Source organism: Antennarius striatus, chromosome 18, assembly GCF_040054535.1.
Source record: "Antennarius striatus isolate MH-2024 chromosome 18, ASM4005453v1, whole genome shotgun sequence".
Taxonomy (NCBI): Eukaryota; Metazoa; Chordata; class Actinopteri; order Lophiiformes; family Antennariidae; genus Antennarius; species Antennarius striatus.
This window is the reverse complement of record NC_090793.1, coordinates 12494602-12628828: the sequence shown is the minus strand read 5'-3', so window position 1 is coordinate 12628828 and position 134227 is coordinate 12494602. Positions and strand designations below refer to the sequence as shown.

At 39.3% G+C, this 134227-nt stretch overlaps 6 protein-coding genes across 11 annotated transcripts; 3 read left to right on the top strand and 3 right to left on the bottom strand.

Moving 5' to 3' along the window:
• The first annotated feature begins 8778 nt into the window (after positions 1 to 8778).
• c1ql3b (complement component 1, q subcomponent-like 3b) lies at positions 8779 to 10236 on the top strand. The gene is made up of 2 exons (XM_068341036.1): positions 8779 to 9393; positions 9723 to 10236. Exons 1-2 carry the CDS (start codon positions 8779 to 8781, stop codon positions 9900 to 9902), a joined length of 795 nt encoding a protein of 264 aa, XP_068197137.1. The 3' UTR covers positions 9903 to 10236.
• Positions 10237 to 11140: 904 nt separating this feature from the next.
• Positions 11141 to 19584, bottom strand: pter (phosphotriesterase related). Of its 3 annotated transcripts, none has more exons than XM_068340635.1 (5): positions 19506 to 19584; positions 15798 to 16273; positions 15234 to 15499; positions 12062 to 12202; positions 11141 to 11668 (listed from the first exon to the last, which is right to left on the bottom strand). In XM_068340635.1, exons 2-5 carry the CDS (start codon positions 16245 to 16247, stop codon positions 11458 to 11460), a joined length of 1068 nt encoding a protein of 355 aa, XP_068196736.1. In that variant the 5' UTR covers positions 16248 to 16273; positions 19506 to 19584; the 3' UTR covers positions 11141 to 11457. The 3 variants fall into 3 exon arrangements, with proteins under 3 accessions (XP_068196736.1, XP_068196735.1, XP_068196737.1); XM_068340634.1 differs by lacking the exon at positions 19506 to 19584 and adding an exon at positions 17471 to 17541; XM_068340636.1 differs by lacking the exon at positions 19506 to 19584 and adding an exon at positions 17471 to 17541 and having other exon boundaries at positions 15816 to 16273.
• A 15375-nt stretch (positions 19585 to 34959) lies between these two features.
• Positions 34960 to 58771, bottom strand: mmp16b (matrix metallopeptidase 16b (membrane-inserted)). 3 transcript variants are annotated; one of them, XM_068341678.1, is made up of 11 exons: positions 58673 to 58771; positions 49338 to 49486; positions 49078 to 49092; positions 48582 to 48698; positions 46897 to 47201; positions 42861 to 43022; positions 42439 to 42656; positions 42140 to 42278; positions 40841 to 40991; positions 38355 to 38470; positions 34960 to 38161 (listed from the first exon to the last, which is right to left on the bottom strand). In XM_068341678.1, exons 2-11 carry the CDS (start codon positions 49439 to 49441, stop codon positions 37800 to 37802), a joined length of 1689 nt encoding a protein of 562 aa, XP_068197779.1. In that variant the 5' UTR covers positions 49442 to 49486; positions 58673 to 58771; the 3' UTR covers positions 34960 to 37799. The 3 variants fall into 3 exon arrangements, with proteins under 3 accessions (XP_068197779.1, XP_068197777.1, XP_068197778.1); XM_068341676.1 differs by lacking the exon at positions 58673 to 58771 and adding an exon at positions 51140 to 51534; XM_068341677.1 differs by lacking the exons at positions 49078 to 49092; positions 58673 to 58771 and adding an exon at positions 51140 to 51534.
• egfra (epidermal growth factor receptor a (erythroblastic leukemia viral (v-erb-b) oncogene homolog, avian)) lies at positions 58768 to 94188 on the top strand. Its single transcript, XM_068341675.1, has 28 exons — positions 58768 to 59004; positions 77331 to 77482; positions 78337 to 78523; positions 78833 to 78964; positions 79082 to 79150; positions 79414 to 79532; positions 79895 to 80036; positions 80578 to 80694; positions 81427 to 81553; positions 81647 to 81720; positions 81806 to 81893; positions 81998 to 82197; positions 82348 to 82480; positions 82912 to 83002; positions 83594 to 83751; positions 84054 to 84092; positions 84201 to 84345; positions 84466 to 84588; positions 85629 to 85727; positions 86666 to 86851; positions 87691 to 87846; positions 88459 to 88534; positions 89177 to 89323; positions 89439 to 89536; positions 89624 to 89791; positions 91314 to 91361; positions 91433 to 91526; positions 92225 to 94188. Exons 1-28 carry the CDS (start codon positions 58926 to 58928, stop codon positions 92566 to 92568), a joined length of 3591 nt encoding a protein of 1196 aa, XP_068197776.1. The 5' UTR covers positions 58768 to 58925; the 3' UTR covers positions 92569 to 94188.
• Positions 94189 to 95081: 893 nt separating this feature from the next.
• Positions 95082 to 109827, top strand: npc1 (Niemann-Pick disease, type C1). Its single transcript, XM_068340851.1, has 25 exons — positions 95082 to 95220; positions 97236 to 97364; positions 97448 to 97554; positions 98687 to 98832; positions 99046 to 99213; positions 99305 to 99554; positions 100779 to 100861; positions 100965 to 101335; positions 101524 to 101750; positions 101957 to 102057; positions 103447 to 103549; positions 103643 to 103832; positions 104115 to 104297; positions 104439 to 104553; positions 104727 to 104854; positions 105133 to 105267; positions 105376 to 105465; positions 105828 to 106018; positions 106159 to 106274; positions 106409 to 106538; positions 106679 to 106864; positions 107065 to 107296; positions 107940 to 108053; positions 108408 to 108570; positions 108660 to 109827. Exons 1-25 carry the CDS (start codon positions 95143 to 95145, stop codon positions 108740 to 108742), a joined length of 3819 nt encoding a protein of 1272 aa, XP_068196952.1. The 5' UTR covers positions 95082 to 95142; the 3' UTR covers positions 108743 to 109827.
• A 3456-nt stretch (positions 109828 to 113283) lies between these two features.
• Positions 113284 to 133564, bottom strand: cables1 (Cdk5 and Abl enzyme substrate 1). Of its 2 annotated transcripts, XM_068341326.1 has the most exons (10): positions 132878 to 133564; positions 123658 to 123729; positions 123443 to 123535; positions 122511 to 122588; positions 119693 to 119798; positions 118862 to 119018; positions 118626 to 118729; positions 116548 to 116654; positions 116250 to 116457; positions 113284 to 115727 (listed from the first exon to the last, which is right to left on the bottom strand). In XM_068341326.1, the coding sequence occupies exons 1-10, from the start codon at positions 133435 to 133437 to the stop codon at positions 115587 to 115589; spliced, it is 1626 nt and encodes a 541-aa protein (XP_068197427.1). In that variant the 5' UTR covers positions 133438 to 133564; the 3' UTR covers positions 113284 to 115586. The 2 variants fall into 2 exon arrangements, with proteins under 2 accessions (XP_068197427.1, XP_068197428.1); XM_068341327.1 differs by lacking the exon at positions 122511 to 122588.
• Positions 133565 to 134227: the final 663 nt, after the last annotated feature.

Below are 134227 nucleotides of genomic sequence, written 5' to 3'. Positions count from 1 at the left end.
GAATAAACTAGCATAATAAAACATTAATCAGTGAACAATAGAGTTGCTGGTAAATACATGTCGTTACCTTCTGTTGCCTTTTCTCTGGTTGGACCTTCCTCACTCCCAATACTTTACACAGCCTGTGTCACATTGACACAACAGAGGAGTAGCAAGCCTGAGGATGTGTATAAGAGATGGGTACATTTGATCAATCCCACCTTCAAGCCAGTAGTCGCAATAAATATTTTCACAGAGCATTAAGACAAACACGGTTACACAAGGTCAATAAGTAAGCATCAATGTACTGTAGTCTCTGTTTGATCACCCTCTTCCTCCCCAAAGTAAAACTGATTGGAGGCCAGAGTAGGTGTAGAGTAGTTTGGTAAACTGTAGCTGTTTATCATTGTTTAAAAAAAAAATAAAAAAAAATATATATATATATACTGTAATAATCCACAAAGGGAAGTTAAGAATGCACTCCCTCTACTGGCCTAAATTGAAGGAAATACCTCTAGATTCAATTAAACAGACAGATATGACAACAGTGCGCTAATTTTCCTTTGTTCCACTTAAAGATCACTTAAATATTTTATATTTTTATATTAGTAATTGGGGTAGTTATATTAAGGTTGCATATTTGAAGTTTATTTTTGCAACTTCATGGATGTAAATCAATAATTCAATGTGGCGTTATTCTTTTGAAATGTAAGTTATTGTTCTCATTAGGTAATTTATTTTTTATGTGTATCAGCTACATGAGGTTAAGAGGTCATTATGAGGTCATTCACTCTTTTGAATGACAAGTTAAAGTCAGTGAATGAAGAAGGGCAGAGAAAGGAGAAAACAGGGAGAGAGAGGAGTGAGGATGCAGAGATTGGGTGATAAATCTTGCTCTGATCAGGTTTCTCTGGTGCCCTCGCACCTCAGTCTCTTTCTTGAGGTAATTTATCAATCCCAGACTGGAGGCATTGATCAGCCTTTTGCAGCCTTTGGTATGTTTACACTCCTCGATTGTATTTGCCACTAAGCCTCTCGTCACCGTTCAATTTCATCGGCAGAAAATGTGACACTCCACCCTCTGATGTCATTAGCAAAACGGTGCATCGACCGACATCTTGATGAAAATCAATCTACTTAGTTTTTTTTTTTTTTTTTTTTGCATGGGGGATTTTATTTTGTTATAATCCTTTGTTATTATTCTGTATTCCTTGTTGCAATCTTGAGAGCAATCAAAACCCTCCTGGAATACAAGGGAGAACGTTTCCTCTGAGACAGTTACACACACTGCCAAACAAATATAACATGACAGAAAACATTTTCACTACTTTCACGACTACTAAAATTTGCAATATACCCAGAGGCACCTAAACTTTAATACTGTTAAATTGTTTATTTAATTTTATACACTGTTAGAATCCCCGAAGGGAAATTAAGAATGCACACTCTAGTATTTGTTAGTCAATCAAATCAAATCACATGCATGCATATTAGTGTGTACAGGCCCCTGTAATACACACACCACACACAACACCACGCCTGTAGGCATGCAAGGGAGGGAGAGTGGCAGGCAGCTCCTTCTTGGTGCGCCTCAGATGAGCAATTTGTAAAGGGGACGGCACCTTGCTCAAGGGTGCCTCGGCAGTGCACCGGATGTGAGCTGACAGTGGGAGGGTTTTGTTTTGGTTTTTTTGGTTTTTTGGGGGGGGGGGAATCAAACCGCCTATCTTGATTCATGGGACGACCCGCGCTACCGCCTGCTTTACCACTGAGCCACTGCCGCCCCTTTTATCAGCAAGTCTTAAAAATACCAAGCAGTGTATTAAAAGTATATTATTATAAATATTACGAGCACTTTAATCTTGATTTAGACTGAACTAATTTAACTAATTACAAACTATTAGATATAATTAATATGAGAGTTTCGTTTAAAGTGAAAAGTAGACCACAAGTCCACAAGGACTTGGCTTGGGGACTGAAGGGGTGGCCGCCAACGTGAACCAAAGAATGAAATGTGAACTGGTGGCTGAAGAGGTGTCAGTTCACCCACTGAACACTGCCATTGTGCCTTTGTGCAAGGTACCAAACCACACAGGTTGCTCCTACAGTGCTGCTACATTGCTGCCCTTCATTCGACCAGCTATCTCGTCTCCCTTAATTGCATATTTACAGGCCCTTCTGTGTGTGTGTGTGTGTGTGTGTGTGTGTGTGTGTGTGTGTGTGTGTGTGTGTGTGTGTGTGTGTGTGTGTGTGTGTGTGTGTGTGTGTGTGTGTGTGTGTGTGTGTGTGTGTGTGTGTGTGTGTGTGTGTGTGTGTGTGTGTGCACTCCAGCCTGTGTGAGTCTGAAATATACAGGGTGAAAAAACTATTTCCCCACTGAGGGATTAATGAAGTATCTTTCATTACGTTCTTTCTTCTTTCTTTCTAATTTTCACAATTGCTGCAACTCCTGAAGAAGCTGAATAGTTATGTGAGGCCACTTTGTTTTATTCTATTTATGTGAAGTCGTATCAAAGTGGAAAAGAATGAAAAGGACTGACATTGCTGTGAAAAAAGTTATTTTTACTGACATAGATTCAACACAATATCTTCATGTTTATTCAGCTCTGTACCAGTTAGAACTGAATTTCTAAAACATAATTGTGTAAATGCAGAAAGCACCAAAACTACTTTAAACAGAAATCAACTTTTTGTTTGAAAATTTCTCAAAATAAGTTGAAACATGAAAGGAACTAAGAATGGAATATAGCTGAAAATGAAATAGAACAATGCTATAAGCATGGAAAACAAGCTAAATATCTTAGTTTATGATTTTATTTATCTACATAAATAAGTTGTATCGATTTGAATTCCAGACAATATGACTTGACAAAAAGACATTTTACTAGTTGTGCATCAGGAGAGGTAAGAATCAGAATGAAAACCAAGAGATTAAAATGAAAACACAAAAACGGGAGAGAAGTATCGATTGTCATCAAAGACATCCGTGTGTTTTCTATACAAATGGTCAAAGCATGTTCTAACTGTCTGACTTGCACCTGTATTACCTGTATTTGTTTCCTTTAATGTGGAAAATATTTAACTTTCAGTGTAGTTTGAGAGTGTACTTTGATTTTTCACACATAAAGCAAATTATCCACACAGGAATGAAGTACACTGAGAGTTCTGACTCCCACAGTGTTTGAACATTGACAGGAACAGCAGCACACCAACAAAAGGCCATTCAAAGAAATCAAAATGTTTTTTTAAATAATTGTGCGCTTGTTGGTTGGAAGCAAAAAATAAAATTGGAAGAAACAATAACCATTTACCCTGAACAGTGATTTTTGCTTTTAAAGAGCTGAATCCTGCTGTTAAGCCAAAGTGCTTGAATGGAGGTTTGTGATTGTTCCTGTACCAAACACGCAGAACTAGTCTGGCTATTCATGGGTGGCATGGTAACTCATTCTGATTCCCCATGCTGAGCTGAATTTAAATATTAAAAGAGCAGAAGGTGTGAAAGTACCAAAGAACTTATAACTGCGTGAGACACATGTTGTTTTGTTGATAAACACTTTGATATCACTGGTCACATAATATTTCTATTCTTATTCCTGGCTGGTAATGAGACATCATTCAGCCTCCTTCTCATTCACCTCACTGAATACTTTGACAAACCTGTCTCAGCTTTGATTGTCATCAACATTTCAAAACTGCTTAACAACCCATGTCAGGCTACATAAATCCCATACATATTTAATGTAACATCACTTACATCTGACAAAGGGATTTTTTTGTGAATTGAAATCACGCCTCATATTTCATTAGACACTCTGGTCTGGTCAGATGGGCCGCATGTTTTATTCATGTCCTCGGAACATCTGCTTGTCCGGATGTCAAAAATCATCAGGCTCCCTTAGGATTCCTGCCTGACTGGTTGTAAATGAACTCCAGAGTCGAGACTCAAAACAACCTGTCAGGGTTCTTCACCACCAGAGGAATCTTTCAATACATAAGCAGAGGTGAGATGAGTAAGTAAGATTTTGAAGAGTGATGAAAGCAAACTTCGGACACGTGAGATTGTGCTTTTAGTTCATTAAAAATTGAATAAATCTAGACAACACTCAAAAGGTGAAAACTTCATTTAAGATGTCTTAGTTTCCACATTATGTCATTACACCTAAAAACAGTATTCAAATTCCATAGTATCACCCTTTTAATAAAACTCCTCTATCATTAAGACCTACCCATATAATTTGGAATCGCACATGTCATCATTATTAATTTGTCACTAATGATGGTTTTCCCCAGGAACGATTACAGTTATGTTTGATATATGTCAAAGCTGACAGCGTGTGGAATCAGCACATGAAGTTTGTCAGTTTGTAACATTATCATTTATTGCAGTCAGTGAATTGTTTTGAGCCCTTTAAGTTTAAACGATCAGGATCACCATGTATTACTTGTATCCAGATCATAATCTATGTTTTAGGTTTTTTGATGATTTCATTGTGTTATTTTTATCCGAGGCACAAATCCATGAAGCAGCGGCACAATGACGCAGTGGGTATAGTGCTATCGCCGCACAACAAGGCGGTTCCAGGTTTGAGTCCCGCTCTGTGTGGAGTTTGCTTGTTCTCCCCGTGTCTGTGTGGGTTCTCTCCGGGTTCTCCGGCTTCCTCACACCTCCAAAAACATGCGCTTCAGGTTAATTGTGCTTCCAAGTCTGCTTGGGATAGGCTCCAGCTCCCCGTGACGGCGGATAAAGCGGTGAAGGAAAATGGTATAATCCATGAAATCAGTAGCAAAAGTCTGTAAGTTTGAGTAATGTGAGGAATTAGCAAAAACGAGGAAACAAACCAACACAAATCTTTTGCAGAGGTAAAATTGTGCACAGTGACTCACTTGGTGTGATCCTGTGAAAAGCTGTTTAATACAAGTTTTGTTTTCTTTTCACAGCTTTTGGTGGGTTTTGACACTGCTGCTCACTCTGGCTTCTGGTCAACAATTCTCCCTGAGATGTTGGAGCATTGCGCCAACTGGAGGGAAGGAGCCTGACCATTAACAAATGCTCACTGACTCATAGCTGCTGCAGTGTGTCCCGTTGCGGCAGCTATGTGTGAGGGTGTTTGTGTGTGTGTATGTGTGCCTTTATATACTATTACTATTCTATTTCTCATTTAACACCCATCCCACTGAAAATGTGTGGTCTTTCAGATATGGCCATATATTTTAGCTCACTTGCAGTGCCCTCACAAGCTCAGCTGTAACAATGAATGGGAGGAAATTAAATAAAACACAACCAATGATTTTTTTTTGTGTTGTTGTTGGAGAAAATGTAAAAGACAATTTACACTGAATTGCTCTGGACATGTTGCAAATTGGCAACGATGCCAATTTGCCACTAACTTTATTTTCATGGCATCCTCACCGGCAACCATTATATACCCCAATGTTCGGGAAGCAAATCAACATCCATGATGCTAACATGATCAGCATGTCAATGCTAATCTGGTTAATTCAGCAGACTGAATGTTCACCACGTTCATCTTTCTGTAGTTTAGAACGAAAATATTGTTAAGTAGCACTAAAGATGGTCTGAGTGGGTGGAGGATGTTCATGCTGTCATGTTTGCTCACCCAGCCAACCCCACAGGTTTTTCGGTGTTTTTGTAATTTTTCACTTTGGCCCAGAGTTATGATATTAGAAGGCATACAAACACCAAGAGCATCCTATTGGCATAACACCAGTGTGAGGTAATCAGGCTTAGGTGATCCAACAGGGTACTGGCAGTTTGTTGTTGTTCCTGTGGTTATATTATTTTAATAATTTGGAAAAAATGTTGAAGAGTTGTGAGCATTCACAGCTTGTTTGATGAACCGCTCCATCTCCAGAATGCAATAGCATGATCTTGATCCCGGTGACCCAGAACATAGAATTCTAATAGATGCCATTTTTCTCCCCAATCATCATGTCTTGTCATAGGGATGGGCTGACTTAACAACAGTGTGGTAAGAATAGTTCTTCAATGCATTTTCACAGAATAGACAGCTTATCCTGTCTGAAAAATGACTGATGAGAGTTTAGAGGTCAAATGCAAACAATTAAGTTGTGGGTTGTGAAAGAAAAATTTCATAATGAGATTAAAAATTAGCAGAAAGTTTTGTTGACCTGATTGAAGGGCGAGGTTGCCGATAATAACGTTAACATGATCACTTTTAACGTGAGTTTTTGGAGTGATTGTTTACCTTACCTCAACAAACTTTATAATGCAGTAGAAGTTGCTGGATGTTTTTATCGCCCATCTAGTTCACCAGAATTTGAATGGTTACTTTTGTAACCCCATTCCCAATCCGTTCTTGTAGTTTAGTAGAATTCCATCTCATACAGTTTGCTTACTCCAGATACAAACAACCATCGAACTTGGTTGTGCATGAATCCAATTATTGATTAGAGCAGCATTACAGACCTTGTGTCTGGGTTATATGATAATAATGCCGCCCATATATTCTCCAATAATAAATACAGAAGTTGGATGGGAACCAGGCCTTTGCATGACTATCTCTTAAACCCTTTGAGACTTTTGTTGTTTCGCACATCCCCTTTAATTATTATCAAGTTTTTCAATGTCTCTTATTTAAGAGGAGAAAAAATTGGTCCAAATGTATTCCATTTCTGATGGGAGCAGTCAGCAATAACAATGGGCCAGATGCTCTGGTCGTAAAAAGCTTAAGATGATTTCTAGACTTTAGTACTGCAGATGTAATTACAATAAAAACAGTAAATGGTCAAAATCTGTCTGACTGTATGACTTCTGTATAATAATTGATTATGAAAGCTGCTGATCTTTCCTCTGTTGGTCAGTGCATCAATGAGACCACAATCTGTTGTGACACTGAGAAACCACAATTTGCTTTAAATGTGTAATAAGACAATTGATAAAATTTATCTTCATTAATTATGTTGAAAGTACGAAATCAGCAAATCTGGCAAATATTCCTCATAAATAGATGTCTTCACCTCTTTCTGATTTACTGACACATTTTAACTAATAATTCTCCTGGGCATTCAGTCAAAGTGAAAACAGTACAAAGACAATTTGTCAATGTATACAAAGTTGTATCTCGTCATCTTAATTGATTTTTGTACATTTAATTGAGCGTTCTGAATTTAATGCAAACAGCACAACTCTAAAAAAAAGTTGTGACGGGGCAACCAAAAACTGGGTAAGTTGTTTAATGCTTCAAAACATCTGACTGGATCATTCCACATTCAAAGAGGTCACTGGTGAAAGGAAATAGTATCCTGATTGAGTATGAGAAGAACAAGGGCTCGGTCATTCTCCAGCAAAGATGGGCTGAAGTTCTCTTAGGTTTCTATCTAAACCTAAGCAGACCATATAAAATGATTTTCCACAAAATAAATTGAAAATTGAAATTTAAGATTTAAATATTCAAATTTAAAGAAATGTCAATCGCCACTATATATCAGTGTTTTGTTCACATTTTTTAGCAACATAAATGTGAAAATATACACCCAATGAACTTTTTTAACAATTACTCTCTGACAAAACAAGAGATACGGTGCTAATAAAATGATATAGTTCTGCTATTTGTCCTTTTTACAAACCTTTAATTACACCTTTTTGAAGAAAATCAATGCTCCTGTATGGTGGATCATGAATCAACAAACACACTGATATACAGAATCTCATTCAGGGTGCAATCAACACCACCCTTCCTCCAAACAAACAAGGCTATCTGTTTTTCCCCATCCTGATCAGCGATCTCTTCACCTGGCAGGGGGGTGTCTGACAGAGTGACAGTCCTTCTCACCAATAATTAGTTCTTCATCACTCAGATCTTAAAAAGGTTTGGTACTCTGTGGGGCATTTAAATTGTGTTAATCTCGGAAATTGATAAACTGTGGATCATATTTCATATATTTGATCAGATTTTATTCTTGCATATACTGATATCAATTCCCATTGATGATAAATTAAATTATTTTACTCCAATTTTTTGGTGAGGCTTGGACATTCAGTCATTTCATCATTATATTTGTGTGAAGTCATCCTTCACTGCCGCCTCCTACTGACTTCCTCCTTCCTTTCAGGGGCTCTATAGATTTTCTCCAAATGATAAATTGGACAGGGAGAGCCATTGAGGTGTGACCAGGTGCCAAAGAAGTGTAGCTTTTTGTCCATAATGGGCCTAATTATGCTTAAGACCTTTAGAGCTGTTTGGAGAAGTTCTGATAACGTGTTGTGGGGAGTAACGCTGCAGGTATCAATATAAAAGGCAATGCATATTGTAAGAAATGTCGTTAAAATGACACAAATGCACAATTGCGTTTGAGACTTTCAAAGTTGCATCATTGTTTGTGTGTTTTTGCTCTCTCTCTATTTGATTGGGAAAAAAAATGAATGGATTCTATCTCATCCATCACGTCCACCCCTCCCCTTGCTCTCTAGGCACAGAAGCAGGTAACGTTTCATTTCGAGCCCAGATTCTCCTGTTGCACCACGATGGGTAGATAGATTCACATGCTGCTGACTTTGCGCTGCACAAATCTTAATGTCGTTTTTTTTTATTTCTCTCTTGTGAGAAAGTGGAGCTCGATCTATTGAAAGCATTCTGCAGCGCGTAAAAAGTTGTCGATGGTTACTTTTGCGCATCCACTTTTAAAGGACTATTTTATCTCCAAAAGTTGCGCTGTAATAGAGGAACTGTTGAAATTCTTCCCTCAGCAAAGGCATCGTCCACAAGCAGGCTGGAAGACCATACACTCCGGAGAACACAGCGAATCCGCAGAGCGCAGATGATCGCAACCGGTGTTTGTGGCGTCGTGCTGTTGCTGGTGTTGGTGGTTCTGATCCCGGTGATGGTGAACACCGCCGGGACACCTGCCCGCTATGAGATGCTCGGATCCTGTCAAATGGTGTGCGACTCTCACGGGACAGCAACTACAGCCACAGCAACCAACCCGATCAAAGACAACCGTCTGGTTCAGTCGCTCCCGACGTTCATTCAAGGTCCTCAAGGGGAGCCGGGACGCGTCGGGAGGATGGGTCCGAGGGGTCCCGTTGGAGAACCCGGACCACCTGGACCTGCTGGTCCGCGCGGAGAGAGTGGAGCGCAGGGCCCCCCAGGTCCACCAGGAGTCCCCGGAATAAATGGGCCCAACGGTGCAATCAGCGCTGCCACTTATAACACAGTTCCAAAGATTGCGTTTTATGCAGGACTAAAGAAGCAACACGAGGGATATGAAGTGTTGAAATTCGACGACGTTGTCACAAATCTGGGCAACCACTATGATCCCTCGACAGGCAAATTCACCTGCTCAATACCGGGGATTTATTTCTTTGTTTACCACGTGCTTATGCGAGGTGGAGATGGAACCAGCATGTGGGCTGATCTGTGCAAAAACAACCAGGTATGACGTTACATAATTATCAGACAAGTTGTTTTTTCTGATTTTTTTTTATTTATTTTTTTGGTTTTCAGTATTCGGTGAAAGAGAGCGCAGCACTTGACCAAAGATTTTTTTTATTTTTTATTTTTTTGCATTTTACGCACAGGTTTTACGCACAGTTGTATTAAGAGACATAGTAGTCCAAATATAATACCCCGAAAAATTACATGTAAATATTAAATAGAAGTTCGAAACGACAGTAACGTGTCTGTGACGTCACTGAAGGAGCTGTCCGAGGTTTTGTTTTCCAAGTGAAGAATCTTTTCATCAGCATGAAATTTGCTTCCCAGGTGAGAGCGAGTGCCATCGCCCAGGACGCCGACCAGAACTACGACTACGCCAGCAACAGTGTTGTCCTACACCTCGAGCCCGGAGACGAGATTTACATTAAACTGGACGGCGGGAAGGCGCATGGGGGCAACAACAACAAGTACAGCACGTTCTCTGGCTTCATGTTATACGCCGATTGATACACTGAAAAGATCTGCTGAGGGTGGGGAGAAATCTGTCCTGCATATAGCTTGCTTCACTGCTCACACTCAACTCAATGTCAGTTGGATTATCAGAGACAGAGCTCACCATTTTCCCATATAGCCAGAGTCCGGAGAGGTGTGGAGGACGTCTTGCGAAAGCTGCACTTTGCAATGAAGAGTAAAGTAATTACAGTAATAATCATTCATTTGAAGTGTGCAATGTGGAATTGTACCCTTGTCAAATTGTCACTAGATGTTACAATATTTAAACTATAATAATATAAGTATGTGTTGCCATGGCAAAAACAGAAAAAAGTAGTGTAAATACAGTGTGTGTGTGTGTGTGTTTGTGTGTGTGCATATATATATATATACATATCTGTATATGTATATATATATATGTAAATCTGCACCCCTAACAAAAGGTTTGGCTTTGCAAATTGAGTTTGCTGCTGGTGATCATACTGTAGCTGTTGTTAATATACTGAGATTTACATTAAGAGCCCTCAATAATGGATGTTAGAATCACCAGTTCCCAATGTTGTTGGTCCATGTAAGCGACTTTTCTTTAAGATTATCTGATCGGTGTTGCATTTGTATTAATGTATCAATGCATGATTATAAAAAATAACATTCAGTGGAAGTTATAAATGTAAAAGGCCACTCTGATGTCCATACTAAAACACTACCACCAAAAAATGATCATTGTGAGTCATTCTTCTTCTCCTTGTGACAGAGGTTGGGTCAAGTCTGACAACACTAACAAACAGCATCCTTCTTCAGTGGTTAGTCACCATTTCAATGCTGGACAGTCAGATCGACACAAATGTTTCCTTGCACTTGAAGATGACCTGCACCAACTTGCCTGCCAATTGTCAAGTCTGTCCAAACAAATATGTGAGCCAGTGTGTAAAATGTAATGTACTATTACATCATACGGCTAACTTTCTCATTTTATCAAAAGATAAAAGATGCATAGCTGTTCGCCGTGGCGATAACGCCATTGATCATGCCGTGAAGTCACCCTGTGAGGCCACCTGTTCCCAGATGAAGGGGGAGACGATGTCCTTCATCGTCAGCCTGCCACAGACACCCAGAGACCCACTGAGGGGCAACAGCACAACTCCCCTGTTGCAGCAGCAGTGCGAGGAGAGCTGAGTAGCATACTAATTGTTGTCACTCTCATGTTCAGATCCCATAAAAATGTTTAGAGAAACAATTACGTACAAAAGAAATGCGAAACTGACTTCATTTATTTCAAAATGATGGACTGCTTGCAGAAAATACATTGAGAGAGAACATACTTAAAACATCATCGGAAATTTTCCTTTACACAATTAGCTTAAAGAGATTAATTTACTGTATAGCTAAAAAATTAAGTCAAGTTGCAATTAGCAAGGCTGTAAAATTCTGTATTAATTGATTTGATATTTATGGATTACTTTATACAGTGATAATTACATCTCAATTTGCTCATGTTTAGTGTTTGGTGGTAGCCTGAGGATCATCTAATCACCACATCAAATACCTTCATCTAATATATCTTTTCACTTTACTTGAAGGTCAGCCAGTGTTTTGGGTTATGAATGAGAATCTTGTCCACTTGCTGCTGAGAGATGCCCCTCATCAGCATCTTTGGAACAATATTCTTCAGGATGTGAGAGTAACCGTGGCCGCCATACTTGGTGAGGCGGTTCTTGGTGTGGATGTCGTGTGAGATCAGTAGTCTGTCTTCGTAGCCCTCCTTGATGAGAAACGCCAAGCTGAGTGTGAAGACAGAAATATGAAAAACTGTACATAACTGAAAATTCTAGTTGACACACATACTGTTATCTGTTGTCCTTCAAACGTTGCTTAATCTGTCTTTTGTATGTGGCGCAAATGCATTCATCCGTCCTCTTGTTGACACACTTCTCATTGGTCGATGGAGATTAGTGTCTCACTGGAGGACATGCTCCTCTCACCAAGGAGAGTAAAGCACAAATGCATCATTTTGTTCTTATGAATCAATACATGAATGGATTCACTCCAAGAAAAGCAAAGATGGATTTGATCCCAAATTTTCAGACTAAGGTCATATTAACAAATCTAATGAATCCCACAAGAAATAATGAAACCACAGAAAAACAAATTTTATAACAACCAGTGTTACTCACGTCTTCACTCTCTGGCTGTCACTGGGCATGTCCACGTCCAGGTTAAATTGGTAGCTTAGTACCTGTATTCCAAACAGATCATACTCCAGGTAACTCCCCATATTAGCAAACTCAAGCAGTTCACTTTCATCAAATAGGGTCCTGCAGGAAAAGAAAGTTATTGAAACCTGACACATTTTAAAAAGAAGAGATTTTACCCCATTTTCTGAAAGGTTGAATTTCATCCGGAGTAAAATCCAATGCAATGATAGTTGCATAGTAGTAGTTTTCCTAAAAAGGTGGAAATACCACCTTTAAATCAGTAAAAATGTTTTTAAGTTATTTTATATGAGATAAAATAACATAAAATATATAAAAATAAGATTAGATTACAATCTTAAATTCAAATGTCATTTACAAACAAACATTCTTACCTAATTTATTCTTTTTTATCAGAATAAATTAGGTAAAAATAAAACTAGTCACAGTGGCATGGAATTGTGTCTTGACAATGACAAACAAACCACACTGAAAACATGAACAAACACTGGAGGACAAATGTTAACCAATGTTACACAACGGATAATTAATCAGGTTCAGGTCAGCAGGGACATGACATGCAAAATGCATCGTTCATCCTTGAATTAAAAGATTATAAGAATTGAATTCACTATCTTAATTACTTGGAAATCTGCACTGAGATGCAGAAGCACCCAAGATGAGTTTTATTCATAACTGTGCAAGATGAAGAAATGAAGTGTTTCACTGAAGACCCTTACAAAATTGCAACAATATGGAACTGATATTTTGTCACTGCTGTCAGCAAAAAATTAAGAATTTGTCTACTACTTTAAAAAATGAGATACACTATTCTAAAATGATATTGTTTGAGTCAAGAATATATTCCGGTCAGTTACCTGCAGAGGGAGTAATTTTTACTGTTAAAATTAAAATAGTTATACAACAAAAAGTTACAGGCAGGCCTCAGGCCTCTGCATTGTCATTGAAAGATAAATAGCATCTCGCTGGTTAGTTCCTCAATATTAAGATGTTGTCATAGTTACATTGCTTCAAGGTAACAATGAGCTGGAAGAATTAATAATAATAGAGAATTAAAAAGAATTAATAATAATAATAATAATCGGGTATGTGCCACATGCAGAAGTTCTCTGATGACACTGCAATTGTGGCATGTATCAGGGGGGGTGATGAGAGGGAGTACAGGAGAGTGGTGACGGACTTTGTGGGGTGGTGTCAGCGGAACGAGCTTCAGCTGAACATCTCCAAAACCAAGGAGATGGTGCTGGATTTCCGGCGGGCACCACCCTCCCCACAGCCAGTAGTCATCGGGGGTAAGGAGGTGGAGGTTGTGGGGACTTATAAGTACCTGGGGCTGCAGCTGGACAGTAGACTGGACTGGTCGCACAACCTGGACTGTGTATACAAGAAGGGTCAGAGCAGGTTGTACTTCTTGAGGAGGCTGGCCTCCTTCAACGTAAGCTCTAATCTGCTCAGACTGTTCTACCAGTCCATTGTGTCCAGTGTGCTGTTTCACGCCATTGTGTGTTGGGGTGGTGGTGCCAGGAAATGGGACACAGAGAGACTCCACAGGCTCATCCGGAGGGCTAGCTCTGTGATCGGTCAGGATCTGGACTCGATACAGACTGTTCTAGAGAGGAGGACTATGTCCAGGTTTAGGTCGATCCTGGGTAACACCACCCACCCCCTGCACACCACCATCACCCAGCAGAGGAGCTCCTTCAGTGGCAGACTGCTGTCACCAAGCTCCTCCACTGAGAGATTCAGGACCTCCTTTGTGCCTCGTGCCATCAGGGGGCACAACCGCTCTCTCAGAAGGAGGGGGTCTGAAGCCGCAGGGTCATCAAGGTCGGGTGAGAAGGGATAGACGTGGGGGGCCTGGGACGCACTGTGGATGCACTGTGGGACACTTTGTGGGGGTCCTTAATCAGTTCACAGCTCGGTTCATCCACGTGTTACTCATCACACTTCATCTACACCCAATGCTCTTTCTTCTCTTCTTCTCCCATGTGCCTATGCTTCCTTCCTTTTATTTTAGGCTATCCTTTTTCCTGTTGTTATAATTATGTAACAGCATGTATATAATGTAACTTATACAGGGTCTTTGGCTGTGCCATTACTTTCTGTCATTGTTGTGTGTATTTATTGTATCTCTGCGAGCAGATGTCACCTGAATTTCCCTTGGGATCATTAAAGTATCTATCTATCTATCTATCTATCTATCTATCTATCTATCTATCTATCTATCTATCTATCTATCTATCTATCTATCTATCTATCTATCTATCTATCTATCTATCTATCTATCTATCTATCTATCTATCTATCTATCTATCTATCTATCTATCTATCTATCTATCTATCTATCTATCTATCTATCAGTGATCATGCCATTGTGTGAGTTTTAAGTGAAGTACTGTGTTTGAGTGAAGTGAAGTACTCGTGGTTTTTTGTGATTGTTTCATAATGTAATTCAATATCTGGTAATAATTGTTAAAAAAAAAAAAAAAAAAGGAGGTCCAGGGGGAAATTTATGACAGTTCAGAGAATGACAGGCAAAAAGTTTGGGAACTACTGCCACATTACGCAAACATTACATTTTTTGGCTTTATCATTATAAAAAATAGTTAATGCAAAGCTTTTGGATCACTTTTTGAATTACCAAAGCTCAATTCTGTTCCATGATAGAAAACACTTCACTAAAATGAAGCCTTTGTCTTATGCGTCATATTCACTGGAGTACATGCACCAAAGTACAACTAAGTGCTTTTATTGTGTAAAATCAAAGTCTTCACATTTTTAAAATAATGTACATAGTCCTGGTCTGACTTGATTTGTTTGTGATTTTGCCAATATCCCCCCATTAATATGAGCAAGGTGGTCAAAAATCTTTTCTGGCGTTTTTCTGAAGAGGTGACTCATCTATTGTTCATGAGAAAATTGGAAAACAAAAATTAATAACAAATACATGAATCAATAAAATTACTCCTTTGCATGTATTTCTCAGTCAACAAAAGCAAATCAGCTGGATGGTTTCACGACACCAAACAGGATAATTTTTTCTAGGAAGTTAAATATTTACTTTGAATTCCGTGTCATAAAGTATTTGATCCGATACCTTAAAAAAACACGTGATCTCTTAACTATTTCTTACCTGTCCAGGTGTGACATGACCGTTTTGTTGATGTCACCCCCGGCCTCCTGGAGAATTCGGATGATTTCAGCTGGGGCGGCATGGTTCCTGCCGGGATGGATGATGACAGGGCAGCCAAGCTGGGCCTGAGCGTGAGCTGTGGCCTTCAGCACTTTCTTCTCACTATCTGTGATGGGCCAGCTAGTACCAATCTCTCCAATCACACCACAGCGGATGTCTGTACCATCACCACCATGAAGCACATCGCCGACGATTACATCTGTGAGCTGATGGGCGAGATGTAAGGAGTTCTTGACGTATTAGTGGAAAATAAATCACTGTTGTCTAATAGTTCTGTACTTTTAAAGCAAAAACTAGATTTAAACATATAAAAACAGATGAATGTTCTATGCACATCACATCTGAAGGACTGCACAGAGCAGTAAGAAGCCCGTTCATAAAAATCCTTGAATGTCTCAGAACCCATGCTGAATACCAGAAAATGTTTGAGTCTCCATAATATTATTCAAAATATTTACAACATTCACATACTAGATTCATATATTTTAAACTTGCCATGCTTACATTCACAGTGGGCCCTACCTGCTCCACTGTCATTGCCTTGGTCGTCTCAGAATGGCTGCTGTCCACATAGTACCCTGCTCCTGCTATGATGTGGACCCCAGTATCCCTGGCCAGCTGCTTGAGGGTAGGCAGGCTCCGCTCAATGCCTATAGTGGTGTTCTCCACTATGCTGCCCCCACCAGCCTTCTTGTAGGCAAATAGCTCGTCCCGCACAGTGTCTGTCTCCTGCTGCAGCAGCAGGTTCTCATGACAGCTGTACAGGTTCTGTGTCAGCCAGTGTAAATGCTGCATCTGGAATGGGTTTGCTGCTACGGCCTCGTCGCTTGGAGAAGGAGGAACGTAGCAACACTCGAAAGACATGGTCAGGTGCTCATGGGTCATGGTATGTCCCAGCTGGGCTGGATTAATCAGACCCAGAACTGTCTGGACTTTCCCACTTAATTCTGACATTATTGATGTTCAGAGTTTCGAACAACCTGAAAGAACACATATTATTGTGTTTTGAAATGATGCAAATGACACATCTGATAAATATTTGGCAGGTCTGTGCCAAATATAACAAGAGAGCGTTGGTCAATTTTATGCATTTTTCCACTTTTATATGTGTGTATGTGTGTATACCTTTGTTTACATCGTTTTGAGTTATGTTGTTCTCAATTATATGTAACATTTAAAAAAAAAATTTAAATCAAGTTTATGTCATTTTACTCAACGTCTGTCTGCCACAAATATTGTAATCGTAAAACCACTAGTGAATCATTAAAAGCACATAATATCATGCTACTGTACAATAGATTGGCTTCGTGAGGGACTGGCAGCGTGTCCAAAGTGTCTCTCACACGTAAAACCGCTGGGATAGGCTCCAGCAACCCCTGTGACCCGCGAAGCAGAAGAAGTGGTTAGGAAATTGAATGTGTGAATGAATAAATGTACTATAAATAAGAATAAAAATATATACAAACACGGAAAGAGGATTAAACCTAATCCAAACAGTCTCTAAAACGTAACATTAAGAGCCATAGATTGAGATTTCATGTCATGCCAAAATAATCCAGCATATATCAGACTAAGACTATCAGACTGAACACTTTGCTCTGATGTCGGACTCCCATGTGTTTCATCCTTCTTCTGATCAGGAAACAAACACACAATGAATTTATGTGCATGACAATGTTCACAAACACAGGAAGGAACTACCGACAGGTTGAAAGTAGACTTTCAACCTGACTACCTGTAAGAAACCTGTCCCCACCTGTCTGTTACTTAGTTACTATTATGTTTAATTATTGGCAGGTCTTTCCCCCTGCCGACTCCCCCGCGTCCCGCGTTAGCGGATTAAGCGGGTTAGAAAATGACCGACTGGTTCCAGGCAGCGATCGATTGCCGATCAATCCGATTACTTGGTATCGTCGGGGGACACAAGCCATACCAACCAATCACTTGAATGACCTTTGAACTAAGAGACCCGATTTCTGTAACTCCCATTATAAAACATTAGCAATTGAAGTGCCGGATCACGGATCACAGGTTTAAAAAGAGACGCACTTAAAGGTAAAATGTTGAAATCAACCGAAAACAACATGCAGTAGACTCCGAGCTGCAACAAGAGGTCGGTGTATTCGTGGAAGTTGTTAAAACCAGACTGTCTGAACCACTAGGAGCCTTTTTCTGACCTTGTTTCCCTTTAAATAGCTCCTCCGTCCCACCAGCCAAATTCCGGCAGCGACTCCGGGACAGATTTCTGTGGTTCATAGACTGGTGGGAAGTATCGCGAGATTGTACGAGACCATAGTTCAATAGTTCGGGAGTTCCCGCGGCCCCCCATAGACGGAGAGGCTACTCTAGACAACATAAAGCAAGCAAGACCACAGCAATAAAAGACAATTGGTCATAAAAGTGATTCTCCATGCCAGCTGCTCGACCCTCTGCCATGTAGTTTTTGTGTCATCCTGGTAAATAAATGAACAGAAACCAATGGTAGGTGGTGATAATAAAAAAAAAAGTGCATCGTAAACGAACAGCTTTGATTGATTACATTGGCTATCTGTTTTAGGGGAACATGTGATGATGATGATGATGATGATGATGCAGAGCTGAAAGACAGACTGTGACTTTTTGTCTCTGTGCTCCTCTCTCAGCAGATGGGAGCATTAGTCACAGTCACCAAAACGTGGACCGTCCCTGTATATCACACGTGTATCACACTCAAGGCCCCGGAGTCAAATGTGGCCCGCCACATCATTTTATGTGGCCCACGAGAGCATAAAAGGTCAGAGTGTCTAAAAATAAATAGGTCAAAAGTGCGCTTTGACCAAAAAACTACATTTCCCTCAATGCCGTAATTAAGCCCATTTTAAGTCTGACAAAAATGTTGTAATCAAAGTTAATGTACTAACTTGTGTTTGATGTTATTTTTCTTTATTCTCTTGGATAGTTTGATCCTTGATTGATGGAGTTCTGTGGGTTTCATAACCTCCCCACCTATATCTCCCTACCTATATATAGTATTTGAATAAACTCACCTGATAACCTCACGCTGTCACATTTTAACTCCACCCACTACCTGTCAATCAAGTGCCCAACCAATCATGGCGCCTAAACAATCATTACACATCTGTCAGAAGGAATCACGTGAACAATATGGCGCAAGGCATTGGGCAGCAAGGCTTTTTGTTGCGGTTACGCCTTTCATCCAAACGACAACGCAAATATCCAGGACGAAAACGCTGGCCAAAGTGAAGTTTTTTGAAAACGCCGGGTCGTGTGGAGGCTTTAACCAAAACTTTGTCATGTCGAAGACGCGTTGATAAACATGCTTGACAGTTGGATATTTGTCCGTCTGTTTCTTTTTAAAAGAGTCATAAAGTTTATATATTTATTTATTCATTCATTTATTCACTTTCCTCACAACACCAGTCCCGGTCCCATTCTCGGAGTTGTTACAGAGTAACTCTGCTTATAAACGTGTTGGCGAAATATTGTCAAAAATAAAGAAATCAACTAAGACCTGCCGCAGTGGACAAAAATGCTGTTTTTAAATAAAAACCAATGATATGACCCAAGAATAATCACTGGCTATACCTCAACGTTACAAAAGCACAATCATTGTCCATACCCCAACCCCATCCACCCTCCTCTCACTGTACATCTGTACTGTATTTTCATTTTCGGTATGTCCAAATGATCATTTTCCATACTGCCAGTGTGTGTTTGTGTGTGTGTGTGTGTGTGTGTGTGTGTGTGTGTGTGTGTGTGTGTGTGTGTGTGTGTGTGTACACTGTATACGTGTGCAAGCATCTGAGTTTAAACAAAAGTAATTTCCCTACGGAAATTATTAATAGATTTATTTATTTGATTTGTTATTTTTAACACACACACACACACACACACACACACACACACACACACACACACACACACACACACGAACACACACACACACAGTGTACTGCCATCCCTAAAATATACATGTTTTGAATACTTATTTTGCTTACAGTTTTATTCACAGGCTTTCTACAAAATGCCACACACTTCAGTCTCATCCAGTAGGATCCAGTAGATGTCGTACTAGAGCAAATGAAGCCTGATGAAGCTTTGAACCGTAGTGAACCGATTGGGATGAAAAGCTTCAATGCTTCATGGGGCTTCATCTGCCCATCACTAGCTATACATGGACTTCCCAGTTAACATAATTTTAGAGTGTCATACCTGTTCCAACAATTTTCATGTTTTTGAGCAGAAAGTCCAAAAAGCAGGAACGTCACAAGAAACAGCAACAAATTCTGAGTGAAACTCCGACTGAAAGACAGGAAAGCATTGCATCACAAAAAGAGAAGTACAGTACTGTACTACTTACCCAGAGCCAATGAATGTCAAGCACAAAAGGGGAATCGCCAAGAAAAAGAAAGGTGGGGTAAACAAAAATTATGATATACGTTCAGTGGGTTAAGGCCTATCAACCATAGGTGTCTGTCATTAGTTATCAAATAAATAAATAAAGAAATCTCATTCCCAGTCATTATTTACTATCTTGCTCCATAGAACAAGGTAGCTATTTATTCTTTTCATATGTTTGGTATGAAGTCTGATATTATTGTTTTATCGCGGAATTTCCATGGGTTCCTGCTAGTACTGTATAACAGAGCAACAAGCAAACATATTTTTCCTGTGAAACTGTAATGCTTGTAACTCGAATAAGTAATAAATTCAGTTATATATCATTAAGGAGCAGTTACATTTATTTACATTTATTGTACATTACATTGAGTTTCATTTAGTTACATTTTTAAGTTACTGTACATCTGGCCCTTTGAGGACAGCCATTATGCCCTCGGTGAAAACAAGTTTGACCCTGCTGTAAATGGTCATGAAAATGACCGATCAAATGCTGTGGAGTCTAAGCCATTTATTTGTTGTCATGATGACTACGGTGTATGTCAGACAAGATTTGACGCAAACATGCCTGTCTGTAGATAAATCATCCACATTTGTATTTACAGACTGGGAGATGAGCTCACTGCCTCATGCCACGACAGTTTTTTTTTTTTGTGACTGGTGTCAAAATCAAAATGAGGATTCTTTGGGTCCCTTTTCACAGCCTTGCACGAAATCTGCTCACGTTAAACATTTACTACAGCCCTGCAGTATGTCGCCAGCAAGATGTGGTCCTCTGATCAGGCCTGGATGGTTGATCCTCAGTCAGTGCTTTAAAGTAAATCAGTCTGTTCAAGCTGTTGATAAAGGTGGTTTTGGGCACTCTTGGAATCGAAAGAGTGGATATAAAGTTACATATACATAACATTAAAAAAGGAAAATTAGAAGATTAGTCAGATGCGGAGGATCCTAAATTCTAAGTAATTCGGAATACACAAATTAATTTATAATATACAGTACGATGAATTACCAATTTCACAGCAAATACAGTAAAACTTAGCAGGGCCTGGAAGAAAATAATGGGTGGCAAAGAGGCAGACAATTTTTAATGAGCACCTTATAGGGGTATGGTGCCTTGCTCAATTGGGCATCTGGGCAGTACTCAGGCATCTCTCACTGCCAGTTCACACTCCAGAAGTTTTTGGTCTACATGGGCCTTGAACTGGCCATCCTTCGGTCCATAGCCCAAGACATAGTGGACAGACCTACTGATGCCCCAATATCTGTGTATTATTTTATTCATGTTTTCAGTATGGGAGCAGTCATATTAATAAAGATTTGGACAACTATAGTCCCCTCTTATAATTAAATACAAGACAAAGTACAAATAATAAAGATCTATGAAATAATTGTAGTAAACTAAAAGAAAGGCACCACCAAATCCCTCAACTTGATTGATATTGAGATGAAACACAATCAACAGAATCAGCTGATCTCACTACAAATGCAAGACAAGAATAGACAAATCAAGGTATGAGAGGTCCAAAAATACATGTAAACTAAAAATGACAGAGTTCTTGTGGTAAATTATATTTTGTAGTGTTGTTACTCGTAAGACCAGAGCTGCAGGTTTTCTCTTTAGAGACAGCAGAAGATTGTCACAGTCATTCATCTGTGTCACGTATGTCGGGGTATGGACCCAAATGCAGGACACCAAAGGCAAAACTGTCATCCATGATTTATTAACAAACTCAAAAATTCTCCAGACAGACAAGAAACTCAAAATCAGGAAAGACTACCAGGAACCAAACATGAGCAATGCACCAGCACCTAGCTCTCATTGAGCGAGGCTTCAAAAGCCTCAGGGTCATTGGCCCAAAACAAGTTCAGGTGTGACGATCAGTAACAGGTGTGGAGCCGTGGCTCCACCCACCAGCTTGGCCTCGCTGCCACACACCAGCACTGTCACACCCAACTGTGACAGTCTGGCTAACACAACCATAAGGGAGTTTCTAAAGGAGAGGGATGAGGAAACCCACTGCACCCCTACACAGACCTCCTGCAATGCAGTTCAGACATAAACAACACTTTGACTCTCATGCAAGCTAGACATTGCTCTGCAGTGTGTGCCTGTGTGTGTGTGTGTGTGTGTGTGTGTGTGTGTGTGTGTGTGTGTGTGTGTGTGTGTATAATTATATATATATAGTATATGCATATATATACACACACACACACACACAGGCATGAGATTAGGGAATTCAAAGTTTATAGTCTGTCAAGATTTGTAGGTTTAGATGAGGATGGTGGATTGCTGCCCCCTGTAGACCGAAAGGAGATACATATTTACAATTTTTTTTAGAGTTGAAAAAAATTCCATCGCTCTGTGCTTACTTGCAGCAAGGCCTGGGAGGGGGGGGGCAGGGGCCTATCCAAGCTGACATAGATTGAGAGGTAGCGTACAGCCTGGATGGGTCACTCAGTCATCACAAAGCTTTATACAGTACTCACATTCACACATACCTGCAATTTAGGGTCACCATTTCTCCAGTGTTTGCTTATTTTGGTGCTGCAGAAGTGAATCCATCCAGACACAAGGAGACCACACAAACAACACACAGAAAGGTTTCAGTTCAAGCCATGTAGTGTCCCAAGCTTTTGTTAATAATGCCAATTTATGTTTCAAAAGTCTGAGACAAATAATCATGACCATAATAAATCCATAATAAATTGAATCTTCTCAATAATGTAACACTCAAACAAAGGCACAACTCACTAAAGATGATATGCTGAAAGGAAAATGTGACCAATGTTACACTTCAATCCTAGTTTTATACAAATGGTGTGGGAGCAGATAAGGTTACTCCATTGTGACATCAGCTCACTTCAGTTCCTGGAAATAAAATAGTAAAAAAAAAAAAAAAGCTACTTACAGCAAAGCCTGTCAGTTGAAATATCTACACATAAAGCTTAAATATATACTTTAAAATAACAGTAGACAGCAGCTCAATAAAATGGATGAAAAGGACAGCTGATATCTTTTCTTACCTCTGAAAAAAAAAGGTGTTTTCACCCACATTCATTTTTTTGTTGGTAGTTTCATGACATAAAAAACTCCTGAGCAGATTTCCATAAAATTTGGCGTTGGTGGGAGGGTCTGAAATAGACTATTAAATTATTGTGCATAGCCATATAAAGTGCTGGATCCGGGATTTCTTTTACATGATTGACTGTTACCAATCCAGTCACCTTAGAATAGGGTTATGAGTTTGATTTTGATTGAGGCCGGATTTAATTAAATTTGATTGTTGAGCCTTGGTGAAATGCTTCACGGTATACCATTCCACAGTACAATATAATTACATTTATATTATTATTAGTCAGTAATCTACAGATTACCACCGCTATATCTGCCGCAGCGGGTCACGGGGAGCCGGAGCCTATCTCGGCAGCATAGGGCGTGAGGCGGGGGACACTCCGGGCACGACGCCATTTATATTATTATTGCAGTGATAATATTTTTGCAATATTATTGTGAAATTGTTCCATTTACAAGAAATGTGGAAATGGATAAAGAAAAAAGTTTAGTTTTAGAACTCAACAATGTAATCAGATTGTGGTTAAAATATACCTGCTAAGTTATACTTGACAGTTTCATGACAATTTATTTGCAGCAGCATTGATGGTGATAGACAGTTTTGTTTGATCCTTTGACAATCTATGTCATATTTTATTCTATGGCAAGGGTCTGGTTAATTTAAATGAGTATTATGAATTGAATGATAATCAAAGAAATTAATGATATAAAAGCTTATATGATAAACATTTCTGAAACTGTAACCATGAGGCTTTCGTATTTGAAGAGCGATCTCAGCAGAACTCGTGCTGTGAATTTCAACCTTGACGATGTGAATCCATGTCATACAAATCACTTTTGACATGGGTCCACATGACAAGCCATTGGTTGTCATGCTGCCCTTAATCATGCTCTATATAAACCAGACATTCACACAGTCCTGTGAGAACTCTGGGACAAGACACAAACACCATCATGGCTTTAAAGCAAACTTTGGCTGTTGCGTGTGCTCTCCTTTTGGGAGCATGCATCATCACAAGCAGTCGTCCAACCGACACATCACATGCCTACTGCAAGATTGTCTGGTAAGACTTTGTTTATTTATTAACAATAGATAGATAGATGGATGGATTGCTCAATGATTATGCTCCTTTTTCCCCCAGGTTGGTTGGAGTGCCATGTGATCAAGCTAAAACGGCCATCGTGACTCAGATTAAGGCCATGGGATCATACAAAGTGAGAAACATGAAGAGAAATATAGTTTCTATGGAGTTTATTTTGACAGCTGTCATGTAACTGTATTTTATACTGATTCATTTGTGGTTTTAATCCAGCTTGGCTCAGTCACTACGTACACCATCCAGGCCAACCACAGTTCAGCTTTCGGCCAAATTGAGTCTGTTAACTTTACCATGATCCCAACATCTATGGACCTGGGCTGCCATATTGATGTGAGTGAAATGCTGTACTTACATCTGATATATTTAATTGACCTTGAATAAATCCAATGACACTTACTTTAGAGGCTGTAGAAAGACTCTTTTCTTGTTAAATCTTTACAAATTTCATGAATATATTTTATTTGTCTGCTGTTCAGGGTTCATCTATATCCGCATTTTGGTACAGCCTGTTTGACAATGGCACCAACTACTGTAACCTTCACAATGTAATTCAAGGTAAGAGGTGTTCACTGAACGATCAGTCTGTTACTGTACAACTTTATTTTCGTCAAATGTCAGGAGTTATTACCTCAGGTTTGCTGGTCATTGTCAAATTCTTATTTGCACAGGAACTGGACTCACCAAAGCTCCCGGCTTTGTGGAATTCACCAACGAGTGGCTCTGCCTTGGAGTTGCGCTTTCTGCTTGCAAATAAAATTTTAAAAATCTTTTGGTTCATTGTTGAAAAAGCTGTCTGATCATACAAATAAAGAGTATCAATTTAATAAATAAACACTTTGTGATGAAAAAATTGTGTGACTTATTCTTTTGTTTTAAATTAAAACCATTGCTTCTCTTTATAAACGCTTGTGAAATGAAGGAATTATATGATATAAACTGACCAGTTAGGTTGGTCAAGTGAAATGTATTTGTAAATAACATTAATTTACAAATGCAAAGTTCTCTAAGAGCATCAGATGCTGTTAGTCAGATGCCTCCCCAAATATTTGTTAGGGTGTTTGACTTCAGGGCTATAACTGACAGACACACAATAATCTAAATTAATAGATCCTGATCTAATGTAGACCAGCTAAAGCTTTGGGAATTTTGTGCTTTGCTTTTTTTAAAATTTAAGTCTGTTTGTCCGTGTCTTTTTTACATTTTTGATGTGATATGTGCTGTTGCATTTTCATATTACCTCACAAACTTGAAATACGTGTATACACGCTTCTTCACGACTTTACCCATTTTTAATGAGATATTTTTTAAATAATGTGACTCATTTCAACACATTAATCAGTTTCCCTTTGCTTATTTGTCTGTGGCGAACCTTTTTAACTTTTAATTTATAATCGCAATTGCAGATATCAAAAATGGAACATTCTGTCCAATTGAAAACTGTACAAATACTTCAGGGATTTTTTAAATTTTTTGATTTTTGAAACTCATACAAGTTTACAAATGTTGAGGGAAAACAATTACTGCCATCTAGATCACATTTCTGTTTATCACAGTAAGAAAATGAAGCCACTTATGCTCACTTACAACGGTAGAAGATTTCAGGCGCTCAACTGGCCTGTGGACAGTCCACAACCTGTCTCCCATTTAAAAACATACATACAACATACAAATCTTGTAATATATTAAATGAAAATCTGTCAAAATAACAACATATCCAGAATGCTTATTCATTCACTTATTCATTCACAGATATTCATTCATTTTCTTCTCTGCTTCTGCGGGTCATGGAGGTTGCTGTGGACTTGTGGGCTAGAGGCGGGGACACCCCGAGCGTAATGCTGGAGCACTGTGGAAACACACAAAAGACAAACTAACACTTACGCACACACTCATACCTATGGGCAATTTGGAGCGATCAGTTCACCTGAGGTGCATGTTGGAGGTGGGAGGTAGCCGTTAATTTTTATGTTGCTTCAATCAATGTGTAACTTCCTTCAATTTGTAACACATACTCTCAAAAAGGGGATTAAATATCACTTTTGGGAAAAGTCATGGGTTCCCGGTAGTTTTAGATATATTACGATAGTCATTTTTGTGTTTCTTTATTTTTGGTTTTAGAAGCGACAGGCCATTACATATTTACTTATTTTGTTTTACCGTTAGAAACATGGAAAATTTTTAAAAAGATCAGAAACCAGACATAGTGGTGGAAAGATGGTTCTGGATTTCAGGCTCCATGCTTTTTGTAGATTCCTTGCTTATAATGTGGTAATATGTTTTTGTGCAAACCACACTCACTGCTAATGTTTTACATGTACATCATGGTTATATTCACAATATTTTTTGCTGATGAAGTCAGAAACAGCATCAAGAAAATGCAGGGTTTTTTTTTAGGTCATTTATGCATTTAAAAAAAAAAAAGCCATTAAATGAAATCGAAAAAATGAGATAAATGTATTCATTATTTGAGACATTGTTGTCGGCAGGTTTAGCCGGTGACCCTCTGCCTCTGAGTGAAGAATAATTGTGTCAGCTGAAACGCATGAAAACCTCTTCTTATGTAAAATATGTAATTTGTAATATGTAGATATTATTTCTAATACCTTACCACGCTTTTCTCTCAGCCATTCTGTCTACGATTGCCATGATTCTAGGGTCAGCATCAAAAGCACACAAACAATAAATGTTAATTTTAGATTTTAAGAAACACAACATTTCATGTTAAATCTTTTTTTCTTATAATTCTAACATAGAGCTCATCAATAAAAATAAGTCTTTTTTGCACTGAAAACATCTGGGCGGCACAGTGGCGTAGTGTTTAGCGATGTCGCCTTACAGCAAGGTGGGTCCACATCCGGAAGATGAATGAATGAATGAACATCTCACCGTCATTTGACATGTAATACTATGTAATAAATGATTGCACAATAATGACCATGTTTTTAATAAAATCTCTAATCAGTTTAATGACAGAATATATGATCAATTAATTTTGATTAAATTGTTTTGAGGTAAAGCAAAATCAAGAAGAAGTTCTTCACCTTGTAATAATTAAAAGTTTTGATTCAAACATGCGTGCAAGCACAAACTTCTATTTTTATGGTTGTTTTACCATCCTCAAAGGTGTAGAGCTAATTAATTATATGTCAGCACCAGTAAAGCAAACACACAATCACAGAAAGCTTAAAAAGTCTCTCCAGAGTGTCTTGCTTGTAAATCCTAGAAGATACAGGGATGACAGTACAGTCCTGAAAATAAGCCTCATGACCACAGCGAAACCATTTTTATGTAAGAAGAGGGAGTACTTAAATCAGATGATGTCCTTCTACCAAATGGTCCATGAAGACCTGAAGTCACTGAGTAGTGTGATCAGTTCCTGCCCTCAGTATCAGGGAGCAGCCATCTGGATGCTATCTTACAAGTTTACACTACACTCTCACCTTTCCCAAGCACAATTAGCTGTACTTTATTTCTCATGCTGTACTGCCATTCACACCTTTAAATTAGGCTTATTTTTTTTCACCCACCCAAGGTGAGTGACGAGATGGTCTCAGTAGTCAGTCACACCCATCAAACTATGCAGCAACACATCTTCATCTCACCTCATGTCATTCTATACATTGATTACATCATAAAATATATATAAATATAAATATCAACTCATCTGCTTATTTTATGCTGTTGTTTTAAACTACCTCCATTTTTCCATCATTGCCTAGTGTACAGGATACTTCATCTCCAACATTTATTTGACTCAGCAGGGTCATCATCCACCACCACAAGTGTCTGGACTTCAGGAGGTGATATAAATCTTCTAAACATCTTATATTAGACAAATAGCCCCTCATGCATATTTAGTCTGAGGTCAGCTGGGTAAACTGGGATAAGAGGCGAGGCACACCCTGATCAGGTCACTAGTTCATCACAAGGCTGACATTTGCAGAAACAACCAAGTCTTACACCCTCTGCGAGGCAACAGCTTCGACCAGAGATCTATTGTACTGCTGTCTAATGGTTTGCAGAAAACACACACACACATAGAAGACATAATGAAATTGCAATTTTTATTGCCATTTTCTCTCAATCAAGGATCAAGTAGTCATTCAAATTGAAATACAGTAAATTCATGACAGTAATTTCAACAACAAATCCACAAGTATGATTATTCACCATTATGATATTAGCCAAGGACCTGTGTGTGATTTCTAATTCAAATGTGACCAAATTACAACATGACTTTTGTACAGCACTTTCAGTCATTGCAGGTAGCGAGTCCGTAACCCAGGCATGCCCATTCATTGATCATCTCCACAAAGCCCGGCTCTGAGTTGAGGTCACTCGCTAGAAAAGTTCAAACAAAAATAGATGAAAGTGAGCATTTCACAGTTCATGTTCAATATTCACTGATAATAAAATAAAGATGTATTTGAACTTGGTCAGTCAGTCATCTTCAGATTACCACCGCTACATCCACCACAGCGGGTCACGGGCAGCCAGAGCCTATCTCGGCGGCATAGGGCGTGAGGCGGGGGACACTCCGGGCACAACGCCAGTGCACCGCGGAGCCACACACAAAGTCATACAACCAGGCACACACACACTTATCCCTATTTGGAACGGCCAATCAACCTGAAGCGCATGCTTTTGGAGGTGGGAGGAAGCCGGGGAACCCGGAGGGAACCCACGCAGACACGGGAGAGCATGCGAACTCCGCACAGAGCGGGACTCGAACCCGGTTCCACCGTGTTGTGAGGCGGCAGCGCTAACCACTGCGCCACCGTGCCACTATTTGAACTTGGTATTTAACTAAATTAAAGTACAACATGACTATTTAAGTTGAAGATCAATCAATGTTAAAATCATAACAAAAGCCTGGAAAGTCTAGACTAGAGTTATGTTGAATGATTCTGGCTCATGAACGTACCTGACAGAAGGTTGTAGAGGTTGCAATAGTTCCTGCCGTTGTCTAGAAGGCTGGTGAACCCAAGAGAATTGGACTCTGCCTGTAGGGTAAGCAAGAAAATAATCAAATACATCTGTCAAATGTGTTCTTTCATTCACACTGCATATGTAACAGCAGTTATTGATGGAGAGTTAGTATCACTGATACCCACAGATACACGGCAGCCGCTGCTCATTATGGTGGGGCTGAGAGTGAAGGTGATCTTCTCCACCTGGAGACCATCCATGGAGGTGTGATTGGCCTTGATCTTTTGAGCGCTGGACGATACAAGCTGGTATAGGAAATGACATGTATTCACACTAAGTACATTTTTCTTTCCTTGATAATACAACTAAGTTAAAATATTGAAATTAACATAGAGGTTCTTACCGTATACTGACATTCAGCACAACCAGTCAGTGGGTCAAAGGCTTGAATTTGTTGGACTAACTTGACACCGATTTCAGAACAAGGCGCCCCAAAGAGCCTAGAATTATAGAACATAGAAAAAAGATAGCAATTTAGTTAATTTCTTTTATTTGTTGTGCACCATGTGTTAAAAGCAAAGAAACAGAACTGAGTGGACGATTGGACTTACCACAGTGTTCTGCAAAAGGCATGGTAAGTAATGGGTGTAGGGTCTGCAGCTATCGAACCAAACAGTCCCACAAAGAGAGCAGAGACCAAAATCAGAGTCCTCATGGTCATTGTGAAGCAGATTTCCTTTCCCTGATGCACACTGCTTGAGTGCCGAATGTGGAATATTTAAGGTTTCTTGAGAGAATGCTTCTCTTCAAGGCTGATTTATACAAAGTAGCAGTTTAGTCACAAGGCCAGTCAAATGAAGATTCTTGTAATTGATTTGGTGGAGTACAGCTTGTGTTTGTTATGGTGATCGTCTGACACGCGGGTGACTCATTCTGATTGTCTTCAGTGACACCATGAAATATTTTTGTGTTGTACAGGAATAATTGATCTTTTTTTTTGGTTTCTAGTACATTCTTTGAATTATACTTTAGACAAATGGATAAAATCAGGTTATGAGTGTTTGATAAAAGCAGAAACAACATTTGCAAGTCAGCATTGCTTCATAATGTATTTTTTTAAATAGTAATTTGTCAGTAAACTGGAATTATTTCTCATATTTACATGTTTCGACATACATGTATTCATCTGAGTTTTGTGTGTCCTTCGACTATCATTTCATCTACCTTTGAATGATTATATTTGTCATCAACAGTACCACCAATGTCTACTAAATTTTGTTCAAGCCGAACAGAAATGTATCAGTGTTCGACCTTAGTAGAGGTAGATGATCCCTTTGATACTGTTGTGGATTTTAACAATTTTTGATGCAACCTCTTAGATTTATTTTTCTTCTGTTTGTCTATTGTTACTTCTCACTTCTCACGTTATTTTCATCATTTTGTCATGTAGAGCCATTACTCATTGAAAATATCATTGAAATATCTTCTTGCTGCTATCTTCTGCCAGAACATCAGCTTCACTCACGGCTACTTAAATTCAAATGCATTTTCCTCGCCTACTCAAGTAAGAATGGCAACCACGTGAAGTACCAGAGTGAAAAGCAGCAACTCTGCACACATTGTCAGCTTTGCTTGTTTAAATGTGTATCTACAGTATATCATTTTACTAATAGATAGCATAGCTGTAATAAAGATGGTTATCTAATTGTCTATCCCATGTCTCCTCATGCTCATCTACAATGTGACTTGTTGTTGGGATCAATGTTGACAGGCGAGAAATGACAACACTCACATGACTTGTCTTTAATAGATATATCATCACTCATTCAATAAGAATGCATTTTTTTACCCCTTGTGATGAGTGACTAGTAAAGTTTAAATCAATTCTTTAATCAGCTGAAAAGAAGGAATGTGAGATCAAATTCACAAAAAGGATAAAGCTCAAAGTGAGAAGTGTCAAGTAAACCATCTGTGACCTTAATAAAATTTGATTTGTATTTAACTTCTATGTTCAAAGAAAGGTTCACCCTTGCAGTACAGTCAGTAAGAATGTAGTAACACAAATCAGTGAGGTAGATGTGGATAAACATTAAAAGAAAAGGTGTATAAATATCCTTCACATTAAAAGGTGTCCACTGCAGAGCCTAGGACAATGGACCCTTTTTAAGGGCTACCAAAAATTCATTTTGAGGATTTCACCTTTTTTCAGACATGTGAAATAGTTTTAGTGTTAAATAAGAAGTAATGCACAGTATAACAGTCAGCCTGAGACAACATGATGGACTGCTGTTTAGGGGTTTACAGTTTTTACCACTTTAATCTAGTTGATTCTCTCAGATGACTGGTCAGGTATGAGGTATCAGGTACACATGACAGCCACCTGTATTTTAAATGATGTTATACTACCATCTACTGCCAAAGAGGGTGAACAACAACTTCACCCTCGTACACACTGTCATTTCAAACTAGTTTTCATCTTTCAGTCACGCAAGAATGGCAACGACTATGAAAAGAAAAGAAAAGAAAAAAAGTTATTTATTATGCACCAATAGTGTTGTGGCTCTGAACAATTTGACTAATGAGTCATGACGTTTTGAAAATAATGGTGTGACAAGGGCTCTCATAAAGATAATTAACCTACCTAGTCATGGACCCTATGTCTCTTGAATCTTGTTTACTATGTGACCTATTCAGGGTTAATGGAGTCAAAAGACAAACAGCAATGTTCACATGACTGAAGTTTTATAGCTATAACATGACAAAGTCTTCATGCATGTGCCTGGCGTACCCTTTAGAGAAGAACGGTTAAATTCTCCATTATTTGATTCATTGGTCATCCTTCTGTGCTCTCTACATTCAACATGTCCAAATGACAGCTTGACTGTGGAAGGTGTAACCAGTGAAAGAAGCACGTTACTATCTTCATAATGCAGAAAATCCAGCCAATAAAGTTAGTACAGTTGCTGGTGACTGTCAACCAATTAAATCAGTATTAATATCAATACTATTATAGAAAAACAGTATTTTTTATCCCTGATGAACAAATACTATTTATTACTGAATACTATCAATCATGCAACATTCAAAGGTCTGATTAAATAATATAATAATCATATTAATTATTTATTTCATTATCATATACAGTAAGTACCTTGTCAAAATATTAGCAAACACACAGGAGATGAAAATGGAGAGAGAGATCATATCTGAAACAAAGGTCCCCTTTCTGTAAGTAAGCATGGAAAATTAATTCCCACAGAAATGGTGTGACATGGCAAATGGACACTTCTGTTATCTTCACAGAACAACACCCACTTGTGATCCTCATCAAAGTGTTCCAGGGCTTCCCAGAAAATAGAGTATATAAGCATCACTTCAACCACTCTGGAAAACATCAGTTCAAGCTAACGCCACGATGAAAGCCGCAGCTCACATCACCGCATCAGTTTTACTCCTGCAGCTTCTGCTGACCTCCATCTATGCCAGGGACCAAGAAGTGTGCAGAGCAGTGTGGTAAGTAATGCTTCTCACATTAAAGATGTTCACGGTCTCTTTCTTTGAAGACTTAAATTTGGTTGAGTTTTATTTATGTGGTTATTGTGGTTAGAATACATAAAATATTTGATCTTCCTTCCCTTCCCGCAGGCTTTTTAAGATGTCCTGCACTGAGATCACCAGTGCTCTAGTGAACCAAGTGAACAGTTGGAGCGCACAACAGAAGTGTTTTGACAGTGAAGAAAAGTGCATGTATGAGGTAACAGTTTGTTGTTGGGGTTTTTTTGGCCATCAATGACACCTTCAGAAAAATTGTACCTTTGCATGACACATCAAACAGTTATTTGTGAAGTAAGTAAGTTTCAGAAGGGAAGAATAGGAATAGTAAACAATCCGTGTGAGTTCCAGACTGAATTGACCTTCATTTTATTTATTTATTTGATCATTCATTTATTGCTTAATATATTTGATTTTTTTATTTGTCAATAGATCGTAAAGACATTTCCCTCACATCTCGAAATCAAGCATACTTCCCGCAACAGCTTCAAAACCAGCCTGATTACCTTTGAGTTTGACCCTCCTGCTGCGCCCTTCTTCTGCAAAATGCGGGTGTGTTGTTTTTTTTGTTTTTTTTAAAAATTGTGCCCTGTGTCTTAAATTCAGATTATCATTTTACATCTCTTAATGTTATTTTTATTCATTCTTCACACAAATTTCCCCACTGTGGGACAATAAAGGTCTTTTATCTTATCTTACACCCTCACAGGCTTATTCCAAAGCAAATCAGAGTACCCCCACGCCAAATGACTACTGTCTAATCTACAACCTGATCAGTGGTATGATTTTACATGTTTTACTTTTCTACAGCTGTCACTCAAACAGAAATAATTAAGTAATAAGTGTGGGCGCCTAACATAAAGTATGTGTGTGCGCTCTTCTTTCTGTTTGTGTAAAAGGAAGTGGACTGACCCACGCACAGGGCTACAGAGAGATCTGCACCGAATCAATGTGCCCAGCAAAGCGCTCAGCAATGTGCACTGAAGAAATGTACACTGCAGAAGAGTTCTGATTGCCTTATGGAAAAACGTGAATCGTTGTTTCCTGCTCAATTTGTTATTATTGCTTGATTATGTTCTATTCCCTGCAGGTAGTCTGTTGTCTAACTGATACCAATAGTTAAATCTGTATCTTGTATACCTTTATTATTTATGTCTCCAACCACCTTATAGCCCCTGATTGTCACTGACTCCACATCCAAACTTTTAGGCCTTTGCTTGTCAGGAGACTGGAATAAAACCAGTTTCACTGTATGGTACAGCTGCTATGATTTTACTGACAAGAGGGGCGTGGAGCAGAGCAAATTTTTCTTTGTCTTTCTTTAACATGATTCACTTAAATAAATGGTTTGCATCTGAATGTTTGTCCTCCATTTATTTATTTGTATGTGTTGTTAAAAACAATTGTGGTTGATAAAGCATGACACAACCATAGAAGCGGTTCAAAAGATTATGCACGAAGCAGAAAAAAAACAATAAATAAATGCAAACAACAACAGCAGGGAAATATGACAGGAAAACATAACATAAAAAACACAAACAATTATTTACATTCCTGTCTCCCCGTGTCTGTGCGAGTTCTCTACAGGAACTCTGGTTTCATCCCATCCCCAAAAACATGCAGCTTAGGTGAATTGATCATTTCAAATTGTGCATACGTGTGAATGCAGGCGTGAGTTGTTGTTTTGTCTTTCAAGTGCACTGGCGTCACGCACAGAGTGTCCCCAGCTTCTCACCCGTAGGTCAGCTGGGATAGGCTCCAGTAACCCCGGTGACTCACAAAAGCTGCTTGATGAATGAATGAATAATCAAAATGAAAATGATGTCCACATTTATTCAGCGAATACCTGAGAAGGGCTGACTCATATTCTTTTAAATAAGACATGTTTGTGCTGAATCAACTCTCGAGATTATTTAATGTCAGTAAATGCCTCACGATTTCCTGATTGAGTGCTCATCTTTTTCCTTCAGCGAAGAAGTTCTACACACATCGTGATTCAAATCCACAACACGGAGGATGGTTAAAAAAAACTTCCTGTACCTCTGACAGCTAAAGAAAACAAATAATAATCTTCCACTAATTCTTTAATTCTTATTCATGTGATATTAGATGAGAAATTTGTAAAATATCCCCTGAAGTCTAAGATTCAACATTTTCAGATATTGCTGCTGTTTCATATGTGTGTCAATAGTCAATATTAAAATAGTTTTTCTGTGGAACATTAACATCACAGTGAGGTGTACTTCATTTATCAACTGTTTTTTTAGGGCTTGCAGTATTTGGTGATATTTACCACTAAAGTTTCAGATTGCAGTCAACTGTTCAGTCTCTGCCTTTACTCCAAAATGATTCTTAATTTCAGGTCATTATACACTAATACAAACTGTATCAAGAGACTTATATGCAATTTCTGCCAATAAATTCCCTAAATCCAACAGAATATATAAGTTAATGAATATATACTCATACTTAGCAGCTTAAGTGTTGGAGCATTGTCATGCTGGAGGTTACCTGGGGTGATGAAAGCAGATCCTGATTTGAATATTTGTCTTTGAGAGGATGATACAAGGACACACTGATTATGCACATGTTTATTTACAAGACATAGCATTTTTGTTATGCATGGAATGGACGAATTAAAAACAAGCTTCTCCCAAGTAGGCAGTATACACTCTGTGTTTATGTACATATCATACCAATGAGTATGTGCTGATTCTTACTGCAATTATTGCAAGTACTCCTTAACTGTAATGCACCGCACCCTCCTGTGCATCGACTGATGTCTAATCAGCCCTATCAGCCTCTCTTAATGGCTAATGCTAAGCAGGGTGTGTCAAGCCAGACTAAAAAAAAAAAATCTTCTGAGGTGTCTGGAGATAAACTAGAACATTTTAAAATATTGGATTTCCTTTACATCCCCACATTTGAAATGGCAGGAAAGGTGAGCTCGGTGTAAATGGCAACCTTTCAAGCTTGTGATTCAGTCTCAAAGATGGAAAAAAAAACTTACATCATTTGTTTAGGCAGTAGGAGGAGTAAGATTACAAGTAAAACTAGGGGGGGGGAATCTGTTTCAAACCCACTTTATTGACAGCTTCTTGCCCCCAGTACAACTCATTGCATTTGAAGTGCTGAGCAAGAGGAATAAATATGGCAATAAATATAGTCGTGACTCGACTCTCTGGCCATCTTGAATTCATACTCACTGGAGCTGTCAGACCCTCGTCACAAACACACAAACAAGACTTCACACACAACACTGAACCAAAGTTTTTGTGCTTCCACCTTAAATTACAGTGGTCATGGATGAACATGTACTGATGTGCAACAAGCACATCTTTTAGGAAAGCAAAGCTGTTTCCTTTGCTTAGAATGTGTTCATTTTCTTCCACCGTTCTTTCTTCATGAGTCACTTGGAGATAAAAATAGGAGGGCAGGACTGAGTAGTACATTAACGTCTGACTGACCCACAGTCAACAGAATGGCATAATAGTTTACCATTGGCATGCATTGCCCTCACGTAGGTTTGAAGTACTGAGAAAAAAAAAAATCAAGGCTCAACCAGTGTATCCTTGCTTTTCATGATACATTAATTTCAGAAAAAATGTTGTATTTGATATGGTAATAAATATGTTAATAAACTGATATCAACAAAAGACAATAACATAGCCAATACAGCCAATGTCAATAAGCATTTCAAGTCAACGAGTAACAAAATAAAGGAGAACACAGATTCAAAGAAAAAGTCACATGAATGTCAACAGGTCATCTGGCAAATTCTGAGAAACATCGCACAACCACATTGTTACATGTATGACAGCAGTTGAAGGCAATTGAGAAATGTAATATCGCTGAGATCCAACATGTGCATTGCTTTTATAATACAATACAAAATTGATCTTGTTCACTGTGGCTCATTCTCACTTGCCTGTTATTCTCTAAAACACAATGTTTTGATATTATTTTTATTCTTGGTTAATTTAGAGTCGTTAGAAATAAATTTGTTAGTACTTTGTTAATATATATAATGGGTAATTAATTAAGATTAGAATAATAGAACCTGGTTTCATTATTGGACATACAAGTTTTTTCCATCCAGAATATTTTTTCTCAGATTATTGTCTTGATATAATTTCTTTTTTCTAGTTACTTTAAAAGTATCTGGTCATTGAAAGGATGGAGCAATCTGGGAAAAAGCATGGATCACCACAAGATGGATGTTACCTTGGCAACTAAAGATGCAGAAACGACTATGTGTTTTTGTGTTGTCTTGTGTGGGTTATTGAAAAATGAGCACATGTATTTTATTGTTCCTCATTTTCATCATGAACTATGTGAAATATTATGCCAACTAGTAAAAGCTTAAAAAATTATCAACAAAATTGTATTAGTGAAGCTGTATAGATTGTAAGGATGGACAGTTTAGAATATTGGTTGTCTAAACATTGTAAGAAAAAAGGGAACTGGGATTACTGTCACTTTCACACACACAACCAACCTTCCCTTTCTCTCTCATAACCTCAGCAGGAAAATCTGAAATCCTACTTGCAATCATTTAGAACATTTTAAAGAGCAACTCTAATGTAGATGTAGCTGCCCTAAAGTACATCATGGACCGTAATTAGCATCATATTTTGCTGTATGCATGCCTACCTTGTTGCTGTTTCCATAACAGAGTAACGGAGAGAAAGAGAAGGGAGTTAAAGCAATCTGTGATTAAGGCAGTCTCATAAATATTGCAGAGAGGTTTTTTGGCTCCAGTTTTGGAGTTCCTGGCTGTTACTGACTGCTTCCTATGCCCACAGATTACAGAGATGTGTGGATCTGAATATCAATGGGCAAAAGAAAATCTGATTACGATGCCAACAATCTTCTATCCATGGAGGTAAAGTTTCCTATCAAAAACAATATGAAGCAGTAATCCTCTTTGGAACATAAGGTCATATTTGGTTTGTGTATCAGTCCTCCACACAATGAATAATCCTTTACAGGGGCCCTAAATAAATACATTTAAAAAAATGCACAGTTCAGAGTAATTTCAGTAAGAAATGAAAGAAAAGTAGTGGCCTACATCTAACTTGTCCACTGAAGTTAGTGCTAGGGGCTTTTTAAGCGGCGTGCAAAGACAAGGATGGACAAGGATCTCATTTATCGTAGCTTAACTCAGTCTCGCTTGAGTTCATTCCAAGATACAGAAAAAAAGCAGATACATACATGTAAGGTGGACATAGGAGACGTGATTCCCACACTCTCTCTGTTCGAGTCCTCCTGATCATTTCTCTTCCTTGCAGCTTGCCCATTAGAAGTTCAAGCAGTGCTTAAATGTGCCAACATGGCAAACCTTAGTACTGTACCCATTACAGCGCTTCCAATTACTGTACTTCAGGCTTCAAGTAATAACTAGATCTTTATCAGAGCTTCACACCACTCAATATACAGTGCAATTACAGTCCCTCAGACCCACTCTTGCATGGAGCGCTTGCAATACAGTATGTGGCGTTGTGTGGTCTTCCTCCTGAACTGGAAAACAGTGTAGAGGAGGACCATCATGCACAGCGCCAGGACACAGGGAATAGCTATGGCCACTGCTTTCTCCGTGCCTCCTGCGCTGTCTAGTTTGATGACAACGTCCACATCACCATTGTCATAGTGGCGTTCCTCTGCCACCGGGGGGCTCCAGTCCCAGTCGGGGTCAGCAGGCAGACCATCACAGCCCATGAAGTCCCTCAGGATGGACCTTGGGTAGCCAGGCTCCACGCGAAGCAGCTGATTGTTGAACTTCCAGTACTCCTTTCCTTTATAAAAGTAAGTGAAGCCTAGAACACAGTAAATGAACTGTAATTATATCATCTCTGCAAAGTAATGTTTGAAGATGTTGTGACAGCCATTATTAGTTTTAAACAGAATTTTTTGAGTCACATTTAGTTCTTTGGAAAACCAGGAAATTGAAGCAGAGCTGCTTGACTCCGATCCCACTGATTGGTTAAACAATCAATAAAGGTGACATACCGTTGTCTTTATCGACAAAAGCCCCCTGTGGAGAGTCCGGGATGCCCTTCCAGATGGTGATGGGTTTGGGATAACCTGGGTCCATGGTCCTCATGTCCTCATTGTATCTCCAGTATCTAAAATAGAGAGAAATGGAGCAGTCAGTCCACAAGTGTATGCAGTCACTGAGCCTCCATCAGACAACTAATCCTACAATCACAATGAGAGATTTGGATTCATTCAGAGAATGAAATGACACAAATCAGATATCATTCACAGAAATCAGTGCATATACCTATAATTCTATACCTATACTCCTTTCAGCACGCCAGCAACTGTGTTTTAAAGAAATGAAAGCTAGTGCAAAGGTAGATCAAAGTTAGTACCTATGCACTAGCTTTGAACTATGGTCAAATCGAGTGCATAGCTTTGACCTATCCTGACGGGTCAAAGCTATGCACTTGTCAGGTACTACCCTGACCTACCCTGGAAATAGGTCAGGGTAAGCTGCGGGATGTCGTAGTCTCTGACTGCCTTGTTTTACATTGCTCCTTGATGGTTTCAGAAAAAAATTGCTGCAATAATCGTTAGATTACAAAATGCATTCTGATGTTCACTGCATTGAGACGTTCTGGAGTTAAAGTCAAGCTTTTTTTTATGCGCATGAGTCAGTGTACATGGTTGCAATTCTATATTGCGTTTTTCTCTCTGTGACTAAACACCAATTATAAATGATCAGTTCAGCCCTGATTAGGGTGCAGAAATGTAGCCACTATCCCTAATATGCTATATAAAGTGCAGTTTACAAAGAGCAATGATTGGCCAAGGGTCATCCGGAAACACAGCCTTGTAAGGTTGTGTGTCATCAGCATTGCTGTGGGAGTTGATGTCATCCAAGTGGCACAGTGTTATCTCCTAAAAGGCCCAAATTGAAAGACTTGGGACCATCACAGTTTACTGCACTTTATATCTTTTAGGGTACTTTCATTCACGCTCAGTCAACATTACGTAATTTGAAATTGAAACCTGTAGAAAATAATTGGTTGGTGCACCATATGAAAGCCTTACACTTTATCAATACAGAGGGTTCTTTTCATAACCGTATTGTACCTTACATCATTTACCCTTTTGAAAAGTTCTGTCTCCATGGTCTGATAGGACCTAAAACTGTACCGATGTTATTATAAAGTATGAGAATTCACACAGTCATTAACTGACTAAAACTAGATTCTCTAAGCTAGAGCATCTACATTACATATCTCTATTTGGAAGGCGTATAACAGAGACAATCTTCAGAACTGTAGGTAACACATCCTTCTGAAAAGCATATTTTACTTAAGCAAATATTCATTAAGAAGTGCTACAGTCAACTAAAAGGTTTACAGATAAGAAGAGAACTCTAGGGTTGTTCCAGTAATTTGCATTGTTGTACCAATTCACATAACCCCTTATTCAACCATATTCATTCATTCATCGTCAGTCCACCACTGCACAGCACAAACACCCACCTAAATAGCAGTGGGGCTTAAAACAATAGGTTCTGCTTCTAGTCAAAGCTAGGTTCTCTTTCTGATCACGTTTTAACAAGTTTATTCTGCTAAAATTTTTAGAGAGCATCATTTCTTAATTATAATGTAGATTTAAAATAAGGAAGAATGATATTAAAGTGAACAATTGACTAAGATCACAACTCAAGAAGATGGCAAATCAGTCATCCAGACTTTCTTTATCTGTCATACCAATGTTTTCCATATATTGTAATATTTGTGTTACTTCGGAATAACTGTGTCCAGAAACATATTTTTTGCTACACAATGTAATCTCCCTCAATTAGCACAGATAAAACGGGGTTGTGAGAGTAGGCAGAGCATCCTGTTTATCATGATGTACAGCAGCAGGTTGAAGGATGACAGTGTCATGACAAAGCATTTTGTCAGCCTTCACCACAGGGTCACCTGACCTTCTGAAGATATGATTTATCACGACAGCTGAACAAACATGTAAGTCACGCTGGCATACCCTCAAAATGTAGGAACATTTTAACCCACAGATAAACAACAGATTCTCTGATTTATCTGTTTTAAAAAGACTCCCTTCTTTTACTCCCGACTGCTGGAATCTAATTAGAGCTGTTGTGAATCAATCAATAGATACACCATAATTCAACATAAATTCAATAACACCCCCCCCCCCCAAAAAAAAGTCAATATCTGATAAAGGATAACAAAGTTTCATGGAAGTAAGCTAATCTATGCTAATACTGAAGATACATTGATCAATAAAAACTACATTATAAGAAAGGAGATTACAAATACTTCAGATTTTATTCATTTGTACGATCTACCCATCAATGTGCTGCACTATGTATTATCTACATGTTATTAAATGTATTACATTTAATAACACAGATTTGTTTCAACAAAGATTTCATCCATCAGTGGTCCGCTGAGTAATTACTGTCAGAGTGTTAAACTTCATAACAGCACCAGCAGTCTGTGCCCACAAACCTGTCTCCTTTGAAGAAGTAGGTTTTGGCGACATCCTCCCACCAGACAGCTGTCTCTATACTCTGAGTAGGCATTCCGCTCCCAAACAGTGAGATGTCCTGAGGGTACGAAGGCTGGAGAGTTGTGTCCTTGAAGACCCAGAAACGGCTTCCTAAAATACACAAAGATCAGAGGCTCTGGGACTTTATCATAAGGATGACCTAAAAATTCACACCTTACTAAAAATCTCCATCTCTGCTCATACAAGCCTTCTGTGGGGATTTTATTTTCTATTTCTACTCGTATGATTTCAAAGGTCAGATATACTGTATCAACTGGCTTTCAAAATTTCTGCACAGCAAAGATGTGTAATATTTGTGTACAAAAGAATAAACAGCAAGATGTAGGGTACTCTGCAGAGACTTGTTTTCAGTTTTATTCAAGCTACGGTTGCATTTAATTTGGTTTGATCATAAGTGCCTAAGGCAGAATAAGAAAAACTGTGGCACTGGTGTATGTGCAGTAAGTAGCTAGACATAAACACACACATGCAATTTACTTCCCCTGAGAGAATAAATAAAGCATGAGCCATTCTTATCTCACTGGGTGACAGATGTCATGTTAATCCGCTTGACGGACGGACAGCTGTACTGGACCTGCATCATGTCTCTCACCACAACTCAAAACAACCTCATAATAAAATATAACTGCTAAATATTTTATTTGTAACATTTCAGGATAATGGTCACAATGGTGTTATGTAATGGGTTTTTTTCCTCATTTGTTTTAACTTGATTCATTCTATTATTGTAAACTAAATGAGGAAAGAATCATTTGATTCAAAAAGTAAAATATAGATTGCATTTCCATCATCTGATTTTCTTTCCTGCATTCTTTATATCCATGTTTATTTGCTACCTCTGCTATGCTTTTGTTGGTGGGTTGCTACATTTCCTGGGATTATAGCAGCATCAGCTGTCCATAATATGGTGTGTTGACCTGGTAGCATCAGAAGGTACTTAGATTGCATTCGATCTACTACAATATAAAGTGAAGAGGTCCACCAATACCAACAAAGTTTTGTAGGAAGTTATTTAGCAGTTCTTGTATAATTAGTGCAAATGAAAAATGCCTCACCATGCAATGTCAAAGAAAGTTATTACAAAGTTCTTTTCCAGCCCAAGTCAATTGTTTTGGAAATCCATCAAGTAGATTTTTGCATAATCACGCTTAAAAACCAACCATCCAACAAAGGAAATATCAACTCATTACTACAGACAGTTGCGATGAATAATAAAAAAAAAATCCTGTTTTTATTACCTTTGAAAAAGACAAACTTCCCTTCACTATTTTCATACACAGCATCTATTTTAGCTGGCAGGCCTTTCCAAAAGTAGTTGATCTGCATGGGGTAGCCAGGGACCACTGAGTTATCCCGCACCCTCCAAAACCACTGGTCCTGCGTGAAGGGACGAGGTATTAAGATTAAAATTAAAACAAGGTATTAAGATTATAATTCAAAACAAAGTCACTTATATTACAGTTATCATCACTGCTATCATGATAAACTGCTGTGACAACCAGCAGCTGGGTTAATCCATGCTGGCGTTCTGCTCTACCTTGAAGACAAAAAGTTCCTTCCGGAGGATAGCCAGGGTGTTGAAGCCTCCGTCACAGATGTTGGGTTTGGAGTTGGGGTTGGAGGGTTTGGCCCCCTGTGGAGGTCGATGGGGTCTAGCATGGCGGTCATGTTTCCGGGGATCTGAGGGAGGGTGGAAACGAGGAGGAGGTACTGTGGGTGGGGGCCTGGTTGGCTGTGGCACTCTGTCTGGTGGACCTAAAGAGATCACAAATATTTCTCCTTTAAGATATCAGAGGTGGGTTTTTCACATAATACAATATATCCCATTGGTCTACAGGGTTGTTCATAACCTCCTTTTAGTTGGATTTACAAGACAAAAAAGGGATTTATTTTTGTCAATCTCTCCACCATCATCATGAGAAACAGCTGAGGTGCTGATGATTTTTAAAAAATTATTACCATAAATTTTCTGGATGCCCTGTAAGTCGTCATGAGGTAGTTTGAAATTCTCCGTATCCATGTACTGGTAGAAAGGAGCCATGATAGCTGTGGGGTCGTTTGAGTGTTCTAGACCAAGGGCGTGACCCAGTTCATGTACCGCAACCAAGAACAAGTCGTTACCTGGAGAGGAACAGAGGGCATTGTGAATATACAAAGAACAAACAGTACAGCACAGGAAGAGAAGAAAACATACAGAACACCAATAAACAGACACTTTAAGTAATACAGAAGGCTATGAGGGACATTACAGGAACACACTTTTTCTTTTTAAATGTACACAATAAAACAGAACACAGCAACAACAACATTATAATAATAACTAGCAGGAACCCGTGGAAATTCCACGATAAAACAATAATATCAGACTTCATACCAAACATTTGAAAACAAACACACACACACACACACACACACACACACACACACACACACACACACACACACACACACACACACACACACACACACACACACACACATTGGCAGTATGGAAAATGATCATTTGGACATGCCGAAAATGAAAATACAGTAAAGATGTAAAGTGAGGGGAGGGTGGTTGGGGTTGGGGTATGGACAATGATTGTGCTTTTGTAACTTTGAGGTATAGCCAGTGATTATTCTTGGGTCATATCATTGGTTTTTATTTAAAAACAACATTTTTGTCCACTGCGGCAGGTCTTAGTTGATTTCTTTTTTTTTGGACAATATTTCCCCTGCTTTAGAAAACACCCGCCTTATATCGCTGTCAAAACTCACGGCTCAAACCGAAACACTACCTGAATCAGGCCACGTCCACACGTAGCTGCATAAGTGTGTCAAACAACACATTTATAAGAAGAACATTTCCGTGAATGGGACTGGGGCGTGTGGAAATTTACGCTGTTCTGGAGGACGACCTCCATCACAGAGTTCTCCCACCAGCAGGCAGCGGATCGTAGTTTGAACTGGTGTCGGCGTGTTTGGCGAGGAACGTGAATGAATGAATAAATCAATAAATATATAAACTTTATGATTCATAAAGAAAGACACAGACGAACAAATATCCAACTGTCAAGCATGTTTATCAACGTGTCTTCGACGTGGAGCTGTTATATGTCAGAAAACAGCCGGTTTTAACTCCGTCCATTCTGTGTCTACTTATAGACACGGGTCACAACACTAACGTTACAGTGGTTTTCATCGCAGGGAGACGACCCCCGGACTGAAAAAGTTTAGGTTGCAGCTTCCACACGACAACACAGACCCAGCTTTATCAAAAAACTTCACTTTGGCCAGCGTTTTTGTCCCGGATATCTGTGTTGTCGTGTGGACGAAAGCCGTAACTGCAAACAAAAAGCCTCGCTGCCCGATGCATGACGCCATATTGTTCATGTGATTCCTTCTGGCAGATGCGCCGTGATTGGTTCGGCGCTTGATTGACAGGTAGTGGGTGGAGTAAAAAAAAGAGTGACAGCGTGAGGTTTTCAAGTGAGCTTATTCAAATATATAAATGGGGAGATAAAATCATCATCATCATCATAATCATTGTTGTTATAATGTGATCATGATGATGACTATCAACAATATTAGGATTATAATATAATTGCTGGGATCTATGCTTTTTTATTCTGTATGTAATTATTGTAGCGCTGATGTGGGACAGCTTGAGCCTATCAATAAAAGCAAGAGGTGAGGATTTAAATAAAAATACACTGTATTGCTTGTCCTTGGCCTTAGCATATGTTATTTTTTGACAATAACCAGGTAATTAATCAACAGTGATAATACCCTTGCAGCCCCATGGTCCCATCATGTCAACATGGAGCAATATATTGCAAGTGAAGATTACTGTAGGTAAATTGCAAAGCATGACCACTTTCCCCCTTTTGCCCTATAAGAGAAAATAAGCCACATGTGAGTCACAGCTCACAGTGGGCAGAGGCAGCCATGCTCACGGTGCTGCCCAAGGCATTAGAGTGCAGTGAAAACATAAACACACACATATAATGCACCTGAACACATACAAATGTTGACATTGCCCCCAAAAAACCATGGACCCAGTTCATGTCATATTACGACAAAGACAGGAAACTGCAGGTCTCCTCAGGACATTTTTGTCCACTCCTGTCAGCAGCACTGCACAGAACAACCACTGACCGCTCTGCCAGCAGCTAAAAGGTTACATCTCCCTTCCCCCATTTATCTCATACAAACCACCCGCCTCCATCTAATAGTAATGCCCCACAAGGACTCCCAAGAGACAGGCCTGAGCTACCATTAGCGTACATGTCAACATGCAACATTTACAATAGCGCTGTTGTAAAAGCCCATTAATGGTTGCACTTCTTTCCAGACACAAAAGCTGAGACAGGAGCTTTCAAAATCAACTTCAGTTCTCCACACAGATAAGCACTGGGACACTGAATGAGGACGAACATGAATTTGACTTGAGAGTCTGAGACAATTACCAGTGGAGAATAACACCGAGGGGGGTGGCAAGCAGTTTTACAGAACAAACAAAATGTGAGCTGTTATGCTCCTCATCCACTAATGGAGGATAAAATGTAAGTACATGGTGCATTATTGGCATTAGTGAAATAGCCTGGTGCTAGTCTGACAACCCAGGAGCTCTGCAGCTCGTAATTAAAGTTTGTGTGCATACACAGCTAAAAACGACATGTTATATCTTTTCTGTGTCCTGCCATAATCAACACTGATAAGGTAGCCCCATGTTGGATGTTACGTGGCATACTGTTATTTGATATAAATTGATTCCAAACAATGTAATGTAATCTTAATATGCAGACATGCCAAATGTGATACAGGTGAAGAAAACTGAGGAAGAAAACTGAGGAGACCTCTCTCAGCATATTTGGTGGTAAATTTTAATTTAAAAAGCCAGATGATTTTTTTTTTATATAACATATGCCGTGTGCCCATATTGCACTGATTTGCTGTCTCCCCACCAAAGCACAATCAGTCTGAAGTATTTTCAGACTTATTGATTTCACTTTGTTGTTTGTTCCAACAAAGTGAAATCAACTTTAGAAATCACAAAGGGGTTACAACATAACAAAAACCCACTGAAGACAGTGTTAGTGCAGTAAAAGCACAACTTAACCGTGCCTACATACTAACATGAATGTGACTGAATGGTAAGAGTAGAGACATACACAGTATGTCTAAACAGAGCTGAGAAGCTACGGAGTGAAAAACATTCTTAAACATAACACAATAGTTACGTATTGAATTATTCCAGGCATGCATTTGATTTAATTTGATCCAAAGGTAATAAAGTAATCACTCCTATATTTTGACTGTATGACACAACACAACATAACATGACAGCTATAAATAACATATATCACATGTATGACATAACACAACGTGATGTCATGTGATGCGACTGATTATACATTATAAACTGCTTTCAATGTAACGTTAAATAACATGACGCAACGTGATGACAAAGAGAAATACAAAACAACACAGTCAGAAAGTGAACAGCCACAATCATGTGTCAGCAACCAGTGTCTTAAAATATCCTGTCATCTAAAGAGGTTATGATATGAAGTCCTGACAGATGGGATGATGAGTCTTTACAGAGCACAGCTTAATCAAAGACATCTCTGCACTCTTTGTTTTTGGATAAGCGTCCCCATCTCTGCTCTGTGATACTATCTCCATCATATTATCCTCCTGACTGGCCATCTGTATTTCCAGATTCCTTCCCATGAGTCCTTATCTGCCTTTCTTCTGTCTGTTTCTCAGTGCTTTAGTCACTCACTACCTCACAGCTATTTAATTCTTTACTTTCCTGCAGTTGACAATCTTCCTTTATCTACTTTCTTTGCTAAATTCTTTCTTTAGTAATTTCCTTTTCGCTCTACTGTTGCTTCTTGCTTTTGTTTTCCTCACTTTTTAATATAGGGGCTGTTTGTAACTTTGTCTCACCATTTACCACTTTCACACTTTCACAAGCTTCAGGTCTACACCCACCCTGTCTTTCACTTACCATCATGGTTGGGGTTCCCGAGGGTCCAGGGCTCGTCTGAATCGAAGTGTGTATCCCCTCCTATGCCTGGGCCTGGGAAGTAGGCGTGGGCGAGGAATCCCCCCTCACCGTCAAAGGGTGAGCTATCGCCATGAAAACCAGAAGCAAAGATGATGGTGATGTCGACGTCGCGCTTGCCTGTCTCCAGCGCGCTGTATGGAACAGCCTCAAAGCGTAGAGGAGTCACACCCTGCCACACGTCAAACGCCCGTCGGATGGCATCGTGAGTCTCTCTGGCACCCACCTTTGGAGTAACATTTTTTATGCTGTAGAAAGTACAAAAAAAACATAAGTTAATTAAGGGGCTGATGAGTGGCTATGAGGCTGAGAAAATTCCCTTCAGGGTTTCGTTTATATACTGTTTTCATAGCAGTGAATGGCTCGCTAGGGGCAAGAAGCGAGGTACCCTCCGGATGCGGGGCGACTATTTATCCATCCATCCACCTATCCATTATTATGAAGACAATCTAACCTTAATTGTTATCTTAAACTTTGATTTTTAGACCTTTTCATACAAGGAGTCTTCATTCTCCATGCTGTTCAGCTCAAATTGGTTTATCTTATGAGAAGAAAAGAATAATTTTTTTTAAAAATGAGATGACCATAACTGTCTCGTCTCCAGCCGCTTATCCACCTTGTGGGCCACGGGTGTTGCAGGAGCCTATAACAACAGGGGGAGACGGGATACACCCCAGATACCGCCAGCACATCTCAGGGCCACTATTTCAAATTCACTAACATAATTCTGTAGAAATGCAGATAAAGGACATACTACATCAAGTCCACGCCTCAGTATCTCATTACTTTCAAATGAATATTTTTACGTTTCAAAATTAAGAAGACACTAAAAGAAAAGTTGCACTTGACACAACTATTTCAAGCCCAGCAGCTTTTACTGAACTTTGAACACAGCAGTCGTTATCAGTCCCTGGCAGGCAGAGAGGAATGGGAAATCTTCCTCTCTCTGCACTCATTTCCATGAATACAGTGCAGTCAGCAGTAGCACTGGCTCAGCACTGATTGACATTCCGTTAGGAGGTGGCTCATCAATTCACATTTGCAAAGGAAGGAAGGAAGGATTTGAATAAATTGACAGTGTTATCGTCTATTAATTCTGTGACCTGTCAATTTGCAGTTGTACCAGAGACACGTTTGACTCTTCTCCTATTAAAAGCAGGGGCTTAATCAGGCGAGATAAGATGAGAGTTTGAATATTTCTGCTGAGATTAGGGACAATTTAAACGCTGATTTTTAAACAATTTCATACAGGGAAGCTTCAATAATCTCCATGCTATTCAGCTCAAATTAGTTTGTCTTATGAAAAGAAAAGCATTAATGGAATAAAAACATCTCTTTTTTTGATTGGCAAGCTATTTATACACTGCAAAGTAAACATTCTAACAGTACATATGGGTATGTGTTAATTTGGATGTGTGATGTTGGCTATATTTTTGTGTGCACGCCCCCACACATGTGATGTATTTGCACAGTATCTATGACAACACAGAACATGTGATCCCGGGTGGTTAAAGAGGAAGAGAGAGGAGAGGAAGGAGAGCTGCGAAAATTAACACTGGCACATCTAAACCTTATAATAAGAGCAAAAGTGAATAGTCACCATGACAACTGCCTCCACTATCTCTCACCTGTAGGTGATGTGCGTACGCTGCCACTTTTGTCCTGTCAGCGCATATCTCCTCTTCCGTGACCTCAAGCCACTTTTTAATTTGTCTGGAACACCACAGCGAGGCTTTTGCATCCAACTAAAAAGAAGAGAAGAGAAGAGAAGAGAAGAGAAGAGAAGAGAAGAGAAGAGAAGAGAAGAGAAGAGAAGAGAAGAGAAGAGAAGAGAAGAGAAGAGAAGAGAAGAACAGATTTAATGTAAATATAAAATGGATGGAAAACATCATCACTAGACAACAAACATGAAGCACTGAAGAGAACTCAGCAGTTCTCTTCCTGACAAGTGCCATATAATTTCAGCAAGAAATGAGGAAAATAGCTATTTCTCAGTACAGCCATTAATAAAAAAAATGTAAGAAGGAGAGGAAATCAAGAGTTTCATCCTTTCTCACTCATACCACGTCAGGTTATCACAAGTACAAAAGACTCACAATAGGTAAGCAAAGCGTTAATTCTCACCTCAGCGTGATATCACTGCACCATCAAGCAAAACAAGAAGAAGGAGAAGCGTTAAAACGTTCACCTGAAGGTTGTTTCAGTGACGGGAATAAAACTGACATGTCTATTTGTTTTCTTCACAAACTCATTCAAATATTAAGGGCACTTCTGTGGAAATCATGAATGAATGATTGTGAGACATTCAAACAACCCAAGCGAACATGCGTGACACCTAACCTTGTGTTTATACAGGCATGTCTATGGCATGTTAGCATACTCACTCCTTGGTCTTCTCATCCAGTGTCCCGGTGACATTGAGACCATAGACGTGCTGCATGGCAGCAATGGCTGAGTGCATGGTACGGGCTGAGCGCAGGACTGACATTCCTGGTTCTGTACGAGGAAGGTATCCGTACCTTTGTAGCCATCCCTAGATGAGGAATAGGGAGAAAGATTTTTGAAAAACCTATAACCTTAATTTGCATCAAGAACTTTTCATTTGTATTTTTGGTTTTGTTTGTTTGTTTGGATGAAAAATTAATTAAACTCCTGCTAGAATAAACCAGCATTGGCCAGGTTGCAGAACATCAAAAAGGAAGGTCTTTAAAAAAATTATAGAACAGTATTCTCTTTGTGTCCACTTGTTAGTTTTCAACATGAACTTAAATTTCAAATTTTGTGTTGTCGCATTCACGTGTATTCTGTTCTATTCTGTTTTTTGGTATCGGGCCATCTCATTTAAACATCACAGATATTGCTTCACTGCAGTGCTTGACTACCTTGCTCAAGGGCACGGCAAAAGCAGCAGTTTAATGATTCCTCATTAAAGGATTCTTGTTCTAGTTTTCCCAATAAGAAGCAATGCCCATCATAAAAATCAATAAGAATATGGCAAAGCGCCATTCCATCTACTTTTGAAAAAGAGATACTGTTGCCGCTGTCCCTTTTTTAAATTTCACAATAATGAATAGAGATCAACCAAGAGCAAGCAGCTCTGGTTGTATTTATATTTTATGCCAGACGTTCAGAAGCTTTAATGAAGTACACTTTGTAAAATAGTCTATCCTGCAATGCCTAAGCTTGCTCACAGGCTCACGGGACACCAGTTCAACTGCACTTGCATTTGAATCCTATCCTGTGACCTTACACAGCGTGCCTTACAGCTTTGGGTCAGACTACATTAACCAGCTTTAGCCCTGCCTCCTGCCATCCCACAGAAGGAGAGAGGTGAGGCCGGCCATCCAGGGGTCACCGTCAGACTCAGTCCTTAAGCTAAGGTGGCAGTGTTATCCACAGCCGTCCACATGCCATCCAGCTGCCTCACCATCACTGCACAGCCAATGACATGCATTCCAACCAGCTAATCTGACTTGCTCTCCTCAGTCCATCCCTCCTCTCCTGCCTGTATCGCACTTTCTGCTGAGCCAAATGCTTTGTTTATCCCTTTGTCTACTCTTGTGTGGGTGTGTATATTGTGTCTGTTAGAATCTCACAGACAAAATGTACTGAGCAGCCAAAAAAAGATTACTATTGTAAATGTGTTCGCTAGTCATCCACAGGATATTTCCATCAGAGTAGGGGGAGATGAGTTGAAGTGAGACGAAAATCACATCAGTCACTGAGGTACAAGACAACAAATCCTATTATGCAACTTGTTCCTGTAAACATTTCTCCTCCAACACTAAGATGCTGCAAAAGCTTTTCTGACTTCACGTTGGCCTGTCAAAAAAAATGCATTCCAAAGACATCATGATGCTGTAGGCATCTATGTATGTAGTTCAATCATATCATGACATTTGGCATTAGTGGACTAGATCAGTACAGCTCAAGGCCCGCAGTGCCATATAATGAGCCCTTCCAATACATTGCACTCCACAAATGAGGATTGCTCCATATTTTCGCGGTCGAGCGCATAATCTCTCCAAATGCTTAATTTTTTTTTTCTTTTTTCTTGCGTTATGTTTCCCACGGATCGCGTGGACAGTCTCTATAGAGGTTGTTTGTTCTCACCCCGGATCAGATGATGTGGAGGAGAGAGCGCGCTCCTATGTGAGAACCAGGAAAGGCAGGCCATTCATCTTACCTCAACGTTGAAATGATACTGCTCTCCGGACACGGCACACGAAATCCAAAGCAGAAGATGCGAGCAGAATGCTGCCGCGTAAAAGCAATCCAATGATTTTCTTTTACAAGAGGATTCTAAGGTCATAATGACCTGTTTTTCCCCAAGTGTTTATTAGAAGAAGCCGCCCGTCTGCTGTGGCTCTTGTGTCAAATGAAAATCATCAGGCGAAGCGGTTTAAGGCAGCACTCGGATGAAAACGGGTGGTGGTGGGGGGGAAGAGAAAAGGGCCACGCGTTTTTATAAAAATCCCGATGGTGGCATAAAATGTTCCTATGTCAAGGAGCGATAACGCAGCATGTTAAACCCACTCCTCTCGCCATTCTTATTTACATCGGGGGGCTACATCTGACCAGCAGCATCAATGGCTACATACAGGACTCCGTTTGCGGAAGATCGGCTCCCTCCCTCCCGACTCGACGCCTGCGCTTTGATTTCTCACACCGAGCACCGCCGCTCGGCAGCATCAGGAGAGCTGCCCTACAGAGAGCATGAGTAATGAAATACCGCTCTTCAGAACTGTCTGTGCTTTAGACTTGTGCATCACAAATGTGTCTGATGTGCATTTTTGAAAATCAGCCTCTGCAGCTCAACTGTTAGATCTTAAATTACCTTAATAAAGGTCTTGGCCCACATTATGAGCAGATGTAACCTACATTCCTTTGTTGGTGCATTTATAAACTTGAATTGATTTTTTTTTTTAAATGCGCTTTAAAACCTAAAATAGTTTAAATATAACCTACATCCTGTAGGTTTTGGTTGAAATGGATTTTGGTTGATTTTACCAGCCAAAGACCGTGAACACATTAGATTTATGCACGGAAGCTCGACATGAGCATCATTTAATACTCTAACTTTAAAATGTGTCTCCTAGTTTACCCTGGTGTTGGTGTCTGTCCTGACACAGCAGACGACGATCTGTAGCGCGAAAAGACCCAAAAACGTCAACCTGCCTCAAGCAAAAATGCCACAAGATGGCGATGTTTCATTGAGAAATTTGGCCTCCAGCAGAACTACCAGACCTTTTGAACTTAGGTTTGTTCGAAATTGACATCAGACCACATTTTAGGATCAAATTTTTAACCCTGATTGCCAGCTGTTTACCAGAAGAGAATTATGTTACAGGTTTGGGCATGCAGACCTCCAAATTCGCCGCACTCAGACCTTCATTTTCTGTCCAACTGTTTCATGAACATGTAATCCAATAAAATCTAATCTGAATCTTTTGCTCACAATTTATTCAGATGACCAAGATCACCTGCTGCATAGTACAAGGAGAATCGACTGAGGGATAATTGTCATGGGTGTGGTTTGGACCCAAAAGCAGAATACCAAGAGAGAAGTCCACATTCATAGTTTTTAATAAGTAAAATTCTACAACAGGTAGTCAGAAAAACAGTCAAGATCGAAATCATAGAAACACGCAAAAATCACACAGACACCCAAGAAACCTTGCAGAGTAGGATGAGTCCTAACAATCTGGCCCCAAACTGAGGTCTGGACGCTGAAGTATGGTGGAGCCTAGTGGGAGATGGAATGCAGGTGGCCGCAGCAATACAAGTGGCAGTACATGTACATGGATACATCTATTTTCAAAGGCTTGCCCATACTTATACCTCAACTGGGCAACATTGGTGCATCTGTATGTGTTTATAAACATTCACAAGTCTTTTGATTTTTCTTATGGCTTTCATTCATTGCAATTAGTTTTGTAATTTTTCACATCTTGTGCTCTATAAATAATTGCAATATTTGTTGCTATTCTATGCATACAACACCACACATAAGTCTTTCCCACACCAAACTAAAATGGCTAAATTACATTTCCAACTTATAAACATGGGGAATTACTTCAATTACTGATGACTGCACACAACGTGTTCCAATAATTTGAAACAGGATGTGACTGGTTGAGAGTTGGGAAAAGAATTCCTATTGGATTAAAGCACATTTACTCATTTACTTTTAGGTTTTCACCGTGTAACTCAGGCTGCCATGGTGACTGCATGCTCTGGCAGGTGAACACGGATCAGAGTCAAAAGACCAGGAGCCTCATCAGGAGATGTAAAATACAGTAAAATAATACATGCACCTATTTTGTTACGTATAAATCAAACTGTGTATATGTGAGTGTGTGCATGCACGAGAGTGGGGGAGGAGTATGAATGTCCATTGACACATAGCCTATAAATATTTGTCCTTAGCTACTTTGGAGACAGTGAGATGTGAGGCAATCACATTTGAATTAATCTTACTCAGTTGAAAGTTGACAGTGCTTTGGATGCTTGAGGCTTCCAGCCATTCTACTGAAGACAGGATCTTACAAAGCCATTATTAAAGTAACTTCAGTCACAGTCTGATCTTACGAAACAGAGATATGACATCTGTGACAAGTTCCCAAAATAGTGGCAAGTGCTGCTGGAATTAAATAATTGACTTTTATATGTTTTACTTGATATGTGTTTTAGTGCAAATATGACTTGATAAAACTCACGGTTTAGTAGCTCTATGGAAGGTGCTGAAACTCTTTGCAGTAATTTTCTTTGTATTACTGGTTTACTTGTGCAATAATTTAATGATGAGCTACAGAGAGAAGCCAAGTGTTAACTTGAGTTCAGGAGCAAAACATTTAGCAGAAGAAAAAGGAGAAAGTAACAAAATAAATAACAAAATGAAGCTTTCTTCTTTTAATATTTTTATCTCAATTGATATTCAATTTCTCAGTTGAAGTCATAATGATCCCCCCACCTATATATTTGAATAAGCTCACTTGAAAACCTCACAATATCATGTTTTAACTCCCCCCACTACCACCCAACCACGGCGCATCTGACAGGAGGAATCACGTGAACAATATGGTGTAAGGCATCGGGCAGCAAGACTTTGTTGCGGTTACGCCTTTTGTCCACATGAAAATGCAGATATCTGGGGTGAAAATGATGGCGAAAGTGAAGCTTTTTGAAAACGCCGGGGTGTGTTGTCATTTGGATGATGTAACTGAAACTTTTTCTATTCGGGGGGCGTCTCCCTGCGACGAAAACTGCTGTGACATCAATGCGTGTGACCCGTGTGTACATGTACACACAGAATGGACAGAGTTAAAACCGGCTATTTTCTGATGTATAACAGCTTCACATTGAAGGCACGTTGATAAACATGCTTGACAGTTGGATATCTTTCTATATTCTTTCTTTATGAGTCATAAAGTTAATATATTTATTCATTCATTCATTCATTCACGTTCCTCACCAAAGACACTGATGCCAGTTCTGGGTCAGACCGGGATGTGCTGCCTGCTGGTGCGCTTAGTTTATAATACCAATACATTTGTTTTCATATGTTTAGTATGAAGTCTGATGTTATTGTTAATCCTTGAATTTCCACTGGTTCCCAATAGTAATAATTATAATAATAGTAATAAATGAGATTCCGCACTGCTTCAGCCCAGCTTATATTCTGTTGATAGATGTTAATTTTTAATTCTTCATATGTTTTAATAGTGAGATGTATTCCGCTGAAATGCAGCACATGTGATTGACACCATGTCATTGGCTATGCTCATCTTACCCACTTCTGCATGACATACTAAACAGAAATGCTTTTGTTGTTGTTGTGAGCGAGAGGGGGTTGGTAGTTATCCATGTGTGCTTTTAAAAGTGTACCGGGATGTTGCCATCCATCTGGACCCCATCATGCACATCAGACAGCAGACCTTCAGTGCATCAAATCAACTCCTGTCATGGCCACATGATCGTTCCACCTCACTGAACCACATAATCAGACTCCCTGTGTAAACATTCTCCTTTCAGAAATTGTGTCTTGTATTGAATATGACTCTGATATATGAGCAGTGTTGATTAACACATAGCCAAAATGTTCCCATGCAGAATGTACCAGAGATGTAGCTCAAAGGTAGAGCGCATGCTTTGCCTGTACTGTATGTTGCTCCAGGGTCAATCCCTGGCATCTGCTGCCATACGGGGGCACAAGCCAGTGTCAACTGTTGGCCCGTCCCAAGGCCAGAAAAATGCAGAGAGTTGCAGCAGGAAGGGCATTAAAAACTTTGTCAAACAAATACGCCCGTTCATCTACTAGTAAAATGGAAAAAGATTACATGCTTCGGCAAACCCTGGTGGGAAAAGACAAAAGTAATTTTTTTTTCCTCTCAGGTGCTGAAGAGCAGTACCTAGTGAACATAACAGAAGGAAAAAGTGATGACATTTCAAGGTTGCACATGTTTTTTCATTGCAAGCCATTGTCTCTCATCTCTTTCCACACTCACTTCTCTGATTGTTTTCTCTCGCACTGCTTTCTGTTTTTGGATGACAGACAGCTGTGGAGGATTATAAGCAAGCTTCAGGACAGAAGTGGACCAATGTAAAACCAGTACATCTATCTTGCTGTAATACATTTCATAATAACAGACATCGACCAGCAGTGTAGCAATTGGTAGGTGGTGAAATCCCAAGGTGATTTCTTCTTTCTCTTTTTCGTCGTCACATAAACGTCTATTCAGTTTTGTATGTAAAAAAAACCCTTCAAATTAAAACCGTTAAAAATCAACCCCAGAGTCAATTTTAAATGAATGATTCTGAAGTGAAGCTGAAACAAGTTCAATATTTGATCTCACTTAATCCTCTTTTTGAGATTTAGACCATTTCAAATGCATTATTTTGTCATCGTGTAATGATGCTCTTGCAGTTACTATTTTCCCCTTGAATTACTGGAATGATAGAAGCCATGATTTTGTTTTCTATTTCCCAATTACAGTACCCAAATGAGTCAAACTGACAGTTGCATCATATCCCCAAATATGACAATAGCTGAAATTTTAGCTGCACATTAGGTAACTTCTCCTCAAGGAAAATGGTCATAATATCGCCCAACACAATAATGGCAGAACAGCTGAAGACAACTTGCTGAGCCATTAGGCAGCAGTAATGAAATAAACACTGCTGTGAAAAATGATTTCTATCACTCTTGTCCTCATGGAGTCTGATGTTTTACAATAACAAACACATTTAAGCAGCTTGACATCCGATTAGTCAGCCCTGATCAGACAGATACCGTGTCAACAGTCCAGACGTCTTATGTGCTTCATCCCAAAGAAAAAAGATAATGGGGATGGCCTCTCAAAGATGCATGTCAACAAATAAATAATAGTGAACTGACAGTAATGAGTCAAACTTAATGAACAATTAGTTTAATGCCTACTTTTTCTCTGACTTTCTACAACTAAGTCGTCTTCTCCTTTCAGCTTTTCCCTTCAGGGGTCGCCACAGCGAATCAGTTGCCTCCATCTAACCCGGTCTTCTGCATCCCCTTCTCTCACACCAACTACCTTCATGTCCTCTTTCACTACATCCATAAACCTCCTCTTTGGTCTTCCTCTCGGCTTCCTGACTGGCAGTTCAAATCTCAGCATCCTTCTACCAATATATTCACTATCTCTCCTCTGGACATGTCCAAACCATCTCAGTCTGGCCTCTCTGACTTTATCTCCAAAAATCTCTAACATGTGCTGTCCCTCTGATGTACTCATTCCTGATCCTATCCATCCTGGTCACTCATAAAGAGAACCTCAGCATCTTCAACTCTGCTACCTCCAGCTCTGCCTCCTGTCTTTTCCTCAGTGACACTGTCTCTAGACCAAACAACATCGCTGGTCTCACCACAGTTTTGTTCACCTTTCCTTTCATTTTAGCTGAAACTCTTCTATCACACATCACACCTGACACTTTTCTCCACCCGTTCCATCCTGCCTGTACATGGTTCTTCACCTCTTTTCCATACTCTCCATTACTCTGGACTGTTGACCCTAAGTACTTAATATCCGCCACCTTCTTGATCTCTTCTCCCTGTAACCTCACTCTTCCACTTGGGTCCCTCTCATACACACACATGTACTCTGTCTTACTGCGGCTAACCTTCATTCCTCTCCTTTCCAGGACAAACCTCCACCTTTCTAGCTTCTCCTCCACCTGTTCCCTGCTCTCACTACAGATCACAATGTCATCTGCAAACATCATAGTCCATGGAGATTCCTGTCTAACCTTGTATGTCAGCCTGTCCATCACCATAGCGAACAAGAAGGGGCTCAGAGCTGATCCCTGATGTAGTCCCACCTCCACCTTGAACTCCTCTGTCACACCTACACCACACCTCCCCACTGTCTTACAGTCCTCATACATGTCCTGCACCGCTCTAACATACTTCTCTGCCACTCCAGACTTCCTCATACAATACCACAGTTTCTCTCTGGGCACCCTGTCATAAGCTTTCTCCAGATCTACAAAAACACAATGCAGCTCCCTCTGGCCTTCTCTGTACTTCTCTATCAACATTCTCAAAGAAAATACTGCATCTGTAGTACTCTTTTTTGGTATGAAACCATACTGCTGCTCACAAATGTTCACTTCTGCCCTTAGTCTAGCTTCAAATACTCTTTCCCATAACTTCATTGTATGGCTTATCAGCTTCATTCCTCTGTAGTTGCCAAAACTCTGCACATCTCCCTTGTTCTTAAAAATAGGCACCAGCACTCTTCTCCATTCCTCAGGCATCTTCTCTATCTAAGATCCTGTTGAACAACCCAGTCAGAAACTCTACTGCCACCTCTCCTAGACACTTCCATACCTCCACAGAAATATCATCAGGACCGAGTTCCTTTCCAATCTTCATCCTCTTCAATGCCCTCCTATCTTCATCCTGACTAATCTTTGCTACTTCCTGGCCCACAACAGTCACCTCTTCTAGTTGTTGTTCTCTCTCATTTTCCTCATTTATCAACTCTTAAAAGTACTCTTTCCATCTTCCCATCACACTACTGGCACCTGTCAATAGACAATTTGTGACTTTACTGCAGATCTGCTCAGCATTAAAAACAGTTAAAAACATCCATATTTCCATATTTTAAATAATTGAAAAATATTATTATTAATATTTGAGTCTATGCTGGCGTCATGCTCGGAGTGTCCCCCACCTCTCGCCTGCAAGTCAGCTAGAATAGGCTCCAGCAATCACCCGTGCCCTGCAATAAGCGTAACAAGCGGTAGAAATGAATGAATGACTGAATGAATATTTTTGAGTCCATCGAGCACCTCCTAGTGAGGCATGTCAAATCCCAACTTTGTGTTTATGTTAAAGCTAGACTATATGGATTTAGAGTAAGACTCACTTTGTATCTGAAACGATTGCAACACATGGGCTGCTTCAATAAATGTCTTGGTCGTAATTTTTTTTTTTTCTCAAATCAGAGCATATAATTTCCAGATTTTTCTATGTTACAATATTTGTTTCTGTCCAACAAATTTTGTAAAAACTACATAAATGATAAGAAGAATAAGAATAAGAATAGTTGTTCCTGTAGAGTTGTGGCATGTTCTAATGTGTGTACCCATCCTGTGTGCGTGACTATTCCCTTAATAACACTGACAGTCTCTACAATCCTGTGCTTTTTTCTCCTGCAGAACATCAGTACTACCTCTGGCCTACCTGAGCAGTTGCAGAGACGCATCTGTCCTCCCTCCTGCTGACGTCACAGCAGCCAGAAGTGTGTCTTTGCGCTATAAGAGCCCTGAGTTTGGAGTTGTCCGAGGAGGAGGAGGAGCTGTCAAAGTTTTCCAGTGGAGGAAAAGTGTTTTAGTCAGGAAAAATAACTTCAAGATTTACTAGTTTGGATAAGGCGGAATTATATCTTTCCGTTGCTATGGAATGACACCTTCTCGGCAGGAGCTTCAAACGCACGATGGCAACCCGATTCGTGAAAGGAGTCGTTCTTACCTCTCTGCTCCGCCTGTGCTGCTGCGTTCTGGCGGAAAGGAAAGGTATGTCAGGGGCAACATGTACCGTACGTGGCTGGGCTGGAACGCGTGGCGGGCTTTGGCTTTTCTGGAGAAAAGACTAGACTAGAGAAAATCTCAAAAAGAGAAAATCAGAGCGCACAGAAAGCCGCGGAGAAAGTTGATTCAGCGTGGGAGAAAAGTTTCCCCCTGGCTCTATTGCCCCCCCACCCCACCCCACCCCACCCCACACCCCCGAAAAGTGGTGAAAGCTTCAGACTCCGGTGAAGTCTTTCGTTACGTATCAGTAACATACTCAATCATTGATGAAAGTAGTGATCGATCATTTATAAAAAAAAACCTGCGTAAAAGCCAGTCTGTGCCACGTGGTGACGTTTGGAATGATATTTAAGTTCGAAAATCCGGACAACAGTTCATGATGATGATGATGATGATGATGATGATGATGCTGAAGGGGCGGGATTTTGATTAAGCAATTTACGTACAATAATTTCTATTTCCTTAACATTTGTGTGTCATTCCTCTGCATTTAAAAAAAAAAAAAAAAAAAAAAGTTGTGTGAGCAGTGTGGTGTGACTGATTTGTCTTTTATGCCTCCTGCGGTGTGTGTGTGTGTGATCTGGTTGTAGGTAAATTTAGACTCAAAAATTAGGACGATGCCGTCTCACTGAAACGCACACTGAAAGCTCTTTTGAACTAATTTCTGTACACAAAACCTAACACATTGCAATGTTTGTTATTATCTGGAATTTACCTTGACTCCCATTAGATTGTACTGGTATTTAGATTTAGTTTTATCCTGACAATCCTCTTTAAATAATGACCAAAGGGGGACCAATCTGTATCTGGTCCTCAAAGAAAATTAGATGAAAATATGAAGACAGTCCCTTCATCCCTCTGGCACTAAGGCAGCAGCATGGAAACTGGAAAAAAAGTAATGAAAACAAGTGCAGAAGAAGCTGGAAGCGATTCCATCACTTCACAGGCTCTGACTTTAAAGGCCTTCTTGTGGCCCTGAAGTTAAAGTCACAAAAACATTTTTTTTCTAATGGGGATATTATTTTCAGCCAACAAACAGAAATTATTCTCTTCTTTTAATGGCTTGGTCGTTTCATGTAATGGATTTTAGACTTTAAGTGAATGCCTATTTTCAGATATATGACCCACAAATAAACATAGTTTATGGTAAAAAACTTGAAAATATAATGCAGTTTGAGCGACAGACCAGGAAGTCCAGATGTCAGGAGAGAAAGTTAGCTGGTGAATCACTTTTTATTATTGTGATTCACCAGTGTCCACTCTTATAACACTGTAGTTCCTCCTCATATGGAGATAAGCACAGTGTACTGTACTCAGTACAGGGAGTGCACATGCAAGTTGCATCTTTCCAGTCTGCTCAGAAAAGTAACAAACAGTGCTGGTTTTCAGACGGCCATAACCAATCAGAGGTGTTTGTCACTGAAAAGACATGAGTTGCCAAATATTTCAGTGCTTCTAAACAAGACAAAAAGTGTGGAGTAACATGGAAATAAGGATTTTAATATTATCTTGAGACCAGAGAAGATGGGAAAATGAGTAGCTGTAATCATTTGTTTAATTGCTGTTCATTTTTTGTGTCTCATTCAATTTCTGTTTCTAGGGAAGCGTATGTTCATCCATATGTGCAGAGAGAGCTGTAGTTGGATTTGCTTTGGGCAAGAAGCTGACACAGATGTTTCTATGTCTGTTTTTCCCAGCACACATCGTCTCATCATTATTGAACATGATTTGTACAAGACATCAACTTTCAAGCATGGTCTTCTGACGTCAGAACTGAAAAAGGCTATTTAGTTTGTTTTACATCTTGATTCACAGAAATAGCACATGAATTCCACAGAGCTGGAGTCATGACATGACATCTGAAATAATTAGAGTACATGTTGTTGGGCTGTTAGTAAAGTCTTTATTCCCATGGTAAGTTTTTTGTTGTTGCAAGTATTGGTGGAATTTTGAATGAGGTTTTCTCTCTTTAAGACAATCAAGGTAGTTTGTTTTTACTTTGTCTGAACTCAGTTTTATATACTGTCTATTACAATACTAGTAAGTTATTTTTGAATGGATGTGGAATCTGTTGATGAAAAAAGACTTTTTGAGACCGTGAAATTAAAGCTTTATTCCCCCTGTCAGACAAGCTAGATTCTGAGAGAGCCTGAATGTGTTACTTCAGGTTCACCTAAATTGATGAATATGAATAAATAAAACTTCTTTTTCTTAAAAAATGATAAAAATAACACACAGTATGAAGTACTATAATAAAACCTTGCTTGCCTTTGAACACAAGTTTTCAAAATGTAAGAAAAAAAGAAAGGAAAGCGTGCTTGATCTAAGGTTTCTGGTATTTTATTAATTTCTGGGATAACCCAGACAGATTTATTATTTAGAAGATGGAAACATTTCTCAGTCCACAAAGCAACATAATAAAACCTTTGCTGCATGTTTAAAAAAAATCACCAAAATGGGAGATGCATGGTTTTGAGGGATAGACCCCACTTCTCCCTCTAATAAAAGAGTCTGCCTCACCTCAAGGTGTTTGTGTTGCTAGGAAGCAAAAGAGAACATCTGTTCAGCTGTTTACACAATGAAAAGTCTAAGGATCTTCAATTTGAGAACTCCAAACTGATGGAGGTTGTAGGTGACAAACACATTTAATGTATTGTTTTTAGCACTCTCTTGTGACAGCCTGAAAAATAATTCTCATCGTCTGTGAATCAGTGACACCTCATTGATGGTACACATCTAATCAGACACCGCTAGGTGAGTGTCAGTGTAATGAAATGAGCACATACACATTAACACACATGCTCATTCATTACTTTTCAACTAGCTGGCCGGCTGCCTTGCAGTGACTGAACAAGTATATCTTAGCATCTGGCCATTTACGGCCTGAGGTAAAAATGATAGCAGTTTAGAGGATGATGCTTTTCTTTGCATTTGGAAAAAATGAAAATAATACAAAGAGAAAGAGGAGCAATTAAGAAACTGTGTTTTTACAATATTAGTTTGAAGGTTTGCAGGTCACAAAAAAAAAAGTTTCATAAGTCAGCTGTCTGGACACTCCTTAGGTGGATTGTAAAAGAATGTTAGCGACTGTCCTGTGCTTTGTTGGATTTGAAGGTTAAAGCCACAATAGCCATTGTTGCAAGACACATTGAGCCTACCAGAAGAATCTTTTGTACCCAAAAAAGCTTTTTTTTTCTTCTGACTTTCGAAGTCAAAACATGTTTGAATCAGATTTAATCTCAGTAAAACACATTGCTCCAGTGACATCTGCATAGTTTACCCCACCCCTCGACAGAGTATCATAGAAGTCAGTGCTTTATTTTGCGTAATTTTGGGAAATGTTTGAAGAAATCCTCTGCACCAAGTGTAAGGATTCTTTTCTGTTACACTGTCCACATTGGATGAGAGGCTGGGTATATTCAGGAAGAGTCACCAGTTCATCACAGGGTCAACAGATAAGTTGTGTTTCAAGTGCATGGTGGCCAGCTCTACTCAACACTCAGGTTTACTTTTCTTCAGGTCATTCACCGCCTCAGTGTAGCTGGTCATCATAATGATACCATGCAAAAAAATTGTGACCACTTCAGCAGCTTCTCTGTTAAAACACGATGGTCATAGGGTTGTGCTTTTATAGGGTATTGAATGAATGCCATGCACTGATGACACAGTGATGATTCACTCTGGCCAGTCAGCAGTGTTTTACATCAACTCTTAGTACCTGCTAAGCTTTTTTGGAACCTCAATAGAAGTGGCAGAAAAATTTAGATACCAGTTTGTTGTATTCAGTGTAAAGCACAGCTATATAAAACAGGTAATCTTAATGTGCAGCCCTCAGCATGTAACAGACAGATTTGAACCCAGGACCATCCTGCTGTGAAGAAACAATACTATCCACTACCCCCACTGAGCCCTCTCAATGTTACCCAGCCAACTGAAAACAGCTGACTCGGTGTTTCCAACAAACTTATAGACCATCAAAATGTTAGCTGCTGAAATCCAGGACTCATTATTTATGCTTTTTTAAAAAAAAAAGAAAAAAGACATGTATCTACAACTTATATTACTTTAAAATGTCAATTTTCTTGACTTTGACTTGATGACTTCAGTATTAGTCAAACAAGACTTACTCAACATTAGAAAATGTCCTGGCCTCTGTGCTGAGTTTATTTAGTCATTATATGTGGAGAAGATGTAAGTAACAATCACCGGTTTAATTTCCAGATGAAATGCTAGATGGTCTCAGAATCAGTTGGACTCCTGTTTGTGACCGGTTGTACTGCAGTGGCGTTGTTGATTATTGCTTTTCAAAAAGTTGATAATGTACAAGATGTGTAGTAAAAGAGCTTGAGAGTCCCTCCGACTGTGCTGTCAAATAATCTGTGGAAGATCAAATTAATCTCAGGGCCATGTCCACAGCTAAACCTTTAATCCCTGGCTTTCTTTGGGCACAGTACAGCCGGCTTATATCAATATGTTTTTTTCCGAGTTAATGCGTTATTCAAGTTCCTGACAGAATGACATTGGGAAATCGTTTATATTGGTTGGGTCCAGCTCCAATGTTTCTACATTTCAGCATGCTTGTGCACCTGCAAATGTTGAGCTGAATCATGAAGAAAACTCCTGCAGTGCAGTTCAGCATCCTGACTAAGTGCTTTTTCATATGCACTGTGTGGGAATCTGACAAGACAGCCTCGATCATCATTTTTTTCCCCATCATCTTCAGAAAACCGCACTATTTTTTTTTTCATTAAAGCCCACTCTCTGGGATTTTATGTACATCAGTGGTGAAATATATTTTTGGGTATGATCCTGTGTAATTCTAGAATGGCCTTCAATCCACTACTACTGCTGCTGCTGCTTTGTCTTGCTAGTCCTCTAATGACCTTCCCAGACTTCCATCTGCTGCAGACGTTGTTGAAAATATTACATTTTGGTTTGGGCTGTGAGAGCTGCAGGATAATTTGTCGTCGTCTGCCCTCCCCAATTGTGTCTGAGTTGTATTCAAGAGCTGCTGGCTAGGTGTAAGATTTTAGTTTCATTCTGGGACAATAGTGCCTCTGTTGAGGGCAGGTTATCTGAGAACACTGACACTGTCTTTGGGCAACAAAGGTCTGTGTTATGATGCAGACCCACTTGAGGTTAGACATGTGTGCCATCAAGAGGGAACACAGAAATAACACAGTTGTTCTTCATCGTACTTTTAACCTTAACCTCAAAGACGTGTCTGAACACAATGAGTATATTGTGTGGCTTTAAATTACAGTTGTACTGTATTTCTGTAGCGATTAATTACATGTCTGGTCTTACTGTTTTTTAGTCTGGAAAAAAAATCCCACAACATTTGTTTTTATAAAGTGCTGTAATTTTTGAAGTTAATTTTTGTCAAGTTAAGAAATGCTGCCTTTTAGGTGTTGAATGACCGAAAATTCTATTTTTACCCACTTAGAGTAAAATTCTATTTATTGCAATGGAAATGCAGCAAGAATCCATCCTGTGGTTTGTATACATTCACTGAGAGCCATGCATGGAATAAGTGTGTGAGTGTAGTTACTCATTGAGCAGATTTGCTTTCTTTGTTTGTACAAAGTAACAAAGTGATCCGTTGGATTTATGGCCCCTCCAATCCAGTGCTCATGTATGAGGTCTCCAGCGGAAAGAGACCAAGGAAGTCATGTTGGAAAAAGTCCTTCTGCTATCTTCTCATCTTGTCGAGTCGTGTTAAAAAAAGAAAAGAGTTATTAAGCTTGTGTGGGCATCTCTAAGCTTGTGTGGGCATCTCCTACAGCGTACAGAAGTGAGGGAGTTTTTAGGAGGGGTAATAATTTTGAACAGTTTGTTAATTTCTCATTTTAATACATGAAGGCAAAAACACAGAATATGAATATTTGTGCTTTTTGTGGAATAATGCAAACATGAACTACTGTATGTGTATGTAACACTTCAACTATAATGATCAACAAAATAAAGGAAAGGGGGGATTTATAATGGAACTACTCAATAATTTTAAAAAAGTGAAACTAGTTGGATCATTGCAAACAGCAATGTAACATTTCAGCCTCTTAATATCTGTGCTTTGTATATAAAATACTTAGTTGCTTGTACTGTGTCTCCAGGGTCTGCATGCCAGTATATGAAGATAAAGTCAAAATGGACAGGTAGTTGTAAACTCAAGTTACTCAAGTTATGGGTCAGAAAGCTAATGAAATCCTCAACATACAAACACAATTAGTTCTGAGAGATTTTTCATAAGCTAAAGTGTTTGTAAGTTGTTTTTAGTCAATTTAAATCTGTAATCGCCATTTGAGGTCATTTTATAATGTCACAATGCAAATATAGAATGTCAATGAGATTGACAGGGGTGGTGCAGGGGTACAGCACAAGAGCAAAAACAGTAAGACTGAGGATGCAAAGATAAACATCAGATGGGGAAATCCTTGACGATGTATCCATACTCATAATCATTCTTGAACTTCTTCTGTAATTGTTATGCTAAAGCCCTCAGTGAAATGTACATTAACTGTTTGCAAATAAACAACTCTTACATTAAATTGTAGAACCCTTTACACATATTACATGGTGGAGTAAAATGTGAATCTTTGTAGTTATTTCAAAGGACCATATATTCAAAGTGTTACTAAGTATTCTGGTTTTTGTTTTTTCATGTCGGTCGGTCTTATAATTAATGTCAACATCCCAAATGTTTTGGACATGGGAGTGTGACATCTTTGCTAGTGACTCAAGGGTTCAGTTGAGGAGCAATTTTTCTAACAATGCTTGCCTAAAAGAGGAACCCCTGACAGGGAACAAACAATAGCTTTACAAACAAATCTCTGTCTCTGAATAGTCGAAAAGAAAACATTTAATGCGGGGCGTTGGCTGATATTTGAAACTTGTTTCCTTAATGGCATTTAGCATCTTCCTGTGTGGTCCATTGGTCTAGCAAAGTAAATGGTGCATTTTACATAAGCTGTGACTCACTGCTAGTGGTTTGGAGCTTATGGCACATTATGGCTGGTTTAACCAATTTTTGTTAATAAGGATGGCAGTCAGGATGTATAATTTGTAATCCTCTTTTGCATGTAAACATGGAGTAGTGCTTCCTGTTGGAGCCCAATAAAAGTGTTACCTGTAGGATTGCTTTTCACTTGTTTGCATTTGGCTCTGACCTGGCCTGTTGCTAAAAACCTGAGCTTGTAGCAAACTCTGACTTTCAGTTTTTTCTTTCTGCAATTGGGAAACTTCACCAAAATAAAAGTGAATATGTTAACATCAAAACTGTATCTAGTTAAATTTATGATATGCATTATGTACCCCTAGGAAAAGGAATTCTGATCAGGCTTGAGTCAAGGTTTCATCCGTCTGCTACCTGGAAAAATGTTTCTTTGACAGAGTGATTAAGGTATTGCATGCTTCATTGCAAGAGTGTGGTAGGGCATCAATCAAGATCTACAGTTTGTAAAGCTACCGTATTTCTTGGAAAGGTAGCAGTGACAAGTAAAAACTAGTCAAATAGAAACAGAGGAGGGTTTGTCGTGTGCATTCTCTGTGGATTTTGTGACACACTGCATTCACTTCATGGAAAGGAAAACAACCTTATCACTTTCATCATGCTTTGAGCTAAACTTGGACCCCAATGTGAAGAGAAAATGGTTTATGAACTTGATTTGATTTGTGTTGTAGGTGGAAAGTAGGAAACATTCTTTGCAGGGAAGATTTTTTTCAGAAGTGGTTAGACATCTACAGACACGCAGAGTTACTTGTTAAGTGATATTTGTATTGCTTCCAGGTTACTTCAAGTCTAGCCCTCCTGTCATATCTTTGAATGGGCCTGGTATTAAAACATTGCAGAGAACAAAGCTTGAATTTTTAAGCTGCAGTGTGCCTGTGGGTGTCTCTTTCAGAAAATGTTTATAAGCCTGAAAATTAGCCAATGTACATAGTGGATGGGTGGTAAAAATACAAATAGAAATCACAGAGCAAAATTCACAAAGTATGATACCCAGTGCCTGTGATTCTTGTCTAGACCAAACTCCTCTCCAGAACTGAGACCGAGACTTTGAACAAAGGTGCTTTATTTAAAACTGTGTTGGTCTCTTTGACAAAAGTCTATCTATCTGTCTTGACCTTAACATGCCATGTTGACCTGACTTTACAGCCCTGTGTCAACAGTGAGGAGAAGAGAATCCCTGTTTGCTGAATGCTTTTAAGGCTGCAAGAGAACTCATTTTAGCAACTTTATAGTTTTCTTTTGGACCATGATGTCTAACTTACAAATAACAATAGAGACTCTGCATACCAAGACTGTGCATTCATGCTGTTGCTGCTATAAGACTGAACAGCAGCTCTTTTAGCTAATGTCCTTAAATGTTCTCCACGACAACAGTAAGGCTGTTCAGATTTGTCCACCAAACACCATTGTCATCCAACAGTTATTGAAATGCTCATAGTGTGAAAGCAACAGCGAGCCATCTCCTTGTAGACCTATGAAATATCATTCTGGCTAATAAATAACAAACACCCTTCCCCAAGACATAGCTCTGTGTGAATTATGACAACAATGACTGCAGCTCCTCTGGCAGTGTATTGTAACGAAGTGTGTTCAAGGAGGAAAAGAAGATGTCAACCCCTGCATTTTACAAGCCAATGTCACCTCTCAGGGATTTCATCACCATCATAAAATGTATTTCCCAACCATTTATGGATGAGATGACAGCATGGCTCATAATATTGTTTCAAGGCTCAGCTACAGAGTTGATCAGTGATTTGTTTAACTCTGGGAGCACTAAAACATAATGCAGTCTAAACACTACCTTTTCTAATTGCCTACTAACTTTCAAAGACACCAGTGCTTCATTGAGCATAGAATTAATTTCCTGGTGGGACTGTGAGCGGAACATCTTCATTACTACGTGTTTTCATAATTGAAGCCAGAGGCCTGTAAAACAAAGAAGGAATTCTGTTTGCTTCACTTATAATGCTTCCCACCATAAAAACAGTGGAATTGGCCCTTGTGCCAGGTTGCCCAATAAACTGTTTGTGAAGGAAATGTATTCATTGTATACAAGTAGTCATATATTCCTTACCGTGGGCCATGTTAAGGCCCCATGATGCTTAAAGTATCACTGATAAATGATCACTATCAGCTATGTCTCCATCTTCATTTTCATAAGAAGCCACTTCAGCTTGATATCTCAGTGAAGAATGGATTCCCTAATTGACATACCCTGGAGTGCATAGATGGACTAGTGCCAGGCAGTAAGGATTAGCTCTCAGGATCTGCATCCACTGGAACAACAATCTCTTCCTGGGCAGATTAGTAGGCTGAGACTTTTTAATATGAATTTTCTTGTTAGTTTTTATCCTGGTGTTATTTCAATCATCAGGCAGCCATAGGATTACCTAAGAGATCAAAATACTTAAAAATCTAATTGGGTTTCTGGGTCGAATTACATAGAAACAGCGCACATTTTATTTATACTGGATTTGTTGTTATTATTTACCTATGTACCCAAAACTTCCTTCCTTTTCTTGATTTGACTTGACACCCTTTTAGATTCCTTTTATGTTACTTTAAGCTTCCAGTTAGTAAAGTTATCCAAACTTTTGAAGATTTATGCCCAGATGTAAATGCTTGGCACCTGTTGGACTGTTGAAAAGTGTCCGAGCTGAGATCCAGGAGTCACATGTGGAAATGTCATTAGTTGTATTGAGTTGTATATAGCAGATAAAACAATCTTCTCTCTTATAACAACAGCTCTTAGAGATCGCTCATGTTTCTCTATCTCCGTCTTTCTCTACAGACGTTGTTTGTTCGGTTTCCTGAATTTACATCTTTATTCAGTATTTGAAGGACAGATTAAATTATGCTTTGACTTTGGAAAAGGACGTTGTGTGTGGAATTTACCAATTCCAAGGTCGTAAACTTTTCAATCTCAGCATTTTTTGTAAAGGATATACATGTAATTAAAAATATAAGCATCGCGTTAAAATTGGCTGATTTCCTCTCAGTTTGTTCTCAGAAAGATTTTCAATGAGTATCCACTCTCTGCAGTTGTCCTGTTTTCAGAGTGTGTTTCATGCACAATGGTTCATAGCCATGCTCCTTGTGTTCAGTGGTGTACCTGATAAGAAGAAAGGTTAGTCTGTCATGTGAGATGCCTTTGATGACTGATACTAAGCAGCAAGGTCACAAGTTTGGCAAAGGCCCCTCTGTCGCTCCAGTGAGGGGGCGGTCTTGAAACAACCATCCTCCTTTGTCATAATCATCTTAAACAAGCAAATGTATTGTTTTAGAACTTTGTTAATCATGGCTGATGTGCTTTTATTTTTGTTTTCTTTGTGTCAGGAACAGGATAACACACGGCCTGTTAACAATGGATGAAATCTGAGCCCTGGGCTTGAGGGAGAGGTGTTTACCGAAAAAATAGCACAATTCTCTGTTGCTGTTTGCACTGTTTCAGGAAAGATGCAGTTATTTTGAAAATTGTCTTAAGATTATAACTAGTACTTTGGGGCCCCTAATACTTATTTGGCTGTAGCCCCTGCTGCATTTCAAACATATCAGTTTGATGTGTCATCAGGAAGACATTTCTGAATTCTTCAAACCTTTCCTGTGCAAATTAAATTGGTCACGCTTTTTTGAGTACAGCAAACATGTAACGAAATATCTTATCACAGTGTTGAAAATTATTCCAACTCCCTGGCTGTACAAATTAAATGTTCAGGCTTCGTTTGTCCCCGACTCTTTCCCTAAGCCAGTGCAGATGAGGAGGAAACAACTCATCTGCTTTAAGGCTGGCTTGGAAAGCAGAGGTTGAAATAGTGAGTAAGAGCTGAGCAACAGAGCATTGCTTACTAATGTGAACCCCAAGGCTTTTGTAGAAAAATCCTTTTATGGGCTCTCTCTTTCTCTCTTTTTCATTCTTTCTCTCACTTTCTTTGAAGACTCCAACTGTAACTTGGTCGAGCCATGACTAAGGCAATAACAGAGTTGTTGGCAGGTAATGCTGTGAGGTCGTGGTTAGGCCTACACAGAAATGAGCCTGTCAGCAATTTGGCTAAAAATACAAAACTCTTAAGCAGAATGGCTGCCTCAAAAGGTGTTTATCTCTTTTGTGTAGAGGAAGTGAGGTCAGTGAGTGAGAGTTATCTGTCCTGCCTGTTGATGTGCTTCAACCTGGGCCTACTGCCCTGCGCTGAATGCCTAAACCAACAGGGGATTCCCATGTCCCAGCTGCTCGTTCCTGCTGGAATGATGTGTGAAATGTGTGGGTTTCTTTGCTTGCGGTTGTTGTTTTGCTTTCTCTCCTCTCTGCCTGTCTTCCTCTTCTCTTCATTTACAGGCATGGCTCAGTGACGGTTGGCGGCGGAGAGTGTTTGGCATTGGGGGGGAGTGGGTTGGGGAATGGGAAGAGGGGGGGATCATTGAGCAGTGAGTTAGCAGCACTGTGCCTGCCGCCCACTCCTTCTCCAGTCTTCCTCTTGCACTTCCTGTGGGATTGAAGAGGAGTATGATTTTTTTAACAGGGACAGAGGGAGAGGAAGAGAGATGGCGGTGGGGGTCGTCTTGGCTAGAATGGGCTTCAATAGGAAGAATGTGTGAACATTAAATGAGTTGAATGTTGGATCCATTCATTTGAATGGTGGGTGCATTATTGCAATAGAGATGGGGCTAATGCAGGAAATGTGAATTCTGGGTAACAGAAGTGGAATTGTGTGCTGGAACTAATGGCTTTAACAGCAGAGTATGTGGGTCAGTTATCTGACTGATGACATACATTGCTTGATTATTTGTACGATCATGGTCCTACTGAAGTTAAAAGGTAATAGAGGTGCAGCTGTGTTTAACTAACTCCAATAAATCAACTCAATCACAATAATTTCTGACTTTTTCAAGGCATTTCCTTCCTTTTGTGGTTTATTTATCTCTTTTTATCACGAATACCACCACTTTGAATGGAATGGATCATTGAGTTATGAGGAAGATGTGCAATATGTTACTCATTCATGGCAGCAGCGCAGTTACCAGCATGACTGCAATGAAAAATCGTATTGTAAGTTAGAAACTCAATTTAAAATAATATCTTAATTTAAAGATTGCTTAAGTGAAATATGAACACAAATTTTCTGATTTACTTCTGATGGTATACAATCAGGACATAACAATGGTACAGGGGGTTGTGCTGTTGCCTCACCTGGGGCTTTTCTGTGCCAGGTTTGTATGTTCTCCAGACGATTATGGTCATCTCATTTTCAAGAAAATGAATGAATGGAATACTGTCATGCAAATAACATTTATTTGTCCTCAATATTCAGTGACTGTGTTTTATTTACAGGAAGAATGACTTTGTTTCTATATATTTTTATACAATTTTTGATAGTGTTGACAGCACAAATAACATAATATTCTATTGATCTCCATTGTATTGAGTGATTGTTTTGGTGAACCAGAACTTTATCCCTATAGAGATGTATTGGCAATCAATATAACTTCTCGGTGATCTAAAGGCTTATAAATCAGTCACAGCTTGCATATTCTGTATTCCTCTGTTTCTGCGTAACCTAGATTCAGGGTGTCTTCATGCTAAGGTGGAGAGCAGAAATGATGGGCCTAGCCACAGGTATCTGGAGTGTGTCACTGACTGGAAGAGAGTTCTCTTTGAGAGCAGAGAGTAAACATTCTCCTTTTTGGTCTTTATTTGGTCACTTTGCTGAGCTTTTAACAGGCTAAAGCTCACTGACTGAGCAGAGTTACCACAGTTGAATCAAGGATAAGTGACGTATTTAACGGGATGCTTCGTTTGCTTGAGTTTTACCTCTTTTGTTGGCCTTCAGGGAAAGGTCAGCCACGTTCATACATCAAGTCTGACGTTATAAAGCCCATGTCCACAGTTTGACCCCACAGCTGGGTGCTATTTCACACATCTATATCCTAGTTGCTAAACCACAAACTACTCCTGACTTTTTCCCTATTTGTTCCTTTTTGCTCACATTTTACATACTTTTTTTTTTTTTACGTGTCATCCTCCTTTTCAGACAACAATTGACTACCATCTGCTTCAAAGATCAACTTCCTGAGATGCCAAAGGTCTTGAGTTGTTGCGTTCACAGGGGATAGGGAGGAAAAGTGTGTGCATGTGTCTGTGTGGGGAGGGGGGGGTATCCTCCAGTTCTTTCTGCCCCTTTATTTCTTTTCCTAGGCCCCAAGTTGTTTTCTCTGAGGAATTGGTGCATCTCCGCTGTAAAAGAAGATTGTGTTTCCTCTGTACAGAAAGCAGGATGTTGGGATTTTTTTTATTGGAATTCTTAAATGTTTACACAAATATTATATGCTACCAAAGAATGCACTTCTGCTGCCAGATTGAGCTTTATATGATATTTGATCTCATCTTGACTCTCAGCCAGCTAGAAAATAAAAGGAGGAAATGTGAGCTGAATGCATAGTGAGAATTAAAGAACTGTGTTTTCTGCTCACCAGTCGCTGATAGTACCCTTTGACAGATTTACACATCCCTGAGTGTTAATAGACTTAGTCCTCAACATACAAGCACAATTGGTTCCAGGAGTTTGTTCGTAACTTGAAATGTTACTATGTTGTTATTTATTAAATATAATTCTATAATTACCATTTGAGGTCATTTAAATGCCATTACTACTCTAAATTCGAAAGTACTATTCTTTAAGATTTACCAGAAACAATAACAGGACATAAAAACAAGATATGATAAAATAAAATGCAGGTACAGGTAGTTTTGAGTTAAGTTGTTTTCAATCATATGCTCGTTTTTTTTTAAAAATCTGTTGACACCATTTCACTTAATTTAACATCTGTCCACCACAAATACTGGACTCTTAAAATCACTAGAAAATAGCTTAATATCATGTGCCAGCTAGATATTATTAGACATTTTAATATTAATAAATTAATAAATTAGACTGCAAACATATAATATATTAAAATGCGTACATCAATTTCCAATATCTACCGCTAAGCATCACTCGTGATTCAGGTGATTGCTTTTGATTCAGATTAGTTCACTGTAGGATTTTGCTCCTTATAATTTAATCCTTAAGGAGAAGAAGAGTAAGACACTTAAATAAACTCTCAACCATTTTTTAAAGAGCATCCAACAACAGCCAGAGTCAGCTGTTGATGTCAGCTGTACCGTACTCTAGCATGTAGCATATTGCTTACCTTCAGAGCAAAGGAAGAGGAGGAGGGGGAATTATTGTTGGCGAGAGGCAGAGTTGTCATCAGAGATGGTCAGCACTACCACTATTTTCACAAGCCTTTGCTTTATTATCCATGATAAAGTAAAGTATCCAAGGTACAAAACCTGACGCTCTGAGATTCTCAGAGACACAATGCAGAATCAGAAACACTCCACAACAGCAAATGAGAACAACAGGGGGAGACGAGTGTTGAAGATGCGCATATGTAGCAGATCTGCTCAGTAGGGGCTGTGGCAGTTAGGGGAACTGTATCTTTGAATGTTCATAAGTCGAATGTTTGTAAATTGAGGACTACCTGTGGAAATTTCAGTCAGTGCTACCTCTAGTTAGTCCTGACTTGGAAATGAAGCTAGAGAAGTTTACCATTGTTATTGCAGTTTCTTGACAATAATCTTCAGAAATATACAAGAGGGTTTATCATGCTTTAACTGTAAATAAGGGAATGAATCTCAGCATCGATTTTGTTATCAGTGAAAAAATGCTGCATATTGAGTTACATGAGATACTTCACCATAATGCTGTTAACTGTTGAGAGAGAAATGAACAAGTTGTGTCAATAGCATTGCTGCATCCCCTTAATTATGTCTAAGTTTTCATATAATCAATTTATGAGACTCTGGACACGGCATAATTGAATTGCAGGTATTTAATGAGAGGAAGAGAATGTGGCTGGGCGATTTCTGTTGTCTATAGAAAGGTTAAAAAAAACCCATTTACATAGTGGATGGCTCAGCGAAGACTTTAGATTAGTTATAGAAGTTTAGGTAGACAAAGTTACTCTATTTTTTGAAAGTTTATTACTTCCTCTGATGGCCAGACAAAATAAAAAGTTCTAGCCACTTGTTTAAAAGGTAAAACAAAATGTAAATACTATATATGGTAAATTTTAACCATTTTCCTTTGATTTTGAAACATTATACAGTACATTTGAACTCAAATATTTGATATTATTAAATATTTCAATACTTCCTTCACTTTTTTCATTTTCTCATGAAATCATCCAGCAACTGAGTTTAAAGAAAAAGGCAATACACATATACACATATTTTAGGCGCCATCCAATACAAGAAAATACTATTAAAATGAGAAGAGCAATGCAACTCTTTTGTTTATCTGTAACTTAACATAAAAGCAATAGCCTGGCTGGGTCTTAACAAAATCTGGAAACTAGCATAGCCAAAGCTCAACACTGAATACACTAGTCATTGTTTAATCAATCAAGAATCTCTATTGAAAATGCAAATTTCACCAAACCATCACAACAGCATTTTAATTGTTGAGTTCAATATTTTACTATGTATTGTTTGTGGACTTGAATAAAAAGTAAACATTTAGTAAATGTTGGTGATTAAAGCTCCTGGAGTCACACAGATCATGTAGCCTCAAGAAACAATTATATTTCATGCCACACGCCCTTAACTTCCAACACAAGTCAGCAAGTAAACCTGAAAAGAATGACTTGTGAGCACACATTTCAACAAGCATAGATGATTAATGATTGAGTTTATCAACTCTTTTGTGTGGTTCTGAGTGCTTGCTGTTCAGTGCAGTGTAATGTAGGAAATGCCCCGGTGTTGCATATACTGTAGTACATACTGGTCCACACCACCCATGCACACAAACACGATCACACATATGCATACACTACTGAGGTTGGAGATATACCAGATCTGCCACTCCTTGAATTACCTCCTGGACCTAGTGACGACAATACAGCTGGCGGAAGTGAAGCAATCGCAGACTACTCTTTGTCATTCTATCAGTTACATCACTTCGTGACCCACCCATGCATTTAAGCAGTCCGTTTTTCAGTCACTTTTTATGACATTTCATGAATCAAAAATGAATCACCTGTTATGGAAAAATAGGTTCCTAGCAATCTGAATTTTGTGGTCAGTCGCTGTTATCCATCTTCACATTGTAATTTTGCCAAATCTTACTCAGATATGATAAAATAGTAATTTTCTGTGTATGAAGCCTGAATTAAATTAAGTAATAAAGGGGGAAAAAATAAAATAAAAGTCTATATAGAACTACAGTGCTGTCATTTAGTTATAACTCTTGTGTAGTAGGTGTAGTCTGACCTTTGTTGTTCAAGCATTGCAGCTTGATGAGGAAGTTCGTTTATGGTCATACAATATCAGGTCATTTACCACCTGCAGTGGAGTTATGAAATCAGCAACTGCACAGAGGAGAATGTTTATAGTGGCTGTAGCACAGCTTGCCTGAGCAATCAACAGTTTCTCTTTTCGTCCTTATGCAGCACGCAAGTCTGAGGTTCTGGTTCAGGAAGTTTGTTGAACTTTTATTCACCTGCTTCTCGCAGTCTTTACTGTTCATCATAAATATTAACTAAGCAAAACATCCAGACAGGAAGAAAGCCACATCATTGTGAGGTATATATTACACCGACTTCCTGTGTATGCTAAAACAATAAGCTATTTAACCATGATTAGCATCAAAATTACCTGTAACTGTCTTTCACTATGTCTGAACCAGATTAATTAATATTCATAGTTGCACAGTCATGGCAATATTTTTGTTTATGACAGTCTGGTTTCTCAGTCTGAGTGATAATCAGGAGGCTAATTACATCTCACATGCCTCCTCTAATTAAAATGGTCAGCTTGCTTTTGCTTCCGCCTCTCCTTCTTGGGCGTTCGGCTGCTGGACCGCAGGGTTCAAATTACCAGGATCCCTAAGGGACAAACTAATGAGGGGGAAGAATAGGGAGGGTGGGAGGCAGCTGTTTGTGCGCGTAATTCTCACTGATTAGATACCCAACGTCTGTTTATTTGTGTGAATTCAAAATAACATGCATGAGAGGATGAAAAGAAAAAGTACAAAAGCTTTGTTTGGGAAAGTAGTTTTTTGACTGAGCTGAATGATATATTTGTTCCTTCTTTTTATATAGTCAGAAATGCCTCAGTTGAATTAAATTAGCTGTTATGCACAATCCCACGAGGTGTGTCTCGGAGCCAGGAGCTGATGTTTTGGCTTTCTGTGCCATCAAGAACAGACATGTTGTGGAATGTAGACGAGAAACATTGCAAACCATAATTTTTAAATAAATAGGAGGCAGAATCTTTTCTTCTTCTGATCCCATTGTTTAAGTCAACCCACAAATTAAGACCTGGAAGATAAAAATCAGCTATAGCGTGTGTGTGCGCGTGCAAGGGCTTTGCCTGTATGAATGTCCTCGTGTGTGTCTGTATTTGTGTTGGAGGTGTGTCACTGTGAGATGCGGCTGATTCTATCTTCTTTCCCTGTCAGAACCTGTCTGGCCTGGTCAGGGGATGCCTGAAAATGACCCACTCTCCTAAAACTCATTCTTCCTTTAAAACTACAGTCTTTGCGAAACTAAGTCTGTTGTGTTTTCCGGAGTTATCACAGATACAGCACTCTTATCCAAATGCTCTTGCGCAATGCTAGATAATTATAGTCTCATGAATCTCTGTCAATGGTTACACTGTTATTGCAACTTTACACTTAAAAATGGTGTAAATCAGCATTTAGTTTAAACCATAAGTTGTTCTTTAGTCATGTTAAGGAGCTGCCCTGAAATCAGATATGTTTAGACTAGGATGAAGATATTGAGACTGGTATTAATTATGAGATTTAGTGAACTTCATTTCCCCCTGGATCGCCCTCACTGATCTCATGGAATCTGTGATACGTTAAACTAAATCTTTCCTCTGCGATGACACAACAGACCAGACTCTGCTGGTTGCAGTGGTTGCCTTAACTAGTCTACATAGCAGTGGAAATATTCAGGCCTTTGCTTGCTTAAATGTAGACAGTTCACTTTGACTCATTAGCCTGAAATCACTTTGTCACAGATTTGATTCCAACTGGAAATTTAACCCAGTTTGTATGTTTGTGTGATAGTTGGCCAGACTCGCACGTAGAGACACACACAGAAAAATATAAATTGATCCAGATTGTTACACATGGAGTAAACCGTTCTGATCGTGGACCTGGAATGAATAAGTCTGCCATTATAGAAGATTTTTATTTACTCTTGCAGCTTGCATCATGTGTTTCAATTAAAATTCATATTTCTGCCTTTTTCACTGCAGTATGTCAAGGTATCACCAATCGTCTAAACCTTCTGGGTTCCAAAGAGGACCACTATCTAAACATGGTGAAGACCTACAGCAACTGCACTGTAGTCCTGGAGAACCTGGAGATCACTTACATGGAGGATCACCATGACCTGTCCTTCCTGAGGGTAATGATCGCAGACTTGTGATGGAGACTTGTCTAGCATGTACCCTACCTCCTAATCAAAGTCACTCTACAGTATCTCGCCAAGACACTATTCAAGATAAGATGAAATTCCTGACTGAGCTGTCCTGGTTCATCTCAGGCTTGTTGATGTTCTTATCTCTTCAATACAGATATTTAAATTGCGTGGATAGTCTATAGTGTGGGATGATTCAGTGTGTTTATCATGCACTTGTTGCAGCTTTGCTTACAGCCAGCTGCAGATGTCACAACAGACCACACATACTCAGGTGCTCATATACACAAATGCAAAAAAAACATGTAGCCAGCAGATTTCATCAGTATTTCTAAGGCTGCATTCACAACTGAGGAGTGGAATGGGTCCTCATCACAAAATATTGTTTTTGTTCAGCTCACTTTTATATTATCAATTTCTACTCATTGAAATTATCCATTTGAGAGGAAAATAGAAAATTGCTGATATGCATGTGATTTTCAGTTGTTTGAAGGAAGTCCTACTTGCGTTAGTGATTACTTGGTATTTTTTTATCATCCTGGTATTAAATGTCCAAGCTACATATTGACATATCAATAAAAACATAGCGCAGTATTCTTATTAATTATCAGGAACTTTTTGCACACGCTAATTATGATTTTGACCCAAAGTTCAAGAGTAAGTACAACACCATCTATTAATTAACTACACAGGAATTGTGCTTTATATATTTACTGCCTTTTCAAATTATATTGTACTAGTATTTCTATTATCACGGATGCTGGAAATATCTTACATGTAGGAGGATCTTGAAGAATCCATGATCCTTTATAACAAAATTTTCGCATTTTTTTCTTCCACAGTCCATTGAAGAAGTGGGTGGCTACGTCCTGATCGCCCTTAACACTGCATCCAGGATTCCTCTGGAGAACCTGCGCATCATCCGAGGTCACACACTCTACGAAAGAAAGTTTGCCCTTTCAGTCCTTGCTAATTTGGACAAAGCTACAGGGAAGGGTGTCAGGGAACTTCTTCTTAACAACCTCACAGGTAAGTCCCAACTCATTTTTTACATTCATTTGTGCGTTTGTTTGTTCATACGTTCATTATCATTTCATCAAATTTTCTAATTTAGTAACTACTTCAACAGCAATGATTTGTACATCATGATCATGAACTTTCTGATTGAACATATTGACATGCGTAGTGAGAGAGTCAACTAACTAATAGTTACTTTTGGACGTGTTACCCCCAGGTATTATAATATCATCCTAAATGAAGTATATCCTACATTTTACAGAACATGTTGTAAAATAAATCAAATTCCCTTATAATATATGACATTCGTGTATTTTGTAGAAATTCTTAAAGGAGGTGTGAGTTTTGGGCCACAGAAGTTGTGCAACGTCGAGACAATACAGTGGTATGACATCATCAACACTGACAGCAAACCCATCATGCAGCTCCCACTGGCCAGCAATGATCCACGTTGTGAGTTATGCTTGTCATGGCAGAAGACCAGACCTGCAAAGTTTATTTTTACATCAAAAATTTTCAAGAACATACAATAGCCATTTTATCATTTTTATTTCTTATTTGCTTTTACAGGTCAGAAATGTGACTCCAGTTGCTTCAATGGTTCATGCTGGGCACCAGGGCCCCAAAACTGTCAGACCTGTGAGTTGTCAATTGAGTAAAATAAAACTCAAAATGCGTTGCTCCGTCAAGTAGAGCTGGCAGATCTAATTTGGTGATACATTCTATGGGCTCCACTGTTAATGTATAGTCTGATGGCAGTAGTTACATCTGAAAAGCTTTTGTTGGTAACTAGTTATTATATAGATATATACTGCTGGTTTTAATTTAGACATAATACACACAAAACTGACACGTAAATGACACATACCTGCCACGGGTCATCTGTCCCGGTCTTTTTCCAGTAACAAAGCTGAACTGTGCACAGCAGTGCTCTAAGAGATGCAAAGGACCCTCACCCAGTGATTGCTGTAATGAGCATTGTGCTGCGGGTTGCACAGGACCACGGCCTACTGACTGTCTGGTAAGACAATGACCTTCATGTGACGCACAGGAATAATGATTTGGTCAAAGAGCAGGGAGAAGAACTTGAACCACAAAACACACCGAATGTTTTATACTTAAATGTGAGTGAGAGGCATCCAATAACAAAAAAACCTCCACTGAGCAGCATGTGTTTTTATTATTCGAGGTATAGTTATTGGTTTCAGTTTCATCTTGGTTAAATCTTTCATTTTGCAGTGCCTGGAGTATCAACTTGTGCTCTCCCTCTCTGTGCAGCTCTCAGAATTAAGTCAAGGCTGTGATAGAGGAATGCAGTGTTATCATTAGTGTGGGGCTCTGTTATGGTCCCAGTGTACTAGATAACATTTGTTTGTGCTGCAGGCCTGTCGGGATTTCCAGGATGATGGGGTGTGTAAGGACTCATGCCCAGGCCTCATGCGCTATGACCCTAACTTGCACCAACTTGTACCAAACCCACATGGAAAGTACAACTTTGGGGCAACCTGTGTCAAGAACTGTCCACGTAAGCTTGTCTTCAAACACGGATATATAATGTCTCAGTTTTTTGTGTTAATATTTTTTTAAAATGACACTGCTATATATGTATCATTTCACATAAACCATGCAATGTTATGGCTAATGCTTTGAAAAGTTAGTAGACTTAGTAGACCGTCCATCCTATGAAGCATTCCATGCGCTTAAATGAGCTTTTGTGTGCCTAGGTTGTCCTTCAGGTTTGTTAGACATTCAGTGGTTACAGTTTCATTTAATATAACCACGGACAGGGAATTATTGAGTTCCAAGGTACGTTAATGGAAAACCATTCGTTCTCAGATTAACTTCTCCGGGTCTGTCCTAGTATTACTCATTCTGCACTGAATGACTGGCAGAATTATAATGGACCTGTATACATACTGGTGGAATGATTCATATATGTAATCAGAGATGAGTCCATGTATCTCTGTTTTTTTTTTTTTTTATATTTCTATCTGAATTGTAGAACTGTGACGGTTAAATACCTTGCCAACATAAAGTACTCAGCTTGTGTTTTGCAATAATTCCAGATAACTATGTGGTGACCGATCATGGAGCGTGTGTGCGGACATGCAGTGGTAACACATACGAGGTGGACGAGGGGGGAATCAGGAAGTGTGCTAAATGTGATGGACTGTGTCCAAAAGGTAGGAGTGTGAGCTGTCTCTGTGTAACCTTTACACAGCATAGCATATAGTGGTGGAGCCATACAAGTATTTTTATTCACATGTGCTTATATTTTCTATTCAAAGTTCATTTTCAACTTCAGCATCGCAGACTTTTAGAGTGTTATATTGCGCTATTTTCTTTTTAACATTTGGAGAAATATCTACACTTGTTGGAATTTATTCAGTTTCAAAACTCATTTGATTAAATAAAACAAGAAAATGGACATGATCTGAATGCACAGAACTGTAACCATGGGAACTGATTCCTGATTCCGTTTCGTGGTACCTGTCCTCAACTAAATTGTTCTCCAAGATTTAAAATATAATGCTACCTGTCACAGCCAACAGGGGGTTCCTTTGGTAGATAACTTCTTGTGAAACCACAACTTGCTATTTTTATATTTAATGAATAAATATATATGAATTTATATGAATTTAAAATACGAGATACAAGATATTAATTAGTGACCAATAGCATTTTGTTACCTAATTATGGATTGAACCATGCTTGTTCTTTTCCACTGCTTCCACTGTCTTTATGCTAATTTAATAATAGTATACTGTAATACATATGCATGTTGTCTATGATATGATATATTGCTATAAATTAACATACATGATTTCATGTAAAGTCCTTATATTAGCTCCATGTCGACCAATGTATAGTAATTTAGTTCCTCTGCTGATATTACTTTTCTTACTTGTTGACAGTGTGTAGTGGACTTGGAACAGGCAACTTAACTCACACCCTGTCGATCAATGCCAGCAACATTGAATCCTTTAGAAACTGCACAAAAATCACTGGCAACATTGCTTTCATCCACACTTCTATTCATGGGTAAGTCAAAAGTATCATCTACGTTAATAACAATCATACCTGTCTAAATCAGCTAGAGACAGTGGACAGCATGGATGTTCTTACTGTTTGTAGGGATTCATATACCAAAACACCAAAGATGGAGCCTGCCCAGCTTGATGTGTTTAAGACAGTAAAAGAAATTACTGGTAAGACTGTGTAAAACTGGATTGATGGACTATAAACTAAGTGCACTCTGAGGAGTTTGGAATTAACAATCCATTGTTGTTTTAGGATATTTGTGGATTCAAACATGGCCAGAGAGCATGAGCTCACTCAGTCCTTTTGAGAACCTGGAGATTATTCGAGGTCGGACTAAGCGGTATGTCTCTTGTGAAGACCCCAGTAGATTTTCAACCATTGGATCACAGAATATTTATTTACGTGTAATTCATGACTGTGCTAACACCTTTCCTTTTTTTGTAGGGGTAGTCGAAGTGTGGTTATGGCTAAACTTGGTATCACGTCTTTAGGCCTTCGATCCCTCAAAGAAATCAGTGATGGAGACGTGGTTATCATTAAGAATAACAACCTGTGTTACACTAACAAAAGCCACTGGAAGAGACTCTTCAAATCACAGAGCCAAAGTGTCACCATAGAGGAAAGTGCTGATCCAGCCTTGTGTGGTAAATTTATTTCTCAAAACCAATTCTATCGGATCCTTTCTTGTTTGGTTAGCAACTACTAATTATCATATGTACTACAGGCATTAATTAACAAAATCTAATTTCAAAGTGTTGGAAAAGATCTTTTTGACATTTTTAACTTGTTTTTAGTTCTCAGGAACAATACTTGTGACAGGAAGTGTAGCGCAGACGGCTGCTGGGGTCCTGGGCCAGACATGTGTTTGGCCTGCCAAGATTATAGCCGAGACGGGAGCTGCGTAGACTCCTGCAACATCCTAGAGGGGTAAGGCAGGAATCTGGTTCCTGTTGCCTTTTTAAGTTCTAAAATGCAGTGTTGCTCACTTTATACAAACAAAACGAACATCAGAACTGTGTGCTGCTAGGTTAAAACCTGTAAAATTTGTTTTCATACCGCAAGCATATCCAGACTATGACATTAGACAAGATTGGGGATTTGTTATTCAAGCATACTGAAGACTGAATATGATCCAAAGTATTTTGAAGCTAAATCTCAAATAGACATAAGACAAACAGTGCAGCTGAAATGGCACATGCACTCTGTGTGAAACATTTATCTTAACAGATCTCTGTCAAACATTGAATTGCTGCATGCTTACAATTTAACTTGTGCCCTCAAAAAAAGGATCAAGAATTTAACTTTAAATTGCAATGTTGTTCATCAGTGATGAGTGAGCTTTCTTATTGTTCTTGCAGAGAACCAAGGGAGGCAAATGTGAATAAAACCTGTGTGAGGTGTCATCCAGAATGTCAGCATATGAATGGGACTTCAACCTGTAATGCACCCGTATGTGCCATGACTTTTATGGAAAAATCCAAACTCCCAACACTAGACCTGATTCAGTATAGTTTCGCAAGCATTATTTGTTAAAAAAATCTTATCTTTGCATGTTTTTGTCTCATTCACTAAGAATATGTACCACAGTTATGCAGCAGTATCCTTTGCACAAGATTTAGCGCTACCAATTTCTCCATCAACGATTGCTTTAGCGAACCATAATGCAATGCAGCCGCAAGACATGTTGTGTTGTGGATATGGGGCGTGTTTGTGGGATCTAGTCAGTGTACCATCTACTTTTGTACAATCAAAGTCTCATTTCATCCAACAAGTCCAAGCCTATTTTTGAAGCTCTTGAATGTAACTGTTGGAAAGCTAAAGTATCATTATTGAAAATGGGATCAAACATTTAAGAGAAAAAATAAAATTGCAACAGTGGATCACAAGATGTGACATATGACAAAGCGCACAACATTTCTGGCTAGAACTTATTTGCTTAACATTTGCATTCTTACAAGGAAGATAGGTGCAGCATCCTTTGAGAAATGATTTTTATGAGACAGTTCTGTTTATATTTCATTTATTACTTTTCACTTCCAGGGTTCTGGAAACTGCACAAAGTGTGCCAACTTCCAGGACGGATTGTTCTGTGTGTCTCGGTGCCCACAAGGCGTGCCTGGGGAGGATGACACACTGGTGTGGAAATTTGCGGATGAGATGAAAGTGTGCCAGCTATGCCACAAAAACTGCACTCAAGGGTAAAGATATTGTTGAGCAAACCTGAGAAGTGACCCTGTATTTTTCCTGTTTTACAGACATTTGTCTGTTGAAATCTTAATGTGGGAGTGCAATCCAAAAGTGTGATTCTTCTGGCACAGAGTGGAAATAGATGTTAGCTGGAAAAAATGTGGCAGCAATGTTTTTTGGAATGTTGTTTTTTTTTACAGACACAATGGATTACATGAACATGATTAGTGTCATGTTAAAGCACAGTCCCAGTATGGTTACATCACATTTTAAGCATTTACCAATATTAATTTATTTGTTCTTTTTTCAACAGGTGCAATGGTCCTGGTCTTGAAGGTTGCCAGAACAAAGGGTAAATAAATATGAATAAATAAATAAATGAAACACTAATCATTGATGCTGAAGTAGACACGACTCCACACCAATCCCATCATTTATGTGCTGTTTAAATTACTTTCAGTTCCTCTGGTCTTTCCATTATTGCGGCTGGTGTAGTCGGTGGCCTCCTGGCTGTTGTTGTCGCTGGTCTGTCTGTCTTTGTGTTGCTACGCCGACGTCGCATCAAGAGGAAGAGAACCATGCGTAGACTTCTCCAAGAACGAGAGGTGAGATAAGGGAGCTGAGTTGGGATCCATTGGTTTTTGGAATGCTCAGGTTAATTTGCAAGGATGCAGACAAAGCTATTTCTGAGACAGTATCCAATATATGTGATTCTACCTTTCTAGTTGGTTGAACCTTTGACTCCAAGTGGTGAGGCACCAAACCAGGCTCTGCTCCGGATCCTGAAGGAGCCTGAATTTAAAAAAATCAAAGTGCTGGGATCAGGAGCTTTTGGTACAGTTTACAAGGTAATAAAAGGCTTCTGCTTGTCCCTCTGAATACCTGAGCCTATTTAAACTGGCGCTCAGGAGTACTGAATATGACAAGCCTGCATAACATCCGCCCACCCACTTGTGTTTTTGCTCATCTAAATTTGTTGTGCATTCTTCACTTAAACGGCACATCTTTGTGTCTCTGTTTTTGTGTAAACAGCTTACCGATGTTGCTTCCACTGTAACATTGTGGGCCAGCTCCATTATTTATTTTGAGAATTATTTTTGGTTAAGGTTAGAGTTAATCCCCAGAGAGAGAGAAAATGGAAGTCAACACATTGTTGTGAAAGCTAATACAGGTGTGCCTGCACACTCATTTCTATCCTTGTGATGACCAGTTTGTTTTATACTTTGAGAAATACAAAATTTTTGGAAAGTATGTACATTTCTCAAATAGACAAATTGGGCTTAACACTCTGTTACTTATAAAAAGGAAGGCATTGGTTATAGTAACTGAAAGGCGTTGTCAGCTATTTAGTCGTTAAGGTTAAAGTTACATTTAATCAGCGCTAAAAGTATTGATGTTCAAGGAGGAAACAAGCTGCCACCATTATGTTGTAAAATACTTATTAGTGTAAAGGTTATGTATTTATATTTACTCAGAGAGACAAAAACATAAGCTGTTAAATATACTTAAATGTAAATTATCAAAAATAAAACTGTTACTTTGGCATTACAATTACCCTGAACAGACATGAATTATAATATTTAATTATAATAGTTCAAGCCTTTAGTGTTTTAACTACTTGGGTGGGGGAATGGGTTTTTTTTTTGTGTGAGCAGTAGCTACTTCAGTATTGGTATTTAAGCACAATATTTAATGAATTTAGGTTTAGGGGGTATTAGTAGTCCTCACAAGTATAGAGAAGAAACGTATAGGATTTTGACTCATGTAGTTCATACAGTATAGGTTAATGTGTAACTGTGCAGAATATGCTGGCATCTGTGTCTGTGTGTATTGTGTGTATTCGTTTCATTCTTGTATCGTTCAAAATAACAAACCTGGGTTGATACAGGGCCTGTGGGTTCCAGAGGGAGAGGACGTGAAGATCCCAGTGGCTATCAAGGTTTTAAGAGAGGCCACATCACCAAAAGCAAACAAAGAGATCTTGGATGTAGGTTTACTGATTTATATTTTACATTTTACAAAAAATAATTTTTTGTACTACAAAAATATTGTGAATTGGACAAAAACCACAGATGTACTGTATCTCAGTGTTTTGAAAAATGGCAGGTGTCAATATCATCATTATACTGTATATATCCTGTTTTTTTATATATATATTTTAGCTTAGTGTGACTCCAATGAACACTTTTTCTCTTTCTTAGAATGTTTCATGTTTCCACACAGTGACCTTTTTACAGCGCTGTACAAAATGAAATTAATTCATTGCAGGACAAGTTTTTGCCATTTGTGTAATCCAAGACTTCAGTTTTGAGGAAAGGAATGCAACGCTTTAGCTGCTCAGAGGAAACAGCCTGTTTAAAATGCACCATGTGAACAGTTGAATGTGCACCAGTGATATGATGTTTCAGCTCCTGTTGTGCTGGATGTTGTGACCGAGTCCTCCAAACTTAAGGGCTTGTTTTGAAAAGTGTTTTGAATGTATTAAATTTGGAGTCCACCTATCAATCATGCTGTTTTTCCACTTATCAATTTCACATACTAAGGCATATAGGAAAGCACAAGTAAAGCAGTTGTGACTGGGAACAGGCAAAATAAAGCTCAGTGTGAAGTGTCTTTTACACAGATCTACGTTTTGGGTGGCCAGGGCTGCTTAACACCTTACCCATGAGAGTTCTACTCTCAGCTGAGACACATAAAGTAAACTTGGCTCCGCTGCTTAAGAAGCAACCTCTCAGTACCGGATGCCTGCCCCAGTGTGCAGGATGACTATTGACACTTTTACCAATATTGATTCAGAAGAAAGAAAGGACTATGACGTCTTTCCCTGTCAACAATGGGCTCGTTTTGTTCTTTGTGTCACAACTGCTCTCATATCATGTTAAACTGAATGACAAGACATTTTTTTCTTGTGCATGTGCACCACAGGAGGCTTATGTAATGGCCAGTGTAGAACACCCCCATGTCTGCCGCCTGCTTGGCATCTGCCTGACATCCACAGTGCAGCTCATCACCCAGTTGATGCCCTATGGCTGCCTGCTGGACTATGTCAAAGAGAACAAAGACAACATTGGCTCCCAGTACCTGCTGAACTGGTGTGTGCAGATAGCCAAGGTAAGAGACGCCATTTAAAGGTCATCAAGTTACACGTCAGGTATTGTTCCATAGATACAACCTTTACAGGGCTGTTGTACACACCTCACATGTACACAGTAGATGGTAAACATGTTTGGGTCGTCTATATCTGACCCACTGACATTCTCAAAAGTGTCTTTCCTAACATAACTAAATTCAATAAGCAGGTCTAATTACATCAGTGGATTAACACATTCAGTGTCACAATGGTGACATCTTTCCATACCAATTTCACTGATTTAACTTTAAACTAGAACAATGAGTTTATAATGAATTCTACTTTGAGTGCCTTTTGTTTCCTTGGATAGTGCTGCAAAATGACTCGCAGGCTTTAATCATGGCAGGTTTATTCATGATTAAATAACGGTCCAGTTGTGCAGTGAAGATGGGTTGTGAATGACAGCAGAGCTAAATATTCAGGTTATCTCATTTTATTACTGTTTTTCTGTGATACAGATAAGTGGATCCTCACTGTTTACCTCTTTTACCTCTACACAGTACATGTAAGGTAATAAAGATATTTAATATGTTGCTGTTGTTTGCTTGCAGTAACAACGCTAGTCATCCCAGGCCTGTGGTTTTAGTAATGCAGGGTATGAGAGACCAGCAAACCAACAGAGCGTTTTTGTAGAGCAAGTCCAGTTGTTAGAAAAACCAGCACATAAAGTCTTTAACTGTCAAGAAATATCAAATGATTTGACTCAATCAGGTGATATAACATCTACTACAGATGTTTCATTGTGTATTCAAGCAATTTTTGAATACACAATGTTTTTGCACGTCAGATGTAAGACACTTGTAATGTTTCTTGACAAAAGGGAATGAACTACCTGGAGGAACGCCACTTGGTTCACCGTGACTTAGCAGCGCGAAATGTCTTGGTCAAGACCCCCCAACATGTCAAGATCACCGACTTTGGTCTGGCCAAACTCCTCAACTCAGATGAGAAGGAGTACCACGCCGATGGCGGAAAGGTTGGTTAGCGATTTAAGGAGCGTCTGTTATTAATATTTACAAAACTCCTTAAATCAACTTTGCATTTCATTACCATGTTGGTGCATGCAAATACACTTGTAATGTGAATACTGAATTTGTGTGTTTTCCATCCTGTGACATACTGGGCATTTTTTATGACAAGTAAACTTTTACAGTACTTGTAAAAGTTAAAATTTGACCTTGACCTAGTTTTCTCAAGGTCAAGGTCATCATATCATTTTCATCCCCTTTGCCGTCAGAGTAATGTGCTTTTTGTTTCATTTTTTTATCTGCAACGGTTGTGAAGGTATTTGGTGGACGGACGGACGGACGGACACACAAACACTGACAACTACAATACATCACTGCTTTGCGGGATGTAAAATCAGACATACAAAATTGTGCCAAGAAAAATATCTGCAAAAGCAAAGGATGCACAGTATAACATTACAGGAAGATTATGGGAAATACTCTGTAAGCAATTCAGCCAAGCTTCTTGTCCAGATGAACTCACAGGACTCACTGGAGCATTTATTCAACTTTAGAACAGATTTTTCAGGTATAAAGCATATTGGGAGGAACTGCAGTATTTACTAATCTGTTTTCCATAGGTACCAATTAAATGGATGGCTCTTGAATCTATCCTGAATAGAACATACACCCACCAGAGTGATGTATGGAGCTATGGTAAGTCTTGTAATTTATGTTGCTAGGGCTACCTCTTGGAAACTGAGCCATGAACAGTGGATGCAAAGCAGATTGATATTTTCATGGCTAAATAAAGTGTAAAAACATGCTGCACAAAGTTTCGGATCTATTCAAGTTTGTGAGTATTTTCACACATGCAATAAGAAGGGAGAACATCTGTGATTTTAGGACACTGGAAGTACACACCTACACAACAGCAGTCTCAGTTGGTCAGTGTTACGTCAGAAGGGACTGCTGGCACAACCTGGATTTATAAAGCTGTTCTTCCAGCCCAGGAGTACACACATGGCTACACAAATGCACACACACTCACACAGCTTTCTTATACGGGCCAGCTTCCAAATCTTCTTTTCCTGGGGTTTGATCATTCCTTCCGCTCAATATGGCGAAAGCATCAGTAGACATGGTAGAACTGACAGACTTTCTTTCCTCCTCTTTTCTTCTTCAGTTCCTCTGACATACATAGATATCCAGCATACTAACTCCCACCACTGCAGGCAGAGCCAATATTTCAGTGTTTCTCTATCAGTGCTTTTATTTGGAAAGCTTAGATCCTGCCACTGTGAATGTGAATTACAGCCCTCATTAGACTGACATGTGACCTGTCCTCTTTTTCTCCAGGTATAACAGTTTGGGAGCTGATGACTTTTGGAACAAAACCATATGATGGGATTCCAGCCAGTGAAATAGCTGGAGTCTTGGAAAAAGGGGAGAGATTGCCACAACCACCCATCTGTACTATAGACGTCTACATGATTATGGTGAAATGTAAGATGAGTGGGATGCGGCTTGATTTTTGGATGATATTTAACCCTGATAAAGATAAAGTCGTTTCATGCAATCGCTTTATCTCATGATGATGTCTGCTGATGTGTCTGTTCAGGCTGGATGATCGACGCAGATAGCCGACCTCGTTTTCGGGAACTAATAGCTGAGTTCACGAAAATGGCTCGAGATCCCTCTCGTTATCTGGTCATTCAGGTATATAGCAGTAGTGCAGTAGTTATTAATCTGCAATTTGATTGATGATGCACAAAGCTAATGAGGTTAATTATATTCCAATTCTAGGGTGATGACCACATGCACTTGCCAAGTCCCACAGACACAAAATTGTTCCATAGCTTAATCAGCAGGGAGGACATGGAGGACGCTGTGGATGCAGACGAGTACCTGGTGCCGCAACACGGATTCTTCAGCAGCCCGAGCACCTCCCACACCCCACTGCTTCACTCCACAGTAAGATCCTACTCTTTCATGTGATGGTCTGAAATGGCACCATCTACTGATTTTGCCATTTTCTTAAAAATGTATCCAACATTATTTGTTAACATCCCAACATATTTGACTAATATGCAGTATAATGTCAATGTTTTACACTCTGTACTTTTTCAGCTGCAATGACTATTGAAAAAATTTAATAAAAAAAAGTGACTCATTGCACATAATGAGGCACAGACAGATGTCTTAACCGCAGTCACACACTTTTGACTCACTCACACTGACTTTTTCTGTGCAAATTGTGAAGGGGAATACCAGCTGTTTTGGAGATAGGGTTACGTTTCCCAGACTAAAAACAACAATAATTGATCGATTAAGAAATTGCACCAGAAGTGCAATCATTTGCTTGTGTGCCAGCATTTAATTGTGCTATTTTAGCTGTGTTTTGGCAAATGGGATTTATGCACAATTCATTGCAGTGTGAATAATAATTTTAAAAAAAACTTCTTGACCACAATCCAGGTGGCGATGCAGCAGGAAGGGTTTAAATTGCTCTGATTTAAATCTGGGAGGTCAGTCACTAGTGGCCTGGATCCTGCTGATCATTTGCCTTCTTTGTTAGTCACCATTGGGACTATTTCCCCTCTTCTTGACCCCTACCCACTCATCATCGTTTTCATCCTTTCTCCCACATTTCCTCCCAGGTGCTTTTTGATTAATGAGAGTTGAATGAGCAGAAGTCGTAGGTTTAGTACCAAAGCAGAAACACCTCAGGTTCAATGGAGGCTATGCGTAGGTCTGGCTCCTCCACCTGGGCTCATTGCCGGCCACTGACAGCCTGGTTAGCTCATATAACCTTTAAAGCTTGATTACCTTTGCAGACAAACTCTTAAAAATCTTTGTCCAACAAAAGCTTAGCATATGAAAAAGCCTGCTTTTGTTATATCACTGTTGGGGCACTGCCCATGTTAGGTTGAGACATTTTTCACAGATGGTTGCTCCTTCCTTGTGTTTAATTTCCTTTTTCTTGTTGAAAGTAATTGGATTGCCACAGCTGTCACTCTCTTCTCTCTCATTCTCTCGGTTTCCATGGTTTTAACACCGTTCAAAGTCCTGTGACACAAGAAAGTGACAGACACAACAAAGCTTGTCACATTGCATGAATGAATATGAATTTGCTCCGTGTACATTTATTTTGATCCTAATCAGTTTTTACCAGATGACAGACCCTTTCCCTGGTTGCAGATAAAGTACTTAGTAGCAATATTCAGCTAAGCTTATTCTCTCCTGAGAGAACTCACAGTGACTTAGAAAATGAACTCCATTTAAAAAACTGCCCAATCTGAAATAATTTTTTTTTAAATGCTATGCATTCCAATATATTTGTCTGTTGAGTTACAGTGCAAGTTGTCCTTTTCTAAACCTCTGCCGCATTGACAATAGTCTAATAATCAAATGTTGACGGAGCTATAATACATCACTTCCTGCCCTTTGTTGTCATTTTGACACACTACTTTATGTTTTTATCATCTTTTTGCAGAGCCTCAACAGCAGCATCGGGACATGTTTCAACAGAAATGAATTAATGGTAAGAGGAAATCAATTCATTTCATTGTCCATGAGTGTGTGCAACAGCCAAAAAAATCTCCTTATTTGCAGAACGGGGTCCCGAGCAGAGATGGAAGCATTGTTCTCCGATATATACCTGATCCCACGGACAAGGTTATAGATGAGGCCTTCCAGCCAGCTCCAGGTGAGTATCCTTCAGTTTAATAATCACAGCTATTCTTTGTAATTCAAACTCATCTTAACAGATACTCCCCTTCTTCCTGTATATTTCGGTGAAGAGGGAGGTCATCTAGTGGACAAGCAGCATATTGCAATATCTGTGGAACTGCTGCCACACATTATGTGTCTTCTGTCATTTTGTTTTTGTTTTTTCTAGTACTTGTACCGAAAGAATATAAATATAAAATAAAAAAAATTCTACTTTTCACATATTAATTAAAAAGCAGTAACCCAATAATTCATGGTCTAAGTGGCAGGTTTTAAGTCTTCATCAATACAGCATGATACTTGAAAGACTATTGTACATTTTACAATAAAATAGTTTGCTGCAGGGCTTGGCTACCTTGTTAATAATAAGCTACTACCACACTGTGTCCTGAGGTTTTTGATGACATCCAATAGACATAGAGCTATAGTGGTACATGTCCTCTTACCATCTTTACTTCATAAAGTCTTTTTCTTACTTTTTATTAGTTTGTTTGTCAACTTTAGAATTCTCTCAGCCAAAGGCGCAATATTGTTGAAAATGTGATGTAATTATTTGAAGTTTATGGGCTGTAACTGCAATACTATCATTAAGGTTTGTTCAGTTTTATTCGCAACTATTTACTCTTAATGAGAATCCATCTAGCGTCATTATTGATGTTGCTGTTTTTCTTGCAGACTACATTAACCAGAATGGAGTCTCTGATGTGATGAATCCAATCTATAAGAATCCTGGTCATCCTCGCAGCATCCTCCCCACCATCTCCTCTGATGAGACAGAAACAGAGTATCTGAACTACTTTAGTAAAGACATCAATGGACCTGAGTACCTCAATCAGGTCCCATCCGGCAACTTCCTCCCGCACACTTCCCACGACACAATGCACAACACGCAAAAATACCAGCCACAGAATAGCATAGACAACCCTGATTACCAACAGGATTTTACTCCCACCTTCAAAACCCACACCAATGGACACATCCCAGCAGCAGAGAATGCAGAGTACTTGGGGCCGGACTGAGAATTTAGTGAATACAGGCAAAAATTCTGTTCCATATAGATGTCTTATTGATGTCTTGGCTGTGAACGCATAACTATGTGGTACCACCATATTGTCATATACTTGTGTGCTGTATCCTGTCAGTTGATACTTTATGCATCTTTCCATGTCATTTGCATGCAGTAATACTACTCACGCAAAAAAAAAGAAAAAGAAAAAACATCATTCCAAAGAGTTACCGTCAAACTACGAGGCTGGATTGATCAAAGCTGGACTGAAGCTGGACAGTTGATGACTCAGTTGAGCTGAGTGTTGCAGGACCGGACACATAGACGAACGTGAAATTTCACCCACAGTTCTTTATAAGTCGTACACAAAAGGACTGCAGCTAAAGGGGTGGAAATGCCTCTGTTTTTTAAGAGGCAGAAGCTCTGCTGCAACAAACAGAAACTGGCAGCTTAACCTAAACCCCAACCCAAGGTACACAGGCTGTAAAATCAAATCAGATTGCAGTCATATATTGGAATGTCTGCTGTAACATGATGCTGATGTGAAGCCTCAGAACATTTTGCCATGGTGAAATCAAGATGACCGAAGTGGGATTTGGGGAGTAAATGTTGAGGTTCTTAGAGGCCTAACGACACTCATCCTTCAGGATGAGTTTATAGGAAATGTAATGTATAGAATGTATGATCAGTGTAAAGGGAAATACTATTGAAGTGTAACGTTTAATGTTACATGAAGACAGACTGTAGGTATTGCAAATTGATTGTTGTAGCTTTTAGATTGGAATAAAAGTCTTTGCTGTATCCCTTAATGTGTGTTGTCACAGTAACTATTTAGGGAATGTATAGGTAAATACAGCAAATGTGATTTAGGATGTATTCTGAAAACCTGCAGAACTCCTGTAGCATGAAGCGTATTTGTGTTGACCCACAAAGTCAGCTAAACTTTGAGCTTTGTGCTGGTGTGGCAAATTAGATTGTTTATCCAGGAAGTGTTGTCTGGTCCTTTTCTTGATAACTTCCCACAGACAGTATGTTGTTGTTGTTTTTGTGTGTGAGACTATACTCACAGAATATCAGTGTAAACGCAACACTAGTTAAAACAGTTAAAACCAACACCATCAAAAAAAATTCAATAAATGTTTCACTGTTTTTTTTCTCTCCTAAGGAATGCTGGTTTAATAATGTCAGGGCTATTTGTGAACAACAAATTGTAGGACATTGTATTTCCATGTAAACATGAATTGTTTAAAAGAAGGCTCCACTTCAAGTCACAAATTACTAATCTTTCTAAACTAATGTGTCTTTTTTAACACCTGGAAAACTTTTTTGTAACAGATGTGCTGTTTCACTTTAAAGACTTGCGCTTTTGCAAGAGCTTTAACTTTTCCAATGTTATTCCTAGTTTTAAAGGAATATACTATTGTAGCAACCTGTAAGCCTACTTTTTGAAGATGTTACACAGGTACTTGTACAGAAAACAATGATTATATATGCAGTGTATTGGAAATAGCCATCTATAATTTAAACTCAGTACACAGTTTGGTCACATCATATGAATATATGCACCTAATCCTGAATTGTGATGATTTCCTTCAAAAGAGTAAATGAATAAATCTCTGTTTTTGTATGGAGACACATGTCTGTTTTTGTCCTCACAGACTTCATGAAGGTGAGATATAGGAAGTAGAACTGAGAGTCCAAGAAGTGATTAATTTGCTCAGTCTTTTTATCTCAATTCCCAAAGAACTGATTGAATGCCTAAGCAGATATTAATTCAGTGTCCATCTTGATTCTTTGCTAAGCCACTGTTGCATTCTAACTCTGAGGTGATTGAAAAATAGAAAAGAGAAAGAAGTAATTAAGTAATTAAATATGCAAGGTTGCTTTATTACCATTCTGTGTTTGTCACAATGAAAATTTGTGAACTAATATGTGAGGAGAAATTGTATTTCAAACTCGAATTATATTTAGTCCTGAGTTCCACCATGACATTAAGACAATAATTACTCAAATACCTTTGTTTTTCTTAATATTTTTTAATAATTATGAATTTCGCAATAACTTAAAGAAACGATGCAGCCCAAATTTTTTTGATTTGTAGAGGACAGACTGAATGATTAAAGTGAAGATGACAAGCAGTTCCTGAGATAGGCTGAACTTTCACAGGGGAAGTAAGGTTTCTGTTAGACCTTATTCAAGGCAGTGGACTTAAGAAGAAGGGCTCCCATCATCCTCAACATCCTCCGAGGATACACTACTTCAGGTTAATATCTTCTGTACAATTTCCCAGCACAACAACCAGAAGGGTTTTTTTTTCATTAATGACGCTTTATTAATTTTCTAGTTTCTATAGCAATCTATTCTCTGTGTCTTTCTTGAAAGATCTTTTGATAAACGACAACAGATTGAGAGGGCCAAGGGGAGTTGATGTTTTTAGATGTAATGAGTCCTCAGCGTCGATAGGTGGCAGCACTCGTCATATAGTTCGTCTCCAACCACAGTAAATGATCTAGAGAAGAAGATACCGACACAATATGTGAAACTTCAACAGGAGTGTCACTTCGATAAGGTCTCTCCAGTAATAGGAATGGGGTCAATACGAAACAGAGGTATCTTAAGTGTAATATTCTTCGCCATATTCCTGTGTGAAATACATCGTGGATGGGTAAGTAGCAACGTTTGTGTTCTCGTGATTTTCGTGACTCAGCGCGGTCAGCATTTCGCTAATGTTATGTTCATCTTAGCTCAGCAAACCGGTTCGTCTCATCGGGGGTCCACCTTTTCATTCGGGGTGATTGTATCGTTGAGACGTTACAGTAGTGGCTCAAACAAAACTAGCTAAGACAAGCACTGTTCAAAACTGTTCTGCTGTCTTTAGTTGGGTAAAATCCAAAAATTTAAGCCTTTAAATTCCCGGGGAACAGGTTGTGTAGATGCAGGTTTTAATGCAGACCACGATCCTAAATTTCCTTATGTCACCTCACGACAAATTGAAATCAAGAAGGTATTAAAATAAAACTGAGTTACATTAATGTATATCCACTTAACGCTGCCTGCAAAGCTGGATTTACATGGATTAGTAGAGAGCTAGGTAGCTAGCTAACGCAGAGAAAAACTGACATTACCTTATGGAAAAAATTAAGATTTTGTCTTTTAATGTGGAACATTATTTATTTATTTGAATACTCTCACTTGTATCCATGGAAATGCATCGTGGGCTGGGGTGTTATTAATGGTATTAATTAAAGATTAAAAGTGGAAAATGAGAATGCAAATATGTATGAACGGTGTAATACAAAGCAATTACGAGTGCACAGATAAATGCAATAAAACGTTTTCGTATGTGCTGATTATGTCGATGATTGAATATAAAACTTAATAATAAAACTTAATAATAATAATATGAAGATGAAATATCGAACATCTGTCTCTAATGCAGCCATATATGTGTATTTATATGTTTCATATTTGCCCTGTTATAGTTTAATTGTGTCAGTATTGTTCTTGAATAAATAGACGGTATATTAAGCGATTACAGTTCCGTTTCTTCGGCGGAAGATTCTATTTTAAAACAAAGGAAAGTCATGTGTTTCAGTTCCATCACACTGATTTAATTTACACACATGTAAGACAATCACTCGCTCTCTTGTCTCTGGTAATCTCAATGTATTCAGTGCAATGCATGGAATACCTCAAAGCTATGCACAAGCGGTAGAACTGATTCTGTTTAATCATTAGTTTCAAGATAAGATACCAGAAATAAGATAGATAAACATAATTAAGTTGTGTGTCTCGTTATTGTTTATTAGTTGTTGTTTTTTAAAGCAAAATAAGCCCTGTGGGGCCATAGTTTAAGGTCCGGTGTCTTCAAAGAGAATGACAGACAAAATGTCAATATAGTGTGAATGCTGGTTTAGTTCACAGCTGCAAAGGCTCCGGTCCTTGAACTTAAGCACATGAGGCAGAAGTAGGGCAGGGGGTAACACCGGTGTTACTCATAAAACACAGATAGTATAGATTAGTGAAGGAACTATCCGCGGAAGTTAACCTAAACACACAAAGGCTGTGAGGCTGATTAGACTGACAACAAAACTGAAAACATGAGCTCTGACTAGTAATAAATATGCCAAAGATTTAAACAATGTTCATAGTATGTTAATGAATTTGTTCTAACAAATCAGCAGGAAACCACATGGGTTTCAGCTCTCAGTGAATGTCGCTGTAAAAATTGTGGCAAACTCGTTTATCGTACTTTAGGAATCTGACCGTAGTTCTGCTTTTTTCTGACCTGATAATTTGACACCGAATGTCACATTAAGTCAGGGTAATAATTGTAATTTGCATACAGAAGTTTGAAGAAGTGATCATTTTCTCTCAGATACAAATTACAAGATCCTAGAATCATAGGATGTGGAACATTCCCACAGGTGTAACTTTTCAAATATAAAATCTCAAGTTAAAGATTTTGCTTTAACTATAGACTAGTGTCGATAAGTCCTAAAACTAAGACGCATGCTCTCCTGCAGCCTGTACAGGAGCTGTGTGTATGAACGATCCTGCATTTGTTGACAAGACCTTGTCCTCACTAGATGAAAATATCACCAGTCATCTGTCAGTGGAAAGCCTCATTGGAACCAACAGAATCAAAAAATTATGCTGTTTGTTTTCTTTATCTGTCAGGTTGAGGCCCAGCACTGTGTGTGGTATGGTGAGTGTGGAACGTCCGAAAAGGTGCCTGGAAAAAGGTACAACTGCAATTACACAGGTCCTCCGACCTCACTTCCACCACAAGAACTGGATCTCCTCAGGGTACATACGCCCACGTAAATTTTGCAGCTGAGCAGGGAGAAATTTTTTATGAAGTTGACATTTCGATTTGTGTTCACACACAGGAGCTTTGTCCTGGATACGACTATGGTAACAGAAGTCTCTGCTGTGACGTTAACCAGCTGAACACTCTCAAAGGAAGCCTCCAGCTGCCTCTCCAGTTCTTGTCCCGGTATGCAGTGCTGTTATAAGTTTGTAATGAAATGTAGGAGACTATTATCAAATTATGCAATTGTCTCTTTACATCCTCCAAGGAGGTGCTTTCATCCATCAGTTGGTGGTGTGTTTGTTTGGTTTCTCTGGTTGGTTGGTCAGTAAGCAGGATGACACAAAATCTAATGAACATATTTCAGTGGAATTGGACTCCATTAAATTTGGGTACACATCCAGATAAACAGGTTGTAGCATCAGATAGATAGATAGATAGATGGATAGATGGATAATAGATTAGATAAATATAGAAAATGCATTGCAAATAATTGTGGGAAAAAAAGCTTGAATAATAAAGTGTTTATGAATAAGTATTTGTTTACCTATGTGTAAGGTATATACAGTTAGTGACAGTCATTTATATGATTAATTAAAACTGAAAATGAAAGTAAACTGCTACAGTCGCTGTCCAACCTTACCGTCGAGTTGTACAGTTCGATGGCGTAAAAGAGGGACAAAGGTGTTTTTCAGTCCGTTGGTGTTGCTCCTTGGGAGCGGCAATCTGTTAATAATCACGTTTGGTTTGGTCTGATGTTATATGACTACGACCTCCTCAGGAAGTGGAGTGTGCTCTGGCCCTTCTTGCAGAGGGCATCAAGTGTTCAGCTCTTTGATCTATTAGGTGTTGAGCAGCTACAGGTTAATTTAATTAAATTAATTTTTTAATTTAATATACTGTTTTGATCCCCGAAAGGAAATTAAGAATGCACACTCTAGCTAATGATTCAAACACATGCATATATATATATATATTAGTGTGTACAGGCCCCTGTAGCACACACACACATACACAAGGGGGCCTGTAGGCATGCAAGGGAGGTAGAGTGGCAGGCAGCTCCATCTTGGTGCGCCTCAAATGAGCAATTTGTAAAGGGGACGGCACCTTGCTCAAGGGCGCCTCGGCAGTGCTCCAGAGGTGAGCTGACACCTCCCACTGTCCCACAGGATTTAAATTTGGGTTTTTAAGAGGCTCCTCTGTAAACTATTGTCAGAAGGCAATGAGTTTCTGTTTTGAATAAGGCTTTATTGAATGCCATTCCAATGGATTTTTTTTTTTAATTCTGCATCTAACTCTCCTTATGCTCGTGCCCCAGGTGTCCTTCCTGTTTCTTTAATCTGATGAACCTTTTCTGTGAGCTGACATGCAGCCCTCACCAAAGTCAGTTCATTAATGCTACTAAGATCAGTGGAGATAATGTCATGGAAGTACAGTACTATATTGGGGAGACATTTGCTCATGGTGAGTTCACAGTATTTGTAAGTTGATTTCGACATGATGCAGTTTCACCCTCTTGGTAGGAGTGTCACATCTGTGTCACATTTTGTTGTGTAATTCTACTTCTGTGAGTGACTAATGGTCATAGAAGTCGATGTCATCTTTTTTGTCTACTTTTTTGTCTTGTGAAAATAAGGGATGGGCAACTTGACTTAATAAAATTCTTGAACTTTTCAGCTATGTACAATGCCTGTAAGGATGTCCAGGCTCCTTCCAGTAACGTGAAAGCATTATCGCTGCTGTGTGGGAAGGATGCAGAGTACTGCAATGCCACCAACTGGATCCAGTACATGTTCAATGTTGACAATGGGCAGAGTCCCTTTCCAATAATCCCAATATTCTCAGGTAAATAGTCTTGTTGAATTTGTTCTCTGTATAGCGCTGCTCTTTGCATCATTAATACGCTGTGCTGTGTTTTGTCGTTTTCTTTCTCCAGACGTTTCGGTGTTTGGTTACACTCCCATGAACAACCAGACGTATGACTGTACCGAAGGTCTGGAGGACGGTTCAGGTCCATGTTCCTGTCAGGACTGTTCCAAAGCCTGTGGCCCCAAACCTGTACCTCCCCCTCCCCCCTCCCCATGGACTATCTTTGGCATTGATGCCATGGCTGTCATCATGTGGCTCTCCTACATCGCTTTCCTGTTCGTCTTCATTGGAGCTTTGCTGGGAACTTGGTGTTACAGGTAAGAGACTGACATGCGGTTATTCATTTATTTTTGAATAAGTAGAAATGTAGGAGCCATGAATGGATTAAAGGTATTTTGTAGGTATATGGTGGTTTAAATATTGTATTTGTTGTTGTTTTTTATGTTGTTTTTTGTGATCCCATTGAGGGAATAAGTAATAATAATAATAATAATAATAATAATAGTAATAATAATAATTAACAATTTATTAATCCCTCATGGGGAAATTCTCTTCACACTCACACATGTACATATATGTGTTAATCACAGCACGTGGTTACAGGTTACAGGCCCCTGAAACAGGCACAACACACTCGGGGCCTGTAGGCATGCAATTAGTAAATTCAGTATAGAAGTACATATAGAGGTACAGGGGAGGTGGAGTGAAGGGTCGGGTGAGCATCTTGTAGGGGGGACGGCGCCTTGCTCAAGGGCGCCTCGCTCAAGGGCGCCTCGGCAGTGAATGGGAAGTGAGCCGACACCTCCCACCGTCAGCTCACACTCCGATGGATGTCCTGGCGGGAGCGGGACTCGAACCACCGATGGCTGGGCGATCCGTCTTCAAGATAATCTGCTCTACGTCTTGAGCCACTGCCGCCCCATTCAAATAGATAACAGTGGGTGTGAACGTTTGTATAGATTAAATAGGGGCACCTGTTCCTGTGTGGAGAGAGAGAGGGTGAGCGGGTTTTTCGTATTTTTGTTGACCGCAACACACATCGCAACGGTCTTATTGCTACACTGCTTTGTGTGATCACTTATCTATGAGTTTGTGCACAGTTTTATGAGTTGATTGGTTTTTTGGTTTTTTCGTAAAGGATTACACATATTTTTTAGTATCGTAGTGATTTTTCCTTGAAGCTCGTCAAAGGAATGCCCCGGTGTTGAAGTCGCTACAAGAAGACCAACAATAACAATCTTTTTTGATCTCCGCTTGGGAATATTATTTTTTTCCATTCATATCTATTATCTCACACACACACACACACACACACACACACACACACACACACACACACACACACACACACACACACACACACACACACACAGGTAATGGTACTTTGCCCGAAAGCATTTTGCCAGTGCTCAGGAGGTGAACATTCGCTATTGATTCATGTCATTCCTTTAAAACCTTATCCACTCGTAAAACGTCTGTTCTGAGATCTGCTTTAGATTTTTTTTATTTTTCTATTTGACTTTATGACTTTGTTCGTATAGGAAACGTACAATCATGTCTGAGTATGGCCCCATCTTGGACAGCAACTCCCCATTGTCCATCAACAGTGATGACCCCAATAATGGTATTGTAATTTATAACAACAAGTCAAAATGTTTGCCCTGTCTATGTAATCTGTTTGTCATGTGATACCAACTTTAAACCCTGTAATCTTTCTCTCCTCTTAGTAAATGCATCATGCTGTGAAAAACTGGGTGAAACCTTTGAGAATTTTCTGCGGAAGATCTTCAGCTCCTGGGGTTCCTTCTGTGTGCAGCATCCCTCTGTGGTCATACTGGGTAGTCTGGTCCTGGTGGTCGCCTCCTCTGGGGGCCTGGTCTACATGCGCATCACCACTGACCCCATCGAACTGTGGTCGGCTCCCACTAGCCAGGCCCGCCAGGAGAAAGATTACTTTGACAGCCATTTTGGACCCTTCTTCAGAACCGTGCAGCTGATTATAACTACCCCGCACAATGACACTTTCATCTACACCCCATACTTTGGAGGATCAGATGTTCCATTTGGAGCCATCCTGGGGAAAGACATACTACACCAGGTGGGTCGAAAGGAAAAACGAAAGTTTGAGGCTTAATGATGAGCAGCAGTTAGTTGTTAGAGCTGTGATGTTTTGTGTTAAGAAGTCTTCATAGACATGAGTGTGATGAACAGCTGTAGCTCTAAAAGTGTACTTCTTTTTGCTTTCATTTGTTTTTCTTTCTATCTTCTCTGTTCCTTTCCAACCAGGTGCTGGATCTGCAGTTGGAAATTGAAAGCATTGTAGCCACATACAAAGGCCAAAACATCACCCTGAAGGACATTTGCTTGGCTCCGCTGTCCCCCTACAATGACAACTGTACCATCTTGAGTGTCCTCAATTACTTTCAGAACAGCCACAGTGTGCTGGACCACAGCATTGGAGACGAGTTCTTTGTCTATGCTGACTATCACAGCCACTTCCTTTACTGTGTCAGGTAATTTTATTTCTTTGTTTCGATCTCTTGCTGATCGGTAAGCAATAATGCAGTGCTATTATATTTTTTTTAAAGGAGTTGTTAGTCTTCTTAAGATAGAACAGTCATGCTTCCTCACTGGTTGTGATGCAGGTGTTCTAATGGACAAACCTATACTGAATAATTACTTAATAATGATTGCTAACTCCTGCTCTTTTCTTCCTCAGCGCTCCGGCGTCTCTCAACGACACCACACTCCTCCATGACCCCTGTTTAGGCACCTTTGGAGGCCCCGTCTTCCCTTGGCTGGCCATGGGAGGTTACGACGGTGAGATGGATTCAATCATTAATTAATTTCATTTAATGAGTGTTAGTTTTTCCTTTTAAGAATACAGTGGTACCTCTACTTACGAAATTAATTGGTTCCGGAAGAAATTACATAAGTAGAAAATTACGTAAGTAGAGACGCGTTTTCCATGCAAATGCCCTAATCTGTTCCATGCCCCAAAAAATTCCGACATAAATGTTTTATAAAGCATAAAAATGCATCAAAACATGTTACAAATACATGTTATGATTAGATTTTTACACAATAAATGAGAGTTGTGTATAACGTAAAAAACAAAGAATAGAGTAAAGAATAATAATGACGGTCATTTACCTTTAACTGCTGCCCCCATTGTTTTTTGCCCTCTTTGGTTCATGCGCTCCTATCTCACGATGCCGAAAAACAGAGTGAATTCCAGACCTCCTTTTGAACTTCTCCAACCACCCACGCGATGCCTTAAACTCCTTAAACTTCCTTTTGTTTTAATAACGTGGCGATTTACAATTTAAAATACAATTTCCTCCGGGATTAATAAAGTATCTATCTATCTATCTATTGTAGATGCATTTCGGCCATATTCTTTGGCGAGATCAACCAAACGCATCCCTTTTCCACGCTTTTCTATTATCTCCTGCTTTGTATGGACAAAAAACCTCTTTTTTTCTTCTTTTCTTTTCCTCTTTTCTCCGTCACTTTCTTGGGGTCCATAGCGAATACGTACTCAAAAAGTTATTATATTTGTGCAAGACTATCAGACTACCTCACGCGTCAAGTGCCGAATGCCGAAGACACTGCATAAGCACCGATTTAGCTCCACACAGAGGTGGAGTGGCATCCCTCTAAGCCAATGGGATGCCAGGAAGATACGTAATAGGTAATAGCCAATGGCAGAGCAGCTATGAGAATGTTGCATTCAGGAACTTGTGGGAGATTTGGGTATCAGCCGATACTTTGTTTTTACATTACCTAAGTCGAAATTTCTTTCATAAGTAGAGGCAATATTTTCCTGCTGAGAAATTTCAAAAGTAGAAAATTTCGTAAGTAGAGACATTCGTAAGTAGAGGTATCCCTGTACAGTTAGGTTATTTATTGATAACCTTTGTAAATTTTTTGAATGGCAAAAAAGTTTACTTCTACTCATGACATTAGAACAATGTTAGCTCTAAGTTTTTAGCTTTGGCGATCAGGTTCCAAGTGTGTTGTTTGTTAAAGAAAAAAAATACGGGAATAAAAATATAATGAGAGGTACAGCAACCAGCTCTGAGTTTTATCTCTGCTGTCTTTGGGAAAGCTTTGCTGTACCTGCAGTTTGATCATCTTTATCAGTGTGATTAAAAACATGGCTGTTTAAGTATTGAAACAGGTATCTGACATTTCCCTCCTTTACAGACACTAACTACAACAATGCCACCGCTCTTGTGATCACTTTTCCACTCAACAACTACCTGAACAACTCTGTCATGCTGAACAAAGCTCTGGCATGGGAGAACGAGTGAGACCCATTGCTATGTTCCATAATTGTGTTGCCAGCAAAAGCTGCTGCCAGTGGTATATATATGTATGGAGTTTTTTGTTTGTATTTCAGATTCATCAAGTTCATGAAGAACTTCAGAAACCCCAACCTGACTATAGCCTTTAGTACAGAGAGGAGTATTGAAGATGAAATAGACAGAGAAAGCAAAAGCGACATTAGCACCATTGCAATCAGCTACATCATTATGTTCGTCTACATCTCTCTTGCCCTGGGTCACATCCAAAGCATTGGGAGGCTGCTGGTAGGACTCTAAATAAAAGTCACTGCTGTGGTAGCATTTCTGTGGTTGCACAATTCATCATGCTTGCCGCTTCACGTGTCACCACAGCCTATGTCTGAAATATTTTTATGGTTCCATTGACGTAGTACTTGTGCTTGTGATGAAATAGCTTGACAAATTGAATCTTTTGCATCCAACCAAACTAGAAAAACGTGCTGGATGACTTTTGTCTGCTCAAGCGTGAAATAAAGTCACTTAAGGGAAGAACATGAATGATCATTACTTTTTTTTTCCACTATGCAGGTGGACTCAAAGATTTCTCTGGGAATAGCTGGCATCTTTATCGTCCTCAGCTCTGTGGCCTCCTCACTAGGGATCTTCAGCTATTTTGGTGTTCCCCTCACCCTCATTGTGATTGAAGTCATTCCTTTCCTGGTACTAGCAGTTGGAGTGGATAACATCTTCATTATAGTGCAAACATACCAGGTAACCACCCTTTGTCTGATACATTAAAATAGTATTTAGTCTCACACCCCTTCATCGTGCAAACTCTCCTTGACTGACCTACATTCTAATGCATGCTGTCAATAAAACCTGCTCAATCCACTAAAAGGAGTTTCTCAACAGAGGGATGAACGGATTCCTCATGAGGAACTTCACCAGCAGATTGGTCGAATTCTTGGAGATGTTGCCCCGAGCATGTTTCTCTCTTCCTTCTCTGAGACGGTTGCGTTCTTCTTGGGTAAATTAATGTATTTGGTACATTCTGTCCTCTATGTACACTAGACACGTGCATATGTACTAATCAGAATACTGAATAGTTTCTGTGGACAAGAGTGATGTAATAGTCTTTAAAGTGTCATAGTTTCCTGGTGAGTCACATGCGAAAAAAGTTGTTGACTTTGACTTCTGCAGGAGCCCTGTCCAACATGCCTGCCGTGAGGACGTTTTCGCTGTTTGCTGGCTTGGCTGTTTTTATTGATTTCCTGTTGCAGATCAGCTGCTTTGTCAGCTTGCTTGGAATAGATGCACGAAGACAGGAGGTGGGTGTGAGGGAAGTGGTGGTATAAAGTGACCAAAAACTTGTTATTTGTCCAGGTCATAGGAACAACAAATAATAGCTTCAGTTTTAGTTGATCAATTGGAATCACAAATGTTTTTTATGAATGGATGGCCAGTAGAATATACTCCTTAGACCAAAATCAATTCTTGTATCATTCATTGAGTTTTATAATTTAAAAAGCTTTTTCTTGGATATATGGGACCTTTAAATTATGTAACTTAATTATTTATACATCATGAAATTTTTTCTGTTTAACAGGAAAATCGTCTGGACATTGTTTGTTGTTTGAAGCTGCCGGACAATCAGGTGAAGAACTCTGAAAGCGTCCTCTTTTGTTTCTTCAAGAAATTCTATGCCCCATTCATCCTCAAGGACTGGGTGCGACCGATTGTGGTAAGTTCCTCAGGGACCATCTGCCTCTGAAATTTACATTGTCAGATTATAGTGAGAGGTTGTTGAACATAAGTATGTTGTGCTCCTTTCTGACCTCTCCTTGTTTAGGTGGCAGTGTTTGTTGGGATGCTTTCCTTCAGTATTGCTGTTGTGAATAAAGTGGAGATTGGATTGGACCAAAAACTTTCCATGCCGGATGTAAGTTGTTGTTTTTTTGTTTGTTTCTATGGAAAGTGGAATTTTTAAAGTGCGTTTGATAGTCCAGAGAATATTTCCTCAAACATGCATTCTTGTTTTGCTGCATTTTATATATAAATAACCACGATCAGAAGTTGTCTCTTTTAATTTTTTTTTTTTTGCGTTTCCAGTGGTAAAATGATTTGAAGGTGAATCAGTGAATGTTGATCATTTTATTCTCCATCCAGAACAACCTCCATAGATCTAGATATATCTAATACCAAATACTTCTAGATATTTGTTATAAGAATTTACCGCTCCCTTCAGTTATCCATGAAGCTAGATGTCATGAGTGTGTTTTGACGATCTGTGTCTCTGTTTAGGACTCGTATGTGCTCGACTACTTTAGAAACTTAAACGAGTATCTCAACGCTGGACCTCCGGTGTACTTTGTGGTTGAAGAAGGTCTCAACTATAGTAGGTCGAAGGACCAGAATGTTGTTTGTGGAGGAGTGGGCTGCAACAATGACTCCCTCGTCCAACAGGTCTATTCTGCATCGCTCATCAGCAACTAGTGAGTCTGGACTATGACGAATTAGTGCATGTAGGGTTTAATTATGTAAAAACAAACTAATATTGACAATGAAGATGAAAAATAACTGTAATATCAAGAACTCTTTGATGTACTCACTTTAATTTCCCCTTTATTCCCAGTACAACTATTGCCTTCACACCCTCCTCTTGGCTCGATGACTACTTTGACTGGGTGAAGCCTCAGTCCACATGTTGTCGATACTACAACACCACCGGGGCTTTCTGCAATGCTTCAGGTACGTTTTTTGTTTTTGCTTTGTTTTTTTCAACCAGGCAGTGGCTGAATACAAGTTCACTACCAGTTCTTCATAAACACGATGCAGTGAAACCGTCAGGGATGGATGATAATATTGTTAATATTGCTTTGAAGTGGTGAATTCCTCCTGTGTACACTGTCGACCCATGACTCCCAGTGGGAAGCAAAGACCAGAAGGAGATGAGTTCATGCAGTTCCTGCCCATGTTTCTGTCGGATAATCCCAACGCCAAGTGTGGAAAAGGGTAATTTAATGGCTTTGTAATATGTTATCTTTTCATTGAGGTTTTTATGGAAATGCCTCAGGCATGCCATTTAATACTTCATGTTTTTGACCCAAAGATTCAGACTAAACCTTTCTCGCAATGTGTTAATGCTCCTCCAGTGGCCATGCAGCCTACGCCTCGGCGGTGGACCTCTATCCCGGGAACACAGGTGTCGGAGCGTCTTACTTTATGACCTACCACACCATCCTGAAGGAATCCCCAGACTTCATAGATGCTTTGAAAATGGCTCGAAACCTGGCTAAAAATATCACTCAGACCATGGGCCACAAAGTTTTTGCCTACAGGTGAGTCCTCTTCAGCTGCAAGTAAGATTTTTACTTTTGCATAACATGCTTCATGAATTGTGTTGGAATTATTGTTGTTCTTCTTGGGTGAAATTAGAATTGACGCTCTGCTAGTTGTCAACTCAAGTTTCAAAGTTACACATGGGGAAGAAAATCAAACAGCAGTTGCTTTGACTCAAATACATTTTCCTCCTTTGCAGCATCTTCTACGTGTTTTATGAGCAGTACCTCACAATCGCCTACGACACCGCTCTGAACCTGAGCGTGTCACTGGCGTCCATATTCGTGGTGACGACAGTGTTGTTGGGCTTAGAGCTGTGGTCCGCCGTGCTCGTCAGCATCACCATCGCTATGATCCTGGTCAACATGTTTGGTGTCATGTACCTGTGGAGCATCAGCCTCAACGCAGTATCTCTGGTGAACCTGGTCATGGTGAGAAAACACCAGGGAACACTACTTTTACAGCAAGATGTCGCTTTTGCTTTCCTCACAGCAAGAAGGTCGTGGGTTCAAACCCCAGCATTCTCAACGTGGCTTTTCTGTATAGAGTTTGCATGTTTTCCCTGTGTCTGACTGGGTTTTTTGCAGATACTCCGGTTTCCCCCCATGATCAGAAAAAAGCATGCATCTTAGGAACATTATGTTACGTTGTCTGGTAGTGGCAACGACTCAGGACCAACTTTCCAGACTAAGCTTGTAATTTCTTTGTCCGATTGTATAATGACAAATAAAAGCTTCTTCTTCCAAGTGTTAGCAGCATGTCGGGGGAAGGATCTTTTTACTCTATTCAACAAGCTTTTTCTGTTTTATCTTTTCTTTCTATTGGTTATGAAACATTATAGTTGCCCGTTTCATTGCTTCAGTCACAATATTGGCATAGTCCCTTTCTAATTTTAGGAATGTTTTTCTTTCACCTGTATCAAGAGACGTTGCTTTCACCTTAAAACATGGTTGAAAGGTTTTGTATAAAGTGACTTGGTTTTGTCTCTGTGTTGTTTGATATTACCAGCTTTTGGTGCATAATATGTGAACTTTATTGTATTCAGAACTAAGTTTTTTTTCTGTCTGGTTCCAGTGCTGCGGTATCTCGGTGGAGTTCTGCAGCCACATTGTGCGAGCGTTCTCCATCAGTGTGAAGAAGGACAGAGTGGCACGAGCTGAGGAAGCCCTTGCTCACATGGGCAGCTCTGTAAGTCTGAAAAAAAGTCCCACAGAAAAGTCACATATTAAGGAAATAAATAAATACTAAATAAATAATTTTGGGGTTGCAAAAACTTTTTTTGAAGTTGAGTGAATAAGCATGAGCAAAGATAAGATGAATGTTCTTTGTGGCATTTTGATTTTAATAGATTTGCTATAATTCTCACTATTTGAGTTATTTTATCTACAATAATTGTGTAGTAAAAATCTCATTTTGTTAAAGACCCACATTACATAACAACTGTAGCAGGAAAAGTTTATGTTTTAACTTTTTTTTGTTTTTACATAAAATTAAGATAAAAATTTTATTGAAATAATAATAATCACTATTACATTTTCACAGGTATTCAGTGGGATCACGCTAACAAAGTTCGGAGGCATCCTGATTCTGGCTCTCTCCAAGTCGCAGATCTTCCAGGTCTTCTACTTCAGGATGTACTTGGCCATCGTGTTGCTGGGAGCGACCCATGGCCTCATTTTCCTCCCTGTGCTACTCAGTTATGTCGGTCAGTGACGTCACACAATTGAAAGGAAATACATGACGCAGGGGTTTTAACGGTATTTAAAATTAAAATGTGACTTTCGTGTTTCACAGGTCCTTCGCCGAACAAAGCAAAAGTGTTTGCCACAATGAAACGCTTAGCCGGAACAGAAAGGGAGCCCCTCCTCAACTACTAGGAGGTTGTGTTGAACAATGAACAATGAACTATTTGTTTGTGAGGGTGGGGGCAAAGCCCCTCCAGTGATTACTGACACACTCATCATCGTCACCACTATTATGCAGGGACCTAACCCGGGAAGATACACAGGAGGAGGAGTGCCTTACTAATTGATTTTCCTCAGAAGACCTCGGACTCTAACGCTTCTCAGTCTTCTGACTCCACAGGACAATCCTGACTTCAGCATGAGGAGCAGGAGTCATATGAGATGAGAAAATGAGAAAAACTGGTCAGTTTTTATTTTACATAGGGGAGAGAAGTGTGGAAAAGGACATTTTTTGTTAATGTTTACTCGAGAGGGAACCATAATTGACTGGTACAAAATGAGGTTGTCAAATAACAAAAAGTATCATAGGCCTTTTTATTACTAGACATAAATATGGATCACATTTGGGCCAGTGACTACATTTCAAATTTTATTGCAGATCAGATAGATTGCAATTTGAACTGAATATAACATTTTACATATGCAGCATGTTTTTATTTTAGCCTGGCATTGTTTTGACATTAATAATGACTCATAAGTTAATAGTCATTTTTTAGTGTTTTGAGGTGTGCACACATCTGTGTATTTAAAGGGGTGTTAGACGTAACAATCTCTGTACGACTGAATGCGAACACCCTTCGAACCTCACAGCCAAATAGTTTTTTATGCTGCAATCTTGGTTTGGCATATTGTTCTTTAACCGCATCATGGCTTGTCTTTTATTTCCATTTTAGCATTCACATTACAATGCAACATTTCATTTTAGAATTATTTAATATTTCTGAAGTCTCCTTTTTGAAGGGTTTGCTTCGGGACGTGTTTATGTCTGGTTTAAAAGGGCTTATAATGCTAATAACTGTTTTATATTGAGGTTTAAATTAAACACTGGATAGTTACTGAGTGAAACATGGGGGAGAAGGTAATACTTAACATTCACCTGTAAATAACTTCTATAGGATTCATTACGATTTATTCTGTTGTCAACTAGAGAATGTTGATTTCAAATGATGCACAGTGATTGGATTATGAGACTGTCTTGTTTTTATCATTATAAATTATTATTGTTTTAACTAACTGTTTAGCCAGATGTTTTTAAACCTGTCCAGGTCAAGTATCACTTTGATTTATTGGAAATACATCAACTTTACAGAGCTAAAAGATCTTGTTCTATTTCATTTTCTTGAATGTAGTAATGTTTTATGGAACATAAGAAAGAATTTTATGGATGAAACGGTTTCACGTTTTTTAATACTAATAAGCAAATGATGAATTGTCTGGCTGACATATGGTAGATAAACCATTTCTGATGTGGAACACTGGTTTAACAAACTGTCAGAAGTGTAACTATTTTAACACATATTAAAGTGGTTTTCAGTAAAGAATGCAATGCTTCTTGTTTATCTCTAAAATAGTACAACTGAATTTGTTTCGTTGATTCGGACCCGACACCCAGTAAGAAAACACAGCGCATAAATCACATCATCACCATTTTCTCCGACTCCTACCCAAGGAAAACTTTAAGAATAATAAGAATATGTCATGAATCTTAGTCATATAATGTCACTGTATTTAAAAAAGCACAAATCTGTAAAATTACAGATGTTGGCACCTTGGAGGAGTTCTGTGTTGAATTTGTGAATTGTCACCTTACCCTTATAGATCACTGGGGTTTAGAAAGCCTACTTCAAAAATCCAACGGCTTGACTACAACCTGAATAGAATAAAAACTACAAATACCGTGAAACACTGGCGTTGAAGTAGAAAATGTGAAGAGACCAAAGTCAGGTTTGCGCTCTCGGTAGTGCTTAAATTAAGCTAGTGAAATCACCACCAGGGGGCGCCCGGATCCATCCACGGAGCTTTGCTTCATGTTCTCGCTTCTCGGTCACTTCAAGTGGGAGTGACCTAATTTGTGTTTTACGAAGAGAAGCAGTTCTTGCCTTTGCAAGCGGTGTTGTAAAGTAGGCCACGGAACATATGAACTGATACACCTGAATGGATCCTGCAGCGTTTGAGCATTAACACCTAAATAGATTGCATTGGTTGTATGGGTCCTCCTGTCCGTCCGTCGAGCCCTGTTTTTACTTTATGCAAGACAGACCCTACACAGTAAAATACCACAATAAGATGCTGAAAAGGAAAGGAACAAGGATGTAACTTTCTACTCCGGCTACAAACAGTTGAATGCTGTGTTAAATTTCCTTATTCAGTGACATCCCAGGCAGTACCAAGCAAAGATGGTTAGAAGTCTCCCACTTTCTGAAAATATGTGTGGGGGGGGGGAAGATCCAACATTTGAACATCAATGTTTTTTAGTGCATGATTGCAATGAACGTCTACAGCCCATAATATCGGAGGAGTCAGAGAATCTGGAATGTATGTCATCTTCAATTCCTTCAGAAAACATAATTTTGTGAAGCATTTTTACTACATGGGCGTAGTAAGTCTGGAAAATGTTTGTCATGATATAAAGTTTTGGGAAAGTTAGAACTCTAAATGTACAGTACATGACATCTACAAATACTGCTAACCTCGCTGGGCCTGAGCTCCTTTAAAATTCCAAGACTTCAAGTTTCAAATAATTTTTGTCAACCGTCCACACTGTGTCGGCCAGAGAAAAGAAGAAGGGTTCCTAAATGGTGCACAGACCGGGGACTCCATTGTTCTGCTAGTCACATTTTGTGTATAAGGAACACCTTGTTCAGGCACAGGTATGTCCATGAGTGCACATGGCACCAGGACAGGACATGCCGAAGGTCAACGATCGGCTTTGTTGTTGTTGCATCATCAGACCTCCAACCGTGTGTCTTGGACGCTAAGGTTAAGAGAGGGGCAGAGCTGTCAACCGATCACCTCCTGGTGGTGAGCTCTGGATGGAAAAAGAAAAACTTCACCTTCGGAACTTGACATCAGAAAAAAAAATGCTTAAAACTATGGTACGAGAATGGAAAGCAACAATAAAGCCAAATAGTATTACTTTAACATCATCAAACCAGTCTCCAAACCCACATTGTTAACAAAGCTCTTGTCATGTCTGTGTTTTTCAAACACTTTGTTGTTCTTTCTCCCAGCTCACCTGCTGCAAAGGTGGTTTTTCTTTAAAGATCAATAAGTAAGTGCAAGGAGTATTTAATGTCCTGCTTTGCGTCACTAGTTTTTGGTTACGGAGGGTTCGTCTGTCTCTGAGCTCTAGTCTTTGGTTGGAAATAAAGGGATTAGGTAGCCTGGTTAAACACGATGAGAGGATCAGATTCCCAGGTCTACCTGCAATGCTTTGCCCTCCACGGTGTTGGAACATAGGACACCGGTTATGTCATCTGACATTTTATCCAGATTTGAGATTTTTTTAAATGTAATATTAACACAATCCAGAATGCATAGTGAAAAATGTTAAACTGTTAACTGTTTTCAAGCTAGTGTCTTTAAACGGTTAATGCACTAAAGTCATCTATGTTCAATAGTTCCTTGTTTACAAACTACTGTAAAATCCCAGAGTCACAGTATCATGACAGGAAAGGTGTAAAATGCCATTTCAGCCAAATGCTGTTATTTTAAAGGGAAGGGCAATAGACTGAAGCTTGCCCCAAATGATGGTACACATATTTTCACAATGAGGGTCACTTATGTGTGAGCTGGGCTCAGGAAGGGCTGTCAATAGACCCTTTTATGAGGCAGTGAAGGGGAATTAGGCTGTCAATGGAAGGGACTTAACCACACATGCCATGTTCACACTCAGGCTTGGCCTGTTTGTTTTGATGGCTGCACGAGACTGGCGTGACTACGGGTCTTGTTTACATTGGATGTGTTGAGCAGGAGAGATGATGAAAAACTGACCTCTTGGATTGCATCATAGTCACAGGTGCAATCCACCTCCAGCCACAGCTCAAAGCTCACACTAATTTATTGTGCTGTCAAAGTCAGAATAGTTTCATGGTGGGATTTATGAATTTGCCGATCAGTCTGTGATAATTCGGTCATCACTGTCACTAAAACTGACTAAAAACAATCTTTAATGTTTAGAATGTTTATGCATATGTCTTAAATAAGTAGGGAGAGCGTCGACAAGAAAAAGGGAAAGCTGTGAATTGCTCAAACACCTGAATAGAATAATGACAAGCGTAGCCTAACTGATTGGTTCGATGACAATGATTATATTGTAAATTATTACGTTCAATTTTATATAAAGTTATGCTCAATTATATATATATATATATATATATATACTGTATATATATATGAGAGAGAGTTGGGACATGGAATAATGAAAGTATTCATATATATAGGTATGTACACACACACACACACACACACACACACACACACACACACACACACACACTTTGTATATTGTCCCAACTTTTAATTTGCTGGTAATCATCTGACACAATCGTGGAGAATCAAGTATTAAAACAAACAAAAAACAAAAACAAAATGGCAACAAGCAAAGGAAACCTTGACAGGATGCTGTAGCCCAAACTTTCAGCGTTTCCCTGTTTTTTTTTATTTTCTGGAAATTAATTTGCATACTGTGCCATGATTGTGGGTCAGATACACACGTCATGGAGAGATTATACATGTTACCCAGCCTGGGAACACTTTGGGATCTTCAGGAGGAGCTGAACAGACATTTTTACAAATAAGGTGATTTACTGAAACAGACTGAACGATGGCTCAGAGAGAAATAAACACAAGCCTCTGTCAAAGTTATTCTGACAGATGTGTCTTACGGATTTAGTCATTTCTCACTAGTGGGTGGGGCTCAGTCAAAAAATGGTGATGTCACATATTTAACAGTAACCAATCAGAGTTCAGAATGAAAGCTGTTTACAGTTGTGATGTTGCTGTGTCACCTCAGACCACACCCGTAACAGCCATGATAAGGAGATATATGTCCCTGTGTTACATTTAAAATAACTTTAACTGCTAAACTTATTTAACTTTGAAATTTGATTCATTTTTAATCTAGAGAGAAGAATCTGAAAAGCCCCTAAAGCGTCTTCCTGTTTTCTGACCTCCAGTGGTGGAATTCTGAAAAACAAGGCACCACCTGTATACATTCAGAGAGAAGTGTGTGTAAACAGTTTAATGTCCACCAGTTTAATATGTCCTGAAGTGTGAATTCAAAATGCTTCCACATGAGAAAACATTTGCAGCTGTTCCTAGTTTTTATACTTATATACAGTACATCATAAGACAGACAGGTGACGAGAAAAGCAGGTCAAACTAGATTTTATATTGATCTATACACCTTTATTCAAACTTTCTGGTTTCACTGAAGTCAAACAATTCAGCTGGGTTTTTTTTGAGGTGACATTGAGCTACAGCAAAAACACATCAGTCTTGATTTGATTGAACAAGCAAACCATTTATTTACAATCATACACTGGTCGTGTGTGTCGCACATGAGTCAGTCCTCACAGAGTATTTAGTGTGCATCTCCTCACAAACTCTTTGGGCTTGCAGACAGGAATAAGCTCAGCACTGTTCAACTAATCCACACATTTCACAATGCAATTTGGATTTATGCCGTGATCCTTTTCTAAAACAAAAATTAATACTCGGACCAGAATTAAATACCGTCTTTCCAAATAAACCTTACTTTTTGTTTCCATAATCTGTTGTTTGGTGCAAACCAATTTCCAGGAAAGAGAAAATCATTCACAAGCATGCAAAATAAATACTTTTTATTTGTTGGATTCATTTTTTTCCCCTCAGAATCAATAAATGCTGATTCAAGTTATATGTAAATATTTGATCCATATTCATCATTGCCAGGCTCTGATTTAAGTTTTACCTCTCCAAAAAGGTCAGAGTTCAGGTCAGCTATACAGAGATGTACCTGAAGCCTGTCAACCGCTACTGGCTCAAAGTCAAAGCCTGTTTCCAGGTAATAAACAATGCTCCATTACAATTAGATCACTCTGCTTCCAGTCTGCTGCTGATCCACATCAGCTTAATGCCAGTTTTGTCCTCATGAACTTCAGAACTTACCTGCCAGTCCCAATTACAGCACCATAAATGTGCTAGCAATACACTCTAACATAGAGTACAGGAAATTTGACATTGATAAAAGCGAGTTTGGTCTCCATGAGTCCATAGCAAGCATTTAATTGGTAGAAAATTAATGAAATGCTTCAGTGAAAATAGGAAGTCCTATCTTGTATGCAAGTACTTGTGTACAAACAAATGTCACTCACTATTCATGCAGAGTCCCAGAAAATAAAAATCAGGAATAAAACGAAAGAGGAATGAGACTTCGAGGTCATATATGAACACATATCTTTCAGGGTTGGTTCCCAAGTTCAATAGAAAAAAAAAAAAAGTCCCACTTTTCCCAAAATATTCAAAAAGTGCACTTTTAAAGCGATGACAGGAGAAAAAATTTGTCACTGAGGAAATGGAATCCAGCCAAAATCAGCTCTGTTCATTTTTACGCAAGTCAGGATGCAACCAATCATGCCCAAAAATTATAAGACGAAGGATTAATGAAAAGAGACGATTAATAAACATGACAATAATTTGAGTTAACTGAGAAACGAAGCTCTAAAATATGCAAAATGAAGACGAAGACAGTTGTTTGCATATGTTGAATTATTTCATTCACGTGTCTGTCGTGTTGTCGAATGACTGAAACATTGAGAAGTTATACAAATGTGTCCTTTTGGCTGATTTCAGGTCTCTGAGTAGAAGAGGGGTGTTGTTGGTAGTGATGAAGAGTTGCCTTAATGTTATCAGGTTGGAGGGTGAGGAGAGAGCTAGGGGGGGAAGATGATCAGGAGGAGAAATAGGCAGTTGTCCTCCTGATGGGTCACTAATGCTAAGAGGTCTGCAGCAGCCGTCTGTAGTGGGGCATGATCTCATGTTCTGGCAGGTGCAGGTTGAACTCTAATGCCACCAGAACTGGGAACTCGAAGGCGATCAGCTCTCTGCGGTTCACTCGGAGTCTTTCTTCCAGTTTCTGTAGGAATCAGAATTAAAAAGATACAACTTTTAATTAAAAAAAATCATCAGGGCTGACACTGCTGTGTCCCACTCCAAATTTGGACAGAGGGAGACAGCTGTTTGGAGCAATTCAGTGGTAGTAAAACAATTTCAGACATTTTCAAGTGCTTTGCTTTCATGCTTTTCCAATAAGTCCAGTTGACTTTTTTTCAACGGGAAGACTGACAATTTCTTTAAGATGTTGATGGCATTGGATAAAAGAAACAGTGATCTCCAGGCCATGCCACCTACGATTAAGGGGTAGCAGAAACCATTTGATTAAAAATTGCAGGTCATCTAAGCTTTGACTCTCCTTGAAAATTTCACCACTGTGGGTGGATTATCTGATTATCTTATCAGGCTTTAGAAAAAAAAAAAATCAACGCTTGTTCTTCCTCTTTTGATTTCTTTATTATCCTTTTTGTTGGATTGTGGCTTCGCTGTACCTCATCTATATCAGAACAACTGAGGAAAACTGAAAAAAAAAAAAAAAACTCACATCAATGAGGAGCTTGACTTCGTGTTTCTTGAGATCACCACCAATCTTGGCTGCCAACAGGACACAAGCTCCGGCACAGAGTTTACGATTTTGCTTGTTAAGTTTGCCTTGAAGAACGAGTTTTTCAAAGTACACGAACGCCATTGCGACTGTAGGTTCCTCATACCCACATTCGTCCTGAGCCAACTTTCTTATCTCCCTTTTCAAGCTGCAGAGATGAAAAAAAATACAGAATGAAGAATGAAACATGAGGAAATAAAGACTTTATAGCACTATTAGACATTTCTCTGTGTTTTACCTCCTAATCTTGCTGAGTGTGAGCCTGATGTGGGGGAATTTCTCCTTGAAGGTTTCATTCATGTCCTTCTTGAGGTCAGATGGTTTCACATATTCAATGACCGTAGTCTGAAAAAAAAAAAAGAAAAACAGAAGTGGTGTGAAAATGAGGACAGCGACTGGATCCTAACACAGAGATGTTGGATTCCAAAGTCTCACAACAAGGATTTTCACACACCGAAGCCACAACGGGACTGATTATACAAACACAAAAATCCAAACACTGTTAAAAACATCAGTGGGACACGTCAACACACACAAATTGGTTTGTCTTGCATTAATTCAAAACTCAACATCCTGCTTTTGTAAATATGTATCAATCCTCTGTTGAAAGCAGTCCCATCAAATTCTTTGTCTACTTCTGTTTGGGTAACATTTAATTAAAAACTAGCATGAGGGAATGTTTTAGTAAAATGTCTGGCCATGAGTGCCACCACTTTGATATTTCCCCAAAGAACAAACTATATTTTATAGCACACGTTATTATCCAAAACTCCTTTATTTGTTGTATTTATTAATTTTCTTTTCAAGATCTTTTTATCATGTTTCTTACAAGTAAAAGTACACAATAAAAATATCTAATGTACTTTAGCTTTGCTGAAAAATTGCTGTGCTCTCAGATGTGAGCACTGACATTAGATTGAAGTGAAAGTTACTTGTGGAATTATGTTCTCATTTCAGTCACTTTACGTCCAAACACCTCTGTAAATGTGCTGCTTTTCTTAACGTAGCCGTAAATAAAATGTCATTTGACTTTTTGGAACCTTTTTCTTACATGCAGTACTTAAATAATCAATCAATACATTAACTTTACTTTTAAAGCGCTTAATCACATCAGCACATCAAAGCGCTTTAACAGACAGAAATGCCAGATCTAGTTTAAAAATAAAAATTTCACAGACAAAAGCATTGATTATATTAACTCGGTGCTGCTCTACCGTGGTGAATAGATTGTTCATAAAATCACATTATGAACAGTGGTGCTTTAAAAACTATGCCTGCGTCATTACAGTGAAGATGTGGGAATATAATGTCATCCACACTAAACACAGTGCTACTGATGGGGACCTCTGAAGGAGAACCATTATCATAAGTCATAAAGAAATAAACTTCACCTAACATTCTCTTTATTGTTACACAATGACTAGAGGGAGAATGCCCCTTCCTGGACGCATTCAAAGCTATAGATGCCAAAATTATCCTCAGCTAGAAATTGAAAGTCCAGTTCGAGTCTTCCTAGTATTCCCAGTTCAGGCAGTGAAACACTCTGAATTTATTGGTTCTATTCCTGTAGTAAACACAATAGCCATTGTTGTTGCTCGCTGGGTGCTGTAATCGTAGGAAGACAAAAAAAACAAAACATCGACTGGCCTTGACTGACCATTTGAACGATGTCAGTCCTATTTGTGTATTCTGACAGTCTCCCTAATAAAAACAAAGCCTGTGAAAGAATGAGGTCAGAGTCTAGTCAGGATTGTTTCTTTTTCCAGCCACGATAAAACATTCATTCCTTTCCAAAGAAAAAAATTATAATAAATTGTTGCTGTGGTGAAGGAGCTTTTAAAGAGCTCCTGCCTGCCGCACTGGGAAAAAACAAAACATTTCATTCAGGTCCTAGAAGGTGGGAGAGTCTCAGCCTTTGACCTCGCTGATTAAAAACTGTCTGAAACATATTCCTGGCTTCTTTTCAAAAACAGCTGATTAAAAAAAAAAATTAAAAGAAAAGGAAAGAAACTTCAGGGGAAGACAAATCTTTCCGGGATAGTATTGTTCTTGTTTGTGGTGGGAAAACAGAGCACAAAAAAGAACCGCAAAAACAAAAATAACTTTTGAAAGGAAAGTCTAAACAGTAAGATACAGACGGACGCTTCATCAGAGTGAAAAACCAAAAACAGCTCGATCGGTTGCGGAGAATCCTTATTGGAACAAGGGCAGTCTTTTCCTTTCTGCTCTCCAGAGAATAAGGGTGCAATTGTGTGGGGTTTTTTTTTGACGGTTGTAGTGATTTTGGGAAAACACACAGCTAGAACACATTCTCACCATATAGGAGGGGAAGATGAGGACTCTCTTGTGTTTTCCACAAGGCCACTGTGGGTCATCCAGCAGATTCGGGTCATACTCACGAAAGTCCCCCAAATCATTCCCTGCAACAACAAATGGTGAAGTTGATAACACCGTCTTTTCTGCATTATTGCTTGATAAAAATAAACTGCATTATAGAAAAAACAGCACAACACTCCTATTGAATTTTTTTTTTTTGTTGCTAGCTGACTGACCGGTGTCTAAGCTGCTCTGGTTGCTGTTGGCTCGACCCAGACTAAGGCTTTTATGGCTGGCGTTTCGAGACTGACAGAAGGACGAGGTGGAGTCGATGGTGTTTCGTCGACCGCCCAGTACATTAGTGGGATACAGGAACTGGGTGTAGGACACAGTCTGCAGACATGGGTGTGAAATTATTTCACAAAAGCCTGAAAAAAGATTGTTCTTCAATCACAGCTTAGATTAACGGATGTTGCGAAAGCTGGAAAAAGCACAGATGGCAACAGTAACATTAACAATGGCTCCGTTTTGTACGGCTCCAGAAAACCAACATGGTCGTCCATACGAGTCTGGACACCACTGGCAGAAAAGAAAGCCTTTTTCTTGTGGAAACCACTAAAATATTTTCATCCAGAGGTTAAATAAGCAGTAAAAATAATATGATTCCTTTCCGCTACATGGGGACAAAAACACTAAACATATCCTGTATGGTATGTATTTAATGCTCAATATTTCTCTTGTTGAAAAAAACTAAAGTAAAATTGAGTGCATATACTTTAGTTGTCTCATGTACAGACAAATCTATGACTTCTATTATCATTATTATCTCAGCACTTTAACAACAAAATAATCTTTTTATTGCTTTACAGACTAAAGGTCAATTGGAACATTAAAATATATTAGAATATTTCCACTATCAAATTGTTCATTTTATGAATAGTTGCGTTAAATATATTACTCTTGTTATCAAGAGTAATGTAATTATCTTGTTTATGTAATTTCCCCGAGGGGATCAATAAAGTGTATCTTCTTCAACGTTCATCCTCATACATCCCTCTTCTTCTCACCTTTCCATCAGCTCCCAGCTCCACTCCCTCCAGCCCAATCACCATCTCCTTGGCACTGACACCTCCTGACGGGTGCCGCTGACGCCCTCCTTCCAACTTTACATCCCTAATGAGCAACAAGACCTTCAGAGCGTTCAGCATAAAAACCACCGTGCATCTTTTTCTGACTCCTATCTTTCTTTAACAGTAACAGAAGCTTATTTTAGCTTTCCTCCACATCTCTACCGTTTAACATGCAGTGTTGATCTGTGCTCATCAGCTGTTTTTGGGTCATTTCCTATATTTTTAGGAACAACTCAGGGAAATCAGCTTTGGGAGGAAGGATGAGGACAAGTCTGGATTTATTCTAAGAGACCAGTCTCTACAGACTCAGCTGCTGCCTCACCAATACCTGAAATGCCTTATTGATGTGGAAGATCTGCAGCAATTCAGATGCTGAAATAGTGTCAAGTGTGTGAGTGGAGCAAACAGCATGCAGCCCTCCATTGAACACATTTTATATTAGTCAAATATTTCTTTATTTTGAGACGCACTGCAGGCTGATGCAGGCGGCTACAAAATAAAAGCTATTTGCTCATTATGTCAGTTTTAATTGGCAGTTCATTGTGAACAAGAAACCACATAACATAGTAATTAAAGTAATTTCAGGTTACTGCTGTGACTTCATTTGATGATTTTAAGTCACTGCTAATGGGTGTGTGTGTGTGTGTGTGTGCGCGCGCGCGCGCGTGTGCGTGCGTGTGATATGTGTGTGTGTGTGATGTGTGCGTGTGACACCTCATTGACACTTTGCCACACTGACACAAATTTGTCAGGTGATCTGAAAACTCTCTCCAGTTTAATATTTGTACTTTGAGTACCTGAACATAAGAATATTTCCACAATTACAGTTGAGAAGTTATTTGTGTACAGTTATTTGATTTTTGGACTTGTTTTCTTGGTACAATCCTAGAGGGAAATGCAGCACTGTTAATTTCACCCTTCTTTTATATCAATATTTATACTGCAGAGAGAAATCACAATGACAGACAATAAATTCTAATGCTGTCTTGTCCTCCCTTGTCTTCCCTTGCGTGGTTATGACTTTGGTTTTGAGAGAGAACCAGATAAAAAGATGAAATTACCCAGGGGGCCCTCACATGACTCCCCCAGTGCTTTGATAATTTCTGTCTTCGGTCTGTCATAATGAAAACAGAACATTCTCGTCTGACAAACAGGCGCGTCTGGACACTATGTTGACCTTGTTGCATCACAAAACATGGAAATCCCAAGGCGGCGGACGTCTCACGGAAGAGTGGGGATTAAATTAACAGAGTCAAGAAAAGACAGCTTTCTAGGGAGAGAGCTTTGTAAGTACCAGAAAATATATCATCCGGCTTCAGTCTACTGAGAATAAGGTGCTATGAAAGGAAATCATGAGATGGGCCGATGAAACATGCACAAATGGGAATCATTGTGCTCAAACATTCATGTTAGGAGTGTTATGTAATAAGGCCCTGTTTGTGTATCTACAATCTGTCTGAGAATAAATTCTAATGTACAAGAAAAAAGTGAACAAATATGGGCTACTTTACTCTTATGCTACAGCTCACACAAAAATTAGGGCTGGGTCTGCTGGCTTTGTACTAATTTCCCCTTAAAATCCATCCCACTCTTCACTCAAAGTAAGCTAAAACATAAGCAACACTAAATGGCTCTATATTAATCATTAAGAGGAAATTTGTCCTCTCTGTTAAACTCTTTTAAATATTCAATACGCAAGCCAACAACTACAATCCAATGTCTGGAACATTACATAAGCAGGGATAAATATATACAAAAAGAAATCCATGACAACGCAGACAAATCATGCAAAGTCTTCACAGAGAAGCTGGTCAGATCTTACAAAGTGTAAACCCAAGACTAACACCTCTGAACATAAGTCAAATAAATGTTTTTAAAAAAAAATATTTTAGACGCTTGAACACTTTTTCTAATTAAGGTTATTGTATTTGTCAATTCATACATGTCTTTGTTTATTCCAAATGTACAAAAAGCTGTGGTTTCACGGATGCCTAAATGAGGGTCGAATTTAAGAACATTATGATTTTCAACGAGAGACCCACTGTATCCCTTGAAGAATTAATCCTTCACAAATGTGTTTCTAATAATGTACTTTTATTTGTGTACTGTTTTGATTGTTATCCTGGACAGGATTAGGCGAGTTGGTTAGCTGTGATTTAATTTGTCTCCTAGGTGTCAACGTGAGGTTTTCCTGGCTTTAAGGATGAATGACGGTGTCTTTTACCGCGGAACCAGAGATTCTTTCATGTTTTCGCACCAACAAATATTAAGTTGCGACAAAGAAAAAGCAAAATTAGTAGATTGCAAACCGCCTTTGCCGTGTGCAGCACATGCAGGAGACATGGCAGCCAGCATGAGACAAGACATATGAAGGTAATTTAGGGTTTTAGCGGAGAAGGAGCTCCAAGGAGCGCTGACTCTTAAATGCTGAGCAGCAAAGCCAGCAACAGTTAACGACAGATAAAAATGGGTTGACTTGAACAAAAAGGATGCCCCCAAGCAACCAGCACCATTGTGGAAAAAAGCAATATAAGCGATAAGCATCAGGCTAGGCTACAGACTACATATATGACAAAAGCTCGTTTTAGCTTTTAATCAACCCTCTACAATAAAGAAAAAAAAAATGCATCCACCAAAACCAGCCCTTAGAAATATATGCCAGTCAGAGGAGAGTGCATCCACAGGAGGAGAAGGATGAGGAAACAATGGGAAGGAGACGGAGGTTACGAGGATCGGCATGCTGTAGGATACATACCCTGCTTGGCTACAATCTCGATAGGGCAGGACAGAAAATACACTATAGAAGGATCTTCTGCCACTGATAAGGACTATCCTATAAAAACAAAAATGGTAAACAGGCTAATCAATATCTATCTCACAGGATAAAAGTTGGAATAAAAATAAGAATGGGCTGAGACTTCAATACGAGTGTGTGTGTGTCTGTGTGTGTTGTATTGCAGCACATGTAGACAGTGGTTTGGGGGAAAAACAATGATTTTTTTTTTTTTTTTTGAGTTAACAGCTATATTTTAACCTACTCTGTCTACACTATATAATCTGAGATTCCACAGTGACCAGATCAACAGTGCTGAGAGAACAACAGCCTTAAAGTCACTTCTTTTAATAGCTGTGACTCACAAACACGTGATGAATCTTCTTTCTCAGGCACTGAACCATAAACAAAAAACATGAGTCACTGACATGGATAACAGGGAAAACTATTCTATTATATTAGCTGACTTCATGTAATGACTGAACAAAAGTAATTGTATTGAATGCTTCTGTAACCCACTCCGATATTAAATAATTTGCTGACCTACACCAGATATCTCTACATTTTGTGGAGTTGTAATGCTGAATACATGCTTGTGCAAGATACGACATGACATGATGATGTGCAATTTAACTTTAAGTACAGTGATTTTGGAGTGGGATTCCGACATGTGAATGGTGACAAAATCAAGATTAGATTGAATTTAAATCAGATTAAGGTCTGTGAACTAAAAGGTTTCTCAATCACTTGCATTTCATTCAGGATTCGGACTGACATGCAGTGAGAAGACCCGGCTAGCTTGCCTACCAATGTCCCTTGTAATGTGAGAAACTGTAGTTCATTGATTGGGGTAGCCTGCCATTATCAGCTGAGGACTTTTACTGACTAAGGGATGGCCTTGTTTGCCTTCATACCTTCCATTGCGCATATCATGTTGCCTCATGTTCTTTATGAAGTGGATCTTCTTGAAGCTCTTTGGTCGGGGTGAACCTGATAAGGTTCTGCATCTATAACAGACACAAAACATCAGCATCATAAAAACCACAGAAGCCGTTTCAGTTGACCGCTGAACTGATTCGCAGGAGAGTAGGGGGGGAAAGATGGATGGTATTTGTAAGGCGTTTGCTACCTGCGTAGAGGAGCATTCTCCTCAATGTCCTCCAGCGTTTCAAGTGAAGAGCGCTGAGAGATGAGTCTTCGTCTGTCAGAAAGAAAGAAATCCACTTTAGTGTCCCCATGGGGAAATGATCTTTTCACTGTTATATCTTTTGTTTAACACTTATATACAGTAAATGTGTGTACAGGCCCCCGAAGCGCACACACACACACACACACACACACACACACACACACACACACACACACACACACACACACACACACACACACACACACACACACACACACACACCTTCAAGCATGCAATGTATAAACTGGGAGGCAAGGGCGGGGTTCTTGCTCAGGGACACCTCAAGGAGGTGAACTGGTATCTCCCACTGCCAGCTCACACTCCGATGTTATGGCCGGTGACTTCCGGTCCCCAGCCGAATACTTAGTGGACTGAGCTACTGCCCCCCAGAAGAAAAGGGGGGGGGGGGAATTATGAAGAACCAACTCAAAACATTGTTTTGAGTTTTGAACTGCCAGGCAGGAGGCCTAGAGGAAGACCAAAGAGGAGGTTTATGGATGTAGTGAAAGAGGACATGAAGGTAGTTGGTGTGAGAGAAGAGGATGCAGAAAACAGGGTTAAATGGAGGCAACTGATTCGCTGTGGAGACCCCTGAAAGGAATAGCTGAAAGGAGAAGAAGACTAACTCTAATTCCAAAGTAATATCAAAAATAAGTCATAAAAATCCATCTCTGTCCTCATGGATTGCAGTTAATATGGTTTTTGTAGTAAATCAGAATTCAGTTTGTACACACAGATGTCCATTTAGCTCAGTGTGCAGCAAAGTGTCTCTTTTGAATTTTTTTTCATAATGGTACAAACAAAAAACTCAAACAAAACAAATAAACACTTTTATTTGATGAAAGAGTGAATGCTTTAATTTAACAAAACACCCCAAACTGTTTTGCATTGTTCAGTGGTTGTGCACAGGGCTCCAACAGACAAGGATCTGATCAGAGATAGTAAACAAGCCTTACAATCTGACTAGATATTCAGAGTGATTTGTCATTATGTGGTGAGGTCACTGAAGGCCTTAGAACAAAGGTCAAACTATGGTATAATAACCTCAACTGGCTGAGAAAGCTCTTGGTTAATTAAAAAACTAAGTTGCTCTTATTAGGATGTCCTTTAACCCGACCATGAGGCTTCTCAGTCCTCCTCAGGCTGTTTGCCAGGATCAGAGGTGTTAAGAGGATAACAAACTGGCTTGGCGGGCACTTTGTGCAACACATTTTGTCACAGATGGACTTTATTTCACATTTTAGTCGCACGACTCAACAGGCCAATGCCATTGGGTCACTTTTATATGATCAGCTGCCAGATCAAGTAACAGACTCATGTGAGAGCTAAGTATGACTGTGGTGATCCAGAAGATACTCTATTTGTAATTGCCTGTTTAGCCTCAACATAATGACATAATCCACGTATCTACTTGAGAAATAAAGACAAAGGACACATTCTCTCATTTATTTGGCATTCCATGAATTTACAGCAGTCGTACCTCAAGGCACAGCCAAGTATGGGTATAAACAAATGGCTGTTTACGTCGTGCATGTGGTACATTGTCTAACAGGCTTTCGTTTTACACAGACCCTATAGCCTTAAGACACACAATCTGACCCTGACAGACAACGCAGCTATAAAAGCAGAGAATATGGTTAATAAACGACAGAGCATGAGGACAGATTAACAAAAGATAACAAAGTCCTTAAGGATCTCCCAGGGTTTTAACCAACGCAAGCTGATTGAACACTGTACACTGGAGGAGATGGAACGAGATGAGTGTTTACATGAGCCAGACTGTTGAGGCAAACAAAAAGCAACGTCAATTATTCTGGTCAACCTTCTGTGTTATGACCAAAGAGATCTTGGTATAGAGGGAAGGAGATCAAACTACAATGAAAGGAACTTTTGGCCAATAACACTTGATCTCAACACTGTTTTTGCTAATTTGAGGACAATGGTCATTATTTGAGGGACATTCTGTCTTCCTAAAGGTGAAAGTAGTGGCATTATGGGATTTATGGTCATCATTCTTCAGACAAAACGCTAAGCTGATTGGCTGGATGAGGGTCTGTGACATTAACAGTTCTTTTAGAAATTAAGATGACTGATCAATGTTCAGTGACAGTACTGCAGCCCGAACGCCTTTATAACATGTGTAACATCGTGGGATAAATAAAAGATTCTTTATTCTTAAAAATTTTCAACTCAATGAGCTGAGGGTACCTGAGGACAGGACAAAGGAAGGCACAGGACTGAACATATTTAAAAGATGATGAAGAAGATGATAAAAAACACTGACATATACACCAGGCGAGCAAATGTGACTAGACTAAACAGGCGCCATCTGTATGTCTGGTCTCATAATCTATTACTGACTCAATTAAGCCCAAGAGGACAAGACAATCTGTTTTCTACAATGGGGCATTATTTTATTCCTAAAAATACCTTTGTTAACTTTAAATGAATGAAAGTAACAAGAATACATTTCTGAGGTGTCACTTCTTTGCATCTTCATGCACCAGGAGATTAAAAAAAAAGTACTTCAGCGTGGCATGTATGAAAAATTAGAGATAATATCATTTCAATCTTTATTGAAAAGGTTACTCAACTTACGTGTCAGGTTCAGGTTAGCGAGGCTCTAACTGGAGGTTTGATGGCATGAGCAATGGATCAAATGACTGTGTGTAATGTGAAAGGAGCCAATCACTAAAATCTAGTGAGTGGCTCCTTCTTCTTTTCCTTTGGGCTTTTCCCTTCAGGGGTTGCCACAGCGAATCAGTTGCCTCCATCTAACCCTGTCTTCTGCATCTTCTTCTCTCACACCAACTACCTTCATGTCCTCTTCCACTACATCCATAAACCTCCTCTTTGGACTTCCTCTAGGCCTCCTGCCTGGCAATTCAAAACTCAGCATCCTTCTACCTTCTGAGTGGCTCCTTTCTAGTGACTGGAAATACAGTATATCACCTGACGAATCTACCCAGATCTACTTTCAAATGACTTACTAGAGAACCCCCCCCCCAAAAAAAACAAAAAACATAGTGTAGGTGTTTAAAAAGATGAGGAACAATCGTTTCGGGTCAGTATGGCCAACCAGACCAGCAAGAAACAATAGTACCAGTACCAAAGTTACCGGTACTATAAAATGTTCTGCTAGCTAGTGAGCATAGCAGAGAATTTTAAACAGATGTTTTCTTGTTATTATTGGATGCATAAACAGTATTATGTTTGCCGTTGCAGCTTTATGATGTGGTAATATTTTGTTAACAGTTTGTTGTGGACTAAAAGTCAATGCAAGTATGGATTTTTAAAAAATCTATCTTAATAAATTAATCATATTCTAATATGCACTATGAATAGTTACGGTTTTACACAAAGTTCTTCTTCAGAACAAAAAAAAAGCTAAAAAAGTTTGAGCAGTCTGCTTCTACACATCAAGTATTTTCCAAGGTTAATGTCCTTTTAGATTCAATTCCTCGTTTAACTTAGCCTTGCCAGTGTTGTCTTGCACTTTCTACCAGTAAGAGATGGCAACACAACAATTTGAGTTACACGTTACAAATCTTAAAATTTCAGATTTTGTAATCCAAGATACATTAGCCTCCATTCACTGTGATATTTTTAATATTCCAGACCTGAACTGTCTTAATTCTTGGTATTCTTCAAAAATCATTCACCAGTTGGCTGAAGAGCATGTTTCCAGTCTGTGGGTATATAAATGAACTACAAAGACTTACACTACAGGACGTGCTTTTATAGCAAAAGATGTTTTCCTGGCTGGTGGACATGCTGGAAACAATAACACAAGCCAGGCTATTCATTCAGCCCAGACAACTCGAAGAGCGAGGCAGAGAACATTCAGTTTCTACTCAGTTTGACATTAACAAAGCCTGGTTAGAAATATCAAAGAGACCTCAGCAGAAATCAGTGGCTAAGGAGGAACAACAATCATCCTTTATTATTAGTTTAGACACATATCCTACAACTGTGCCTGGAGGGATTTTCTTAAAGGATGTTTCATAAATGCAAACCATGTGTCATTATCATCGCCAGTTTTACTGCCAGAAAAATCCTCCTGCAATGAAAACATTTCAAAAAGCTATTGATAATCTACCCACCGATGCCATGGAATGAAGACATACAATGTAAGAGTGGTATTTTGATGCACTGATTACAGTTTTGGACATATATTCCTTTGGTTGTTTGCCACAGGACAGTCTTCTGTTTTGCTGGAAAGTCACCGTGTAAAAACAAATAAGGCTAAGAAACTGATTAAACTGATATCTAAAAACCCAGTTCTCTCTGATCCGCAACATCTCCAGGAGGATGCATCAGATAGGATGCATCAGCAAAAGGGAGCAATAAATGGGTAAAAAAAAGAAGAAGAAACAAATGAAAAAGAAATACTGCTGAAGGAGTTCTGATCTACATAACTACAATGACATTGTTGGATGTCTGGACTGAGAAAGAGTAGAATGCATATTGTGAAACATAACTTCAGGGTCCAAATTGAAACAATATTGTGTAAAACACGCTGACCGTTGTTACATTCTCTTGTGCTTGACAAATCTTAAGGGCTTTGCTGTGTGCTGACAACTCAGCCACCAAGACATTCTCATACAGTCTTGTGAATGTGCCAACCATGACATCAGCGAACCACCACTCAGCCTCATAAACATAAGTATGTGACCCAATGCTACGAAAACTCCATGGGGCCAATACAATGATTTGAGCTGCTTGTTTTACAGCACAGCCTCTGCTGCCTCATGGAAAAAAGGGCTGGTCAAAACATTGTGAAGCATGACTTTACAGTATTTATGACCTGCTTGTATTTTAAAAGGAAGGGATGAAGAAAACCACTCTGTGTCAATCGGATAATTCCACTTGATAATACATATGCCGTATCTTTAAGTGTCCTATTTGGCACATGTTGAGTCATCATAAAAAGAAAGACTTGGTCGTCAGTATCCCTTGTTACGTAATCCTTATTTCTAATGTGCACACTTTAGTAATGATAGAACAATTATGAATGCAGTAAAATGCTAGATCAACATTTAATAATTTGAGTAGCTACCTGTGCAACAGATCACAGTAGCAAAACTATATACTCAGTTCAAAATTTGAAGGGCTGTGATGCCAGAAAATTTTACTGGAGTACTTTTTTTTTTTTAATTCAGACTATTATCCTACATTTTAAAGGCATTTATAAAACATTATGTGACTTTTTTGGGGGCATTTTAACCTGTAATGTGTGCCAGGAACAGCTGAAGAGAAAGCAGGGTAAGTGGGAGAGAGTGGGGGGGGCATGTGGTCAGGTACAGGGTTCAACCTGTGCTGGCCAATGTACTCAACAGACCAGAATATAATATTATGCAATATTATACAGTTTTACAGGATATTTCATTCTCAAATCTCCAGTCAAGTATAAAATTATTTGTCTAAAGATTATGTAAATAAAGTGTAAAGATAAAACCCCATACATTACATGTTTGTCACAGACGGCTTACTTCCAGTTGCCTGCATATTGGCATGTAGATGTCTTCAGGGCAGGATACTCATTCGGGCCAGACTGGGCAATAGACAGAGGACAGCTTCCTGTTTCACGCACAACATGGAAAATTGCTGCTCTTCCATGATCACACCACTGAAGTTATGAGAAGACCTTTGGTACTGTTGCGATTGTACTGACCAAACTTCAACTTTGTAGTTGAAGTACAGTTCATTACAAATCATTGCTTGTAAACTGTAAAAACATAACAAATATATAAAAAATGAGCAACATCCTGGTGAGTTTTGATCGTGGCTTCAAGAATAATTATCAAACTCAATCTATTCCAGTACATCATAAAACCTCTAACAAAGTTATTCTAACTTTTGACAGTTTATGAGAACTCTGGATCAGTTCAAAGTGTAACACACACTTCATAAAACATGTCCACTTTTTATGGGTGGAAGTGATGGAAGGAATTCTTCCATCACTATAATGCCTTACAATCTGATGAGTATTTGGTTTAAAGCAGGTTTGGCTTCACAAAGTCTATTTTGGTGGCACATCAGAGACTCAACCTTCCTGAATGGGCAAAACAGTTTTGTTGTTTTTTCTTTTGGGGGGGGGGGGGCTCCAATGCCCCAGGGAGAATGGAAAACAGCAGCAAGTACAGAGCATAGAGCCATGCTGCTTCTCAAAATGTCTGGGCATCCTGCCTCACTCACCCAATGACCTCTGGACACGTTTTCACCAGCTGCCCTCAGAAGACAAGCCAGGCTCTGTGCAGAGAGTGAGTTTGTCTGTGTGCTGGTGGAACATGGCTGCTCTCCATCAACAGGTTCCTTACTGCTCCACATTAGAATTCATTCTGTGTGGACATCCTCCAAACACATTCCAAAAGCAGGGTACAGTCAGGGGGTTAAGCAATCTGACTGACCCACGGACTGCCAGTACAGATATCAGATGCCAAACATACAACTCTGTGGTTTGGGGCTGCATATTAAAAAATTTTGGTACCTACCAAAAATGTGTTCATAACACAAACATTAGTCTGAGAAAGTTGGCAGATGCTTAATTTAAAATTCTAAATAATAATTTTGCCAATTTCTTTGTCCGGGGATTGAGTCATAGAGCCCCATGCTGACAACTGTCACCCAATACACCATACATCCGGTTCTTGACCGGAAAAGGGTGGTGTGCCCTCTTCATGTCGGTGGAGGGCACAATGTGCCCCAAGTGGAAGAATTTAAGTATCTTGGGGTCTTGTTCACGAGTAAGGAAAAGATGGAACGGGAGATTGACAGACGGATCGGTGCAGCTTCTGCAGTTCTGCTGTATAGGTATGTCGTGGTGAAGAAGCTAAGTCGCAAGATGAAGCTCTCGATTTACCGGTCAATCTATGTTCCTACTCTCACCTATGGTCATGAGCTTTGGGTCATAACCGAAAGATTTCGGATATAAGCGGCTGAGTTTCCTCTGTAGAATGGATGGGTGCACCCTTAGAGGTAGGGTGAGGAGCTCAGTCACCGGGGAGGAGCTCGGAGTAGAGCCGCTGCTCCTCCACCTTGAGCGGAGCCAGCTGAGGTGGCTCGGACATCTGTTCCGGATGCCTCAGCCTCTGGAACAGGTGTCTGGGGAGAGGGAAGTATGGGCATCCCTCCTGAGACTGTTGCCCCCGCAACCCAGCCCTGGATAAGTGGTTGAAGATGGAGGGATACCAATTTCTTATTATTCATTTAGGCAGGCTCTTGCACAGCTGTTTGTGTTAAACGTTTGAGAAGTTTGACTTATTGCATTCACACGTAGAGAAAGACAAAAAAAATATGAATTGCAACTACATCCTGACTGTTGTTCCCGTCATGTATATTAGTTTGAACCAAATTATTTTAATATTTCAGTTCTTAAAGTGTATCTTCGATCTTGAAAACAGCAGCTAAGGGATCACTCGTACCATGAGGTCAAAGGTATTTGTTCTAGAGCTTTCGATCATCTCACACATTTGTTTTCAGCAGATCGATTTTGGCTAGCCATGACCAAATTGTACCTTTTCCAATTCTAAATATCTCTCATCCATGTTGCCACTGGACTTGAGTCTTCAGAATGAGCCAACAGCTGACCTTGTGTTGAGACTTTTCTGTTGACAGAGAGAACTTTCAATTTGGGAGGTCCTTAAGTCATAGCACCATGTGTTGAGGGACACTGGGTGATACGATCTAAAAAGAAATGTTATGACTATAACTTGTGTTACCCGAAGGACAGGATCGAGTTCTTCAGTCAACCATCTCATGATACAAAACAATCCCCAGACATCACATGCTTTATGATGTTAACACCTCATACAAAAATAATACTGCGCCCCTGAGGACAGGCTGAAAAGACTTTTTCTTTGTCTAAGTTGAGAACTGTTACTGAGAGAGGCACCCAACTTATGCAGGAAGTGAATTCAAAATTGTCGCACTGTGAGAAGTTGCTCACAACAAGAGCTAACCTGAGAGGCAGTAGCTGAAGGAAAACAGTACTAACTAGCAGCAGCTAGCTAACTAGATCTAGCAGCACTGGTCTTTGCATGATGAAGAACATTAGAACTGTGGTGACAGAGGATTATATGTGCGATTGAGTGAATTGACGTAACTCAACAAGTCTTGTTTTGGAAGCTACAGTTATTCATGCTGCAAGGGATACACTTCATTGTAGGGTTTCTTTTGTTGATTTGTACTTTTATGACCTCTGACAAACACAAAATGTTTCTCAGACACTCTCAAGCAAAAGATCAATTGTGTCATCATGAATGTAATAAAAATATATGCAATATCCTTTTGTCGCTACCAAAAGAAACATATTAAGGATTTTGTGAGCACTTAAAGATTGTCAGTGTAATTTCTACGATGTCACAAAGAGGAACAGCAGTAAATACTATTGAGTGTTTCTCTTTCTCTCTCTGTCAGACTTCTCAGGAAGTGCCTCTTCACGGAGGGAGATAATTTGGATAAGAGAGGCTTTGGACAGGAGCAAAGAGAACATGACAGCAGGTAAGGATGGTGAGAGGCAACTGCTGCTGACAACTGGCGAGCGTGAAGGGAGCCCTCCAGATTGTCCTTGTGCCTCCAGTGTGAAGAAGTGGACAAAGAGGGTAAACAATAAAAAGACATTTATGTGGAGCAGTTAAACAGGGGTGTTGGATTACAGGATGTTTACAGACATGGTGACAGCAGGTGTGCACCAAGCTTAGAAAAGGTCACTTAAAATTATTAAGTGTAAATGTGGTCAAAAAAAAGAAGCATATTTCTGTGCAAATACGAAAGTGATAGTTTCAATTTCCTTTTCTCCAAGGACAACGGGTTGCAGCTCCACAGCTTCTGCACTAGACAGCACGCTCCACATGTGTCTGTGCAGACCAATGGATCATAATGGCTGCATGCATGGAATAATGCATGAACTTTATCCTGCACTTTATTGTGGCATGCAGTCATACTAATTCAGGGGGCTGTTTAAAAAAAAAACAACAACAACTAGAAAGAACAATTTCAATGAGCTCCACCATCGTTTCGGAGCCCTTGGAGTCTTGCACACTTTTAAGGGGAGCAGGGTGGGGTGGGGGTGGGGGGGGGTTCTCGCTTGCAATGACCTCAGTTTACACAAAGTTCAGCCATCCACCCAGTACTGCATGTTTCCAAAGCACATAGTTACCTTGACCTCTGCAGCTCTATTGCCGAGTTGACCATCTGTCCGCCCTCCAGGCTATAATTCTGGGAGGACTGCCTGGAGTAAGGGGCAGGTAGGATTCCCTGAGTGTAAGTCTGCAGCCTCCCTCTAGTCGAGGGTGGGACGGCGGAGAAAGGTGAGCCGAACGTGGCGGGCATGAAGGCATCTCCTTCTGTGTCCGTTCCCACCTGGGCAGCAGCGGGACCAGTCCCAAAACTGGCACGACTGCTTGTGAGGAGAGCCTGGTTTTCTAAGGCGAGCGCCTCGGTGGTAGCAGCAGCTGCTCCGGCGGCGCTAGGAGCTCCATGCGCCGAGCGCTCGGGAGAAACCAGGCTCTGTATAGTCCTAGCTTCGAGCGAGTTTTCCTGCTCGGTTTGATTGTCTGCGTCGTCTTGCACAGGTCGCCCATCGAGGGAAATGTTGCTCAGAAAAGACAGCGCCGCTTGCCTCCTCCTCGGGTCTATGCGTTTCCGCGTCAGCTCGATACTGGAGTGCTTGATCTGTAGCGTGGTCGTGGATGTGTTGCTGCTCGTGGCAGCCGCCATGGTCCACGTCCAGCGATCAGAGTCTCCGTAGCAGAAGCCTTACCTTGCTGACATGAATAGTGATAATCGTGCTTGTGTTGGTGAATGGCAGTGGCCTGTCTTTTAAGTACATGCGTTTAACTGGGTGAAAACAGGGAGGTCACGTGTGTGCAGTATTGTGGCAGCGCAGGGAAAATTTGGACCAATGGGCTCTCAGGAACACGTGTTTAAAAAAAAATCATTTCAGACTGCTGGAGCCTCCGCTCGCTGCTCTGACAGGGTGTACCGAAATTACACGGCCCGATCGTCCCTAAAACAATAAGAAACGGACGGTATTACCTGTCGGGAGACAATTTTATTCATCAAACTTGATGTTCCTCAAAAAAATAATGAGGTTAGAACTTTCTGCTTTCTGTGTCAAACATCCTACTGTAGTGAGGCGTCATTGATTCTTGCTTTTTTTTTTCTCTCTCTCAGAACAAACGAGTGCGTAGCGATCGGTCGGAACTGACAGCATGGATTCCACGTTTCAAGAAAATAAACAATGTTCTGAACCTCAGGTCAACATCTATGTGACAACTACGCCACCTATCTGCTTGATGTGCACCTGCATGTTGTTTCGGGCGATAACCCAATTAAATATGACACATACATCAAACTCAAAGCCCGGGGGCCAAATGTGGCCCGCCACATCATTTTATGTGGCCCGCAGGAGTATGAAAGACGAGACTGTCTAAAAATAAAAAGTCAAAGGTGTGCTTTGAGCAAAACTATGTTTCCCACAATGCAGTAATTAAAGATTAAGATGAAA

What these genes read in the sequence shown, in the direction of transcription:
- mmp16b (XM_068341676.1), bottom strand. Translation starts at nt 51,265, where the DNA reads ATGACCTTAGAATCCTCTTGTAAAAGAAAATCATTGGATTGCTTTTAC. An exon ending in GGGCATCCAGAAAATTTATG is followed by an intron (nt 42,657 to 42,860) that starts GTAATAATTTTT and finishes TGATCTCTTTAG; the next exon opens with GTCCACCAGACAGAGTGCCA. An exon ending in TTTTGTCGATAAAGACAACG is followed by an intron (nt 38,162 to 38,354) that starts GTATGTCACCTT and finishes ACTGTGTTCTAG; the next exon opens with GCTTCACTTACTTTTATAAA.
- cables1 (XM_068341326.1), bottom strand. Translation starts at nt 133,437, where the DNA reads ATGGCGGCTGCCACGAGCAGCAACACATCCACGACCACGCTACAGATC. An exon ending in CCAGAGCAGCTTAGACACCG is followed by an intron (nt 118,730 to 118,861) that starts GTCAGTCAGCTA and finishes TTGTTGTTGCAG; the next exon opens with GGAATGATTTGGGGGACTTT. An exon ending in ACACTCAGCAAGATTAGGAG is followed by an intron (nt 116,458 to 116,547) that starts GTAAAACACAGA and finishes TCATCTCTGCAG; the next exon opens with CTTGAAAAGGGAGATAAGAA.
- npc1 (XM_068340851.1), top strand. Translation starts at nt 95,143, where the DNA reads ATGGGGTCAATACGAAACAGAGGTATCTTAAGTGTAATATTCTTCGCC. An exon ending in CAGTGATGACCCCAATAATG is followed by an intron (nt 100,862 to 100,964) that starts GTATTGTAATTT and finishes CTCTCCTCTTAG; the next exon opens with TAAATGCATCATGCTGTGAA. An exon ending in TTATAGTGCAAACATACCAG is followed by an intron (nt 104,298 to 104,438) that starts GTAACCACCCTT and finishes GTTTCTCAACAG; the next exon opens with AGGGATGAACGGATTCCTCA.
- c1ql3b (XM_068341036.1), top strand. Translation starts at nt 8,779, where the DNA reads ATGATCGCAACCGGTGTTTGTGGCGTCGTGCTGTTGCTGGTGTTGGTG. An exon ending in ATCTGTGCAAAAACAACCAG is followed by an intron (nt 9,394 to 9,722) that starts GTATGACGTTAC and finishes TTTGCTTCCCAG; the next exon opens with GTGAGAGCGAGTGCCATCGC.
- pter (XM_068340635.1), bottom strand. Translation starts at nt 16,247, where the DNA reads ATGTCAGAATTAAGTGGGAAAGTCCAGACAGTTCTGGGTCTGATTAAT. An exon ending in GTCATGTCACACCTGGACAG is followed by an intron (nt 12,203 to 15,233) that starts GTAAGAAATAGT and finishes CTTTTCCTGCAG; the next exon opens with GACCCTATTTGATGAAAGTG. An exon ending in GACAGCCAGAGAGTGAAGAC is followed by an intron (nt 11,669 to 12,061) that starts GTGAGTAACACT and finishes CTTCACACTCAG; the next exon opens with CTTGGCGTTTCTCATCAAGG.
- egfra (XM_068341675.1), top strand. Translation starts at nt 58,926, where the DNA reads ATGGCAACCCGATTCGTGAAAGGAGTCGTTCTTACCTCTCTGCTCCGC. An exon ending in GGCCAGCAATGATCCACGTT is followed by an intron (nt 78,965 to 79,081) that starts GTGAGTTATGCT and finishes TTGCTTTTACAG; the next exon opens with GTCAGAAATGTGACTCCAGT. An exon ending in CACAAAAACTGCACTCAAGG is followed by an intron (nt 83,752 to 84,053) that starts GTAAAGATATTG and finishes TTTTTTCAACAG; the next exon opens with GTGCAATGGTCCTGGTCTTG.